Source organism: Perca flavescens, chromosome 4 (genome assembly GCF_004354835.1).
Source record: "Perca flavescens isolate YP-PL-M2 chromosome 4, PFLA_1.0, whole genome shotgun sequence".
NCBI lineage: Eukaryota > Metazoa > Chordata > Actinopteri > Perciformes > Percidae > Perca > Perca flavescens.
The window spans coordinates 34,412,173-34,556,351 of NC_041334.1; the positions used below are offsets into that span (position 1 = coordinate 34,412,173).

The 144,179-nt window shown below is 42.9% G+C and overlaps 4 protein-coding genes across 19 annotated transcripts in view; all 4 read left to right on the forward strand.

Moving 5' to 3' along the window:
- The first annotated feature begins 1,675 nt into the window (after positions 1–1,675).
- sulf2a (sulfatase 2a) lies at positions 1,676–52,794 on the forward strand. Of its 7 annotated transcripts, none has more exons than XM_028576893.1 (23): positions 1,676–1,972; positions 2,597–2,670; positions 23,545–23,609; positions 41,769–42,027; positions 42,776–43,015; positions 43,131–43,282; positions 44,343–44,512; positions 46,130–46,280; positions 46,576–46,751; positions 46,959–47,087; positions 47,345–47,401; positions 47,529–47,658; positions 48,114–48,327; positions 48,718–49,000; positions 49,126–49,222; positions 49,319–49,413; positions 49,500–49,559; positions 49,631–49,797; positions 49,979–50,121; positions 50,294–50,402; positions 50,493–50,526; positions 50,963–51,016; positions 51,407–52,794. In XM_028576893.1, exons 4-23 carry the CDS (start codon positions 41,829–41,831, stop codon positions 51,435–51,437), a joined length of 2,691 nt encoding a protein of 896 aa, XP_028432694.1. In that variant the 5' UTR covers positions 1,676–1,972; positions 2,597–2,670; positions 23,545–23,609; positions 41,769–41,828; the 3' UTR covers positions 51,438–52,794. The 7 variants fall into 7 exon arrangements, with proteins under 7 accessions (XP_028432694.1, XP_028432695.1, XP_028432697.1 ...); XM_028576894.1 differs by having other exon boundaries at positions 1,676–1,860; XM_028576896.1 differs by lacking the exons at positions 1,676–1,972; positions 2,597–2,670 and adding an exon at positions 3,356–3,388.
- A 569-nt stretch (positions 52,795–53,363) lies between these two features.
- On the forward strand, positions 53,364–89,034 carry arhgap46a (Rho GTPase activating protein 46a). Of its 2 annotated transcripts, none has more exons than XM_028575967.1 (10): positions 53,364–53,771; positions 66,401–66,907; positions 77,737–79,174; positions 81,527–82,193; positions 82,439–82,531; positions 84,809–84,882; positions 85,160–85,359; positions 86,007–86,098; positions 86,195–86,364; positions 87,412–89,034. In XM_028575967.1, the coding sequence occupies exons 1-10, from the start codon at positions 53,758–53,760 to the stop codon at positions 87,604–87,606; spliced, it is 3,450 nt and encodes a 1,149-aa protein (XP_028431768.1). In that variant the 5' UTR covers positions 53,364–53,757; the 3' UTR covers positions 87,607–89,034. The 2 variants fall into 2 exon arrangements, with proteins under 2 accessions (XP_028431768.1, XP_028431770.1); XM_028575969.1 differs by having other exon boundaries at positions 81,527–82,169.
- A 1,822-nt stretch (positions 89,035–90,856) lies between these two features.
- On the forward strand, positions 90,857–112,311 carry phf20a (PHD finger protein 20, a). Of its 8 annotated transcripts, none has more exons than XM_028575499.1 (17): positions 90,857–90,970; positions 92,960–93,066; positions 95,425–95,596; positions 100,297–100,381; positions 100,825–100,901; positions 101,031–101,643; positions 101,780–101,830; positions 101,916–102,185; positions 102,419–102,613; positions 102,787–102,882; positions 103,489–103,644; positions 104,073–104,251; positions 104,361–104,460; positions 106,774–106,969; positions 107,143–107,581; positions 110,069–110,249; positions 110,954–112,311. In XM_028575499.1, the coding sequence occupies exons 2-17, from the start codon at positions 92,984–92,986 to the stop codon at positions 111,094–111,096; spliced, it is 3,036 nt and encodes a 1,011-aa protein (XP_028431300.1). In that variant the 5' UTR covers positions 90,857–90,970; positions 92,960–92,983; the 3' UTR covers positions 111,097–112,311. The 8 variants fall into 8 exon arrangements, with proteins under 8 accessions (XP_028431300.1, XP_028431304.1, XP_028431303.1 ...); XM_028575503.1 differs by lacking the exon at positions 90,857–90,970 and adding an exon at positions 90,983–91,128; XM_028575502.1 differs by lacking the exon at positions 90,857–90,970 and adding an exon at positions 90,983–91,124.
- Positions 112,312–115,774: 3,463 nt separating this feature from the next.
- The window catches only part of ndrg3a (ndrg family member 3a), a 39,027-nt gene continuing 10,622 nt past the window's right edge, over positions 115,775–144,179 (forward strand). Inside the window, exons 1-3 of one of the 2 annotated variants that reach the window (XM_028575701.1) lie at positions 115,775–115,992; positions 131,029–131,113; positions 134,427–134,459. In XM_028575701.1, coding sequence (XP_028431502.1) covers positions 131,057–131,113; positions 134,427–134,459 — 90 coding nt within the window. In that variant the 5' untranslated portion in view covers positions 115,775–115,992; positions 131,029–131,056. Of the gene's footprint in view, positions 115,993–131,028; positions 131,114–134,426; positions 134,460–139,727; positions 140,125–144,179 lie in introns of those variants that run through there. The other variant, XM_028575702.1, reaches the window with a different exon arrangement.

Sequence of the window (144,179 nt, forward strand, 5' to 3'; positions counted from 1 at the left end):
GCTGTTGTCATCAGTGACCTCAACGTGCCTGTGACAGTAAACCAAACCATTGTCAGGAGGAGATACTTGTCAAGCTCATGGTAATGCCTGTAATAACAGCTCTATTGGTAATCATAACAACCATTCTCAGAGACATATTTAAAGAGATTATGGGCTCCTCTCCCTGGGTGTAGGCTGTTGTTTCATCTGCAAAGGCTCTACCTACCATCACCTCGAGAAAACACGCAGACACTAAGAGTGAAGCCATCATTTGGTCTTCATTGTTACAGTAATTTTCAGAACTAAAAATAGGATTGTTAAACTTAAGCTTGCTGTTTGGATGAGACGCTGTTCATGCGTATGAGGCCTCTCCTTCAGGAGCTCAGTGCCTCTGGGAAATGATGAAAAATAAACAGTCTTGATGTTGACTCAGAGAGAAGTGATCCACAGGTTATTACTGCACTCCTCTCTCTCCTGCGCTCCCATGGGTCTTGGATGAGTTTATGTAATCCCCCCCACACACACACACACACACGCACACACACACCCTCTCTCTCTGGCCTCCGGGGCAATGGATGTCAGATGCTGCTGTCATGTCTCATTTACACCTATTGCTTTGCAGCTGTAATGGATAGATAGAGGGTGTTTATAATACCAATCATTTTGGGCTGAGATTTCTCACTCAAGGTTAGGGTCAATTCAGTTAATCTGATCAATACATGTCATAAAGGAAAGCAGCAATTCACTCTCCAATGATGCAGCATCCATTAATTGTGGTTATACACTGTCCATTTGAACCATAAATTTGCACAAAATCAACCTCCTCATGGTTTGACCCGAAAGATAGCTAAAGGAGTTTCCTGATTTGTCTAAATGGTGTAGTCCTTTGATTATTTTATTTGTAAAGATATGGTGCAACTATGGATGGACCAGACTACGTTATAGTTATACCTAAAAAAAAAAAACACCAGCCTTAATGTTTACTTTATCTTCTCAATTTGTTCATATAAATTTGGTGTTTAACTACTTGATTTAACCCATATTCATTATATAACCTACATCCATAAATTCACTCACCCAGTCAATAAGCTTTCATATCATTCAGAAATACATTTTAACATGACAGATACATTGACAAATTGTCCTCTGTCCTGAAACCTGAAGTTAAAAACTAAAGCCAGTCCTGCCTACCTGCTTGGATTTGGACTACTTGTGAAAATAATACAAGTTGGTGGCGCCCTCTTGTGTGTCAAATGGCTAAGTCATATATAATAGAAAGAATGTTAGTGTTTTTAAATTCAAGATTTCATTTGGCAGCAAATATGCTAATATTCCTGCTATGGAAACTCAAAATGTCTAATGGAAAAACCCTACACTAACTGACTGTGTGGTAACATCACTAATCAAAGTAATGTTACACCTGTGACCGGATAACAATTCAAATACCAATGCGCTGACCAAACTGTTAGCCTGCGTTTTGCTCGACTACCTCACTTTTGAAAACAAATAGAGTGTAGGCCTACTTTAGTACCCTGGCCTGTATAGGCCTACTTTAGTACTGTGGCCTGTATAGGCCTACTTTAGTACCCTGGCCTGTATAGGCCTACTTTAGTACTGTGGCCTGTATAGGCCTACTTTAGTACTGTGGCCTGTATAGGCCTACTTTTGTACCCTGGCCTGTATAGGCCTACTTTAGTACTCTGGCCTATGTAGAATCCTCATTATAAATCTACTGTCTCTGGTCAGTCACTTTAGTCTTGCATTGCCAGACCTATCCTCCACAGCGCGACATGAGAGTGACGTTAGACGTCGTTAACAGTCTGTAGAGGTCGCTGCGGGACACTAAACGGGACCGGAGAGAGGGTTGAAGATACACACAAGGTAGAATATGGCACAGATATGTTAATGTGTCTTCAATAATGATTTTGCGGAGCAACAGTGTGTCAAGGTGTTTGCAAAACGGTTTCAAAACATCCACAATGCCAAAGAAAAGGTAGGACCAAACGAATATCAACCTAGTTAGCTTACAACACCTGTAAACAAACAAGCAATTCGTGTAACGTTCAAGTGTGGTTAATAGAATGCTGCTAGTTACTCAAGAGATGTATGCAATTTTAAAAAGTAAAGTCAGATGACCGAATTCAAGTGTTTGCAGTTGTGTCACGCACGCAGAGACACTTTTGTCAGACTGCAAGTCTGTGAATTTGATATTAATAGACTGTGAGTGATGTTTGCCGATTCAAAAGACTGAATGAATAATAGATGATATGTGCTGGAAAATCTTACTCTAATCTCTGAACAAAACATTAGAGACCTCAGGAGCTGTACCAGCCTGAGCTTATTCCAGCAGTCTGCCCAAAGACATCCAGCCAAGGAGAAGGAGACAGCCTGCTGCTGTTTGTCATACAATACCCCAGTGTCTATGATCTCTGATATCTGTCTCTCTCTCTCTCACACACACACACACACACACACACAAACACACACACACACACACAGAACAGTGGTATGGCTCGGCCAGTTGTTAGGTCAGGTGTGTTCGGGACATCTTTGTCTCAGTGTGGGTCTCACAGTAAGGTCATTCACTCTCTGAATTATACTCTGTTAATCTTTTTAGAGATGTCCTGTTAGCAGCTCAGTCTGATGCAGGTCTCAGTCTCAACCAGAGAGCAACTGCAGAGATCATCCAAGGTAGGTAAATACTGATTATTGATTACAATTGGAATACTGATTACAAGGAGGAATACAGATCCTTTATATAAACAATAGCAGTATGACAATTTAAAAACAAGTCCTGTATCCACATGTTGTACTAAAGAAGAAGTACTGGTGTATTAGCAGTAAGATGTTAAAGTATTCATCATGAGTAATGACCCATTCAGATCTAAGAAGCGGTTTAATGTTATAGCTGATTCAAGCTACTGTACTGTTAAATCTATAAAGTATTTATTTGCAAACTGACCTGTAACTGAAAATGTCAGGTAACCTGGCTTAAAAAGAGTAGAAGTATAAGGCTGCACAAGCTAAAACCACTCATTGAAGTACCAGTGCCACAAAAGTGTGAGTAACTGAAAGTTAATTACACAACTTAACATTCCCCTTACTGCCTGCATGGAAGGTCCCACTAAGTTTTTCCTTAATATTTAAAACATAACTTTTAATTTGCCAAGATCTTTCTGGAGCTATTGTTCTCTAACAGCTCCTCCATTTTTTTCTGTTTTCTTAAAGTTTGTTGTTGTTTCCCAAAGTGAAGGGATTTTGAGAACGGCAACACACAGAGAGCGAAAGGCGAGGGACATCCGGTGCGTCAGGCTTTATCCTGGAAATGTTGATGTTGATCCAGACTAGTTTATCACAAACATTAAAAATCAACACAGTGGGAGATACATGGTTTTACTGGACAAAACAGGTATGGAAAATTGTAATCCAAAAAGTAAATAAAGTTAACTAAATAATTGTAAAATTTGAGTATAAAGTGCAATATTTGTCTGAGATGCAGTAGAGTGGAAATATAAAGTTGCATAAAATGTAAATACTCAAGTACAAGTACCTCAAATTTGCACCTATCTTCAGCCTCTTCATGACTTCATCTCTGCAGTAGACTTCTCACACTGAGCTTGAACACAAATTTGCCTCTCCTCTGTTTGTGTGCCTTTGTCTCCCCCCCTAGTCCCTCCTATCTATCCATATGTGCTCTTCACTTGCTGACTTTGCCTCTCCTCTGAGTGTGTTTCAGCCATATTGTGGTTTGTAATGTTTCTGCCTCTAATGAGCCAATTGTTCTTGTGTTTTGTTCCCCTCGGGGAGCGTTGTGTAGCTAACAACATTCTGCTCACAACCATTTTATAAGATATTCACTGCACTGGGGAGGGATCGGGGCCAACAAAACAATAATGCCTTGGAGCATGTACAAAATGAAAAATGTGTTAATGACAGCCGCACTGGCAAAGTGACAGAGCATTATTTTCCTGTCAATTACACCTTGGTTATTCAAAAGCAATTTGCAGCTCCCTGCAGAGTAAAATGTGTGCCATCTCCCAGGCCTCAGTCTGTGATTGTGTAAGTGATGTATTCATTCCATTTCTCTGTGTGCGGCCTAGTTTGAGACATAGAAATTATATTAACGTAAGAGACAAGCCACAGTGCTCTATCCACATAGTGTGTGTGTATGTGTGTGTGCGTGTGCATGTGTGTGTGTGTTTCTTTCTGTGTGCACTCATGACCGTGTACAAGGTATTGATACAGCTGGCATTCAAGGCCCTGATTAATTGCCATGGCATTTGGCTGTTCTCTGTAAATGCCATATCCCATGCTGAGAGCTTGGTTAATGGATGTCTGCCCATTGCAAGCCCAGCATCGGCCTTTCCTTTCTTTCCTCTCCCTCTATCCTTCTTTCCTCCTCCCTTTCCTTTCCTCTCTGCCCCTCTGCCCTCTCCTCTTCTTCTGCTTCATAAAAGGTTAGCTGTGCTTTATCAGCAGGAATAGACACATGAGTGGAATGATCCCCTACAGCTCAGATGTCCATGCTCTTGACAGTTTTGTCCAGAGTAGACTTGCAGTACAAAGGCTCAGCCTCTATTTCTGGCAGCACCAGTTCAAATGTATCTTAAGGTAACGTCATCTCCCTTCTTCTCTTTAATCTACAGTAAATGTGTTATGATAAGAGATAGGAAAGAGCTCTACCTTCAAATGTGTATACCCTGAAGACCCAATTTTGGTTTGTCTCTATATCTCAAAGAAGAAGAAAAAAAAAGATATGAAGAATTAGCTTTCATCCTCAAGTGAATTAGTTTGCTCTATCTTAATGAGGTTTGCCATGTCAGAGGGAACAGTTCAGAGCCTGCATGCTAAACAGACTGAAATTGGAATAGAGTATTAGCTCCTTAACTGCAAAAATACCTTCTCTCTCCAGCTCTAATTCCAGCACTGCCATGCAATTACCCTTATACACTATTTAATCTTGTCACTTCCAAATGGGAATAGAAGACCAAGTAAAGAATAAATCATCTTGTTTTTTTTCTTTTTCAGAAAAGTAATTCCAAAATCTAATTAACTGCAGAAAAACATGTCACCAGTTCGACTGGAAACATTGAACGCAGTTATGCAAATGGACCTAAGTATTGTAGAATGTGATTTGACAGAATCTCATTCTGGATGGAGCGAGGCCAGATAGAAAGATTACTCAGCCGTATCTGAGTGGAGGCAAACACGAAGCGATGAGCCTGATAATTTATTGTGTTGGTACTTCTCTTGTTCGACCTAAGACAGCTCGTTAAAGGGCAAGGTGTCACCCAGCTGGACAGAAAGACAGACAGGAGCGTTTTTCTAATGGGCTCTCCTTTACTCTGTCTGCATCAGCTCTTTTCTGCCTTTTGCGTTGCTGGCTTAATCTCTGCCTTTTTTAATACAAGGTGCCAGATTTTACACAATTCATCATTTTGCTCCTCACAGGGGATAGGGAGATGCTATTGTACCCTCCCACTTGTCTTTAGTCTGCTTACAGGGCTGTTTTAGGGCAGCCATGTAGAGATGGCCAGAGGGCTGAGATAAGGAGAGGAGGTCTGTTTTTACATTTTTTAGGACACGATGGAGAGACAACATAATCTGCTGTGTTGAGACAGCAGATTAGTCGTAGTAGTAGTAGTTAGATAGTCATTCTGCTGTAGCTGACTGGTGTTACATATGCTGCCAGAGTGCCGAAACTCAATTACCAATTGTCTCACACACGTACAGTAGTGTCTAACCATACCCATCTCAATTACCTGACCCAAATCTAATCCTAATCTTAAACCACAAACCTTAAAGGAGAACTCCGGGCAATTTTTACGTTAATCTTGATCACTATAAATATGTGAGTACAGTCGATAGCAAAAAAAACCCCGAACAGAATCAGTCCTAGCTAACTGGAGTTGCTGCAACTAATGCCCATAGCTCCCATTTAGCTAAAATGGCAGTTTTGGGGGCATATACTAAAGAGAGCCTTTGTGCCTCTCAAAGGCAGGTACACACCAACCAGATGGCCAACCGTCGGCAGAAAAGCCAGTCGGACTGATCAGTCTACCTGAGCTGGTCCAAAAAGTGCCTCAGAACACACCGAAGAGACGTAATATGTCTCCATAACAGCAGGCGGCGCCAATAAATGAAAACCGGCAGCTGATTGGACGAACGCGTCACATGGGTTTGTTTTCTCCGGAAATTCAAAGCCAGACTGTATTGGCAGAATACGATCTCGTATTGGACTAAAATAGTTCACTGAAACATGTTTCTGAAAACATTTTAAGCGAGAAATAGGCCGTGCAGTTGCTGAATCTGTCTTCATTTCAGATCAACAAAGGTCAGTTTAAAAGATTTTCGGCAGATTTTGAGAGACTCTAGTCACGCTTATTCCGCTCGCCATTTCTGGGTGAGTCCCGACTGCCCTGTCTCCGACTGAAAATGTCAGGTCGGCCAAAATGAAGGCCGACAGCCCCTCAGACGGACGACGGCACGGGACACACTGAACCGACTCGAGCCACCGACCTCGCCAGACTGTCCAACGGACAATTATCGGGTTAGTGTGTCAGCTCCTTAACAGACACAAAATGCAATTAAAATGTCTGTGCAAACATGGCTCTTATGTGACAACAAGATGCGTTTTCAACTCAGACAACCTGCCGATAGCTCTCCCTGCTAGCTGCTAGCTGCTGTCTGTGTTCAGCCAGGCTTCTGCAATAATGATCACGCGGCAGTTCTGTGTGTATTTGTAGCTCATCTATTGTAGCAGGGTGAGCTAGCAGCAGGATGTCTGAGTTGAAAACGCATCTTGTTGTCACGTAAGAGCCATGTTCATGTTGCACAGACATTTTAATTGAATTTTGTGTCTGTTAAGAGGCACAAAGGCACTCTTTAGTATATTTGGTTAGTTTTTTTTCTATCGGCTACTCATATATTTATAGCGATCAAGAATAACGTTTAAATTGCCCGGAGTTCTCCTTTAATTCATACACACAAAATCCTCACAGTTTTTTGTAATCTTTCTTTCTGGTCGTCCGTTACAGGTACAAATATAAATATACTCGCACCACTTGAGAATGCCTCCTGCAGCAGTGACCTTTCATTGTGATGTCAGTCCCTACACCGGGCTCTTCAGGAGCCCTCCTCACACCCTGACAACTCCTGATTGCATGCCAGTGAGTGTTTGTTTTCAGACAGTGCCACACAAAAAAAGACGAGAGGTCCACTCTGGTACAAACAAGTCATTAATTATTGAGGACACCAAACACGGCTGCTTGCTAATCTACATAGCCGTTTAAAGCCCCTTGATTTATAATTCAGACCGTTCTCTCACTCCAGTGAGCTGAGATTGGAAGGCAGCATTCGAGGGCACTTGGAAATTGTGGTGCGTCTTTTCAGTGAGGGTCCTGTGTTACTGTGTGCATGCATAGTTGTGTGCAAACCTGTTTTATACAGTCTATGGTACAAACATTTAATTTCATTTCATTATATTGTAAAATTCACTCCTGTTTCAGAGTTATTCAACTCCTCCTTGTAGCCGCCCTCACAATGTTTGAAAGTGATTACAAATGTATTTTTGCTAAAAACACTGGGGTGCCTTGTTAGACAAACCCACAACTGCTTCTCATTGAATGTGCGGCAAATATTACACGGAGTGCTGTACATTAGGAATTCAAATAACACGTCGTCAAAGGGGTTTTAGTTAATTAGCTGGATGTGTGATGCTGGTGCTTGCCCATAGAGGCTTGTGTTCCTCGGGACCGCAGACCTCTACGGGGGGCCGCTCTTTGATCTGTGGATCCCACGGTCTGTTTACGGTTCCCCATCCTCTGCAATGCTTGATGCACATAGGCAGATGGGAACGAAGAGTGTGTGTGTGCGTGTGTGCGTGTCGGATCCAATCAGTCCTGATCTTTTTTTTTTTTTTTTTTTATACAGTACATACCACAACTTCCTTTACTGTGAATTAATGAACAGGCACATCAAGTGGAATGAACTTTAAAAGTTAAGTCGACCATCTGTAGAAGATACTTTAATTTGTGTTCTCTTTCAAAACATAGAGAAACAATGTAATCCAACAGTTTTTCAATTTGGTTTAATTTCTTTCTTACAACATAGCACTATTTCAAAGGGTTGTTTCCAAGGCAAAACTCTGGCTCCAAAAGACAACAGCTCAGTATGTGCAAGAACATGAGACAATAGAAACAAAAACCAGAAAGGTAGCAGACAGTTTTCAGCATTACTATTTCAATGAAAACAATGATATATTAATCTGATATTACCCAACCCTAATCTAATCAGAGCAGTTGTGTTTGCCACCTCAAAGTGATGCATTTCTTTACACCCGTGATGCACGGTGGAAGATATATTCCTTCAAGGCCTGAGTACACCTCCCCCTGCTGGCTGATCATCTAACAACATGGGCTCCTTTAGTGAGACAGGGTGTCCCAATTCTAACTACTATGTGCGAATACACCATGTACTAATGTTGACAGCACACTGTTTTGGCAGATATAATAGACAAGAAACCAATGTGGTGTACTGTTTTGTACTACTAAGGAATTAAACAAGCCATCTGGTATCTCAACGAAGCTAGAGTTTGGGAACACACTTTAAAAAATGAAAACTTTTCAGCTGAAAAGGTTGTTTTTCCAAAGATATGTTGACTTGTCAAACACAGGAGTAACTAATAACATTACTAATCATTGTGCTGGGTATTGTGTGTCTGTGTTATTGTGTGTGTGTGTGTTTGTGTGTGTGTTTATATTCCATCTGCAGACAGATTTTGTCAACGTAATAGCGCTACAACTGGCAAAATGCAGTCACAAAACTTTACACGTGTGGTTGAGATCAAAATGAAGGCCGAGTTTGAAGATGGGTGTGGTCCATGCAAGGGCGCTGGAAGTAGGGGGTGGGAAGGGGCCATTGGGGCCATTGGGGCCCACTTTAGGCCCCTGGCCCGATTTGGCGTCGCTACTGGTGTGATCCCATGAGAAGATGTTCTCTAGTTCATTCATTGTGCATTGCATTTTGTTAAGTATAATTCAGTTTGACACGACATACTCAAAGCACAGTAAAGTAAGTATATATATAAACGGCATCCCAATAATATGGTGTCCCAGTTATATATATGTATATATATGTATATATATAGGAAGGAAATCTCCATCTGTATTACAATTAATGAGGATAATGGCTTTCTCACAGTTTCTCTTTTGGAGATTTCATATTTCATTGCAAAGCTTTTAGTCAGAGACTTATTTAGACTTTCTTCAGTCTGAAAAATATCTATGAAAAGCTTAGCGATTAAATCTGAAATCTCAGATGCAGGAAACTTTGCTAAAGCCTCTAATCTTTTTAATTGTACCATTCAGAGTTGTGGGACACTCATGAATGAATTATAACATCACTTGAGGATATGGAACCAACTGCTGGAAAATGATGGTCGCTCATATCTGACTTATCAACTATTTATATTTTCAATGGGAGTGTGTGATGTGACGGTGACAGGAGGGATGAAATAAACAAGAGGAGAATACAGTAGACATGACAGGACAACGTGTGGTGTGCATCATTGCCAGGATGTAATGATGTCAGGGTATTCAGCTAATCCATGCCTGGCATTCTGATGACCTTCCGCAACACGGAAACAGCATTTGTAGTCAGCCAAGAAAGCTGTCCTCTGGACGTATGTTTAATGTTCTGTTTTTTGTGTGTGTAGCTTGTGTCTGGTCATTGTATTTTAACACACACTGGAGACATGCTTGTAGTATGTTTGAGTCTATACACAGTGATCAGGATGATGGGGTAGTTATAATGTGACTGTCTGCCTCTGAAGCTACATGCTCAGAGGTTAGATGGCCCTTTTACTACTTCTACCTGCAGAAGCCACTGTGCTACTTTCAGGAGAATAGTTTCATGGTGCCAGGGCTGCTCTCTCATCCTCACTTGTGTCAATCCGGTGTCCTTGAGTCCCCACATTGTCAGCTCCTGGGCTCTCACTTTCTGTTTTTCTCTCTGTCTCTGTTTCTCTTTGTGATGTAGTCATGGTGATGTAGAGCTGTCTCTGCACAGGACCCGCTTGCACACACACACACACACACACACACACACACACACCACACACACACACACACACACACACACACATTCGCACAGAAAATCACAGAATAGATGGAGGGCAGGGTGTAGGGGATGTGTGTGCATGGTGGTGGTTGAGGGATCGTCAGCCTTAAACTATCCAAACCAAGAGAATAATAGGAGGAGTGCTCTCAGACGTAGATAGAGCTGGTGAGGAGGAGAAGATAGTGAGAGGGTCTGCCTCATTTGCACTGGAGTCCTCCCCTCATCATGCAACCAGCTGACAGGGGATATTTTTATCAGCCTGGCACACACAGTGCAGAAAAGGAACAAATTCATTTGTGAAAGCACACTCCCAGCCAAGGACAAGATCTCAGCAGGATAGAGCAAGGCTGTCTTTCTTCTATCAGAATGGAAATCAATCATTCTTATTTATACACCTGCCTCAGCACTATCATACACAAGGCCTTACCCACTTTGTGTCTAATGAAGCAGAAAAGCAAAAAAATGTGTTCCCTAAGGTCTGGACTCTTTCTGTGCTTTTAAAGTGCACATGTTTCTCTCTGTCTTCATGCAGACATTTGTATTCTTTTTGTTCTTTGGCTTTCCATTTCTATTTTTCCTTCCTGACCCTCTGTGGGAATTCCGCAAAAGCCAGCGGGGTTGAAATAAATCAGTCTAGTTTACATACGGAGACTTTACCCTGTTTATATATACTGGTTTGAGGGAGAATACATCTGTTGACGTAAAACTCAATTAGAGATATGGTGTGACACAGCTTAAATGTGCGTGAGAGTGAGCGAGAGAGACAGAGTATGAGCATGAATAAACCATGTCCAAAGTGGTGTCACTGGGCTTCTGTGTTGGCATGTCAGCACTGCACAGGAAAAACATGGCCGTCTCTGGGGCATTGTCTGTAATCCAGCATGTTAGAGCAGCTAGATGGCTTCTTTATGTAAGCAGTCCCAGAGTCTCAGACATCATCTGATATACATACAGTGGAGAAATAAATAATTTTCTAGCAGCATATTTTGTTAAGATGATTATGAATAACATTAGAACAGGCTGATCCATTCTTACAAAGGGCTTATGGTTCCATTTGGCTTCGAATGATAATGTTTTGTTATGTTACCAGGATTAGTGTTGAATGCACCTGACGTTATAGCAGGAAATATCATTTTCTTTTATCCTCAAATGCCATGCAATCCCACGCTCTAAATCGTTTGTTTTGCATCTGCATTGAGACAGTCATGGGCAGAAAAATACTGTTTGATTTTCTCAAAACAGTATGGTTTCATCTCTTTGCAGTGACACAAAATACCGTACTGTGCCACGCCAACAGATAGATGATCCATTGCAGACGTTGTAATTGAAAACACTGAGAGGGGGGTGCACAATTAATCTCTTTCTCTCCCTGCTTCAAATTTCCATGGAGAAATACCACGAAATGCAGATAATAGATAAGAGTGTTATTGATTAGATGGGGTGGGAGGAGAGGTTAGGAGGTGCGGAGGTTCTCCATCACTAATCTCTCTGGCTGTGACTGCATCTAAATAACCTGCAGAGGGTGATAAACAGGCGCATCCATCATGGGACAGCTGACGCGGACAGTGATGGATGCCTCCGCCCTCCGCCACCCTCTGCCGAACCTCTCCCTCCTGGTCAGGGATAGGAAGTGACACCAGCACCCAGGAGAAATACCTGGCTTACACTGGGCAGGAAAATGCAGCTCTGCTGAGATGGAAAGATTTGGGGAAGGCTTTGTGTGTGCGTCTGTGTGAGTTTGCAGAATTGTCCCCTGTCCTCCGCCCCCTTGTCTCTTTGAGTTTGTAGGATTACGCGTCTTGATATATCCTGTTTGTTTTGTCAAAGAGGAAATTGGTTTTGTGGATTTGTGTGTTTGTGTGTGTGTGTGTGTGTGTGTTTGGGTGTGCGATTTCCCTCTATCTGCATGCCTGTGCATCGTGAACCAAATCCCCTGTGCTGCCTGGACCCAGTGAGCAGGCGTGCCCACGCCAGCTCGCCAAAGGGGTGCCATCCTGATAAATATGGTGTGTGTGCCAGGCTGTGCTTTCCCTCCCCACCCTTGGAGTATTAAGATTGATCCCTTGTTCCCTCCCATTCCTTTCTCTCTCTCACTCCTCTGTGTGCCTCTGCCTTTATGAGACTGTGAATAGGTGAAGCTCACAGGCTCCAACAGATGGCCGGAGCTGGCCTGTTTCACTGTCTCTCTCACACACACACACACACACACACACACACACACACACACACACACACACACACACACACACACTACTGCCCCATGAATGAGAGCCTAGAGAAGAAGAGGCAGAGTTAAATGTGACAAGGAGAGAAAAAGAAGAAACAGGAAGCAACACAAGAGAAGGACTAAAACTAATAGAAACAGAGAGAGTCAGTGAGGAATAACAGGCAGGGAAGAGGACGGAAAAAGAGAAGGAGCAATTGAACACCAGCAGAAATATACTGAAAGAAGAGAGAAAAAAAGAGAAGGAGTGAGGGCAAAATTGAATTGTAGATTTAGGGAGCCTCTCTCCTCCCTCTTTCCCTACCTCTTTTATTTATCTCATGTGAAACCACGCCTCCCTCCTTTCACTTGTCAGTGCATCTATAACTGTGAGCTGTCTGCACCGGGCTGTGTGGGGGTGAGACGAGCTCCTTACTCTGCCAGCACAGAAGACCGGATCTGAGCGGACCGGACAGGACTGGATGGTACTGGACTGGCCAGAACAGGTGTGTGAATTTGTGTTTGATCATGTGTGATAGATGACAGAGAGCAGCATGTGTATCGCTCATTGTCGGATCACTTCCTTCGCAGGACTTGCTTCCAGAGTAGCGTATCTAGAGGGTACAGTGCTGAAGCTTTGCCCTAGTTTACACTTGAATGCTCTCATCCGTTCTTTTCGCCTCTGAGATTTATGCATGGAGTCGCTAACGGCGCTGCTCATCGGGGTAACAGAGATAAGACCTCTCGTTCATCAGATGAACTGGACTTTTTACAGAGAATCTGGCTTTGAATCAGAGTAGCGTGGACAGGAGCTGCTGTTTATCTGGTGAAAGAAGTTGGTAGTTTTGTGGGCTGGATGCTGTCGACATGTGCTGTGTCTTCATTAGCTTTTTGTCAAGTATCTGTCTTTTAGGTGATGTTCACATTGCTACACAATAGTATCCTCTAGTAGATTATTTACAATTATTACATTACGGTTGTGTTCAGAATCTGTGAAAATCCACTCAATGAAACAAGTCAAGACAGCTTTCATAGTTCTGTCTGTGGTCTGTCTTGGTGTTGAATCCAATTTGTAATGAGTTCTCTTTGTCTTCCTGTTTCACAGTCTGAGGTGTTTTGAAATATGGAACATTGATTCAGCCTTGCCTTGGGTATTTACTCAGCCAAATATAATCCTGACTGTTGCTGAATGTGTTTGTGGGGGTTTGAAATTAGAGCAAAACAACTACAACAGTTAAAACATTAATTTCTTTTCAAAGGCAGGACCGGTTTTGGATTGTTTACCTTATGGGGGGGACCTTTTTGTAGAAACTGAGGAGGTATCCGGCATGCAGCATACATTTAGGAGTCGCCATTTCAACATTTGCAGCCGCAGCTGCTCCTATAGACGCCTGCACAGCTTTAGTCTACTAGGCTGGTCCCAGTGAATGTACTCACTATCAGTGTTTTGTCAATATCTTTATGGGTCAAAAGGCTGTGTCATCACCAAGTGGTGATGGTAAAGAGTAGCAGAGTGGAGGGGGAGTGCGGGCACTGACCTGGAGGCTGAAATATTTATGATAGAGACAGCTGAACGCCCCGTGCTGTTGGTAGCGATATGGGTGGATGGATGAATGGATGCAAGGATGAAGGGATGAATGGAAACTAAAGAAGAGATTCAGAGATTTCTTTAAGCATTCATTATTTATCACAACGCACTCTGCCATGGAAGCTCTAACCCCCACATCAACTGGCCTCTTTTCCCACTGAGATGCCAGTGGACTGGAGGAGGATGCTTCTGCTTAGTCTACCTGTCAGCTAGTCCCCAGGCATGTTAAGACTACAGCCGCATGCTACACACTCTGCTCACACACACACACACACACACACACACACACACACACACACAAGCTGTACTTTCACCTATGGACCAATGAAAAAGGACAAAATAGGTAATAATATAGGCCTATAATTCTAAATAAAACCAAAGCCATGCTTTTATTTGTGCACTTATCGAGCTGCACCTGATATTCTTATTGCAGCATTTTAGTTATTTTAGGAAGCTAAAAGCAGTTTGTTGAATCCAACGCTGCACAATGCACACACCCAGATGTAGTTAACATTTTGTTCAGTTTTATATTTACACACACTAAGCTGTAATCCCATGGTTACACTCACTAATGTAATGGGAAGTGCAGACAAAATCATAGTGACTTATTTCAACTGCATTAACCCAAACGTACAATAGGTGCAACACACACACACACACACACACACACACACACACACACACATACACACACACATGTTACTCTGGGTGTGATCCCACGACCTTGAGACCTGTTGACGTTGTTTGCAGTGGCCGTGCGGGGAATACATAAGAGGTATGTGGGACCCCCGGCGAAAATGGGGCACTTGACATTCCGTTTGTAAAAAATGACTGGAAAATGTGCAGGAGGGCTGGCGATGCAGTTGAAGGGAGACACCAGCATGAATATGTATTGTATGCTAATGCTGCACGCCGAAGCTGTTGACTCAAGCTGTTGATGAAAGCAGAGGACATGTTCCCCCATCGCCACTCTCAGGAGGAAGTGCTATTGACAAACCCATTTTCAACGTAGCCGCATCCCTGGCCGCAGGGCCAGCGTGGTGACAGGTGGCAGATATCAGTGACAGCAGCCAAGGTGACACGGCTCGATAGGCTCTGCAGGCGGCCGGGGCAGCGCCAGTGTCTGCTCGTTTTACCGCCACCTTGACCTTTTGTGGTTAGACACAGGGAGGTTAGACTAGAGGGTCTTAAAGCTAATGTCTCCCATTAGCTACATTCAGCCCTCTCAGAGCTACAGCTTCTTCCACCTGCTCCACTAAATTTTGAAAAGTTGAAATAGTGATAAAACGTTTTTTTGCTTAGCTTAGGTGGAAAAGTCGGCTTACTCAGAAAGAGAAGATGCAATAAAAGCTGATGAAAACAGATTTTTTTTCAATACAGCTTGACGTTATCATAGCTGCTTCTTTGTCTACTCTTGACAAGGCATTACCGTTTTTTTCCAACTGCTTACACACAAAACTATGTCTCCTTTTTTTATCAAAACTCTACACACAATTCCCAAAACTGCACACACAAAATGCAAAATGCCTCACATCTTCAAAACGAAACACTGCATTCAAAATGCCATAAACACATCTCAAAATGAACACTTTTTTCATAATAGTAAATTTTTTGATATAACATGTACACACTGTTGTTCTAAATCTAAAGCTCTTTTGTCTTTCATAGGCTAATATCTACATTTACAATGTTCTAGAGAGAAAGTCATCTGCTGAGAGTGGTTGAAAAGTGCACTGTAAACAACAATGCAATGTTACAGTAAAACAGAAAATATTTATTGGACAAAACATTACGTTTGTAAGAAGAGCACAGTGTTGTATACAGTAGCATGAAACAAGAAAACAAAAGTACAAACATATGTAAACCAAAGGTATCATTTTTAGAATAACGAATATGTGTGTGTGTGTGTGTGTGTGTGTGTGTGTGTGTGTGTGTGTGTGTGTGTGTGTGTGTGTGTGTGTGTGTGTGTGTGTGTGTGTGTCTGGGCGAGCAACTATCTAATAGCAGAGCCTGTCTATGGAGAGCCTGTTCACTCCCTATCTCACTCCCTATTGTAAAAACGCCACTGTAAAACTACTCAAGATGGGCTTCTCAAGAACTAAATTTGGTGTGTAGTTTTGCACTTTGAGTGCGAGGTTTCAAAAACCGTGTGACATGCAGTTGGAGAAAACTGTAATATTCTGCAACACATCGTTAAGAGGTTTCACTCCACCAGAAAGACCCAAAAAGTAAAGAATTCAGAGAGAGCAGGGTTTCTGGGCATACATAAATGGCATGCTGTGGTTTAAAAACAAAAACACAACACAAACTTGCATCCAAGGTGAGAAGCCGCAATTAAATGTCACGATATATCAGAGTCACCATTGTGTGTAATATTGCTGCCTGAATAAATAGATATACAGTACAGGCCAAAAGTTTGGACACACCTTCTCATTCAATGTGTTTCCTTTTATTTTCATGACTATTTACAGCACATTGTAGATTCTCACTGAAGACATCAAAACTATAAATGATTGGTTGAAGGACTATCCAATGCGCCCAGAGGCATTTGAGTGGCTTCCGTTGGTGATGCCCCTCTGGAAATGAATTGTCAATGAACCTTTCCCAGTCCCACTCTCAGTTACAGCTGAGAAGGGTCTGGTGTCAACCAGGCTAGGCTCTGTCAGGGTTAATTAGTGGAATTTTTTCCCTTATTAATAAAAAAGCAAAGGGTGGCTACTTTGAAGAATCTAAAATATAAGACATGTTTTTAGTTATTTCACACTTTTTTGTTAAGTACATAATTCCATATGTGTTCATTCATAGTTTTGATGCCTTCAGTGAGAATCTACAATGTAAATAGTCATGAAAATAAAAGGAAACGCATTTGAATAAGAAGGTGTGTCCAAACTTTTGGCCTGTACTGTATATATTGAAATATAGTCACATACATTTAGTTAATGGACACACACTAATTTACATTCTATTTTGCATACATTTCAGCTTAAAACCTGGAAACATAACTAGTGTTTAATTACTCACACACACAGAGCTCCTGTAGAACACATTAAACGTAGTCTGAAAGGAAGTAGCACTCTGTATGTATGAGCTGCTGTTAACGGGTCCTGCGATGAGGCGGGATCAGGATATCAGTGTGTAAAATTCGGTGCTCCTCTCAGCTCTAATGATAAAAAGACGGAGGGGCTCTTTGATGACGCCTTTCAAACACTCGTCTTAACTCTGTATAGAGAGCGGAGAGTAGTCTACAGCTGACAGGAGCAAATAAAAAGACGCACATTGCTGACTGTTTATACGTTTATAGGTGATTCTGTGTGTGTTTGTACATCTTGTGACTCTGTGCGCAGTGTGTACGTGTGAGCCCAATGTTCAGAGGTGGACAGCCATTCGACTGTGTTGTGTGAGTACAATCAGATTTCTGTCTCTTCCCTCTATATGGCTGAGCTGCAACAGCGGCGGTGCCCTGCAGGGAAATGTAATTATACCCTGCCGGCCACAGAGTACGGGCTTCACTGCCCAATCCGTCTCAGGAGATCCAGCAGCTGGAGGCCCCTTCTCACTTGCAATACCAAACGGCAGAGGTGTCACTAAAGCCCTGCTATATCTCAGAATTTTGTATTAACTCCGTGCTCCAATCTCCTCCTTTAATCAGCTTTTAGATCCTGGGGTTATCGGTGGCCTTTTGCAACAATTTTGTTACAGTTGTGAATAATTTATTACAGAATTAACTGCAGTTGCTGAGAGCAGTGATTGGGAGATTTTGGAAGACAGACAAAATCTGACTTAAAGCTTTAGTGTGTAACTTTTTGATATTAATGAAAGTCCGTTACATTCAAGCCATTGCCAAATGAGTTGCTACAAAGCTAATTAAGACTATCAGCTCCACACAACTCTGTGAAGATAATTACCTCTTTTGAAGAGTCCATCATGTTTTTTTTTTAATCCTCCGTGTTCTCCTCAGCTACTAGCAACTGCGTGGAGGAGGGGTGGGGGCGCGTGCGCGATCACGGAAGCCTCGTACCATGTGGACGTGCCGAATCTACGCACTATAGCTTTAAGTTCAAAGCAAAGTCTCATCACCATGGATGTATTTATCACAATTATTATTTTCACCAGCATTCCCATCACCTGAGTCCCTCACGTATGGATTTGAAGTGTTTTTATTGATCAATCTCTCATCCTGTCTGTGTGTCTTTCTTTTATGACCATGTCTCCTCCACTGCTTGGCACATTGGCTCTACTCTCACTGAGGTGCGTGTGCTGAGATGGTGTCCATTAGTACGGCAAAACAAACAGACACACCCCACACTCGTGGATTTAGGCAAACAATCAATGAGAGCACTCAGATAACAGCAGTCTAAGCGGCCCATTGATGTTACAATTAAATGAATACAGGATGCAGTGGTGATGGCAGGGCACAATAACCCAAACCAAATTAAACAGATTATTTTCTATTCTGGATTTCTATTCATATATACAAAGCATCACCCAAAACCGTCTGCCCTGTTCAGGCTTTTAATGCAAAGAAGGGATTGTTTGATAAATAAGCAGTGGCAAATTTAAGACGACACTGAATAATGTGACATGGGTTACTGTACATAGTGACTGGCATGTTGAAAATTTGGGTGGGTCAACTGTATAATCATGTTGTACCTAGTCGTGGTAACTTATAAGAAGTGTGTCCATGCTAAAACACTTCTGTCTTCTTCTCTTCTTTCTCTGATGTGCTACACTCTGACTCTACCTTGAGATCCATTTCTGTGTTTGTCACTCTCTCCGCCGCTGCCTTTGGCCTGGTCATAACTTCAGCTACCCACTCCCCTCTGCTCACACTCACCCCTCCCTCATGCCTCTCCCTCAGGGTGTAGCAGCTATTGTTGTGCCTAATAAGGTTTATGGAATTACAGATCTCTGAAATTGGATTTTCTCACTCCACCAAAGCAGTGGGATTATGGGTTTAAGGCCGGGTGCGTTGGGGCATAACTGGCCTGTGTCTGAACTGCTTTTTTCTGACTGCACCCTCAAGGTGCGCAGATCGAGAGAATGATGTGCCAATAGCTCTGGAGAAAGACAGAAACACAGGCAGATTCCTTGTATCTGTATACGTACCTGGCAATTAAATTGATTCTGAAAAAAAAAAAAAAAAAAAAGACAGCTTTTTGGCTCCTACGTCTGGATTTCTGTTTCTCTCACATCGACCACTCTCACACACTCCTCCTCTCTCTGTCCTCACAACTTTTGACTGTGTTTGATCTAATTCTAATCTAATGAATCTTTTGATCTTCCTCGCCTGACACCCAGACACATCCCAGATTTCTATATTCAAAGTAGCTCAATTGGTTCTAATCCCTCAAATCTGGCCGCTGGTGAAGCCGTTGATTCTAAATTTACCTACAGAGATTTGGACTGTCTACCGTGGGCTTATGTTTAATGAACTGTGGGATTCCTTTGCTAATGTTATATGAAAAATCCAGATCAATTCCACCATTATTGTTCAGATGGGACTGAGCATTAACTACGACCGGAGTGGAGATAGTAGTAGTAGTAGTAGACGAAAGTGAGAAATGAAGTGAGAAAGCACCAGAGAGAGTGAATCCAACGTGGAGTTGTTGGCAGGAAGGTGGCATTCATTAGGAGTGGTCTATAGCGCCGGTTTAGTGAACTCTTAATTGCCGAAGAGACAGGGCTAGGGATGAGGGATCAATAGGGGCAGAGCCGGGGTTCCAGCCTACTGAAATCAATCAGCCTCCTGCCCTAAAAGGGAGAATGCAGCCAATCAAAGTAAACACAGCCTCGGGCTCCGTTCATTTACCCTCTCGGTCAAACTTGATCATGATCAACAGACAGACGGCTCATTCCATCTTGTCTCAGTCAGAAGAGGATGGAGTCGCCTGATTGCTGTTACTTGACCTGGGCATTTCATCTCTTGCTGGAATGCTTCAAAATGCCAATTACAGTTTTGGTGTAACTGCCAAGAACAGGAGATAATTGCAACTAATAAAACATGATTTATTAACACAGGAGCACTTTATGGAAAGGAATATTAAATGAACCCCTGGCGTATTTTTACACCACTGCTAAAAATAGTCACTTTCTCCTTTTCTTCCTCTTTATCTTCCTCTTCGCCTGGGTAATAGCCATCTTTCTGCCCTGTCACTTTTTGATGTATCATCCTCTTATTCACATCAAGGACAAGGCCAGGTGTCGCATTTTCTCTCAGTTGCCACGCTTGTCACAGTGCCTTGTCACCCACAGCCTTCTCCAATCATCTCCCTTTCTTCCTCCCCCTCTCTGCTTATTTATATTAAATCTGTCACTCCTTTATTTTAGTGAGAGAAAGGAAAGTAAATCACTTTTGCCATTTGCAGCCTGCGGTGTCTGCTGAATACTGCAAGTTTATTTAGATGTCATCTTTGGCCCAAATAAATCCTGTCAAAATAAATGATGTGTCTCCTGGTTTGTATTGTTGCACACAACTGAAATTCCTCCTCCATGTTGTGTCCTTGCTTTCAGATGTTTTGAGCTATCTACCAATATGCTTCACAGTGAAAAGTGAGCCTTGACCGAGTTCTTAGGCTTTTATATTGCTCCAGACGGACAGATAGACAGGCACAGGTGTCCAGCCCCTACTCTCTTTGATGCCCATGAGTGGCTGGCAGAGCTGGCAGAGAGCAGCTGGGGTCAGAGATGTGCCTTGGCAGTGAGATGCATGTGGGCTTATAAGGTTCTCCAGTGTATTCTTAGCCTTGCTGCACATAACATTTGTGTGTGCATCACCACATTGTTGGGTGCATAGCATTTCTCCAAAGACTACATACGACATATTTGAGGCATCATCAGTAGAGAGAGATTAAAGCTGCTTACACATATAGCTGACGGCCGACCAATGCCAGTCCAAATGATCAGTCTCCCCGTGTTGGTCCAAAAAGTGCCACAGAACACACCAGTAAGGATGGGAAAAGACCTCCAGAGGAGGACGTGGAATACATCTCTATAACAGCAGGAGGCAGAGCTAATCTGTATTGTTGCCAAAGAAATGAAAACAGTGGCAGATGATTGGACTGGGTGTGGAGGGGTTGTCCTGGTTGACACGCCTCTTCAACATTGCGTGGAAGTCTGGGATGCCAAAGGGTGGCAGACTGGGGTGGTGGTGTTTTTTAAAAAGGGGGACCAGAGGGGGTGTGCCAATTATAGGGGTAATTGGTAAAAGCCAGACTGTCATGGCGACCATGTGTTTTGTCAGACCGGGTCCCCGGGAGATACAATCTCATATTGAGGGGTACTAAAATAGTTCACTGAAGCGTGTTTCTGAAAACATTTTAAAGGAACACGGCAATCCTTATTTTGGACAGGATTTCGGCTTATTCAGTTTGGTGGGCTGGGGTAACCCCCAGATGATGTGGTTGATGGCACAAGTCCACCTTCAGCACTCACCCTTCTCATCTCCGGTTGGGATGAGGATGCTCTAAATCGGAGGCTGTCTCAGCAGGAAACGATGGAAGCTCCAGGTAGGGAATGAGTCCTTACCCCAAGTGAAGCATCAGGCCTTGGGGTTTTGCACAGAACATGCAGGTGAATGGTCGGAGAATAATCCTACTGCTCCGAATAAGTGACAAAATAGCTGAGCCAACATGTTCCGATTTACATGTTGTGATTACCCTCACCTATGGTCATGAAGGCTGGGTCATGACCCGAAAGGCGAGATCCAGGGTACAAAAAACAATGTAACATGAGACACAGCCACCTTCTAACTGTAAACAAACCTGGGGAAGACCCAGGACTAGGTGGAATTATATTCCAACCTGGCCTGGGAAGAATATAGTTACTTGGGAAAGGGAGTTTGGGGATATGCTCGCAGCAAGCCGAAGATGGTGGATGGAGAATTTTATAGTTCCTTTTGCGGTTTGTTTTATTTAGATGTCATCTTTGGCCCAAATAAATCCTGTAAATAGAAGATGGCTGTCCTCTCCATGTTGTGTCCTTGCTTTCAGATGTTTTTATCTACCAATATGCTTCACAGTGAAAAGTGAGCCTTGACCGAGTTCTTAGGCTTTTTATATTGCTCCAGACGGACAGATAGACAGGCACAGGTGTCCAAATGCCCATGAGTGGCTGGCAGAGCTCACAACATGTAAATGGCAGGAACATGTGGGCTTATAGGTTTTGTATTCTTAGCCTTGAGCATAGTAGGTGTGCATCACCACATTGTTGGGTGCATAACCAAAGTTACCATATTTGCAGGATCATGTGCTAAAGGCTGACGGCCGACCAATGCCAGTCCAAAATGTCTCCCTGGTTGGTCCAAAAAGCAGAACCAGACAGACGTAATACATCTCTATAACAGCAGGCTAATCTGTATTGGAGAAATGAAAACCGGCAGATGATTGGAATGGGTTTGTCCGAAATCAAAGCCAGACTGTCATGGCGACCGTTGTACAATCTCATATTGTACTAAAAAGTTCACTGGGGGTTTCTGAAAACTTGAATAAGCTTAAAACCCCCAATAAGTCATCTCCGTGCGTGTGTTCCTTTTCAGGCCAGCACAGAAATAGGGCTGTGCAGTTGCTGAATCTGTCTTCATTTCAGCTCAAAAGATTTTCGTCAGATTTTGAGAGACTCTAGTCACCTCATTCCGCTCGCCATTTCCGGGTGAGTCCCGACTGCCCTGCCGGCGACTGAACATGTCAGGTCGGCCAAAATGAACGCCAACAGCCTCCCAGACTGACGACGGCGCGGGACACACCGAACAGATTCGAGTCACTGACCTCGCCAGACTGTCCAACAGCCGATAATCTCCTTGGTGTGTCAGCACCTTAAGGCCAAGATTTCACAGAGTGGTTACGGATATGTCAAAGCTGGCTTGGTTCAGATGTTTACATGCCGGACACGCTGACACCTGTCCAAACAGAACATGGATAAGACAGCTCCACTCCTGTCAACATGTCTTCACAGGCAGACGCAGAACAAGGCCTTGTAGCTTACAAGATCACATGGAGGCTTTTGGAGATAGTGTTTGAAAAGATGTGATGGAAATAGCTGGGTGAAAAAAGCTATTTTTCTGTACCTCAGCTGCTTGGGACAGCTAGTTTAAAGCAGTATAAGGATTTACTTGTCTGAAAGTGAGCAGTGCTTACAGCATTACAAACAGAAACCAATTATTATTACTATCACAACAAAAATTCTGGAGGGTGTAATTATATATATATATAAAAATGTCTGGTCTAGGGTCTAATTAGGTCTAATTAAACCACCTCCTGAACTATTGCCTGCTCCCTCAAGCATCACAGCATCAGTCAAATATGGATTTTACCTTTTGCGGATACCATCTGGACTGACATGAAGCATGTGGTTCTTTATCTCCACATCCTACCACATTGACGCAGTGTTTTTCGTCTAAAACAAATGTGTCACCATCCCCGGGGTATGTGTGAGGAGTGGTGACTGGAAGTTGCATCTGGACTTACGAATGGCTAATGGTGTCTGTTAGGGAGGACAGAGACAATACAGGCCAGCATCAGCCAGGGGTGAACCAGAATGCATACACGATTTATAAAAAAAGAAAAGAAAAAAAGACAGAAGAGCATAGATACAAGATAGTCTGTTTGAGTTGCATATGTTTCAAGTATTCATCCACTCTGGACTTTGTGTTTGCTTACAGTACTTGGCAGTCAGAGGCTGATTTCTGTGGGAGAGGAGAACCAGACAGCTAGTTTAGAAAGGAAGGTAAGGCTGTTCACCTCTTACCTGTGAAAACAATGTGAAAGTTAAATCTCCTTCTGCCCTCTCATTTCACACACATATAGCACATATAGAGTTGACTTGCATGTGTGGATGTAGGTTTTTTGTTATGTTGCCACAGCTACTGTAGGTTTCTGTATTTATTTTCTTTTGCATGTGAACACAGTGCCCAACTGTGCAAGGTTCACCGTCTCCAGTGCAGTCTGCCTATCTACTGTATCTATCTATTTACAGTATCTATCTTTCCACCTATCTGGGTATCACAAACATTATTGTTCCTGTTCCCATGGATCCTACAGACCTCAAAGGAAACAAACACAGCGGGCTACAGTTAACGTCAATGTTTTATTTACTGTGGGGGATAGATTCGTCACCTCCAGAGGCGACTCACACACCTCATTTGAGCCACTTGTCAGTGATTAGCATTTCATTCCGCATGAATAAAACGTGATGTATACTCGCGCGCCGAGCGCCAGTGTGACGTCATGGGAGCGCCGTAACTGTTTATACTCATGCGTGGTGGTCGCAACACTAGTTGCAGTCTCCTCCTGAACAGAGGTGGCACTAATGAGGAAATGCTACCGACTTTGCTATTTCTACGGACTAGAAGAAGAAAAAAAGGTCAACAACGGCAGAACTGGCAACAGCATTGTGGTCGATGCTTCGATTTGATTCGATGACCTACTTTGTTGGATCGAGCCTTTCATTCGCCGTAAAAGAACTCCTCTTAACCCAGCAAGTTTACAAGAGAGACCTGCAGTCACTCTGAGAGTCCTGCCCTCAAGCTCGTTCATGCTTCCTGTTTCCGCTTTGTCGCACGCCGCTGAAAAAAATGTAGTCGCGCACTCAAAATCCTGGCACGCCAGCGAGATCTACGTCATTTTGACGTCACGTTGGCGCGCGCCAGCTCGGCTACACCGACTGTAAAACAGCCTTAAGAGGATGGTTGTTGGCCCCACTGATTTGGATTTGATGATCAAAGAGAGCTGTAGGTGTCGCGGTTGTGTTGTGGCCACAGCAGAAGCCCCCTGCTTGGCCGTCAGTCCAAATGGTGATGATGAAGAGAAGAGAAAAGAGAGTGAAGTGATAGATGCAGAAAGCGGGGGTCAGGTGAGGCTGAGGGAAATTGTCATCAGAATTAATGAGCAAGCTGCAAAGCTCAGAATTATTAAATCAGTAGCTGAAAAATCGCCTTCACCCCGTGTGGCTTTGATCTAGCTTCATGTCTCCACTAAAAAGAAAATGATGAGGCCATGTTTTATGCTTTAAATCAGTAGTTAGAGGCGCTGGGGTTAAACACATTGTGCCAACAGTGTTTTAAAGAGCCAATAAATCTGCATGATCTGGACACATTCCCGCTTACCACTGTCCTGTTGGTTGTTTACCAGTAACATGCTTATGTTGCTGCTGCGATCAGAATCATCCTGTGTGAACAGTTGGATAGCAGCAGATGAAGTAGCTCTCAGCACATGTGGGCAAATTATGTACACAGCTGTGCACAGCTGACTCATTATCACTTGCAAAAACATCGGTATGCATGACTGTAAGCAGCTCTCCCTTTTGATTAACAAACGACTCACTACAAAAAGCTCCTAATATAATCACGATTGTTTCAGTTTTTTGTTGGTGAAAAAAAAAGACATGCCTGGCCACATAACTTTTCTTCACAGAGCAATTGAGGGAGCTGAACTTTGATTTTCCTTCTTGTCTCTGTGAAACTAGCTAGAGCAGACAGGTTGAATGACGTGTCTTTGGTAAGCTGTTCTGTTTGAGGACTGATCTCCACTTCAAAACCTCAGCGTGAGGACTGCGTTCACCTCTTTCTTTCTTCCTCCTCTTCTTGCTGGCAGAGGTAGCCTTCGGCAGTGCAGGATAAAAACCAAAAGTCTTCAAGAGAAACTCTTCAAAGGAGCAGTTCATCTGCCGAGTGAAGACCTCATCAATGTCGCTTTCTTCTCTTAAACCACTGTCCCTTCCACAGAGCTCTGGTTGTTTACGAAGAGCGTTATGTGATATTTCTTCTCCATTCCTTGCAGCTGGTTGCATAAGGGGCTTTTGATATCTTGCAAGTGACAAAGGGATATTTTTCCCAAACACTTTGGAAGATCTGTGTGTTGTTAGTGGCAATTTCTCCTCAGACTGATTTCTCACATCCTCTCTGGGGTATATGATGCACATTGCAGGGCTCCAGGAGCATTTTCCTGACCCTCATTTTCCACACCAGCAAGACGGGAACTGCCAGCTTGCTTTCATGCCCCAGCCTGACTTCTGCCCACTGATTAAAAGTCAAATATTAAAGTGCTCTGTTGTGAGCTCGGCCTAATTGATTCTTTCCGCCGGGTGCACATAGAATGGGCTGACAGCAGGCGATACCAGGCTTTGTCAACATCGGGCATGCTGCCTGACGCTCAGGACGGCACCCCAATAAAGCCCCCTGTGAGGGTGCCAACCTGCGGCGCCACACACAGAGATGCCACTCTGCACTTTGGTCAAGCTTTATAGTAACAACACAGAAGCAGCTCATTCCTTTGCTCCCATCAGCTGGCTGGTAAGTCAGTTTTATATTTGCAAGGAAGTGGCTGGCTGTGAAGAAAGTTTGTGTGTGTGTGTGTGCGCGTGTTAACTACTCAGCTATCTTAAGCTATCAGGGGCGATGGTGCTGACAGGAGGTTTCATCTGAATTCCACAAAAAGCCTTCTTCTTCTCTTCCGATCCCCAGCTCTCCTGCCGTTAAGATAATTGCTCTAATAGCTTTTAATCACAGCTGTGTTGTACAAGGAGCTTACCAAACACAGGATAGCACCAATTGCGTCATTGCCGCCCACCCTGTAAAAATGCATGGCATCTGGTAAAGATATCTTCTTCTGATTGAAGCCCCATATCATTTGCCTGTAGTGGCTTACCCTCCCTTAACTGCAATGTAGGGATAAGTAATTGAATCTCTACAGCAGTAAAAGATTGTCACTCTCTACTCCATAGGCCAAGGCAGTATATCGCTCCCCCTCTCTTGTCTGCTTACCCTATGAATTTACTGGCTATTTTATGTGTCTTGAATTGGCTGTACTCCCCTTTACTACTGCTTTTCTACTTCACATGTAGATGAGTTCAACAGCAATCTTGGTGCTATACAATGCTCATTAAATGCAAACATTCATCCACAACGCTTCTCTCATGAATGTCATTGACCTTTTCATTCAGTGTGATCCACAGTAAAAGGTTATTAATCCCCCAGTTGAAAAGCTGGCTATATCTCTTGTCCTGTCTGATGCCTAATGTTCCATCTGAGCTGATAGAAAGGTTTGAAGGTGTGTGGGGGTGGGGTGATGGAGGTCAGAGAGCTGGCCGATGGTGCAGTAATTACTCTATTAGTGAAATGGGGCCGCGCTCTGACACAGCACTAATTACAACACAAGGGGTGATGAACTTGATCAAGGCGCTGCTAATTCATGTTTAATAAAAGAGAGAGTAAGGAAACTGAGAAAGAAGGCGAAGAAGAGGGCCAGCAGCTTGCCATCGGGTGTGTGTAGAGAACATTTTGAAGAGGACATAATCACAACATGTACCATTTCCACCCGTGCAAATCCAGTGCATTCGGTACTTGAATTTTTTTACATCACATTTCAGTGTGACCGATCGGCAGCACAGTCGTGGAATGGTCTCTCAGTTGCTTTAAGAGTAAAGGCTGCTGAAAAGTAATCACAATGTCCTCTCTCCTGAGTACTAAGCAGGGTTTCATTTCTACCTCCATCCTGTTACTTCCCTGCTGTAGATCCCAGGGGGGTCCAGAGGCTGAGTGGGGGTCATGATCACAACCACAGGGGGCCGACAGCTGGCTGCCCGTCTGACAGAAGCCTAATGGAGGTCTAATAAGAGAAAGTCAAGTCCCAGAGACCACTGCTGTGACCTTGACATGAGCCTGTGGAGGCAGGTAAAGAAGAGGAGGAGGAGGAGGAGGAGGAGGAGGAGGAGGGACAGAAAGGTGAAGTTCCATTATAGAGGATGACTGGCAGGTGGTTTGAATATCTTTTTCTCCTTTCTCAATCTGACTCTCTCTATGTTGTCTAATTAGTGACCCTATACAACTTCAGTATAAAGACAATAGATTTTGCTTTCTCTCTCCTGTGTTCAGTGTGTATGTGCCATGCGTTGGACTAAATGTTAGAATATTGTCTTGATTTTTCTTTAAAGTTTGAAGTGTTGTTTTCTGGGGAAGTGCTGATAAAGTATTCTGTTTGGGTAAAAAAGAATTGAGACTGCAGCAACTTTCTCTTTTTATTACAACATGCAGACTAAAACTGAACAGATTTTTTACTTTAGAAGTCGATTTCAAGTTTCAATTATGTTCTAGTAAAGTTAACTGCCAGTAGTATTTTAAACTTGATGACTTTGGCGACCGATTGAGTCCCATAACAGTTACATTTTGTTTCAGCTGTTGCAAACAGACTCCATCGCCACTGGCACCTGAACCTTTATGATGCTCTAAGGCGGAGTATGTTTGTAACAAAAGCAAGTACTTTTGCCCGTAACTAGGGCTGGGTACCGAATTTGATACTTTTTAGGCACCGAAATGCCTCCTTACTATCGAGTATCAAAAAATGCCTCGTCATTCAAAACCACATTTCAATACCTAAGGAGCAAATGTCATCAGCGTCAGTGAGCCAATAAGCATGCAGCATGCTTCTACCAAGATCTAATCATGCTGGTGATTGGCTGTCTAATGTCGTAGAGACACGCAGGAAAAACTCTACGTTAGCACAGAAATAGGGCTCATGTATTAGGAGCTGAAAAAATAAATAAAAAGATTTGTGCCGTAATGTGTATTGTTGTAATTTCTTTCTTTTTTAAATGGATTTTATAAAATTGGTATCTAAAAAAGTATTGTTCAGGAACCGCTATCGAAAGTCTTTGAACGATATCCAGCCCTCCCCGTGACTATTTCAGTTACAACTAATTGTAACTACTAACTAAACAACATTCCTATCTATCTATTCCTAGCATTTCTACATTTGTACGCAAGTATACACGTGCCAGCATGTGTGTGTGTTTGTGTGTGTGACTATGTAATGTGGGCATGAGTGTGTTTGTCTCCATCCTCAGTCATTGATAGAGATCAGAGGGGTCAGGCCTGCAGGGACAGCCAGTGAGCAGCATCCACAGTAAAGGGAGAGCCACTACCACTTGATCAATCTGAGCTCTCATTAAAAGGCTGCCAAGCCCTTTGCAACCCGATACAATATCAATACTGTAGCACCACAGAGAGACCTCCAGAGCTGTTAGGCAAGCCGTTGGCAGCTTAACTGTCATTACCGGGCAGGCAACATGCCAGAGACCCCCATCGTGGACCACTTAGGCTCCCCCCATGGTCCCAAACACAGGTCAATACAGACAGATGGGCTGTCTGGGCAGCAATCCAGGGGACGAGGCAGAGAGAGATGGATACCGCCCTGTAGAGGAGGAGACAGCCTGCACTCTCTCACAATATGGAGGGATAATGTGGGCAGTGTGTGTTGACCGCGTGCAACTACACATCGCTGCGGTTTCACCTGAGGCGTGTTTGTTTGCCGTGGGTATTTTCTCTGTTGGTCATTTACCGTGGATGATTACAAGGACCATCACACATGTTTGTGTTTAAACTGAACAAATGACAAAGACTTTAGTTCAAAAACACACTCTCTGAACTCTCTAGGTGTTGTTACAGATTCAAAATCTCTGGGCTTTGGCATATATCCCAAGATTCCTGCTGGGAAAACCACAAGCACTGAATAGCGCTTTGTAGTGAGTAGAGCAAACGGGGGGGAATATAAGTGGCCATACATAGAAAGCCTCTGTAATTCAGATTAATGTGTGGAGGTCTCCCCTCTGTACTCCAGTCTTAACCCCCTGTGTGGTTCTGATAGGGGAGGGAGGGATCAGTGTGTGCGTCTCTAAACCCCCAGTAATCCCCCGACAAAAGGGCCAGGAGAAAGCCAGCTAGCGAGGGGTAGGGAGGTTAGGACAGAGAATGGGCGGAGTGAAGAAGTAAAGAAGTGGTTGTCGCCTCTCCAACCCCCAAGGGTATGCTTAACACCAGAGAAGATGGTCCTCACTGCGCCCACAGACCCCCACCACCACAGGGCAAAACATCCCTCTGCTGTGTAGGGGGCCTCTTTGAGTAGTCAAGAGCCAATGTTTATCAGTCGAGTAAAAGAATCCCGAGTCTGTAGAAGTGATCACTTCTTCAGCAGCTGAACTGTAACTTCCAGCCAGCATATTGATTAATCTGGGCTGTTATTTATTCTGCAGGCTGGGGGCAGTTGTTTACTGAAAGTTTGAACCGATATTGTCTGTAATCATCATTAATTCAGGGCCATTAGGAGCAGTCCCCACTGCAGGTGCTAATTTGATGATGGGAGATAAATGGCATGTAATTAAAACACAACAAATGACAACGTAAAATCTAGGAGTCCTGTGGAACATGATCTAATTCTGCCAACATGTGTGCAGCTTACAAACTAGAGGGTTAATTTCATTGTCCTCAGTAGATAAATATCACTGTGTGCAGCCCAATAACATTCCTCTCATCAAGCTCTTTTTTTGTTTTATGCAGTTCTAAGCAGATCATATCTGCTAAAATATATATATATATATATATATATATATATATATATATATATATATATATATATATATATATATATATATATATATGTGTATGTATATGTGTGTTTAATTTCTCATTAGTGCTGCAGTTACGCAATGTCATGCAGAAGTCACTTGGCTGCACTGAGGTCTCAGTGAGGTAGTTAGGTCTGTGGAACAATGGGCCCCAGCTGATTTGTCGTAATCCATTTAGCTAAGATGTGACACTCTGTAGGGGGGCTTTGCCTCTGGTCAATAAGTGCCAATAAGAAACAGCCATCACTCAGCGGGCTGCCCTGTCCACCAGCTTGCTCACTTGTTTCAGCTGTCAACCTCTGTCTCAAAGGAGCTGGCAATTGTGCCGCTCTCTCGGAACGCACCACAAATGGCTTTCCCATACAAACCTCAATAGGACAGGAAAGGCAAGGACACTCGCAGAATGCAAAGCAGGCGCATTTCCCTCTGACATCAGAATAAACCCATCTGAAGTGAAAACAGCTACGTATTTACAAAACACCATTGACAGTTGCTTATTCTCTCCATCTTAAACCCCTGGAGGTGGGGCTGTGGGGGGGAACCCAAGTCAGGGACAATCAGGGCTCTGTTTGTGTTTTCTCTAACACCTCCGTTTTCTCTTTGGGCTCTGTTGGAGCGTACTGCAAGGATGCAGAGGAGGAGGGGTAAATGCCGTGACCCTGCTGTGGACCCTGACTGAAGCCCCCCAAAAAACCTGCAGACCACCACGCTAGCCCTACATGCCGAGCGGTTGCTGCTGGGAAACAGAGAGCAAAAGCAAAGTGGACGTGTGAAGATGAAAGCGAAAAGGGGCACCTTAAAAGATGGAGACCGAAATCAGTCACCTAACCATGCTCACTGCAGCATTGTTATTTGTGGTGTGGCTGCATTCCAAGCTCATTATGAAGAATATCTTCACTGTGTTAGTTTGTCAAACCTGAAGGAGACAAAACGGCAGGCAGTAGCTGTGTGATGTCCCACTAGTGCTGCCGGGGCCAAACAATTTCAGAACAATACAACAATGCTATGTTCTTCATTTCCTCCAGATTCAGAGATAATTAGCCTAACTGCTGTTCTCTCCTTTTATGTTCCCTTGTTGGAGAGAGAAGTTTGAAGTCTGATACGCAGAGTGTGGGTGTGTTTGTGTTTCTGTCTGTCGCTTTGCCTGTGTGTGTGTGTGTGTGTGTGTGTGTGTGTGTGTGTGGGGTACATTTATAGTCAACAGAACAGACCCAGGGAGTCTGTCAGAGCTCTTTGTTCTAATGTGAGAACACATCATGACTGGGCCTTTTGTCTGAACTGACACCATCATACAGTCTATTTCTTTTCCTAACTATCTCTCTCTCTCTCTCCCTCTCTGTCTGCCTATGTCTCTCTCTCTCTCTCTTCCTCACCCTCTTATTTTTTCCACCAAACTATTCACCCGACATCCCATCGCTCGCACCATTCAAGAGATAATGGGCCCTGTGGATTATAGAGTTGCAGAGATAGAGATGATTTTTCTTCCCTGTGCCTGGACCAAGCTAACTATGGCCCCATTTCCACCTGGTATTATAATCACATCTGAGTAATCCAGTCACAAGTAGACAGCTCTAAGTACAGATGTAAATGCACCCAGGACGCATTGAGGATGCATTGAGATCCAATTACTCAGACCACATTAGAGGTGGTCTGGGCCACACGTGGCCACATTTTTATAGCAGTGTGTACGGGAAAGTGTGGGCCACATTATGGACTGCGTACTCAACTGTGAGCAGAACTATGCAAGTATTTCTCATGTCACAGAAACCACTGAGAGTGAATCGTGCATTTTGGATGTTATTATCATACTGTCGGTGATGTGTCACTGTTTTTGTTCCAGTGCTGCCTGCTCTTATATCACAGGCTGTCTGGAGCTCTGTGCAGCGCAGTTGCCTGGAAAAGGTATACAATAACCTTACTGTATTTTAAGTTTCATAAAACCCCCTCAGAAATTACGAATATGAATGATATTACTACAGACAGGACTGTTCTTGCGTCGCAACTTCTCCTTTTGCTATTTAGTAGTCTTGCATTGCCAGACTTATCTCCACAGCACTGTGTCATCGCTGGAGTAAGTTAAAAAAAAAAGTGCATCTAAGATAAGTTGAGTTGTGTGTGTGTGTGTGTGTGTGTGTGTGTGTGTGTGTGTGTGTGTGTGTGTGTGTGTGTGTGTGTGTGTGTGTGTGTGTGTGAGAACATTTGAGAGCTTTCCAGCCAGAACACATCACTGCTCACCCTTTTTCTCAGAGCAACAGACTCACTGCAGGATTAATGATGTGTTAAGTACTAAGATTACACTCATTCATATTTCACTGTATGGGCAGCACATTCCACATGGAAATAAAGGTTAGGGAAGAATAGAACGTACAAGAAAAGAAACACACCAATGTAGAGGCAAACAGTTTAACAGTAATTGCAGAAAGAAATGTTTCACATGAGTCTCCTCATTGCACCACAAATCTCATTTTCTCACTCCTAAGTCTAACCACTGCTCTTTGTGTCAGCGTATTCAAACAGAAAATTGCTGTGCAGGTTCTGACTGTAATCTTAAAATGTCTGCAGAGAACCTAGCTTATCGGAACCTCAGGGAAATCTAAATTAAATCTTCCCGGTGAATGGGATCAGCCCTCTGTATTATCTCTTGTCATTCTCAACTATTAAAGTTAGTTATTAGGAACTACATTTGTCAAAGGAATGTCAAGGCTATATGTTAAACCAAAGAGCAGTTGGAGAGTTATTGAATATGATTTCAGGGTTATCAGCCAGGCACTGAAGATTTTGAAGCGACAGTGATGACCATTAAACAAACATTATAAGATGTTAGTTTAGAGATCATTGGTAGACTCTTGACTCTTTACTACACCTCAGGATTTACATAGACTGTCTATTCATGTATATTGTGTTATTACTGATCTACATAACCAGACCACTATTTGCACTAACAGTATATTGACTCTTCACTACATTTCAGCATTTACATTGACTGTCTATTCATGCATATTGTGTTATTTCTGATCTACATCACTACCTAGACCACAATTTGCACTTACTGTATTTTGACTCTTTACTACATCTCAGCAGGGATATAGACTGTCTATTAGGGGTGCACGATTCAGAAAATTTTACGTTTCGATTCAATATATTGGGCTCAAGATTTGATTCAGAATCAATTTTCGATTCAAAAACGATTCTCGATTCAAAAAACGATTCACAGTATGTAAATGTAGTTACTTTTCCCATGTGATTGAAGTAGACATACAATAAAAAAAAAAATATTTTTCTTTTTTTTATTAAAAAATATGAATCGGTAGAGCTTGAATCGCAATTTCAATGTGAATCCATTTTTTTGCACACCCCTACTGTCTATTCATGTATATTGTGTTATTACCATATTTACTTACACCTCACTTTGCGCCGGCTTTGTAATGCCTACTTAATCTGTACTTTATGTAGCCTATTGTATTCTGTATTCTTGTATTGTATTGAATTTGTAACTGTATATTGTCTTGTACACTTATGCTTTTCTTGGCCAGGTCGCCATTGCAAATGAGAACCTGTTCTCAATGGCCTACCTGGTTAAATAAAGGTTAAATTAAAAAAATAGAACAGATCATGTGGGGCGCAGCTGTACTACCAGGATGCTTAAAGCCCCTGTATTTAGGAGACTGTCCTCTCCAGAGGAAAGACAGCATTTGTTGGTAGTTGGAACATCTCAAAAGTACCCATTTTACATTTCGTACCAAAGTTGGAGGGTTCTTACAGCACAGAGGAAAATAAAGGGGTAGGTGTTGAGATGAATGATAGGCACACAAAGCCTTTGTGTCCTGAAAGCAGGGTTTTGTTTTTGTCATTCATTATGAAACTCTTACCAACAGTTCACATTTACCAATTACCCTTCAGCCATGATGGCCACAGTTTGGTTTAGAAAGGGGTTGCTTGTAGTGATGAACCTACAGAGAATTATCCCCTGTATCTGCAGCTCCCCTTGGCTTTACATAACTTTGTAGCAAATTTCACTCTTATTGCATTGTTTCCAGCTGCAGCAGGCATCTATTTTCAGCAAAAAAAGCTTTAAAAACCCACTGTACACTAGCTGCTTAGCACCACACAACTAACAGACACAGTTAGTGACTAGCTTTTAAACATAGTGGAGCATTTAGCAGTTAAAGAGACAGATATTTTCCTCAGGAGTTGGAAGAGACCAAAAACAGAGCTAAAAAGAAAGTGAAAATTGGACTTAATTCATCTGATGATATGTCAATGTTGTGTTCACACCTTGCTGACCAAAAAAAAAAAATGACATTGCTATTTATTGCTTTATTGTTATTGCTTTTTTGACCATACCTCAACTACATTTTAGGGTCAAATGAACCGGAAATGCCAAAGAACATAAGATTGACGAGCCTGATTGAATATAATGATTTTACGGCTCTGTTTTTCCCAGATTCTGGAGGCGTAGCAAAGATTTGCGAGAAGATAATGATAGATGAAGGATGGCAACAAACCATGGGTTCTTATTATCATGAAAAAAGCATTCCATACTGTTGAGAATTGCAAACCCCTCCTTTCACCGAGACGCACACTCGTAGGCATGCACGCACACACACACACACACACACACACACACACACACACACACACACACACACACACACACACACACACACTTCTTTAAGAGAAAGTTACTCTCACATAGATGCATGCCGTTGCAGAATTTGCATCTGAATGCAAACTTTTGTTGGTAAATTCAAGGGTTCTTGGAGATTTTGCACATTCTGTTCAGAGCTAGGCAGGCCAATGGGAACAAAGTCACACATTAGCAAAGCCCTGCCAGCCTCAATTATGACCAGAGGGATTGGCTTGATAGTGTTGCAGCGGGCCACATTCAGAACTGGATATGTCTATTTAAACTTTCCTGGCCACATCCTTTATGTTTTCCTTCACTAGAATACAGGGGATGGCAAATTCCTGCATCAAGAACAACGTGGAATACATTTGGAGGTTCTCTGCTACCTTATTCTGTTTTATTTCATATGGAAGCCTTGGTCTGTGAATCTAGTTTTCATGTTTGGGAAGAATCCATCTGCAGTGGAAATGCTCCGGCTTTGTTCTCTCCAGACTGTATGCCTAGAGGTTCTTTCCCTTTCTCACATTTTCTCCATCTTTTTCTCTCCAACTCTCTCACAACATTCGTGATAGTGAATCCAGGAGTCTGGCTTCAAGCTTGTGGGCTTTCTCCTCCATATTTTATATGCGTTATGAGACACAGCTGATTAAATTGCAAGTGTTTGCCATGACTCGCCCTCCTTCAATATGTAATAAATGTTTTTTCCTCGGTTTTCTCATATTCTGTCTGTGTTTCGTGTCTTCTCAGGGGGCTGCAGATTGGTTGAATCAGACTTTATGCTTGTTTCAAAGCCCACCGTGTTTTATTTATAGGGAAAAGGACCTTAACGCCTTTGCAAAGTCTTTGGAAGATTTATCAAGCTCTCTCTCAGCTTCCTCACTGCCTCACTTGAACTGTGATACTTAAAGTACAGATGCATGTTGTTGGGCAGTGTAACATATCTGTCTGTCGATGTGGTGTGTGTTTTCATCCTTCCAGTCTTGCAACCGTCTTACCATCATGCCCATGCTGTGACATGACCATCTCTGTTGTCACTGCATTTATAATTCAGCCTTATCAATAAAAGATGGACAGCATTAAGTTTTTATCTGGGGATGCAGTGCTGCTGTCTCTTAGAGCCTCTTTACAAGCGAATAACTGAAGAGCAAAACTTTCCTTCCCTGTTCTGACTTCCAGGCATCACTTGGCATTAGTATAACCTTAGGTGATCCTTGTTCTTCAAACATGCTTTTAGAAGCTTATTCCGTCTGTGATCTCATATTCTGCTAGCTTACTCCCCAGCCCTTTCACTCGAAGCCCCCCAGCCTTTAATGGCTTTTGCTGAGAGTTATATTTCCCCATGTTGCCTTGTGCTTCTTTCTAAATGGCAAGAATTCCTCTTACAGTTAGTGTTGTCAGGCTGTATTAGCAATGCCATTTTGTTGTTAACTAGTGGAAATAAAAGAGCTGATTTGGGCAGATCTCTGTCCGGAAAACAAGCTCTAAATCATCCAAATTTACAGAAGCAACATGGCTTGCCTTTGCATTATGAATGTGTAAAACCATCATGTTGGTCATGTTGTTGGAGATAATGGCTTCTGTCTGTTTAGATGTTATGGTTTCCTCTCTTTTTTTTTTTCTTTGCGGTTTCATGTAGCATCTGCCACCCGGAGAGATAAACAATACGGGTAGATAAAAGAGAGAGGGAGAAAGCAAACGGGAAAGAAAGGACTGTATGTGTCAGTTAGAGCTGATAAAAGCCTGAAAATCCAATTAGTCCTTAGTATCACGGGGAAGGAAGAGGCCTCATGGGACTAATGTCAGAAAATATCCACCACCGTGGAATGTCAATAACACAACATTTACCTACTTAGCTATTGATAGATCAGTGTGTAAAATCGAGCTGAATGTGTTCTTGTAAATCAGGACTATATTTGGTACCCTTTCCTGATGGGTTTTGCCCACATCAGTTTTTTTTTTCTTTTTTTTTTAAGATCAATTTTGTATTATTTTTATATTTTTAAACACTTCAGAACAAACTAACACAATTGAACAAGAACAACAACCCTCTCCCACCCCCACATCAGCTTTTTGAACAACTATCAAAGGGAAGTACTGTACCTTTCACACCACAAACCATTCTAAAAATGGAGCCAATGGCAGAGGACCGTCTTAATTTGAGCATACTAAATCCATTCTTAATTCACTGTAGGTGCCCTGGAATCCATTTTGGTGACAGTGTATTCACTGCTTGTTGCAGACAAAGCTAGTTAAATGTGTCATTCTTTCACCAGGTTTTTTTTCTTCTTCTGGATTTCCTCGTTGCTTGTGTCTTGTTTTCATCCTGTGCCAGAAATGAAAGAGGCCTGTAGGCAGAAAGGAGCAAGGACGATTTCAAACAGCACAGAGCGCTGGGTCAGAGCTCATGTGTTCCTCCGGGGAGGAACCACATGCCCTGGGAGTAGGAAACCAGAGCAAACACAGCTGCTGTTGCAAAGACTTATTTGCGTGTGCGTGCACGCAAGTATTCACATGCACGTCATGTGTATTTGCTTAAAGGTCCTATGACATGCTGCTTTTTACGAGCCAGTCCCACAATGAGCTTTCCTTAGTACGTGCCATTTCTGTGTCTGTAGCTTTAAATGCTATTGAGGAGGAGAGAGAGGGGGGGGGGCAAGGTGGAGGGTGGGGGTGTGGCCTTGACCAAATGCCATGCTTTGCTCGTTTGCAAGCCATGATGTCTCTCTCTTTCTCATGGGCAGACCAAATTCTCTGGGTGGGTAAAGCAGAGAAAGGGGAGGTAACCTTTCCCCTTATGATGTCATAAAGGGAAGATTCCAGATCGGTCCACCTATCACCATTTCTAGCCACTGGGGGACCATAGGCAGGCTGGGGGAACTCATATTAATGTGAAAAAAAAAACTCATAAAGTGAAATTTTTAGTGTAACATAAAGTGTGTGCGTTTTTTGAAAAGCAAGACCATGGAGGAGGATGGAGGACATGTGTGGGTGTTTGAGAAAACCTTAAAGGCAGGGTTGGTAACTATTTCCAACAACACTTTTTATATATTGTTTGAAATGGTCTTTACACCCCAACAGCAATAAATAACTTATGCGCTCTGAAAAAGTAGCGAAAAAGATCTTCTGTAGCTGCTGTAATCCTGTAAAAATGCCCACCAATCACTGCCTAGCAGCCTGCTTGGAAAGAATAAAATGCCTCCTTGCCCCGCTGCGCGTACTCTACCCCTCCTGTGTACGAGCCTGAGCTCAATACGCGTCGTCGCTAAGAGTAGTCATGTTTGTTTTAAACATTCGGTATGATAATTTGGGGTGTTTGCTTACCGATGAATGAGACATGAGACAAAATTGTGTTCCTTTCTCTGCTCTGAATCAGAGCCCCGAGGGCAGGAGGAGGGGTTAGACAGCGCCCCTTTAAATCTCGCTAGCTTTTCAACATTACCAACCCTGCCTTTAATGAGCACAATCTGGACAACAACATAGACCAGAGAGGAACAGGGAGCTTTGTCTTAGACAGAGGAGTGAAGTTTTTTCTGTAATCATCTCTTCTCTTAAATGTTTAGTATAAACTTAGCACAAAAAGTAAGGAAATTTGTGTTTGGTAGATTATTTCTCTGTGGTAACAATGCTTTTGGGCAATAACTCTTATACCCTTGGAAAGCCTGTTTAGTTCCCTTACAAATGGTGCCCCATTTGTAAGGAACATGCATTTGTGGGATGAGCAGCAGCGCTGAGTATGTGGGTTGCGCCCATGAGAAATCTTCTCTGCCAATGCCAAACAGCTTATTCTGCCATTGACTCGTTGGGTGTTTGGTGGATTGGGTGATTGAAGTTTGAAGAAACAAGACATATTGGCAATTGAACAATTTATTCATTTCACAAACAGGAGCCTCAGTAGCGTGTGGAAGAACCATACACAGCCACGACAGCCTGGCACCTCCTCCTCATGCTGGTCACCAGCCTGGCACCTCCTCCTCATGCTGGTCACCAGCCTGGTCACACACTGCTGTGGGATGGCATCTCATTCTTCAACCAGCATTTGTCGCAAGTCAGCCAACGTGGTTGTGTTGGTCACTCAGGCACGAACAGCACGTCCAAGCTGATCCCACAAGTGGTCAATGGGGTTGAGGTCAGGACTGCTGGCAGGCCATTACATCCTCTCCACTCCCATATTCTGGAGTTAGTCTCTGATAAACCTCGCCCCTGAGCATTGTCATCTTGGAGGATAGAGTTCGGTCCCAGACTGTGGAGATATGGGATTGCCACTGGTTGCAGAATCTCATCTCTATATCTCTCTGCATTGAGATTGCCTCCAATGATGACAAGCCTCGTTTTTCCAGTGAGGGAGATGCCGCCCCACACCATCACGCTGCCTCCACCAGAGAAGATTTGGCAAATTTTTCATGGGCGCAACCCACATGCTCAGCGCTGCTGCTTATCCCACAAATGCATGTTCCTTACAAATGGGGCACCATTTGAAAGGAACTAAACAGGCTTTCCAACGGTATAACATTTATTGCCAAAAAGCATTGTTACCACAGAGAAATAATCTACCAAACACAAATTCCCTTTATTTAAGATGTATTATTCTTTTAAGAGCTTCATCCTGTCTTTCTAAGTCCGTCAGTTGTGTATGTGTGCATCCAGGCGCGGTTGCATGTGTGTATCTGTTTATTTGTGCCTGCTTATCCCCACATCTAACTGTATTCCAGTCGGGTTGCTGTTAAGGAGGAGTTGCAGTACCTACAGACATAGGCTGCCGTTGTGTTGTTATTGTCTTCATCTTCTGGCCACATACTCCTTGTGGACTCACAAATGCATACACACACATGCCTAAAGCCCCACCTTTTTTACTGACAGTGGAGCATCTCAGTGGGCGCACGGATGCTCCAGCTGCTTGTAAAACTGTGTTTATGATTTTGGTCACAGAGGTGTATTTCTTGCTGCTTTAATTATGCTTCATTTCCACTGCATGTTTCTGCTTGACTCAATTCCACTCGACTCACTCAGGTGCTTTTCTCCATTTTGTTTCACACTGCGGATAGTACCCCATAAATGTAGGCGGAAGTCTTAGCTGATCGTCATAGCGATGCCAAGTAAAACTGCCGTGACATTGTCTTTGACGCGACACAGCTCACGTTACTCGCTCCGTCTAGCTCTCGCTGGATCAGTTGCCAGCCAAACAGAGGAAAGTCTGCAATTCGTCAATTGATCACAGTGTGGTTTTGCGGGCTGCCATTTGAATAAAGTAAATAAAAAAATTTCTGGTAGTGGTCGGGTTGACTCAGTGGGTAGTGCACATATACTTAGGGGTTTATGCCTTGACGCAGAGATCCAGGGTTCAAATCTGACCTGTGACGATTTCCTGCATGTCTTCTCCCTCTCTCTCTCCCCTTTCTCACCCAGCTGGCCTGTTAAATAAAGGCGGAAAAGCCACACAAAAAAGAGATTGCTGGTATTATATTGACAGTGGCTTGGCTATTTAAAAATAGCTTTGTGCAGGATATCCCATGTCGCGCTAGTGACAATTCTCTCTGACCAGTTAGTGTTATAATGAAAGATATGTGGAATAAAATAATGTCTTTTTATTTAGCCTATTTTCATTTAAAAGTAAATGTGATAAAAACAATTGTACTCCCGAAGGTTTAATAGTCAATGTTTCAAAACAGGTTCTTGCTTTACCTGCTAAGATGTATTATGTAGTGAACATGATTGAACCGTATGAATCTAAAGTAGTAAAGTAACGACCCTCACGCTTTGTTTGCTTTAAAATAGTCAGGTACTGCTGCTACATGTTTGCAAGGGACTATAACTGACAGTTGCCATGATAATCTCAGAGGGATGTACTTTTAATGAAGAAGAGTTATTAGAGAACTAATAGGATTGTAGTGTAGTTTTGGTGAATTGCATGTAGAGATTAATTATGAAAAAGCTCTATTGAACACGTACTTAACTCTAATTATTATGTTAAACTTACAAAGGAGAGCAGAATTTGCAATTTTCTGCACGTCTAGAGGCAGTTTACTCTTATTGACCTTGGTGATATTGCCACATTAATATTAACTGCTTACCTTTTGACAGATACTTTCATATGTTTCTGTTCCACACTGTGTGCTCACTAGGTGAAATTTAAAGTCAGTGTTTTCGGGCGCCTGGGTAGCTCACCTGGTAGACTAACGCCCATATACAGAGGCTCAGTCCTCGTCACAGCGGCCGCAGGTTGGGTTCTGACCTGCGGACCTTTGCGCCATGTCATTCCACATCTCTCTTCCCTTTCATGTCTAAGCTGTCCTGTTGAGTAAAGGCCTAAAATGTCAAACAAATTCTTAAATTAAATCAAAAAGTCTGTGTTTTTTTCCAAATCTTTAGAACTGAAGTCCTGCTCTCTCTTCACATTATCACTCTGCTCATTGACCCCTGTCTTCACTTTCCTCCCCTCATCTCCTCTACCCCCCCATACCTCCTTCCACCCCACCTCCCCCACATCCCTCATATCCACTCTAACCCTCTCAGGGGGAGGTGGGTTCTGAGCTGGCCCTGGGCCCGGGCCCATTAGTCCCAGCCATGTGCTCATCACCAGAGATCATTACCCCCAGCCAATGACACCACTCTAATGCATCATTAATGATTGATTAACGAGCTGAGCTCAGCCCAAACGGGTGCATTTGTACGGAAGAGCACCCTGTAATGGCTGCACAAGGCTTGCATCTGCTATTCTTCCGTGTGTGTGTGTGTGTGTGTGTGTGTGTGTGTGTGTGTGTGTGTGTGTGTGTGTGCGCGTGCGCGTGCGTGTGTGTGTGTGTGTGTGTGTGTGTGTGTGTGTGTGTTTTATTCTTATCAGTCTTGCTCTGTGTCTTGTCTCTCAGGTTGAGTGAGGGTCCTGTGTTTGAAACGAAGGACTGAGGAGGTGACTACAGGGTAGCGTGATGGCAGGGCAGGGGCTCTCTGCCCCTCTCCTTCTTCTTTTCCTCCTTCTTGTCCTGGGGGAAATCCTTCTTGTGGCCCAGGGTTCTGGCTACCTGTCTGGATATCGCGTCAGGACTCGCCTGCAGAGGGACCGCCACTTCCGCAACATCCGACCCAACATCATCCTGATCCTCACTGATGATCAGGACATAGAACTGGGTAAGACATTTCCCCTCATTAATCCTTATATACTGTATGTGAGTGCTTACTGTGTGTTTGTGCATCTGTCTCTCGCTCTGTTTGCTTTATGTCCATGTCCCATGGGTATGGGTATTCTCTCCATGTGTATCCAACAGCATCAGCAAGTGAAAGTCAGCCTAATGCTGCCTTTTGGCACCACAACAACTGGCCCACTCAAAGTCATGTGCTTCCTTTGCCAACTCCTCCAATGCTGGCATGAAATGAGGGCGGCCTATGGCTTCCATTGTCTGGGTTCCAAACCCTGGCCATCTCCCTTCCCGCTTAAGTCCTTTAGCAGCGTATTGGACTGGAGTGGCTGCATAATGGCCTCTGTGACATCTTTTGTCCTCCTGTGATCGCTAGTGAGAAGACTCCCATTGAAAAGCAGGAATTTATGGTCAAGCATCTGTTTTCCCAAACAATCACCATCAGCATGAAAAGCTTTTAGTACACAGGAATCCAAATGGGTTACACTTTACCAAAAAGATCTATTCCCTCATTTACTTTCTCCCCTTCTTTTTCTCTTACCCTGTCCATAATGGTTTTTGCTCTTTCCCCCTTGTGCCCTATATTTATATTTTTCACTCTGTTTTCTTCAACCTCTCTTTTTTCTCTTCTCCAATCGCTTTATATCCTCCTGCGTCCCTTTCATTTCACTCCTCTGCCTTTGAATCTCCTTTCACCCTCCTAACCCTTCCTACAACCCCCCACCCCTGTTTTCTCCCAGGCTCAATGCAGGCCATGAACAAAACTCGGCACATCATGGAGAAGGGCGGCACGCATTTCTCCAACGCTTTCTCCACCACGCCTATGTGCTGCCCGTCCCGATCCTCCATCCTGACGGGGAAATATGTGCACAACCACCACACCTACACCAACAATGAAAACTGCTCCTCACCCTCGTGGCAGGCCCACCACGAGCCACACACCTTTGCCGTATATCTCAACAACTCTGGCTACAGGACAGGTGATTGCCTCAAGTCTGAACCATGACTGACAAAAGTAGATTCAAACAGGTCCATTCACAGATGCATTAAGCTGGTGGACCAAACTTAACATACTGCTCGCCTATTCCCTCTCAGCCTTCTTTGGAAAGTATCTGAATGAGTACAACGGTTCCTATGTGCCCCCTGGCTGGAAGGAATGGGTAGCACTGGTAAAGAACTCACGCTTCTACAACTACACCCTCTGCAGGAACGGAGTACGAGAGAAACACAGCGGTGACTACTCAAAGGTATTTATTCAGTCCACCTGAGAAATATATCACATTTACCTAAAGCTGTCACAATTGTGACATTTTAGTTTATTAATTGTCTTATTCTGTTCATTTTACACCACATAGTGTTGCTGTTGTGTTTGGCTTTGCAACTAGACCAACATCCATTCTGTTAATTCCAATGATGCAATTGTTGGAAAAGGAGTGTGATTAATTTTAAACAGTTTGCTTTAGCAATGTTTTACCCACTGCAAAATGATTTATTTAAACTTGCTCTAAAACTGTTCAAAACTGTAGGCCGACCGAACGTAATGAAAAAATGGTAAGACAGTTAATTAATGTAGAAGGAGGCTTGATTTTATTTTAAAAAGTTAATAGGCAACACAAAGTCAGTTTTAATGCAGCATTTAATCAAAGAGAAACTGAAACCTTAACTGTACATTTGCTACTACTAGACAGATTTACTGTTCATTTCTTCTCTGCTCCAGTCACCAGCAGCTGTCTGCTCTGAGCGCATCCACCATCCTTTAACACCATGTTTTCATCCAAACATTTGTATGGGAATTATCTAATTAGAAACGCTGCATGGAATCGACAACTCCAGCATACCTTTCCCCAGAGCTGTCAAACGCACTGCTGCATCCTTATCGACACCAGGTTGACAACCTAATTACCCAGCTGATGGAACCGCATCTAATTCAATTTCTATTTTTGCCAAATTTGTAACAATGGCTTTAAATTCCCTTAATCGTGGAATCCAACAATTATGCAAAATAACGATTGACGAGGGCGATTATGTCATAATTCTGACACATTCACAGAATGATTGCATGCATGAAAGTAAAATTCAAACAAAGATTTTTTTAGATTGCTTTGAGATAATGCAATTATCCATACATTTTAAGCAGCTAAACACATTAAATAAACATACGTTATGAATCTGTAAATGTATTTTGACACACACCAGGTCTATTAATGGGCACTGGCCCAGCATAGTGCTGAAGGTTTTGACATTTGCTCTTTCACTCCCTCTGTCACTCACTGAGTACCTGATGGACAATGTCTGCTTGCTCCACAGGACTACCTGACAGACATCATTACCAACGACAGCATTAACTACTTCCGTATGTCTAAGAGGATGTACCCTCACCGTCCTGTCATGATGGTCCTGAGCCATGTTGCTCCGCACGGTCCAGAGGACTCCGCTCCGCAGTACAGCACTGCCTTCCCCAACGCATCACAGCACATGTAAGAAAATAAGTGCTCTATGATAGAACCCGCTATATGATCAACTAAGCGGTGAGCTCCAGATTGTTATGGGATACTCATCTAGTTCGAACGGGACTGGCTTTGCTCATTTAATATGTACTGATTTGGTTTATGTTGGACAAAGCAGACAAACACAAGTTTTTTTTTTTTTTTTTTTTTACATTTTCATGCATCCACAGCTATTTGCTTGCATATGAGTCATCCACACGTTCACGCTTCCTTTCATTTGACCCAGAATGACACAAATTCCATAATCCCAGCTCGATCTTATCTTCCTCAGCCTGCAGTATGCTCTTGGCAGCTCTAGCCCTCTCCATACACAGCCAGTGTTTCACTCCAGTTTATTTGGCTCATATTAGTTTTCCATCTGTAATGAGCACTGCTAATTTGTACCGGTTTGTCAGCCATGATCAAAGAGAGGCATGAATGATGTATGTTTAATGCATAGGAAATTATTTCGGCACAAACACACACACACACACACACACACACACACACACACACACACACACACACACACACACACACAAACACACATAGGCGCACCTGAACATTTCAGCCTTTGTCTTCCTGACCCTCCATGCTCCTGACTGGCTGTCTAGTGCTGCTGGCTAATGCCAGGCCTGATATTGGCTTCAAGAGACAGATCCAAGCCCAGTAATGAGACTGCAGTTTCTGCCCCTTCTCTCCAATCCCCTCACACCCTTCTCCTGCTTCATCTAATCCCTCCAGTATCATTAACCTGTGCCATGCAGGCTTTACACACAGACCATTCTGGAAATTCAGCCCTGGTGTCTTTGTACTGACTTTTAATTGCTCTTTCTCCATAAATTTGCTATCCCTCGGGTGATGTTTTCTGAGGGCGCTTCTGTGGCTATTTTTTTCACTCGATCCCCCTCTGCCCTTATCAACCAAATGAAGAGAGAGAGGCAGTAAAAGTCCTGCACCACTCTGGTGATAAACCTTCTTCTCACCTCAGCTCCTTGCAGACACGTCTTTACACTACATTAGATTTGCCACTGTGGACCAGGCTGTGAGACATTAACATTTCTTAAAAGTCCTATCGATCCGCTTTAAACGTTAAATACATTTTCTTCAAGGATCCCATTAGCTATTTAGCAGTGTTTATTCTCAAATAATTAAAGTTCCATATAGCCCGGAGTTAATTATTGATCAAACTCTGCTCACTGTGTTCAGGCCAATCGATTGCTGTGCTTTGCATTTTACATGGTTTATGTAACCTCCAGTTTAGCGTTGCATAAACAGTTTTTTCTTGCTACATTAGAAAGAAAAGTATAGGAGACATAAGCAGACACAGGCAGAGAACATTACTGTGAATGCACAATGTAACTGTACACACACTGGTACATTTTGTATAATCCAATTTACAGCTATATCACGTGGAGAGATGGAAAAAAACAAACTGAATACAAATGTATGGGGAGTTACAGTGACATATACTGGAATGAGTGCTGTGCTTTGTTATTTTCTCTTTTTATGATGTAAAAGAAGCAACAAAAATGAAATGTGAAGTACACCGCATTGGGTTTTGTTTATGTGGTTTAGCTTGTGCTTTCTGTCATCTACCTCTTTCAGAACTCCCAGCTACAACTATGCCCCTAACCTAGACAAACACTGGATTCTACGCTACACAGGAGCTATGAAGCCCGTCCACATGCAGTTCACCAACATGCTGCAGCGCAGGAGGATGCAAACCCTGCTGTCTGTGGATGACAGTATGGAGAAGGTAGGTGGGACATGCAGGCAGATAGACATATGCTTAAACACATAAACACACACACACACACACACACACACACACACACACACACACACACACACACACATTTCATCTGACAGTCTCAACTCCTGAGAGATCTGTGCTTGTTCTGACTGGGACTGTATAATGTATTCACTGACACACTTGGTAAATTGTTCAATGCCTTTTCCTTAAAACTGGCACGGGAGACTTGAGCTCTCAAACATGAAGTATAACTTTTTACACTGTGTGAGTGTGTAATGAATGATATCCTCCTGCCTAGTTGTACAACATGTTGGCGGAGACAGGGGAACTGGACAACACCTACCTCATTTACACCTCAGACCATGGCTACCATATTGGTCAGTTTGGTCTGGTCAAGGGCAAATCTATGCCTTATGAGTTTGATATCCGTGTTCCATTCTACGTACGAGGACCTAATGTGGAGCAAGGTGCCATGTGAGTGACAGACTTATTCATTCAATATTCTGATGTCTAGAATAGATACTGTCCTCCAGTATTATATGTGCGAGATTTATGATATTGTGATTTCCCTTGAGGGATTACATGTAATAAAGTATAAATTATTATTATTATTATTATTTTTTGTTTCTACCAAATTCCAATGAAAAATATAATATATACCTCACCTTTGCTTCCCTACAGTAATCCTCATATAGTGTTAAATGTTGACTTGGCACCGACTCTGCTGGACATGGCCGGTGTTGCTATCCCTGCAGAAATGGATGGCAAGTCTATCCTCAAGCTGCTGGACACAGACAGGCCAGTCAATAGGTGAACACACACAACAATTATTTTGCTCAGCATTTAAAAGACAATACAATAATGGCATTTATCATGTTGCAGGTTAGATGGCTATTTGCCAAAAAAAAAGTTTGCCTGGACTTTGTAAAGTTTAATTTTACAATCCAAATATAAACCACTTTCCTGTCAGTGCTACACAAGGATGGCATTTGAAAATGGAGTGCATGTTGGTTCAGTGTAAATATCACAGCGTGGTCTGACAGGATTTTTCATTTCTTATTTTCCAGGTTCCAGTTGAACAGGAAGAGTAAAACATGGAGAGATTCTTTCCTTGTGGAGAGAGGGTATGTTTTATTGATTGACCTTTTGCAGGACATGTTCTCAGTCCAGGCACTGTCTTCTGTCTTCTGGTGACATCAGACTCCTTGTCTTTGGTTGCTTGAAAATGCATGTGTTTTCCTGTTCTTTTAGGAAGCCTCCACACAAGAGAGCTGATGGGAAGGAAATGGCTCAAGAGGAGAACTTTCTGCCAAAATACCAGCGGGTGAAGGACCTGTGCCAGAAAGCAGAGTACCAGACGTCCTGCCAGCAGCCAGGACAGGTACTGAACCTGCAGGAGCTAAGAGGGAGAGGTTATTAAAGTTTCAGGGGAACAACATGGAGTGTAGCTCATGCAGGGTGATAATTTGCAATCTGTTTGACAATTTACTGAGTATAATATGCAGTCATTGTACTCTCATGGTTCATTGTACTCTCATGGTTTCAATTTTTAATCCTACAAAATTCAGTGCGCTGAGTATAATGTGTGTGAATACGTGTATGTGTAAAGAACACTCTGGTTTGTTAAAAAAAAACTAATACGAATATTATAAGAATATTTTAATACTGTTGATCTGGAGTATTTCTTGCATTTTAGGGTTCTTTGTATGGTAATTTGAGTCTAACCCAATAAAGAACATTTTAAATCAATTGGTTTCTATGCATCAACAATTAGGCTATGCTACAGTGCAAGGCTAAACACCCGGCGTCATGAAATTTCCCTCTGCCTTATTTCAGAAGTGGCAGTGTGTGGAGGACCCGACTGGCAAGCTGAGGCTGTATAAGTGCAAGGGCATGGCCAGTCTCTTTGCTCCACGTATGCAGGCTCTGATGGCCAGCGGTGCCTCCCACGTGCAGCTGTCTCCCACGTCCAACTCAGACAGCTGTAACTGCGACGATGTGGGCTTCAAAACATCCGTCCTGAAGAGGAAGAGGCTGCTCACCAAGAAGAGTAAGTTCCTCTTGTCACTCACATGTACCTTTGTTCTGGTAGTAACTGATAGATCTGATTTTGTTCAGAAAGACATTTGTGCTTTACTTTGAAATGTCCTTGCAGTAGCCTACAAAACTTGCCAAACAGGGCCATTAATCTCAGGCTAAAATAATCAGTTTTTGAAGTATTCATGAGATGAGGAGCATGTGGCTGTGCTGCCATCAAGTGGTGGACTAGAGTAGACATGTGGTAATCATAGGGCTCAAACGATTCATGGAATATGATACCGAGAGCATGGAACGAATCATCAATATTTTCTATTGTCGTGTGCTGGTCTTCACTTGTCTACATCATCATAGATCTTGATCTTCAGCATCAAAAACCATCCCTCTTTTTCATCTTACTCAGGTCCCTCTGTCTCGTCTCATTCAGATGTGAAATCCAGTAAGTCTGTCTCTAGGAAGCGCTGGGCCCGCTCTGTGTCGTTCGAGCTGGATGGTGACCTGTATGCCGTAGACCTAGAGGAGGGCTACCGGCCTCTGGGCTCCAGGAACAGCAGCTGGGCCACAGACAGGAAGAGAGTAGTGGGGAATGAGGAAGACAATGAAGAGTTCAGTGGCATGGAAGTCACACCCAAACCCACCACCAGCAATAAACTCACACCACCTGAAGCTCTTAAAGTCACCTACAGGTGCTACAGTGTACATCAGTCTAAATTAATGTGTAATGTTTTTTGTGATAAAAGAGAGAAATAAAATAATTAATATAATTTGAGGATTTTGAGTGCTATTGTGCTTTTTTTTTTTAATCCTGCAGGTGCTCTATTCTTATGAATGACACAGTTAAATGTGACGGAGGCCTCTACAAGTCTCTTCAAGCATGGAAAGACCACAAACTGCACATTGAGCATGAGGTACAGCGACATTATTAAAGCTCATAAAACCCATTTCACAGGTTCTTAGTAGCTTGTAGCTAATGAGCTTCGTGTGATTGTTCCTCTTGTGTTTAGATTGAAACCTTGCAGACCAAAATCAAGAACCTGCGTGATGTCAAAGGTCACCTGAAAAAGGTGCGGCCAGAGGAATGCCAGTGTAACACTCCCAGGTGAGAATGTGTCCGAACCGCACTGTAATCTGCATAAAAAGCTATTTACATAATGTGACAGTTTTTTTTTTTTTTTGTCTTTACAGTTATCTCCTCAAGAAAAAAGAGACGTCCAGGCTCAATGCGGGGCGCATGCACTCCGTCAGGTAAAGATTTACATTGTTTGGCAATTTCCTCTTGCAGTCTCGCTGTATTGAATTTGTTTTGTTCCCATCAGAATGCCATCAAAGCAACAGAGTCAGTGGCTGCAGAAGGAGCAGAAGCGCAGAAAGAAACTACGTAAATTCCTCAAGAGGCTCCAAAACAACGACACTTGCAGCATGCCTGGCCTCACTTGCTTCACCCATGACAACCATCACTGGCAGACAGCCCCCTTCTGGACAAGTAAGGAATAGCATATGGCTGTATGAATAGATTTGAAGAATATCGTTGTGGAACTTTTAAATATTTTCCAAAGCAGGTATAGTGAAAATAATATTTTTAAACACTGTTGTAATACCCCTTATTTTTCCACTCTCACCCCACCCTTCCTAACCCACTCCCACTCCCTCCCTCCTTCCCTCAGTGGGTCCATTCTGTGCATGCACCAGTGCCAACAATAACACCTATTGGTGCCTAAGGACCATCAATGACACACACAACTTCCTGTTTTGTGAATTTGCTACCGGTTTCCTGGAGTATTTTGACCTCAACAATGACCCATACCAGGTATTTCATTTGTACAGGCACACTGTACTCTATGGCAGATACATAAATAACTTACCAATAATAACTATAAAATGATCCCACGACATGATTCATAGTACATTCCTGTGAGCACAGAGATTTTCCAGAGTTTCCAAAGCACTTGCTGACTATTTTGCCCTTATTATTACTGTAGCTGATAAATGCTGTCAGCACCCTCGACCGCAATGCTCTGAATGCAATGCACCAACAGCTCATGGACTTACGGGGCTGCAAGGGACATAAGCAATGCAACCCAGAGAAGGGTGAGTAAAAAGCTTCTAAGGCAAACATGATTGATTATAGTGCCCCTAGTAATTTCAGACTGAGACTAATGTTACCCTACTTCCTTTTAGGAGGAAAAGAGCGAAACTACTTCAGTGAATACAGGTATTTTCTTCTTTCTCTTACAGCACAGTTGATTACTTTTATAAACACGGCAGATGGAATTCATGTTACAGTTTGAACTCTGGGAGGTTAAATCCTCCCTAGTGTGTCTTTGGTTATGTTTCTTCTTACTGCCAGTCATCTGCGGAGTCAAGAAAATGAAATACAGGTTCCTTACTGTTGTGATCAAAGCTTTTATAGCATGCAGAAGCCAAAGAGGGCCAAATGCAAGCCTGCTTTTCAGCTTCTGCTGTTACCTTTTTGTAATAAAGCCTAATTGCCTGTCTCTGCTGTGTGCGTGTGTGTGTGTGTGTGTGTGTGTGTGTGTGCGCATGCATGTATGTGTGTGTGTGTGTGTGTGTGTGTATATAAACCTGTGTGTTTGTCTCCATGCACGTGCATTTGCCCTGCACATGTATATGTGCTGTGCATGCTTCAGGCCAGTTCATCGCCGAAAGAGGCCAAAAGTGAAGAAGCCTTCCTCCAAATCGCTGTGAGTTTGTCATAACCCATCTGTTCCTTTGAAGTCAGCCAAGCTTTACTCCTATCTCCATCCAGATTTTTTTTCAGCTTGGTTAGATGACCTAGCAGCATGCTCCCCTCTCTCCTCTTTACTGTAATTCTGTACTCCTATACTTACAGTAACTCTCATTTACCTGCATTGCAAAGCTACACCATCTTTTTCATTTACTTACTCAAATAAAATAAAATAAAGCAATGCAGATGTGACACTGTCTTATTATGTTGTGTTCTCAGTCCTGTTATTGTCATGTCTTACTTTTCCTAGCAGTGTTAGTAGGACCAGATCACAACTGGAGCCATGGTTTCCAGTGAATGCCACTGGTGGCACATTTAATTCACAGTCTTTGTTTTCCCTGCACAGAGGGCAGATTTGGGAAGGGTGGGTTGGTTAACCACCTGCATCCCACAACCCACCACATTGGCCTCCTCCAGCGAAGGAAAGAGAAGGGGGAGTGCAGGCATACCTGAGGACCTTGACCACACTTCGATGGACCATAACCTGAGATACTACTTTACTCTTATCTGGGTTTTCATTTTTGAGAGAGCTGCTCTTCATTACTCTCACCCAGGCAGAGGAGATGCTGAGACTGAGGGGAAGCTTAAAGACTCTCCAATTGTCAATTCTACCTTCGCACACATTTCATTCTCATTTACATCATCTGTTATGCCCCAGCTGTCCTGGAACCTTAACATTAACAGGATGCTGTGAATCAAGTGGGATGGTTTGATGTCCACAAGCCATTCTGTCTAACAGTACTGATTGTACATAATATATATCAGCTTTATTCAGCTTTCTTTCATGACATATGGGACTGGGTGGAAATATGATGAGTTACATGTCAACTCTGCTGCTACTCAATATTGTCATGGCCTCATGATGTCTCTGTGCACATGCTGACTAAATCATTAGTCCTTGGAGTAACAAGACATACAGTATGTTCTTTCTCTGCATCGATGTGTCTGCACATGGAAGTGATATGGACTTTTAAACGACCGACAAAACTCTTCGCCATGATCTTTTGTATTATAGTTAATCTTAACGCTGGTGAATGTCTTTTATTAAGCATCATCTTACTCAAAGCTGTGAGATGTGAAGTGACTACAGATTGCCTGCCTTGATTGAACCCCATCCAGTGTCAGCCACACTTTGAACAGGCCTGCAGTAACCACTATCTCACAATGATAGAATCCAAACCTCCAGAATATTTGACCACTGGCAGAATGCGTCATTAGTAAATGCCGTTTTACTCCTTTGTATTGTCATTACCATCACTGTAGAATTATCTATATAGTTTGATCAGCTTGCTATACATGGTGCTACAGGATAACAATACAGAAGTAAAACCTTGCTGTACAGTACAGTATGTATTTGAATGTATGTTGTGCAATTAATATAAATGTTTACAATATTTTTTATAATACTGAAGAGGCAGACCTTGTATGATATGGCTTGACAAAATGAACTTGTAGGGAAAAATGTAGCTTGAGAAATGTCATTGCCCGCAACTATGTATGTTTGTCCTTATTTACATCGGAAAAGCACTTAAAGGGTTCACTGTGAAGAGATACGCCTGTACGTTTAATGAATATATAGTTTACTCTGTGCCAGAGGAACAACACAACCGTGTAATACTTATTGATGTGAATTTTAGCAACTTGCCTTTGTTATTTCTTTGATTTTTCTTAGCAAATATTTCCATAGACCTGAGCGCTGATAGTTATTGTGAATAAAGTGTTGTTTGACCATAATATGAGCCAACTTTTATTCTGAAATTGCATGGTGGTTTGTGTCCCTGTCCAGCAGGTGTCTCTGTCTGCTTGTCCCATTATAGACAGTAAAATTAAGGCTAACACAAGGGTAACATGGGAGGTTACTACAGCTCACTACAGTTACAATAGTGAAGATAGCTAATTGTGTGATCATAAAAGAGATAATGTAGGCTACTAAGCTCTCTGACTGGCTGAATTAATTGAGAATACGTTGTAAAATGAGCATATCAAATGCCTGATATAATATTCAAATATGAATCCAATAATCAAAAAGCGTCTCTCATACTAGTGTGTCACTTAGCAACCGCAGTGTTGTGGACCTTTCAAAATGTGGTTTTATTAGTTTAAAAAATCTTAGTTAGGTTTGCTAATGAATAGCATCTCTTACAAATAACGACTTAATAAAAAAGTATGTAAGCCTTTTTGTAACAATAAACTATGAAAACAAAGAATGCAGTTATTTTAATTCACAGAAATATGTACAACTTTGGTAGCGTAGCCTACAAGTTATCGGTCCAACTGCAAAGATAAGTTGGCAGACAGTCGAGGACCGTTAGTGGTCCCTCAAAGCATGATGTGATAGCTCTGGTCACATAGCTAGCTTTTTACATGTTTTATTACTCTGCTTTGTTCAGCCAACTGAGCCACTAAAGTGTTTTGCTTATGGTTTGGCTTCTACTCTTTCCAGCCAGCTAGTCGAGGGGATAGTGTGGCTAGGGGGAGTGGTGGGGGTGCAGACCATGCAGGCAGACTGGGTGACCCCCATCCCAACCTATGACTCACGTGCAGAGGCGGAGACTGCGTATGAGATTCACCACCGGAGAGGACCGTCCCGTACTCACTCTTCGGACCGCTCTGTGCGCTCAGAAAAATTACCTTCACCCCGATAGCAGCTAAACATCGTTTTCCCTTTGTTGACGCCTTGTTTACAATGTGAAGAAAATGGCGGCGACAAGGTAAGTTAATTATCACTTTAATTTCACAGTGATAGAAACTTAAACTGGAGAAAGTTACAAAGCTAAAGCTTGGTTGCCTCGCTCTCACCCCCGCCGCTTACAGCTTTCTGAGGGCAGCCAGCAGGCAGTGAACAAACCACGCCACTCAATGGATAATTACATTGTTTAAGTACTTTACAGTGTTTGTAGGTGGTTTTAAAGCTTAAATGTTTGCTAAACGTTTGTGAAAATAAAGTACCGCGATTGAGAAAATTTAGTAATGTGAAGAGAGTAGGTTGAAATGATTCATTTTAACTTAAAACTTGAAATTCAAATTTATATTTTCTAACGTTGGGGCAGTTATTATTCTGGCTCACCGGATGTACAGCAGTTATAAACAGTGTAACTGACGTTAATTTGTAGCTTGCTAGCACGTAGCTTGGGAAACTACGACAGAAGTTTGACACTTAAAGCACAGTTAAGGTTTGCCACCATTTGGTATTTGTAGTGGAGTTAAATTAACTGTAGCTGTGGGGGAGGTCGAGCCTACTTCCTTCGTTAAGTCTATCAACAACCAGACCCATCTTTAGATTTTTCCTAATAAGTCTTTGCTGTGGTTAAGAGGCCAATAACCCAAACGGAAGGCAAATGTTCCACAGCCCATTTGTTGCTCCCATTTTTACTGGTGGAAGAAAGGTAACTGGGGCTATAAGCTTTAGCTAATGGTTTGATCTCCACATGTTGAATTTCTTCAGCATCTGCTTTGACTGCATTAACACTTTGTTTAGCTTTCATCGGTTTCTTGAGACAGATGGTTTGCTTTAGTCCTCCCAGACTATATAAAGCTACTGAGATGAAAAGGATAACTTTGGTTCCTTTCACATTTTCCTTTTAACTGTTTTTTTTTAGTGCTATGGCTTTACATACAGTAGACAGACTTTTAATGGCTAAAGCTGATGTTTTGAGAGTATTTGATGTCCTAATATTCCTCCTCCTATGTGTGTACCTCCTGTTGAATACTAACTATGCCTTGGCCACTGTTTTACAACCAAGCTGCCCAGACAGATGTAATTGATATAGCCTGAAGTGATAAGTTTGGCATGCCATGCCAACCTGACTTCCTGGGTGCATCGGTTTCACCATCCCCCTGCCAGCTGGTGCTTATCTGATGACAGTGTGGTGTTGGCTTATGCAGACGTGTTAACTTCTCTATCTGCCCAGCACTACATCTTTATCTGCCCAGCACTACTTTGCAAATAGAGATGGCGGGACAAGACAATGGTCCATTTGGTGTTGCTCCCTCCTAAAACATGTCTTCCATTATTTTGAGCTTGTCACCATGAGGAGCAGAAATTACAATAGGATGTTCTCTCACTGTTTGCCTTACTAGCTCACAACAGTAGACTGACAAAAGGGAACAAACCATGCAACCTCTTACAAGATTAATCAAAATTGGGTCTTGGACAACGACAAGGCAGGATGTCCATCCTACAGAGGATTTGGCATTGGACAAGTTTGTTTGCCAGTTGAGAGGAAGTGATTTTGAAGCTTGTACTCCATTGACAATGGCTTGTTGTGAGTTACGTGTTAATAATATGACTGTGGATGATAATTTTTTTTAGACCTAAAGCTTCAAATCATATTTTCCAGCTTCCATCCCCTTCTTTCCTGTTTTCTGGACTATAATCCTGGTTACATCTCTGTGGATCAGTGTTCTTAACGCTCTACACCCACTTTTCATCTGACTTTGATTCTCTGTGGCCTGCCACAATGACACTGTAATGAGGTTAAAGTGGTTTGCCAAAACACATTTATGTGTACCTGTACATCCACTGCCATCTGCAGAGATTAAAGGCTGGGTTAGATTCCTGGCCCACACTAGCTTGAACCTGACGCTAAGAGTGCTGATCATCACTCACTAGCATTACAGGGGATAATAACGTGTGGGATGGTCATGTGCACAGATGAATTAGTCACCTGCTTCGAAAGAGTTGAACGAGTCTATATAATTCTAGTGAGCTGTCAGTGCAAAATTTAAATGAGCTCTACGCAAAAAGTACAAATGCACATAAAATGCAATCATTCATTACACACAAAAATGTTAAACTGGAACAGACAGGGATGAGACACAAGTTTTATTTGCCCCTTAAATGCGGCGTTGTATTTGTCTCACTCTATTCCAAACCTAAAACTCTGTTATTAAGAAATATTAATCTGTCCCTACACTGTTGATCCCCAGCAATGGCCTCTTAAATCATAATCCACCCCACTCCTCCCCTCGGGCCCGTACAGACCCAGCATTAACATCTTCACCAGGCTGCTCTGCACTTCTAAGCCTGGAGGGCCTGGCGTCTGCACCGTCACTTCATCTCGAGGACAATCGCGACGTTTCTTTCCTGAGTGCCTCCTCGGCCAGCCACTGACCCCCCACTCACCCTGTAACTCAGCTCTGGGATTAGACTCTGGCCTCGTTTGTCATGTCAGCAGGGGAGGATTCGGGGGGATGGTGTGCTCCAACTTAAAATGTAGTTACAAACTGCTGGTGGTGGTAGGCAAGCAGGTCAGAAACTAATGGTAAATGTTTTTTTGGCAGCACGCAGATGGCAGAGATCGAATGCTTGAGTTCATTTTTAAAAGGCTGGGCAGAACATGTCTTCATATTTAAAGTGCTCATATTATGCTCATTTTCAGGTTCATAATTGTATTTAGAGATAACAGAATAGGTTTACATGGTTCAATTTAAAAAAAAAAAAAAAAACCAAATTTTTGTGGTACTGCACACTGCTGCAGCTCCTCTTTTCCCCCTGTGTGTTGAGCTCTCTGTTTTAGCTACAGAGAGTGAGACATCTCACTTTTGTTCCATCTTTGTTGGGAGTCACACATGCGCAGTAGCTAGGTAAGGACTACTAGCCAGTCAGAAGCAGAGTATGAGGGTGTGCCACGCCAGCAGCTAGGCGAGCATTATAACGTTTGTTACAAAGTGATGCACGTTCGTCACCGAAGTAAAGGCTGGACTACAATAGAGCTGTTTGGAGCAGTTTGTGAACAGTGTTTTCTGTTGGAGATGGTAAGTGCATTTGAGGTGGACTTAGGGCTTTTTCACTTTGTAAACCTATAACATGCACACAAAAGATATACAACACAATAAAGGAAAGGGAAAAAGCCAAAAATCATAATGAGCACTTTAACATGTATGACCCTGAATGATCTGACAAGATAAAGTTTGGACAATGAATGTTTAGGGTAATTAAACACAATTACATCCGAATAGGTTTATTCTTTCTTGTTTGGACAAGCGACCCCATTGTTCCTGCTCGGACAGCTGGTGTACTGGACAGAAATGCCTGCCTAAATGTGGTAAACACCCTGATCCCGTCCTCAGCCTGCATATGTTCACTCTCGTCCAGAGTCTCTTCTGACCTGAAAAATCCCCATGTGCTCTTCAGCCAAGGAAAGGGGTGGATTTTAGGAAGGACAGGGACTTCTGTTTGGTCAGGTTTACCCCTATAAAAGGGAATATAGACCCTGTTGCTGGAGTAGTGTCTCAGACGGACAGTAACTGCTCAGCAGAGCAGTATGGGGGCAGAACTTTCCCAGCATTGCTGCTGAAAGGAGAAGGGAGGATGGCAGGACATGACAATACTCTCCATACAGAAATCACAGAGCGCTGCTTCTCTGCAGTTAGTATCCAAAGTAACATTTAAGACTGCCAACACTAAAATGTTCTGCTGGAACCGGTGGCAAGGTAGGCACTTTTATCTCACATCTCATGGAGAATCAGTTTGTTGCAGTGGGGGTGAACATTGTGGCATCTACAGGGAATGAATTCACCATTAGGCCATGAAAAATCGCTAGTTGGAAAGCAGCATGGGAAAGGCTAGCCTTGCTGAACGTGGTTGAACGACCTTGTGAGATCCAGTCTAATCCAGTGCCAATGGAGAGGGGAAACTGTCTCTAGTTCTGGATTAGGGCAGCTGTTGAAGGAGGTCACCACAGACCTCGCATACATGTCCCAAGCTCCTCCCCGCCCCGGCTCTGATTGGCTGGGCTCCCCTGTGTGGCGGCACCACAGAGAGTTCTCGTTGAATGAAGTCTGCCTGTTGATCTGACAATAGTCTGCATTGTTCTGTTTCATCACAGGCTTCAGAATAGGGTGCATTTCATAGGCTTTGTAATGCATATGACCATGAGTCATCCCAGGACATTCTTGTCAACTAGGTAACCATTTTTTTTTTCTGTTCCCAGAGAGCCCACAGATTTGTGTATAACAAGAAACTGTAGGCGACTGCAGCAAAAGGAATAATTTTATGATTTCCCAATCAATTCATTGTGTTCATGCGGTTGTCTTTCACAAGCAAGCAGTCAACATATTCCTTTGTATTCCTTCTTGCTGAAGACAAAGTATAGGCTGGCATTGTGCAGAATCCAAAGTCCACTTTAGATTTTTATTTTTTTTTACCATGCCACGGTTTTAAAATAGAAACCCATGTCCAAAAGTGGCACACATTTGCCTAGCATAGCACACAGACCAAACTGGACCATCTGGTTCTTGCAGTTTGTGCGGTGTGCAGTCACTCCAGTGACTCAGAACTGCCAATTACGCTGGGGGTATATTTACTCGTCTTCGTTGAGTGATGATATTTACTTGTTGTAGAGTTGCTGCAGGAGGATTATTGCGTTTGACTTTACAGAAATTGGCAGAAAGACATTGTTTGCCTCAAAGGTGTTAAATCTGCTGGTAAAACCCTGACGTACCGCTAGACATTACAGCGGCAGCAAACATTACATGTATCTACTCTAATCGTTAACGTGACTGTTGTTTATCTCCCAATCGAAATGACTGTCTGCCCGTAACACCGTGAAGAACACTCTTTACATGAAGCTGTTTTTTAGCTTCGATAAAACGATCTCTCATGTTTTTCCACTCTCCATCAAAATGTTTCTTCTTTTCCCAGCGTGGTGTTTCTCTCTCTAAAGCATATTTAAGGCTGTAAAACTCCCTGTGGTCTGTGCATGAAGAATAACAAAGATGTTTGTACAGAGGAACCTGTTCTTCCCAGCCGACCGTGTTGAACTGAAAGCGCAGCCTGCGCAGTGGGCGTGTAGTTAAAAAAAATTCAGAGGTGCACAACCACACGGGGGTGTTCGCGCTGGAAAAGACAGCCGCGGTGACGTCATTTTAGCTTTACTACTGCAGCTAGAGAAAAACTACGATATGCCAGGGATGCTTTACTTGCGAGGCATGCGGATGCCCGGCTGTTTGGTCTTCAGGCCCGGACACATAGAGCCGATAATCGGCCGTTGGACAGTCTGGCGAGGTCGGTGACTCGAATCTGTTCGGTGTGGTCCGTGCCGTTGTCCGTCCGAGGGGCCGTCGGCCTTCATTTTGGCCGATTTGACATGTTTAATCGGCGGGGCGGGCACTGCCGGCAGTCGGACTCAAATGACCCATCTGATTGGTGGAGAGCTAACCCGGAAACAGGGAGCGACTAGAGTCTCTCAAAATCTGATGCAAATCTTTTAAACTGACCTTTGTCGATCTGAAATGAAGACAGATTCAGCAACTGCTCGGCCTATTTCTCGCTTAAAATGTTTTCAGAAACACGTTTTTGGTGAACTATTTTAGTACAATATGAGATTGTGTTCTGAACGAGCCCCCAATGAGAGTCTGGCTTTGAATTTCCGGAGAAACCAGACCCACGTGATGCGTTCGTCCAATCAGCTGCCGGTTTTAATTTTTAGTGCAACAATACAGATTAGCGCCGCCTGCTGTTATGGAGACGTATTACGTCTCGTCTCTTCTGTGTGTTCTGGGGCCTTTTTTTGACCGACTCGGGGAGACTGATCAGTCCGACGGTCTGGTTGGTGTGTAAGCAGCTTTAAAGTGCTTTACCTCTCTACCCTTCCTTGGCAACCTGCAGCTCTGGTATCTGGGTTGGCTCACATAAGGCCGGCTCTATCATGCCTTACGTGTCTTGCCGTGAAAGACGATTCCTGAACCTGTGTGTCAGCACCCGAGGAGTGAGGAATGGACACTGACAACTGCTGCTGAAGGGTGGGGGTGGGTGGTGGTGTGGGGGGGTTGAACTACATAGAAAAGGTCTGCATCTTTTTTTAGGCCATGTCCCCATTAATGTGGTTCAATTTGAAAACGCTGTTTATGTTTCTGTCCACCCTCTCTGTGATAACTTATTTTATTTCAGCATATCCAATCGCACCATCTGTGTTAACGTTGACAAATCTGTAATAATGTATACGTCCTAAATTGAATTATGCTTTTGGAAGTCACATCGGTTGGACAGAAGTGCGCATTTGTTTAAGGTCTCATTGATCAAGGCAAGTTCTTGCTCATTGATTTTTCACACCTCTTTGATCATCTGAATTCTTCAGGGGATGTACAGAAGATGGATAAACCCTATGAAGATTCTGACGAGAGCCAACAGAGTAAACAAGACGGGCAGTATGCAGCCCTGTGGGTCTGGTTTACAAAGAACATCACTGTTAAAGTCAGAGAACAAGATAACTATACCCCCGGCATTAACTTTATGAGGGTTTCTGTGGTGATGAATGCCAAGTTGCCTCTCAGAAATCCATTGCTCTATAACTGACTCCGCAATCTATATGCAGGTTTGTTTGTTGTTAAATTAAATGCAACACACACACACACGCACACACACAGGGACCAGTTGTGCCATGAGTTCTACTGACCTTTAACTCTGGTGACACGGCAGGAACGGGAGGTGTTAAACAAAAGGTCCAAAGAATGTGTGTATGACAGGTGCAGGGCTTTTTTCTGTCATCTGACACATGTGCACTCTTCCCCCTGATTGTTCTGGATGCCTGGCCTGAGTGTATAAGCCTAACGCATCCTGCACAGTGACGACCCACATAACACCTTGTCCCAGTTCTGTTTCCAACAGAAACTTATGGTTCAGCGGGACACTTCCAGGAAACAAACGTATATGCCTTTGCAAAGGCTGAATCATTTTTCAATCAGGACGAGATTAGCTTCCCTCAAACCTGATTCATGTCTTATCAACAAAGTACTGGCAAAGGAAACATGTTGGAGGAAACGCAACCGTCCAAACTGACCTATAATTTCTAGCCATGTCCCGTAGTTTTTTGTTTTTTTTTTAATGGGGAAATGTAAAGGGGAGATGTCAAGACCCTGACATATACGAGCACCCCTACACACCCTTAAACACATCATATTTAATAACACCAGCAAACAAATATCCTGACCAGGGCACAAAATCATCACCATCGACTAGCCAAATGCTGCTAAAATAAGCAAGTGGCTGGTAGATTTGCTTTACTCACCAGCCAAAAGAAAACGATTATAATCTATTAAATGGCTTGTAAAATGTTAACATTCACTAGCCATTTGGCCAGTGGACAAAAAAAGTTAATTTTGCACCCTGATCCTGACTAAAGTTTTTAAGGAGAAAAGTGAAGTGGAAAGTAAACCCACATAACCCTACATTATTTTAAATGTGTCTCTCAAATTGTTTCAGTGCAGTCATGTCTTGCACTGCTGCTGATGGGGCTACACGCGCTAGAGCTGCTGCCATCTTCACTCCAGCAGCACTCAACATGCCAGGTTTACGATTACTCTCTTCGTTAGTCACAGCTACTGGAACTGCTGCCAAGCACTCAGTAGTCGGTCTGTGTCACTGCTCTTGTTTTACAATATTTAGATAAGCAGGTTGCCTAGTAGCCATCCTGAATAGACTTTGTACTTGAATATACATATCACACAGAAGTCTGCTTATGGCAGATCACTCCTTGTATTTTATTGAGGTACATGCCTCTGCTTGCCCCGAGAGTGCACATTACCAGTGGTTTCTTATTGTTGCTACGTTTTTAATAGTTTTGTACCTGTGCAGCTAGGTGAGTTTAAATTCCTTCCTCTTCTCTGAGCAATCTCTTGTTTTAAGGCCAGTATCTGAGGAGAAAGGAGGTTTTTATGTGTCTAAATAGGAAATGGCAGGGCTGTATATATACTGGCCAGGGTGGACCTTCGCACTTGTTGCTGTGCCTTGTGAACAGAGTGCTAAGGTTTCCTAAATGAATGGCAGGCCCTGTGTGAGAACTCAGCCTGCCTTGGTCCACAAGGGACGGTCACAAGCAACAGCTCAGAATAGTCTGTTGTTTGAAAGGGTTAGAGGTTGCCTTACAAGAGTCCGGATTGGTGAATGGAAGCTTAGCTGGCTTGCTGATTTTGTCTTATTATCTCCCCTTAACAAGTTTATGGACCAATTAATGCAGTAACCCCATTTGGCTCAGTTTCTGAAGGTGTCCAATCTGTCCATCAGAAATGCCACAATGGCACTGAAGCATGAAGCTACATTTCAGCCATCACTAGATTATCTGATGAAACACTGCTACCATAGTTTGGTCAAAATCTATGCTACACAGAAAAAAAACAATCTTTTTTTTTTTTCTCTCTGTATTGTTTATCTTTTTGACAAAATCAACAACCGCATTGGTATTTGAGTTTGTATGAAATCCAAAGCTGGACAATGACACAAGGCAGCTAGTTGCCCTATTTCTAGTGAATGTATTGTCCAGTCCTCTATGTTTACCGCTTCTGGGAAAAGTGCCATTTACACTTTGGCGTTGGCTTAGAACAATGGAGCAGATTCCATGAGCTATATTCTGTTGTTTCCCTCACTATGGGAAACCGCTCTCAGTTCTAGTTATTTTTGGAGCCAACTGTAAATTGTAGATGATAGATGAAGTAATTCTCCTTCAGAAGGAGACCTTTGGCACATTGGGACTAAGAGTAACAAGATGGTTGAGAAGGTGTGCTTGTGTGCACGTATTTGTGTGTGTGTGCTTGTGTCAGTATTGTCCTCTTGGTCTCAGTGGAAGCCTCTGTTTGCAAGATTTTTTTTGGTACAATTTGACAAGCTTTATTTTTAGTCGCTGTGGAATAACCATAGGCTGCTGACGCGTCTCCTTGACCCAAATGGGAGACAAAGATCCTGTGTGCCGCGGGAGAGCAGAGAGTGCTATTACACACAAGAGTAAAAAGGACATTGTATTTCATAGTTAGATTTCCAAATCTTTTTAAAAGCTGTGGACAGTTTTTGAGACCGAATTGTCACCAGGCAAATGATACCCCCACTGTTACAATTAAACCATCTAGGTTAGCTGAAAATATCCTACTCCTCAACTCTCTATGTTCCTGTATTAACTGAAGTGCAATCAAGTACTGGTTTAGGACACACACAAACCCCCAACACGGGTCTCTGGCATGCAAGTCTGCTTCAATTAGATTGAGTTTCCCCAGAGGAAAATCAGGTGCTCTGTCCTTTAGTCAAAGAGCCATGTGTGTAACGAGTTAATTTTAGCTCAATATAAAACATTTCTGTTGAAGTTTTACTTCGCTGAGCTGGTGCAGACTGCATTCCAAACCATTTATGAACATTTGCAGCACGAAGCAGACTGCCTCAGTCGTTTGGAGTCCTGCAATACTTTTATGTCTTCCTCTCAAGTCAGTGAATCTCCTAAAGCTGAGTAGGCTGAAGTTAAATGAATTAGTACTACAGACAGTAACTTTTCACCAAAAATGCATAGCAACTAGGACGGCGTTTGTCCGCTACTTAATTTTGAGACTGAAGGATATGTCGTTACGGTGGAAATAACTCTATTTTCATTTTAAATGTGGAGAAATAAAAATGTGTCGACCTTAGTCCTGGTAAATCCTGCAGAAGACCAGTCCCTTTGTATTAGGCAAACCCATGTAATGGACATCACTCATGTTGTTTGAGTACTCCCAAAATTCATGTTCCAGGAATTTCATAACCTGAACACTGGTCCGTCTTCCTGCTTATCTGGTCGAGTCAACAGAGCCCAGCAGGCTCGCTCTCAGCTCTAACTGCTGTTTATTTACCCAGAGGGAAGAGTCCTTATGCAACCACTACATCCCGTGCTGCTAAACTCGTCAGCCATGGCCTCCACAGTTGACCCCCCAAACCCTGGTTTCCTGTTGGGGTGTTCAGGACATGGTCCGGCATGTTACATTTTGTGCTGGTTTCCCCAATGTCATCACTGCCATGGAGTTTTGGGACTCAAGCCTCAGCTTTCCCTTACTGCCTGTTCATTAAGGATTGGTTTATTTGGATGCCAATACAAACACTGCATCTATAGAGAGTGATGACAAACACAGGACTGAATAATAAGGAATGCAGCATGGAGAGATCAGTTTCTCAGAGTGGGAAGGGCTCTTTTGGAGGCCGGGAGCAGTAAAAGGATGAAGGCGCTGGTATGTGTGGGATGGTATTGACTGTTTGGCCTCTGCTTTGAATGCCCCATTATTTGCTAGGCTTCCTTCCCATGAAGTGTTGCAAATCTAATTAGTCTGTAAGTCATCTTCTGATAGTTGGGCCTCACTGTGGTAGCTCAGACTGTAAACGCTACTCTGCTATATTGAATCCAAACCCTGCATCACAAACAAACTCATAAAACACATTTTTTGACACTTGCATATACTTTTCCCCTAAATGTCCCCTCTCATTTTCTTTCATGTTGAGTCCACTAAGGTCAGGGCTGCTTGCCTGGTGTAAGGGGTTGGACCAGATGGCTTCCCAGCATAAAGCACTGGGACACATGGGAAGACCGTATGTGAAAGGCTCTTATATCCTCTCCATGCTCTTTCTATGTTTACCTGGCTGTTAAATCAACTGATGGAGAGCCTGGTGCTGGAATGAACAGGGACGTCAAAGTTAGTCAAGGCTTTGCAGTTAAAACGGAGAACAGCTGTTCCTCCCAGTAAGTTGTAGTCAACACGGTGACATTGTAACCCTGGCAGACCTGACTGGCACCACACTGCTCCGTTTCTATTTCTGAGGCCGGGGGTGCACACAGGGTTGATTTGGCTGGCACGTGAGAATGAATGTGGGTACATGTGGTGGACATTGTAGGCACTCTTATCCATGCTAAGCTCCGTGCCCCTCCTGATCATCCCAGGTAGCCTGGACAGCAGGCTCCCTGTGACAAACAACCGTGACCGGGAGAAGAAAAGCTTCTCTGTCCCGAGAAAAGCTGGGAAAATATCCAAACCTATGCCGGATTGTTGTGACACTACTTCACTCCCGCTGGCACTTTTCTCTCAAAGATACTAGGCTATGGTTGAGTGGGATATTGAAAAAGAGAAAATAAGTTTTCATTATGTGAGACAAGAAGGGAGCGTTGTGATTTATTGAATATATTGAATAGAGTCCTTTCTCTGGCTCTGATCTAGACCTCTACTGTGTCTGACCCTGGGGAAAGGACTCCTGCTGCCTGTTTGCAGTGTTCCTGTTCCCATATGGATTTGCTGCGTTAGGGAACTACGTAGCCTACATCAAAGGAGACATAATGGAGCCCACTAAAGAGTAGCATGACCTGGATATATAGCACCAGCAACCTGCAGTCCTCACTTATTTGTCAGACATATTTATTGACCTTGATTTTATGTAGGTAGCTGCAGCATATTAGCGGTTGACCATTATGGGTTTTATTTTAATGGCCAATGCCAATATTTAGTGAGCAGGATGGACCATGTAAATGCCGATTTTTGATAAGGTACAACAATTTAAAATAATAATAAATGTGACACAAAATTGATGAACTTAAATGAACATTTATTTAACACTGTGTCTGCATTATCTCTGTTTAGTCTCTGTTTGGTTGTTGGCTATAACTCGCAGCATAGTTTTGAAAACGCAACCCTGTTAGCTAGTTTAGCTGGTTGAAAGCTTGCTGCCGTGGAGCTGACGTCTGCCCACAGAATGGCGAAATAGAAACAGCCTCAGCCACGCTGATAAGGCTGCCTGCAGAAGTGTCTGCACTCAGTTTTTTGTCCTCGTGAGCGCAGGCATCGGCGGATGCCGATTATTTCAAAATGGCATTAATCAGTCCAATTAATCGGTCGATCACTCCTGCATACACCTGTAATGTAGGGTGATATTATTCATTGCAGTATGCCACGCGCTTTGTTTGACGCAGATAGTGTCCTATAATTTCTCCGAAATTCAGTTCATGTTCTAATTGCATGTAATTGGTTGTCCCTCTTATCTGTGCCTTTTGCATGTATACCTTTCTGCAAACTGGGTTGTCGTTTTCTCCATTTCTCTCTCTGCCTCTCTTTTTTTTTTTTTTTTTTTTTTTTGCTCCTCCCCTCTGCACTGTCTCTTTTTTTGTTGTCTGTGTGTATTGTGCTGAGTTGGCTGTTGCCACTCTGTGATTGTAGTTAAGCTTGGTGGTTTTTGCCTTTAGTAGCACTCGGAGCGTATGGTTCTCTTTGGGCCTTGCTGACTCCATGCCTGGTGTCTCACTGAGCGAGTCCACCTGTCCCATTATTAAGGAAACTCACACCATCACTCCTGCTGCTCCATTGCATACCAAAAAGATGACATCATTGCAACACACACACAGATGGATGCAGTAGGGGACGCACACATTGATACACTCCCCATATGGGCAAGTGGGAATTTGTTAGCCCTCTCAATCTGTCAAACAGTGTGAGTTGTTTACTGCTTGTCGAGTTGATTAGTACTCAGGCGTGACCGTGGCCCCCAATGCATCTTTGTATCCCGTTGGTGGATAATCTGTTGTCATTTTTTAGCTGTCCATAATACTTTATCCTTTTTCTTCTCTTTCAGCTCTGATTGGGTGGAGATCCTGGAGCCACGCTCCCGTGAGCGTATGTATGTGAACTTGACCACTGGTGAGTGCGGCTGGGAACCCCCCTCAGGCGTTCCTGTCCGCCAAGCGGACGGTAACCAGTGGTGGGAGCTATTCGATCCCCAGAGCGGCCGCTTCTACTACTACAACTCTACTGGGCGCCGCACAGTCTGGCATCGACCCCTGGGAGCTGATATAGTGCCCCTCTCCCAGCTCCAGGCCATGAGGCGATGCAGTGAGGCCAAGCGGGCTGGAGGGGCCGTGGACAGGCACCACCATGGGACCACGGGGAGTATCGGCAGTGTAGGGAGCCAGGGGCGCTTCACACCTTTGCCCGAGCAGGAGGGGGACATCCCTGTCCCCAGAGCTCCGGAGACCAATGAGGAGGCTGCCAACCCCGAGCTGGACCCGGCAGTGGACAGCAGACTGCAGGGAGACGGAAGCAGCACCGAAAACAGCACAGACGGCAGTAAAGACCCACAGAGGTAAGCCTGGCCAAACCTTCAGTAGCCTCTACAGTAAGTCTGGAAAGTGATTTTGTGCTTAATCATTAGTGGATCAAATTACCAGGAAATGTGATAGTCATCGCAGCATGTGGCAATGTGAGTCCTAATGACTTTCAAATGCTTCTGCTCTAAGAAATTGCAGGAATATTTTGACTTTTGACCACTCAAGCCAAACTCAAACTGCTTTTTTATTTTCATTCTCACTTATCTGAACATTCCATATATCCCATGTTTCCATACTATTGCCTGTGAACCGTGCTAAGCCATTTCAGAAAATCGCTACCAAATGGGGAGAACGGTCTGTTTATATTACAGAGCATGACCCCCCCCGTCCCCGTCCCCGTCCCCGTCCCCCACACTAGGGTCACTAGTGCAGAACAGCCCCCTACAGTAAGTCATTCAGAGACCCCATCATGTGTTAGGCGTTGTGGCCTCGTCCAAACCACCGTCTCTTCCCTCCAAGCCGGATTCCTGACATGCCACTTCTGTTTCCCCTGGCACAGGGCCACCGAGGCCATCTTAGTGTCCTTCTGTGTGCTCACAACCACCCTGCTCCGCTCCACTCCAATGCTCATTTCATTTTCCTAAAACAAATCTAGGCTCCAGGGCATCAAAGACTGTAACGCCCCGTATGGGTGAAAGCCTAAACGTGCACGCATAAGAGGCATGTGAGAGAGCGTTGTCTGTGGTTAATAGCAAGCAGAACCGCTACATTCCAGCTGCCTATAAACAAGGCGGACCCTGCTGGTTTCAGAGGCTCTGCCATGGCAACTCCGGCTCTCCGGTTCCTCCTGGCTCTTCTTGTACCTCACCTTGGCCCTTAGGAGGTCTCTCCTCTGACCCTCCGATCCTTTGGGATTACGTAAAGGTGGAGGGGGAACTAATTGGTCAGCCATGGCTGTTGAATGACACTACTGGAGGCCTTGTTGCATTGCCTCTGGTGTGTATGGGGAGTGTTAAAACTCCCCACAGGGGCTCACTTTGTCCCAGTGAGTAAACCGCTCCCACAGCCTTTTCTGTCTCCCCTAAAACAATGACCAGCTGTGTTCCTCAGAGGAAGGCTGAAGAGTCTTTAGCCCACGGAAGCTTGATACCGTACTTGGCCATATGGCCCTTCACGTGCTCACGAGCCTCCATTTTTTTTTTTTAGCAGGTAATTAGAAACCACCACAAAATGCACAAAGGCGGTGGAATGTGACAGCTCAAAATGGATACAAAACAACTCTGAGACATGCTTGTCTTAAAGTTAGTGGCCCACCATATTGATAATGACAAGGATCAATGGGTAAGAACAAGGGAGAATGTTTAAATGAAGAGTTGTCACGGTGGTTTGAGGTTAGCTAATTGTTCTGTCCCACGAAACACTGGAGTGTTAGGGGCTTTCATGAGAATATCCTCTTCCTTTTTTTTTTTTTTTTTTTTTGTTTATGCTACTTCCGTTTTTTTTTTTTTTTCTTTTAGTTCCATAGAGTAATGGGATATTTCATTGTTTAAAGTTCGTCAGTCTTTGATTTGAACATCTCAGCTATTTTAGACTTCATATGTTCTTTTTTTTTTTCTCTCTCTGGGAAATTTTGGCAGAGATGAAATGTTTTTGACTTATGACCTTTTGAAAAACAATGCTGTTCATTGTGAAGATGGGACAATCCCAGTTCTTCCAGCACCAGTTTACTTTTGTTTTGGGCTATTAATAAATATGTTCATAATAGATAGATAGTTTCCAAAGTTTCCACAAAATACACCCTGTGTGTCATTCTAAGCACTAGTTGGTTGATGTTGCTTACTTTCCCTGTCTTTGTAAAGCTCATACCTTTGTATTTGTCTATGTTCATGCTGAAAGGAGCACACCTACTATGTCCGCTTGAGTGCCAAATCTGTTACTCATTGGCCAAGTCTTATCACATGTTCTGGGAATTTCTGGGTACTTTGAGCCTGTGAAGCTCATCAGGGAAGTACCTTGGTCTCCACAGGGTAAACGTGTCGGTCACATGTGGTTATAGGCACAGGAAACTGACGCAAACTTACCACAATGTAGGACCTAAAGGTGTTACAGATCAACTAGCTTTTAACATCCGTATTGAATTTCACTAACCGTTGAGTGTCGGTGTCTGTGTGTTGTTGTCATCAACCAGATAACATCTGTATGGGATTTCACCATAGATGGTGTGTGATCTGCGCGTATGGCCGTCTTCACCGTGTGTGGGCTCTTCTCCGCAGCACTGAAGTTACAGAAAGACCTGCCGAGGTTGAGTGACTGTTAAAAGTCTGCTGAGGACACATGACAGCATGGTGTAAGACAACCCAGAAGTTGCCCACGGTGGTTTGCGTCAGGGTCACAGAGACAGCACTCTTTTGTCTTATAGGGTGGCCTGGTACGTATAATGGACCACTAAAAGGAACAAAGGCTCCCACTTAAACCCAGTTGTTCCCCAGGGTCAACTGAGAGCTTTCTCTAACCAGGAAGTATGGGTATCCTGAATGGAGAAGAACACCAAATTACCTGTATGTTCCCTCTCATTTAGCCCTGTAATGATATAGCAGTGCACCAGCATTCAGTCTTGAAACTCGCTTTTCCTGATTGTTGACTGGCTTTGGGTTCCTTTTTTAAAAAGATTCAGAAAGTTTACACAGAGTTGGATATATCAGTACCTAAATCCTCAACTCTGTCTAGGTTGTTTCATTGTTTATTTTTATGTGTCTATACCTAAGTTGAATTAGCTTCACATATTAAAGAGTAGATAAGATAGCTGGCTTCATATGAGTTTGCAACCAGTTTAGTTAAAGGAATGTTCAGGGAAACAAATGTAGAAAGTTCTCCCCTAAGGTGCCAGCCCAAAAAACAGAACTGTAAACATTTTATTTTAGTTTCTATTTTGGGGGAAGTTTTTAGTGATACTTTTTTTTCTTTTTTTATAAAACGTGCTCATGAAAGCAAAAGTATAAAAAAAAGCCCAGACCAAACAAGCTTCTCCTCATGTGCTTCAGACCGTCTGGCTATGAGTCACATAGGAGAAATCACCAGTGGGTTTATTTAGGAAATGAGGGGGGCGTCTTATGGGGTAGATAAAGTGTTTAAATGTTTAATGAGTCACACATTGTCCGCATGTTTACTGCGAGTGGCCTCTCACGCTTTTCATCTCAGAGGATATAGCCACAAAATCTTTACGCACGCTAGAAAGCCATGTTTCATCTCTACGCTCCTGGTGTCTTAAGCTGATTTTCAGATCTTTCCATATTGTGTTTTAAGTCTGCCTATTTCTTTTTTTCCTTGGCGAAAAAAAGATGCACTTTGAACGTGTGAGCATGTTATGTGCCTAAGTTCTTTGGTCTGGTTAACAGGTACAATGTCCTTATCTTGTTTCTATACACCAGGGTTTGAGTTATAATCTGAGCTTTGTGGGGGCCTCTAAATTAACGGACATAAATTTAAAAAAAAAAGGGTTTGAAGTACGTTCTCGGCTCACACACTCTCCTCAGTAGACGTAGTTGGTGCAATATAAAATAATAATAACATAAGGGGATATAAACAGACTAAATGTACAGACTACATGTGAAAGAAGCAACACAATGTGTTTACAATGAGAACAGAACAGAGGTGCATTGAATGCAGTTACATTAAGCCCAAGCTGTACACAAAGCTAACACTGCAGACACTCAACTGCTCTTAAATGGACCTAATTAGCATGACCAGCAGTAGCTCAAGTAAAAGAGCACAAGATTTAGCTAAAATCAGAAAAAGATTTAATGCCAAGAAGTAGCACTTAACACGGAATTTGCCCTGGTTGTTGGTGCATTCATAAACATATTAAACATTGATATGAAATAAACAAACAATAGGCTACAGAAACAAATAACACATACATATAACTATTTAACATTAAGAGGAACATTAAAAAAAGAGTTGATTATACACAAAACCATATTGCTGTGGGACTTAATGTGCTTACAGTTCAATGCCCAACAGTTCATACCGCTGGGCGGAACGTACCACTTTAAGAAAACTGGTGGAAGAGTCCAAGTGGTGCTGGCCTTTTTTAATTACTTTAACATAAATAACACTAAATATATTGAAAAATGATTAGTATCTATGTGTGATTAAAATGATGGTTGTTGGCCATGTATTAGTAACGACTACCACATATGTAGGATTTCTTTTTTTTTTTTTTTTTTTTTTTTTAAAGATAATTTTTTGGGGCTTTTGCCTTTATTAGATAATGACAGTGGATAGACAGGAAAGGGGGAGAGAGAGGGGATGACACGCAGCAAAGAGCAGAAGGTCGGATTTGAACCCACACCGCTGCAAAGGACTCAGCCTACACGGGACGCACGCTCTTAGTGGGTGAGCTAGAGGCCGCCCCAACATATGTAGGATTTTACTCTTTCATGGGAGCTCAGACCCTTCCTTATGGGAGCTCAGCTCCCACTGGCTCTGACGTAACTCCAACTCTGCTATACACGATCCATGTTTCACTTTGTGAATGCAAATTTCATGGTATTCTCAAGAACTAGATTACAGAGCTACAGTTGTATGTCTCACTGAAGCAGTGTATTCAAAACCTCTTTTTAGAAATGATTGAAACCCTGCTCTTACAGTTAACTTCTCTATCTGGTGCTGTGGTACGGTAGAATATCTTGAGTGTTTTCATGAAGAACCAATGGCACCGCATGTGAACTGGCCTCAGGCATGCTGCTCTGGCTGCCTCAGCTGATTTGCAGCATGCAGAGATAGTATTTTTTTAAGGTGCTTACAGGGTTTTCACTCGCATCCATTTCTAACGGAACATCACTGTTTACTACCATTTTGTTGTTTTTCCGCACTTTTTTATGTGCCTAATCTTATCTTTGAGACTTGAGACTGACTGGAAACATTTTTGTGTGTGCGTTCAGTTTTTATCATGTAATCCAAACAGTGTGCTTTAATGGGTTCTGCCATCACAAAAAGAGTTGCAAATACACTTTCAAATTTTTTAGAGGCGTGTCTCTCTGGAATCCAGTTGGGTTGGCCTCAGAATGATCCTAGTGGCTGTCCTCTGGCCCAGGCCAGCACTCCAGTGGGGGTCGGGCTGCAGGAGCCACAGACATGCACAACTGGTAGACATCTTGGCTCAGAGGAGGGAGGTGCGTCAGTTCAGCTGTTGCAGGACAGCTGGCTCTCTGGAGGTGCCTGACAGGAACTGAGGGGCTACCAGCTCTGCCTCAAGCCCAAAATGTTATTTTATTCTTCTCATTGATATTTTTATGAAACAAAAGTAGAAAAAAGAAGAAAAATCAGCTTTGAATGCTACAACATTGTGACAAAGAGCGAATCCTCTTTGTCTTTTCGGTTTCCTTCCTCTACGCAGATCACAGTGATCCCATTGGTTTGCACTCTGAGGTGTTTGTGCAGCAGAAGCTTGGCCTGTGCGACCTCATTTCCTTTTCCTGTCAAGCCAATGTTAATAATAAGCCCTGTTTTTCAGACTTCACTATTCCCATGGGGTATATTTTAGAGCTTCCAAATCCATATCCCTATTTGCCAAAGTGATTCAGCTGATGGCTTTTCCAACAACTGTTATTCCATGCAGGAAAGAAGGCAGAGACAGAACATCTGCTGACAGCAAAGTCCCCATAGTATATTTAGTTGGTTATTGAGACGACATGACCACAGCAATATTCAGAACAGTGACAGAGGTGGGTGTGGGCTGTAGATGTTAGACACCATAGCTGCTGAGACTAATTGAAATTTGCTGACCGTTAAGTGGATTTGCTGACCCAGAGGCCAATCAGATTACACTGTTGGTTTCCAAAGGGCCTCTAACTTCATTTTATCTAACATTTCTCTTCCTAAAGGTCTCGCATGCTAGCTCGGGCTCTGAAAGAAGGAGTTTGTAAGTGCAAATGTAGGCGAAGGATTGGTGTGTGCACATGCGCTGTGTCTAATCATGTGTGCTTAAGAAATAGTTGAAATGGAGATCATCTTTTTGCAGACAGCAAGGGATTTGGAAAATCTGGAAAGTTTTTAGACTCCCAGTGATAATTATCATGTATCATTTAACCTCTGATAAATTGCAGTGCTTAATCCCCACCTTCAGCTAACATTCAACACCTGACAGGCGGCTACTAGCAGGCAACACACCCTTTCTAAACAACTTCCATTATTGTTAAAGTCCAGGCCTGTTTAGTGTTACATAAGAGTCGGTTTTGCTGTCTGGTGGTATCTCTTTCAGGTTCAGCCTGTCCCTATTATCTTTCTCACCCCCCTACTTGCACCCCATTGCTGTCATTGACAGAGGCGTCTCCGTGACGATGGCACAGCCAAGCATTGTGTATGTCTCCCCACACTGCCACAGAGGCCCCTGAATGAGCCCTGAGGAATGCCAGCCTTCCCGCTCATTCCCTTACTGCACTCTCCCACGACTAATCCCCACCCCTTCTCATTTACACACGCTCACACCCTCCTCTCTTGTCTCTCAAGCTCTGTTCTCCTTCACCCCACCCCCACCAATCGTCTCTCCACTTTAGGCCTGTTGTATTTTTTTCACCATTGTACTGTCTTTGTCTCTCTTTTTGGTTCTTGGTTTGTAATCATACTTTATTTGGTTGACCTGAGGTTTACTGATATGCAAGTGCTGTTCTAGCTGTGCAATGGGATTAGCGGCTTTGGATATCAAAGACACTGTAAAGCCTTACGGTTGGAGTTGTCTCCCGGCCCCCATGCAATCGCAATGATCGTCCCACCAAACTCCCTGCTGACATTCAACATGTGCCAGTGCTAGAAGGGGTGAACATGCCAGACCTTTGCAGAGCCAGAGAGGGACAATGGTAGGCAGACAACAGAAACAAAGCCTGACAAAATCCCTCTCTCCCAACACTGCGAGCTAGACTTCCTCACAGGCCCATGAGTGTGTCAGGTTTCAGTCCCTGAACAATAGGTTGTTTAGTGTTGCTACTGAATTTATCATAAGATATAATTTAGTGTTTGTATGGACATGAAGGAATAGGCTGTGTCTCATTCTGCATACTTCCGTCAGTACACTGCTAATGTGCACTGACCACTTACTGCCGTAGTGCCCACTTTCGATGGTTAGTGTTGTCCCAAAAGGAACACTTACGTTAAAACACTTACCGGAAATGACGAGTGGTCGGCTTTGCTCGCCGCCTCTCAAAATCTGACAAATCTATTAAACTGACCTTTTTTCGATCAAAAAAACAGACGGATTCAGCATCCGTATGGCCCATTTCTCGCTTAAAATGTTTTCAGAAACACGTTTCGGTGAACTATTCTCGGTTGTGAAATCCGGGAGAAGCCAGACCCACGTGGCACGTTCATCCAATCAGCTGCCGGTCAACGTCCCTGGTCCCTCCCCTTTCCGCTTTGTAGTCAAGATGGCGCCCGTTTAGTTTCATCTGGGTATTTTCAGTGCTCTGACTTTTTGCGTTATCTCCACTATATACTTAAAACTAAGTGTTTGAAGTGTGCAACTAGGCGGTTTGAGACACAGCCATAGTATAGACATTTTTTGGACATGAAAATAGAGCATCTAAGAACAGTGGCCCAGGGATATAGAATTTTATGTTTATGTATGATGTGAAAAATGTAGTAAAGCTGTATAAAAAATTAAAAATAAATCCCTATAATTAAGTTTTAACTCATACTTCCGCCGCGGGGCACAGCATGTGAACATTACATTAGGCATTTCCTGTTTGTGTTACATATGGGGAAGCCCTCTCTCCAACCCTCCAGAGGACCTCCTCAGACAGGAAGTAGTGGTCACTTCTATCTCAGGGTCAGTCCTCATAAAGTACGTCACCCACTCACCAAGACCATGGAAGACAGATTCATGATTTTTACAGCAGGCCGTCACATTAACCCAAGATTGTTTTATGTGTTCACAGCAAGGTTTGAATTTTTTTTTTTTCTTTTTTGTTATTTAACAGGGACCATACAAGCAAACATAGTTACAATACAAAGTCCGTAACTGATGCGCAGCATATAGAGTTTATAGCTAGAGCTAATTCTCAACTGTTGTCCCTGGTTGGGCATTTCTAAGAACATTATAAAACAGATACATACATGAGAAAAGAGAGAAAAAAAAAAAAAATCATTGGCACACACCTTCACTCACTACACAACTAAACAAAATAATACTAATAACAATAGTTAAAAATGGTTACAGCTTTGATTTGCCTTTAGCCACAACTTAATGCTGGAAGTAAATTTTTTGATGTCCGATATTTGACCTTAATGTCAGCTGGTAATGAATTCCATAGTCTACAGCTCTTAACAGAAAAGGCAGTCTGTGCAAAGCTTGTCCTACAGTATGGTATTGTACAGTTATGATTTGTACTGCTTCTAGTAACTCTTTGGCTGCTCTGTATTTGAATAAATCTACTAAGTGGCTCAGGTGCTAAATTTTTAATACACTTGAAAATTAATTTAAGAAAACATAAATTACTAAAGCTTTCAAAGCTTAATATATTATATTTTTCAAGAATGTAACAGTGATGGTAACGGATTGGCTTTTTATCCATGATTTTTATTGCTCGATTGTAAAGTGAACCAAAAAGACCATGTGAAAAGACCATAGCATGCATGTACAGCAGGGCTGCCTGGTTTGGTATATAGTTTCTAATTAATTTAAAACAGTTAAGATTGCTTTGTATTGTTTTAGAGATTTTCTTTATATGTTTAGCAAATTTAAGTTGAGGATCTATGACCAATCCGAGATATTTAAATTCTGTTACAGATTGAATTTTTTCATTTTGTGGATAATGGAAGGGGGAATTTGATTATTGTGGTTTTGTGTGTGATGTCTGCTGTGTTATTTGGCCGTCCTATTATAAGGAAAGCCTTGATGTTTCAAGGGTGAGCTGTTCCTGCCGTAGCAAACTGGTGCTAAACGGTCAGCTGCTGAGGTGGCAAAGATTTTTGTAGCGTTTGTATCACCTCCTCCTGCTTGACAGGACCAGAGTGAGAAAACCTACACTGTTTCAAAGAGTACAAACAGTGGCTTCTCATGTTTACAGCTGTCACCTATCAACCCCCTCTCCACCCCGCGGAACCGTACATACTCACACTTGCTCGTAACAACCAAACCGTAGTGGTTTGGGGTGAATCCCATCCATCAGGGCTTCTTGTCTTCACACGTGTGTGTGTGTGTGTGTTTTTTGTGTGTTTTTTAGGCAATAAACTTTGTTGATTGGTCTCAGTGAAGTGGGGGCATTGGAGCAATCCCAACAACAGTGGTTGTGACATGCTGTCCTGGTGCTGAGCCAGGTGGCTGAGATCCAGCTGTTTTTAGGCCCTGCCTGGATGGCGAATATGTGGGACTGTTTGAAGATGAGAGCCTGTTTACATTCAAACCGCTGAGATGGTGTGACTCACTCTATAGGGACAGAGAGAGAGAGAGAGAGAGAGAGAGAGAGCGAGAGAGAGAGCGAGAGAATGGCGAGCTGTAGCTAGGAGGACTAAAGGAAGTTTGCCGTTGGCTTGAGGACCTCAGGGGAATTGTTTCAGCATTGTTCCAGAGAGATGTGGGGAGGAGAGGGGGATCACTCCGCCTCTTTCCTCCTCCGTCTGCGTCCTCTTGCTGCCGTTACAGCCCAACTCTCAACTAAGTCGTAGTGCTCTTGGAAAAAGGAAGCCTTTGAGCACTTGTTCTGGCTCTACGCTGATCTGTGTTTATGTTTGGACTTACAAGGACACAAGGTGATCCGCTTTCATCTAATTAATTACCCCACTGAATGTTAAGAAGAGGTTGGAGGGAGGGAAGGTAAGTCTCCTTTGCCTGCCTTCACACTTATTTACCTCTTTGACCTTTGATTAAGAGAGGAAGTCTACTGAGCTTGTATATTCTGTACTACGTCACATGTGTCTTACTCAGGCCAGCCGCCAACTGTGTCCATGCGTGTAGTATGTGCAATAACGCTTTGGACACACATTGGTTTGAGAGGGCAAGTTTTTGATCAGTCGAGGAATGAAAAGTCCTGATTATTAGGGGACAGCCGAGTAAAGGGCCCTAGACCAGAGCAGCGTGACCAGATTGATGACAGATTGTTTTAGGTTGCTGGGATTAGCAATGGCCTATTGGTTTTGAAGTTAGCCCAGCTGCTCAACCAAAAGGAGAAGAATTAACCTTTTAGACCCGGGTGAAGATATTCTCAGCTGTGAACTACTGCAATCCTGACTTCTCTCAGATCAACCTCTTTTCATGTGGCTTGCTGATTTACTGTCAAGATGTCGATTCAGATGGCAGACTTTTATGCTATGTGAATATTTAGCTACAACCAACATTAGCTACTCCACAGATATACAACTACCAGCAATTTTCTTATATAACGTTACCCTATGTATATTCTCCCCACCCAGTCCTAAACATATCTTTCAGTGAGATGTGTTTTGTTCAGTCGCTCGGTATTTTTAGGCGATTTTGCTCACACACTGGAGTTATTGTCTCATGGGTTTGAAAAGTTTACTATGACTGCCAGACTAAAAATGGAGTGAAGTCTTTGGAGGTCAGCAAACTGTTTGGAGAGGAATTTGTGGATTGCTGCGGATTTTCTCAGCCGTGTCAGCTTTACATATTTTAAGATTGGAGGATATATAGCGAATGGCTTCATGCCTGTGTATGATTGTGTATGATGATAGTGCTTTTAAGGTTTGGTCTGTTGACTTTTGGGTGTTTCTTTTGACTTTATATATATATATATATATATATATATATATATATATATATATATATATATATATATATATATATATATATATAATGACTTTGTTGCTTTGATCATTGTCAAATCTAATTCTGCTTATGTTTTCTTCTTTTTAGGGATGCTTATCAAAGATGGCAGCCCGAACCTGGTTCTAAGGCAGCCATGTTGGTGAAGGTGAACAGCATGAGCCGTAGCCAGCCTATCCCAGCCTTGCATCAGCAGCACCTCCAGCCCAGTGCACACAGCAAAGTCAACACCGTCAACCTGCACCCCTCTAGCAATAAGACCCAAGGAGTACATTTAAGCTCCACCCAGGGATATAAAACCGCCCCTTCTGGCAAAATGGCCGCTGACACACGTCAGGCCCATCACCTGAGAAAAGCCAGCAATGGCAGCTTCTGTTTGGTGACATCAGACAGTAGCCATCCTAGTCCGCTCCTTCACAGGTCACAGACCAGCACACCATGCCCGGTCTCTCCCCAGTATGGTTGCACTACCCCAATCTATGACGAGCCCGTTTCAGAATGTCCCATATATGATGAACCCCCAACAGACATGGAGGTCGAGGGGGCGCACCTGTTCAACGGACAACCTCTGTCTCGTCTGACACCTACCCATAGCCTCCAAAAACCCAGACACCTCCAGCACCCTGGTTCATCTCATTCAGGGTCCAGACACCGGAGGAATCCCTCTGCCTCTGACTACAGCCCAGCTGGCCTGGAGTGCATCAAGCACATGATAAACGTGGACCCCAAACAGGCACTTCTATCTGGCTCCCCTGTACCCACACGTACCCCTTCCCCTACCTCCAGGCAGGATCCTGTCATGCCCCACCCTCAGCCACATCCCCAGGCCCACTCTTTGCCCCAGGCTCGAGGCCAGATGAGGGACAGAGAGCCAGGGACCCCGGGCCCAAGTACACTGGACAAGAAGCAAAGCTGGCGGGTCCTTGAGGCCACTGTCCAGCGCGCCATGGAGGCACGACACAGCAGACAGAGCAGCCAGGCTTCGCAGGACTTCCCCTCTTCAACCCCCCAGGCCACGGCAAACTATCAGGACTCTGGTTACTCCACGGGCCCCTCCCCAAGTCTGAGAAGAAAGAGCAGGAGGAGGGTGGGAGCCGGTGGTGGTGCGGGAGGCAGGCCGGGGTCGGTAGGCAGCAGCGGGGAGCTGTGTGCCCTCAACGAGAGGCTCATGGCCGAGATGAGGGAGGTGGTGAGTCGCTCCAACACCATGAGGGAGGTGAGAGCGGGGCTGGACCCGGAAATGGGGGAGAGGGTTGTCGTACCTCGGACGCGCTCCCCCGCCGCGGACTCCCTCAGGTGGTACGGAGGAGTGGGAGGGGGGTCAGCAAGCAGGTGCGCATCACGAGAGGAACTGACCGGGGCTCCCCGGTCACTGAGTAGGGCAGGTAACCATGGCAACCCTGCGCTGACCCCTCTGGAGATACCAGGGAGGCAGAAAAGGACCTATGAAAAGGTAGACACCTTGGAGATGAGTGTGAATAGCCAGGCCAGCCTGTCCTCTCCAGAGACCCCTGGACCGCCCTCCCAGGTAACTCTGCCCTGTGTGTGTGTGTGTGTGTGTGTGTGTGTGTGTGTGTGTGTGTGTGTGTGTGTGTGTGTGTGTGTGTGTGTGTGTGTGTGTGTGTGTGTGTGTGTGTGTGTGTGTGTGTGTGTGTGTGTGTGTGTGTGTGTGTGTGTGTGTGTGTGTGTGGCAAACAGCAAGAACATTTCTTACAGATTGTAAGAGAATACATTATAGCTAATCCAATGCTATGATACTTTCTTGTCTAATTAAGAGCTCAACTGTGTGTGTGTGTTATTGTGTAGTCTGTTTACCTCAGCAGATTTGCTTGGATTCAGCTTTGTTTGTTCTGGTGTGCAAACAAAGTGCTCTGATTACTGATGTCTTCAGTCTCACTGTGACAAATGAAGCACAGTAATTCGTTAATAAAGTATATGCGTATTATGGGAATTTCTAGCTGCTGCTTTTCTATTGTTTAGTATGTCTAGTCCTCAGAGAGCTATAAGTGGGAGAGTGGAAATATTGTGTGACTCAGCTAAATACTAAAAGAAATTTAAAAGCCCTAGACAACACAACAGATGTGGTTGGATTTTGTCTTTGCAGAGCACTAAAATATAAGGGTCCTTACAAACATGATTTAAAGATAAAAGAACTATTTTGACTTGTCAAAACAGTTGTATAAGTGGCAGCATGTAGAGCCCATTCCAAGATCTGCTACTTCTAATCTCCAAATCCCCTCTTGCAACAGAATCACTCCCCATACCTCCATACATTATAGTGTTTTCAGAAGCGGCCCCGCTGCACCGCTGCAACTACAATAATGAATGTTTGATTCAACAGGGAGCTGTGGGATGAAAACAGTAAGGCTAATTTGTCTCCTTGAAAAGAACTGAGCATTTGTGAGTAATGCCTTTTGCATTCCAGTCTTCGGTGCCTAAATGTCCCCAAGACCTTAGGCAGTGGGCAGGCAGGGCACTGCTATAATAACCACAGTCCCAGCATTACCTGTCATCCTCTTACCATAGTCCATCTGCCCTGCACTGCAGGTGCTGTGTACTCATATGCCATCTCTGTGCTTGGGCATCTGGGGCCCATGCCAGGCCAAAGAGATTCAGGACATGGCTTCCCTCAGTCAGGAAGGAGGGCCGCTGCGGCCCATATGGCCCAGGCTTGGCAGGGAGAAGAGGAGGAGGAAGAGTGGGCAGGCTGGTACCAAGGCGTTTTGGTACCACTGTGGCTTAAGCATGTTAGACAGCAGCCAAGGAGCACTGAGCAGGCCCCCTAAGTCTGCCCTGGAATGTTCTTCAGACCTGCTGTTATATCACTCACACACACTCTCCGATTATGGCTTGCTATGTAGCAGCAGCTCTATATTTCCATATTTGAACATTCAGTTCTCACTGAGACTATTACGACCTTTGAACTAGCTTGTTCAAAGGACAAACTGAAACTGTCCATTTCCACAAAAAAACATGAATAATTCATGTTTTTAAAGAATTGTCCACTGTCTCATTCCATAGTATGACTAAATGCCCATCATGTGCTGGTGCATCTGTAAGCTATCTGTAAAAGCAGTGTAATTTATGGAAAGTAGAAGTTGTACATTCCTATTCTCTAGTTGAACATGTGCTTTGTTCCATTTGATCTTCTGGAGTTGACCTCTGTCACCAATTTCTTTCTAAAAACATAAACTATGTACGACCATATAAACCCTCTGGCAAAGCCGAAGCTCACATCTGCTCCATTTGATTGAGAAACCAAAATGTAAAGTCCAGCTTGTCTGGCACTTGTGAGCTCCATATTACATCAGGGTCTCATTGAAAAGACATGTCAATGCGTTTTATGTTCCATTAGAAAATTTGAGCTTTGATTCTGGCTCAGGTCTGGTGTTGTTCCTGGCTGTTTGCAGAGAATATTTGGGTTACTGGCTTTTTCTATTAAGGGAGTATGAGGTGCTCCTTATAGTCATAGACTCAACCGCAGGGATCACAGGGAGGTCTATTAGCATAGCTTTGGTTTTGCAGGGTAGATGAGCCTGGAGTGGAAAGGGCCAGGGGTAAGGACTGTTATGCCACTATCTGGTCACCTGCTCCACAGGCCAGGGTTCATAGGGATTTTGGGAGATTTCTTCCCCGGTGCAATTTATTTCTGGCATCAGGAAAGAAGTGTGCCAATCCTGCAGCGATTCCCCCCTCGAGCCCCAGCACTGCAGAGCAGAGCGCAGCAGGTGGAAGGCAGCACACTGCAGCTACACACACAGTTTGGACCTCTGCTGCACTCTTGCCTCACCCCCTCTGTCTCCTCTTCTGATACACTCCCTCCTGCTCTTCGGTAGAACTCTTCTTCTCTATCTCATGTCCACCTCTTGTCTCCCTGCAGGCGGGCACCCTAGAGCTGCAGGCTCAGTTGGAGAGCAGAAAGAAAGGCATGGTGGATGGGCGGACAGCTTCCCTAGGCCCTCATCGCCCTGTCAACCATGACAACAGAGAAGAAGGTGATGGGGAAGGTGGAAGAGCACGGGGGTCCTCCTACCAGCTCTCCTACGCCACCCTGCGGCAGCCCCCGCCTCCCGACATGGGCATGGAGGACTGGGCCAGCAAGCACCTCAACATGCACACGCAAGGCCTGTTCCGTCGCCGTGTCTCCATTGCCAACATGCTGTCGTGGAACCGCGGCTCCATCAAAAAGCCCATGCTGGTCACCAGCAACCGCGCCGTCCGGAAGGAGGCCTGCGAGATGTTCAAGCTGGTACAGGCCTACATGGGAGACAGGCCTTCACGTCTGGACCGCCGTCACTGTGCCCTCCTCATCATCACCAAGTGCTGGGACATGCCAGGGCTGCGGGACGAGCTGTACGTGCAGCTGGTGAGGCAGACCACAGGCAATGCCACCCCGAGAAGCTTGGCGGGAGGCTGGGAGCTGATGGCTGTCAGCTTGGCGTTCTTCGCCCCCTCGCCCAAGTTCCGCTGCTACCTGGAGGGCTACATCCAGAGACACACGGACCCTGCCAGCGACAAGAAATGTGAGTCTCAGACTGAGCAACATGGTGGGTCACCTTTCTTTCTTCTGTACCTCCCTGTGTTTATGTAGGCCAGAGAGATGTTTCTCTTTTTAAAATTGCATTTGCATTTTCTTCCCTTTTCTATTTTGCTTTGGAATTGTGATTTTAATTCAGTACGATCATGATGAAAAGCACAGTATTGTTTTTGATGAGCCCAAAAATCTGTCTGCTTCGTGTTTATCTAACTGGCCATCAGAAATTTGACCTTTTGTTATCTTCTGTTTTGATAGTGACTCAGTTCATATTGGAACAGCAGGACCTAAAGCTGAAGAAGAATTCAAAGTCCAGAAAGAAGAGGAAACAGAATACAGATGAGGAAGAAGGTAAATCTTTTGGGTTACACCAGGGGTTGGCAACCATTTTAACATAAAGTGCCATTTTAAAATGTTCATGTTAATCAGTGTGCCATATCAGCATTAAGTCTGCCATCACCTACTGTGTTATTTTTTTTCCCCCTTTGCGTCACATTCTGTGAAAAAGGCAATGAGTAATAGCCATGGCTGTGAAAGAGGCCATTTGACGTGCGGATTTGAACATTTCCAAAAAACTCTCTTGCGCGCTTATTGCTAGTGTGCCATTGTTTGAGCTACCGCGTGCCAATGGTGGCACCCGTGCCTATGGTTGCTGACTCCTGGGTTACACTTTACTTGAAGGTATCTACATAAGAGTGACATGACACTGTCATGAATGTGTCATAAACATTATAAACAAGTCATAAACGTTTATGACATAACGCTTCTTTTAGTAAGCGTCATTCAGTTTTTGTCATGACGGATTAGGGTTAGGGTTCATGTGTCATGACTGTGTCATGACACTGTCATGTCACTCTTATGTAGATGGATAAAGTGTTACCATCTTTTGTTCATTACCCGCTCTTCAGTCCTAAATATTGCTTTAAGAACATCCTTAGTATTTCCCGTTTGTATAAGCTTATCTGTTTGACAGAGTACAAAGTAGGCAGGGAAGGAGTCCCAAAGATGTTTTTCTACTTTCTTCAGAAGCTGTCTGGAGTCTAAGCCATGCAAGCCAATACAAATCTAACATATCACTCCCTGTAGAGTGACCACTCCGTGTGGGATGGAAAATGCAGCACTGTGCAGTTTGCCAGATGAGTACATGCTGATGTACTCGCAGACACAATGAATGGTTTTCACAGAAAGTTGAGCTGAAAACAATACGTAGGATAAAAATTTCAGAATGTTCTCTATACACACAACGGACCACACTGTGAATCATATTCGCGGTCTCTATGCATGTCAGACGTTTAAGGGGATACCTACTCATCGAACACGTGCCCTCATTAGAGCAGCCCGCACTGCCAGCTCCGATGATGATGTCGCCAAACAGGAACCCAATCATCTCACAGCAGACACCACAGCGGTGGCCTCACACATTGTACTTCAGTGACTCAGACTCCAACTGACTAAGAGGTCAACGAGAGAGCCTGCGGAACGTTTCTGACTAAGTCAAAAGGTCTTTGGAGAGAGGAATCTTGATGAAAGTCTCAGAAAAACAGCATAATGAGATCTGCTGTTTGATAGATGGATGAAGGGGCTGGAGCACGTACATTGTGTCTAATCAGAGTAATGAGCAGCTGTAAACAGCAGCAGTACAAGACACGTGGGAACTGGGGCCCTCCTTTTTTTTTTTTTTTTTAGGCCAGACCTGGTCTGGGATTGGAAATGGACTTTGTTAGGCTCGGGCCCGGGGAAGCGTTGGTTTCAGCCAGCACTTGAATTCGTGTAGACTTGTCTCATAAACAATGCCCGAGATGAGACTGAAGTTGTCTTCTCGACATCCTTTCAACGGCTCTGTGTTTTTGTCGTTAAGTTTGGCTTCAGCGCATGTGTAGACAGGGGTCATGCCGTTCTCAGCCTGGTACAGTACACTCGCACTCCTAGTGAGCTCATATTTCTCCTGGGCTTTGGTTGCCTGGTTGTTGTTGTTTTCATGCCTGATGTAAATATAGACGACCAGTAGTGTTTAAACCCTTCCTCACTGCAGCAAAGTGGCTCTGCACTCTTGCTTTTTCTGTTGGCTTTTTGGTTGTTTGAAAGCTAGTATACATGATCCAACTGTTGATAGCCTGTGTCTCTTGAAGGACATCCAACCTCAGAAAACAACATTGTTTCTATAATGCAGTTCACGTCCAAAATAGATCTAGGCCCTACAGTAGCTACTTAGGGCAGGTTGTAGACAGGGAGCCTCTGTTTCTCATTCGACCCTTCATGTCTGTGGACGCTGATGAATCACCTGAACGTTGGAGGTGCAGGCCGGATCCTGTCTCTAAAGCTTTTGTTCAACAGCAGTAAATCTTCCTTCAGCCTGACAGTTTAGCTAGCCCTGCTCTAATCCCCATATGCCAGAATCGCACCGTCAACATGTCTCTCCAATTACCACTGCCTGCCTCTCATACGCATCTTGACATCTGTCCCGGGGCTTGAAAAACACTGTTTGTGGGAAAGAATTTAAATAATTTATTAGTTTGTGTGTTCAGTAATGCCTGATGCTTAAGGGTTTTACATAGGGTCTTTGAGGGCATAACAACTTTGGTTTCATCGTTTCTCAGTCCTGAATTTTTCTCTTCTGTCAACCTACAGGTCTGCCTATCAGCACATATGCCAAGTTCTGCCATCGGAAACTGCAGAAGGTGGCGATCACCGGAGGCAAAAAGGTACGCTAAAAGAATAAAGAAAGAGGTGGTAAGCTTTAGATGTTGCATGTACATGCTGTTAAAAAAATATGTCACTGTCTTATGATAAAAATAGGACGTATCAGCTTGAAAGTTGTGATTTGGCATCTGAGTCAGGTAGGTACTGTCACAGAGAGACATAATTATAGGCACACTGACACAGTCACAGGTAGAGACATAAACACAGGCCCAGTCATAGTAGCACAGCTGCATACACAGGTTGTAAATCTTCTCCTTTCCTTACCTCTCACCCCTCCAGGGTCTACGTAAGCCCACGTTGGAGGAGATCGACCACAGTAGGCGGGCCATCGTCACGCCCTCCCTGTTTGGCAGTTCTCTGGAGGAGGTGATGGAGAGGCAGAGCGAGCTCTTCCCAGATAGGAAACTGCCCTGGGTGCAGGTTCAGCTTTCCCAGTATGTTCTGGCTCTGGGCGGGGCTCAGACGGAGGGCATCTTCAGGTAAGAAAGACTTAACTCAGCCAATTACATGCCTCGATTTGAGCAGAGTGAGAGAGGTGGAGTCTAGGAAATTAGAAGGGGGATCTTATGTATTGTATCTGCTTCATTGTATGCATAGTGTGTAAAAACAAATGTGTGTGTGGTCTCCTGTATCTCTGTATTTTATAGTAGGCTCTCCCTGTGTACAGTACACACAACAGACAGCAGAACAAACACAGCCCTGCTTTGCTGCTCAGACCAGCACTGTTTAATTTGATACTTCATAATATGTGTTTACATTACTGCTTAAGCTTACAAGCATGTGGGAACTACACGACGGTGTGTTTGTGTAGGATTCTCTCCAGCGACTGTAATTCTGTAACCCTTACCCTCCCTGTGAAACTCGGCTCCTACACGCAACGCGGACCGTCCGGAACATTGTGTTGTTTGACTATGTTATGTTTATTCGGTTTTTCTGTTTGTTCCAAATAAGCACTGCAAACAAAGAGTACTCTCAGCTACCAGGACACATTTGAGGCCTATTGGGAGTGCAGTAGCAATGGCTTTGCCACAGGGCATGGAGAATCTGTAATGATGGAAGTAGGGGTCCCTCTTGTGGCCACTGAGTGTAACTAACATGCTGTTTTTTTTTTTTCTTTCTTTCCCAGAGTGCCTGGGGACATTGATGAAGTGAATGCGTTGAAGCTCCAAGTAGACCAGTGGAGGATCCCAGAGAATCTCTCTGACCCCAATGTCCCTGGTGAGGAAGGATGTATTTGGCTTGTTTGTTGTCGTTTGTGTACATGTATGTGTTGGGTGTGAATGTGAATACTAAGGGTACGTTTGTCTCGTTCAGCCTCTCTAATGAAGCTGTGGTATCGGGAGCTGGAGGAACCTCTCATCCCAATGAACTTCTACAAGCAGTGTGTCAGTAACTGTGACGACCCAGTGGCGGCCATCGCTGTGGTTCAGTCTCTGCCTGAGCTCAACAGGCTGGTGCTCTGCTACTTCATCCACTTTCTGCAGGTAGCCCACATGTTGACAGCGATTTATAAACACAGCCCATACCCATAATTTACCCCAACCAGGGTCCCTGTTCCACTCATACCACTATGGTGATATCTGTACAAGTTCTTGCCCCTGCCTCTTTCTTGATTTTCCATCTTTAGTTTAATTTAATGAAGAAGCATCATTTTACCTTTTTTTTTTTTTTTTTTTTTTTTAGATTATTTCTTTAGATTGTTTTTTGTGGGCTTTTCAGCCTTTTAATGTATAGGCCAGCTAGGTGAGAAAGGGGATAGAGAGAGAGGGGGAAGACATGCAGGAAATCGTCACCGGTCGGATCCGAACCCTGGACCTCAGCATCGAGGCATAAACCTCTTATGTTTATGTGCGCCTGCTCTACCCACTGAGCCAACCCGGCCACATCCTGTTACCTTTTGGTACACGCACATATTTGTAATATTACATTCAACCCTAAAAGCAAGATCATTATTGCCAACTAAACCTTATACAAACAAGCGCAAATTCGCAGCAGCTGTGACCACATCTGTCCAATTTTAAAAATGAATTAACTAAAACTAAATAGATCATAAAAATCTGAAATAAAACTCAAAGTCAAATAAAATGTTTTTGTCTTTTTAATCACACATTTTATGTTGGGGAGTGTTTTAATATTGTTAGATTTTCCCCAATTTGTTTGGGGCTGTTTTCACTGACTGAATGACTGTAAACATTTCTTAAAAAGAACAATACTTTATTTAAGAGTGTTAATTTGTATTATTTTTTTTTTTACACAATACGTTCTGCGTACAATGCTTGTTATGAATTTCTATCCTGATACCTTCAAAAATGTATTACCCCTACAATAAATAGTAGAACTATTCAACTACACTTGGACTGCTGTACACAAACAATTAACCTGATTACAATATTCAATATTAATATATTTCAGTTGAGCTCTTGGATAACTGAATGTGACTCACACATTACTCACTGCAGGACAATGGTGAGCCTGTACACTCTCAGCCTTGCTCATTGCTCTCTCTCTCCTTCCATCCTGATTATCTCTAGGTATTTGCTCAGCCATCCAACGTGGCTATAACCAAGATGGATGTGAACAACCTGGCGATGGTGATGGCACCTAACTGCCTCCGGTGCCAATCCGACGATCCACGGGTCATCTTCGAAAACACGCGCAAGGAGATGTCCTTCCTGAGAATGCTTATTGTTCACCTGGAAACCAGTTTCATCGAAGGGGTGGTGTAGACACTGTAAACAGAGCGCAGAGCCCACCTCAAGTGCTGAATCAGCATCTCCAGTTACACATTTACAATCGTGCATAAACACTTTCTGTTCAGACCACACTGGAAACTCTTCAGGTGAGATATTACACCTCTTACAACACAAGCAGTGTGAGAGCAGCTTGGACTTTGGACCCTTGTTTTCACTTGCTTCCTTACTGAGTGACAAGACACCTTAGGTTAAACTGTGTTTTTTGATACTAACATCAACAGTGACAGATTTAAAGTGGCTCACTTTAATGACCGTATTTTCTAACCGCTGCATGTGAAAACAGATTTACTCTTTTGTTACTAAATGGGTAGTACTACAGTTTCATAGAACAACTGCGTTGTGTAAAGGGAGAGTCTTACAGTATTTACTTTACTTGCACAACAAAACATAAAGACAGCAGCGTTGACATTCTGGTTTCATTCAAGTGTGTGTGTATATGTGTGTGTGTGAATGAAAGACACCCTTCTTTTATCATGTACAGAAAATATAAAAAAAAAGTTAAAGAACTATTGTAATGGTGTCTTACTAATAAGCTTGCCTGTGCTGTTTTGAGTAGTTGTACTGAACGCTGGTCTCCTCGTATTTCATTTTTACGAGACACAAGAAGCCACACCACCACAACTATTCTGACGGAGTACAGAGCCTTCATTTTAAAGCACAAACTGGAAGGATGTGCAGAAAGCTCTTTATAACGGATGGTGGCGATTTTCTAAGAAAATAAACTTAGAAAGTGCTTTGATTTTACAACCTTTAAACACAAGTGAAGCCAGACGAGGGTGTTGTAATTACAGTTTATGTCACAGGGATGTTGGAGGTTGGTAATACTCGTTCTCTTTTATCTATAAAAAGGCTTTCAATCGGAATTGTGTTCTCTTTTGTTTGTGGTCTGTATGTTGTTTTTTTTTTTGGCTCAGGTCTTACGATAAAACGGGTGTTGGATGTGATAACTGTACACGGCCTCCCTCACAGACTGAACATTTGATTAATCTAACACAAACCCCTGTAATGAGAATGGATTATTGTTCAACCGTCAAGCACTATGAGAATGTAGATTAAGCTTTTTGTGTCCCCTCTCAGGCTTTGACCATGTAAATAAATTCTGCGTGTAAATAGTATTAACTCTGCTTAAGTGTATTCTAGTGATCCAGGTTAAGGGTGAAGTTAAATGTTGCTGTAAAGAGCAATAAAAGGTGTAAAAGTTAATTAACTGTTCATTTCTCTGCTGTAACCGCCTGCCTTTTGAACATAGGACTGATTCAAACCACTTTCCGTGTGTGTGTGTGTGTGTGTGTGTGTGTGTGTGTGTGTGTGTGTGTGTGTGTGTGTGTGTATATATGTGTGTTTGCATACCTACTTGTTATGTGGAATGACTGTCCATAAATAAAGATTTGTTCAATTGTAGATTGGATGCCTTGTGTTTATGTTGTCATGTTTGCCTTTAGTTTGATAGTGGAGTACAGAGAGGAGACAGGAAGGAGGGGGGTGGGAGGGAAGAAGCGAGGAGAGACAACATGTCAACAACATAGACCCCTGGCAGGAAGATGCAACCTAATGATTTAAAAACAAATAGTCCTTAGAGAACATTTAATTTGACTCCTAATTCTAAATTACAATTAGTTGGTATGGCAAAATCAATATTCAAACTTGAAAAAGGCACTTAATGCATTAGTTGAATAATAAAATGGTGTAGCAAGATGAGTTCCACAAACTGAGAGGGTGGAGCACAATTTAATTTGTAAGATATACTCTTGACCGCCTAAATCGGTGAGAAGGATTTTATCAGAAATACTTGTATGTGACAATGATATTTTAAAGGATTCTTATTTTACCTCCATGCATTGTTTGGGTTTATTTGATCTGATTAGGATGATTTATTCATTTCAGGTGAAATGTAATGATATTTAAGCAGTATTTGTGTATTCACACTTCAAATCTGGATTTAATGAATGACTAAACTAATGGAATATTATATTTTAAGATTTGTAATTAATTATAAAAACAGTTTAATTGGTCTAAAAAGGTCAAATCCCTGCAGATTCACAACATAACATTACATTTATTCCTTAATTTTGTCCTTGAAAGGACCTTAACTTTTCAATTAAGGTGAAAACTCAAGGGTTTGTAACATATGTTTTAGGAATTATGAAGGGGTTTTAGGGATAGCCTAATTAAAGGGTTAAAACCCCTTAAAGTGAACCAAAAACATTTACAAATTGAATCTTAATTTAAAAATGAAGGTCCTTAATTAATGGGATGTTTTTCAATGTTTTAGTCAATTGTAAGGGTCTTTTCTCCCTAAACCATGCATATAATGCATTTCAAATACCTTAAAATATTACAATCTATTAATTTATCTAATAATTACCCCGTACAGCCATAGAGGGCATCTCTCATGTCAGCTTTGGATACACAACAGGTGACAACAGTCCCTCACCATCCTGTCACACAGCATTACCAACACTCATCCAATCTTCAACTGTTTGTCCTTTTATGCACATACTGCACAAAACTGCCACCTGTGTCTCTTTTTTTATTTAACAGTGTTGTATTTAAGTATACTTTTAATGTACAGTAGTTTAGATAGATAGATAGATAGATAGACAACAAGGCAACAATTGTTTATTGATATGGGTTACAATATGAATTAATTACATAAAGACATTAATGCCAGCCTAAAATGGTGGGCAAAGCCAAAATTGAGTTTAGCTCATAGACTGTACTGTTTATGGTTTAGATTGGTCACCCTCCACTCCTGTAAATAAACAGCAGTTACTTTGGGTGGACAGTGGGTGGAGCTATGCGCCCATCAGATCTGTAGATAGATGAGAACAATAACGTAACTTGCTCAGGGCCTTCCTTGAAGGATCCACATGTAGGCTTTCATAAGAGTAGCAAGGTATAGGCTAATGTTGGCCTCCATTTGATTAACTGGTGAGAATATTGTTATATTAGTCACGCCACGTCTTAAAAGCATGATTTGTTCAATTAGGTCCTTTTAAAATATATTTAAAGTGCTTCGACTAACAAATATTTACACGTTTGTGAAAATACATAAACAGGACATTTTAAAAGCAACATAATTTTGCTGCTTTTTTCAAGTGTAAATGATGTTATCGGATTACTTGAGGGCACTGGGCCGTTGTATGCGCATGCGCAATGTAGCGCCACACTGCCCGCGCATGCGCAATGTAGCGCCACACTGCCCGCGCCGGTGGTGAATGCAACTAGGAGAAATTCAACTGCGTGATCTGGACCAGGCAGGCGGAGGTACCTACACTTTAAAGGGATTACGCTGCACAATTTACACCCAACCGGATAAAGAGTGACTGGAGAACAGGTAGGAAACCCAAATTGTTTCCCTCCCCATCGCTTCAGAGTTTATAATCCCTCATAACATCGCGAATGAGGCTGGTTTGGTGGATGCGTCAACGGCGTAGCTAGATGGTGTGGTGCCGCATGTCGGCTTTCCAGTTCAAAACAAACGTGACGAAGTAGGTAATGAAATGTAACGTTTATACGTTTAGTGCTGTTCGTGTAATTAGTAATTACCGGTGTGTGTCTCTTACACGCTGTATGGGTTTCCACTGGGTGGTTTTAATGCTACGTGGTTCCTCAGTTGGGGAAGTTTAATGCTTTGCATTTCACCGCCGCTCTTTTACAGCACGAAAAGTATGACAAAGTGGGCCTACTAGCGCGAGGCCCCGAAGAGCTTTGTGAGTGACAGCTGCACGGCCAATCAGAAGCCAGTATCCCACCCACACCAGACTCGTTCGACCAGTTATATTTGCCTAAAGACCTGACGTCGCCAATGGTTTTTCTCGCGCTACTCCCACTGGTTATAAAACTCTGAACAAAGTGTATGTCAACAGCAGTAGAAGTACACAGCAGCGTTTACACCGCGGTGAACGCGACGCAACGTGTTCTCGTTGTTTGCTGTTAAGAAACAGTTGAGATCTGTGAAGTGTACGTGGAAAAATGGTGTGGGCTGCTGTTATCTCCGTTTACTACAGTAAAATATCAACCTACGATTTAACGAATCATTGCAAAATGTAACTATTTAAATTGATAATCATCATTCATTTCCTGACTCGTGATTGTGCCATCACCAACTCTCGGTTTGCGCCCTGCATGTGCAGTGCTGCCGTCTGTCTGGCTCTTTGTGCAGGCCATAAAAGCTCCTTTTCATTTTTACATATTACATATTATATTTTACTGAATATGATATTGTTTGCTTTTTGATGCGGTGCTAGGTATCTGCCTGCTGCAGACGAATAATCATAAGGGGCTTTTCCATTGTCTTCTATTGTGTCTATACGTGAAATCGGCTGACCAGAAAACACGTGGGCCGAGTAGTGTGCAGATATCCGGTTTGTACGTTACACTGAAAGCCAGTAGCTCCAGACTGCCTCCGCTATGGTGAACCGAATCGGCTATAACCTGGACAAAAGTAAGACGTTGTAATATATTTATTGAGTAATTTAAATCGTTTAAGCTTTAATTAAAGGGCGCCGCTTAGCTCTCTTGTTTGCCTGACAAAGGAGGCGCTGTTATCCGGAGGGAAGACAAAAAGATTATCCTCCTCCACCAAGCCCTTTATTTCAGTTAAGGGGCTGAACATCAGCAGCAGACTACGGGTCTATATTTGAGACTGCATAGACAAGGACCCAATATACTGTTCATCAGTCGAGTAGTCTCGCTAGCGTGGTGCATAATTACTTGCTTACTGTACTGGTGGGTGCTAACAGGAAGTGAAAGCTATGTACGAGATATCGTTCTTGTACCTTCTCTCTGTACCTTGTGCCTTTTTTTCCATATGGAGTAAAATAATACTTAAATCAGATATCCCCAGGAACCTGTGTGAAGTCGTTTCTTAGCTCTCTATTGATCACTGCACATCTTGTATTAGTTACACATTTCATCACCATTTGAGGTACATGGCTCACCGTAATATTATCAGTTTTCCCTTGCTTTACACTGTGTTACAGCGTGTAATCTTTAGCTCAATAGCTTTTCCCAGCCTGGACTGCATTATTGGTCTGCTGTCATACAATGGGAGTGCCGTACTTGTCTTTTAACACCAACCTTGCTACTCAGGTGCAAAGCTATGATTTGCCACAGTCTTTTGGAGATAATTGTTAGTGACGACCTGAGGGAGACGAGGCTGACTGCAAATTGTTTGTGAAGTCCTTGATAGTCACGTGTATTGTGTTCTTGGCTCCGCACAATGTGGGTTTCTCAGTAGTGTACCCAAGGTCATATGGGTGTAGTTTTGATTTGTATGTTTATTGGCTAATGTGTGTGTGTGTGTGTGCGTGTGCGTGTGCAGGAAGGGAGCCTTGATGTGGGCAGTATGAGTAAGACGCCCCCTAACAGAAGAGGGATATCTTTTGAGGTGGGAGCTCAGCTTGAGGCCAGAGACAACCTCAAAAACTGGTGAGTCATGGCCTCGCTCATTTCTCCCCATCCCTGTAACTGTTCACTTCCTTCACTCTTACACTCATAAATTCTCATTCTCTCCATTTTAGGCCTTGGTTAGCTATTCTGTATCTTATCAAACGTTAAAAGATTGAAGAAAGCCACTCAGACCTATCATTGCTCCTTTGCCAGTAAACAACAGCTGCTGATGAGTATGTGCTCTCAAGCAGCCTTTGATCTGGATTAGGACTGAATGATTTGGGGGGCAGGGGGGATATTTAATTGTGATTTTTCTGCCAGATATTACGATTCGATTTGTGTATTTATTTTATTTATTTTTTTAAGTGTCTTCAAAGTTCAATATTCACTGTGGAACAGATAAAACGTGTCATGGAGCATTATAACATCAGACACCATCACAAATGCTCTATATTCTTATGCAAGGATGAGGGCCCATTAGGGCTGTAACGATATGAAACCGAATTCGCGCCACTCGGACCTGTGTCGCGATGTGAGAAGACAGATTCGCGACACACCCCTTCCAACTCCCAGAGTTATCCTTCCTGTCCAGATCCAATGCTACCACGTCTTTAAATTGGTATTAGTCGTTCTGGTGCCTTATCCCCCTTAAATTTAGCTTACCGTAAAGATGGCTAAACTCAAAAGGTGGTGGGGGGATTCGGCAGGGAGGAGATTTTCGGCACAAACGCTGGTAACGCTAACAGAGGTGTAACGTTACGAATGGCCGCTGTTCTGACTCAGGTGCCTGGGTCTGTTTCCCGACGGTTCAGTGAACTGCCGTTAGCGTCGTTAGCACCGGAGTTAAGTGCTGACCGGGGTTGGATTGCTGTAATGGTAGTGGCTGGTTGCTAGCTGGCTGAGGGCTGACCGTGGATGGCAGGGCTGCCACCTCTTAGCCGATTAGTCGACTAATCAGTCGTTTTGGTCTTAGTCGACTAAGATTTCTTTAGTCGATTAGTCATTTTTTATGCTTATTCATGCTTAATTACTTATTTCCAAGAAACTTCTGAGCACATTTATGGTAAACACGAGATTTAAAGTGGTGCTTTTGCAGGATTAACTGTGGAGAAACTCAGTTTTACAGATGGTTAATTAACTACATTTATATTGTGCTTTTCTAGTCTTAACCACCTCTCAAAGCGCACAGCTCTATCAACTAATCGATTTGTCGACAAAATCGTAGAAGTGTTAGTCGACTACGAATTTCTTTAGTCGAGGACAGCCCTAGTGGATGGGTCCCCAGGGGCCGGGGCTGTTGTCAGCTCTCATCCCGACTGAAGCCTTGCAGCGCCGGGAGAGTGAGGCAGACAGACAGGGGTGTGCTATCTGGCTAAATTACCATTAGATTAGTCGTCCATCTATACAGTTAACGTTACTGATGAATTCGTGGGTTAGCCCAGAGTTGTCAAAACAATCATACTAAAAATAACTGAGCGTGTTGAACAATGTCGTAATCTTTAACCCACCAAGAATTAGCTAAGGTTATAGACCAAGCATTAGCATTAGCTACTTGTCAACCAGCACCTTTATACTGTAGTAGGCTAACCTTAAAGCAACACCAAAGCACTTTTCCTCTTCGGTCCCCCTACAGGTTGGAAGAGGAATTGTCTGTTACCATTACCATTATTCTTATGTCTCATTCGAACTACAGATCCGCTACCTTGTTACGTGTTGATGAACCACTGACACGATATTGGAAACATTATTTTAAGGTACAAAAGAATCTTTGGTGTTGGATCGATCAATATCAATAAATAAGGTCTCTGTTGTATTACTGTGTTGCCAAGTGGCACGTAATCAATGACAAAACGATGCAATCTGGCAGATAAAAAGTTGTATTACGTTTACTGAGTATAACTCTACTCCAACCCCCCCCCCATACAAAAATCGAGGTTTGTATCGAATCGTGGGTCAAAAAATCGTGATACGAACCGAATTGTGGGTTTGGTGTATCGTTACAGCCCTAGGGACCATGGGCCGTCAGCCCAGTCCTTTTGACAGACACATTAAAAACAACATAAAAAAATAAATACAGTTGAAACAGGTCCTCCTGTTCAACTCCTGGCTAAAGGACAAACAAGCTCACCTCCTAAAATGTTGGGAGTGACAGTGTGTTACTGGAGGTTGTAACTAAAAGTAATCACTTTATAGTACCGTGTCAACACCCAACGCTGCCCCCAGCATGCCAAGCAGTGTCTCATGATTCATTGTGTTTCTTTACGTTTTGATATTTTCAAGATTGACACATTTCTACTGACTTGCCCTCCTCAGTTATGATTTAGAATAAAGGATAAGGATGAGCTTTCACATCTCCAATGTCCAATCACACTTTATTGAATTTCTTTTGTCATGTAGGTATGCTGCCAACATAGAGAAGATTGACTACGAAGGTGAAAAAGTACTGATCCATTACCGCCAGTGGAGCCACCGTTACGACGAGTGGTTTGAGTGGACGAGTCCCTACCTGAGACCCGTTGAGAGGGTTCAGCTGAGGCGGCAGGGCCTGCAGGACGACGCTGCTCTACCTGTAAGCTAAGGGAACACTGTTTTGATCGTGCATGCTTTGACCTGTGTTGCATAGGGTTGGGTACCGAAACGGTAGCATTCGGACCGGATTAGAACGCAAATTTCAGTTCCTCATTTCGGTTCCGACTGAAATATTTTCCCTCTGTCGCTCCGGACAGCGGCAGACTCTTTTATTTATTTTTTTTCTTTCTCCCTTTTCCGCCGAGTGGCGCACGTGCCTGCTCGCGGTGTGAAGCGCGTGTCCGCGCTAGTCTCTGATATGCACTCTACAATCACTGCTGACAGACGGCTTTTTGTATACGCTCCGAAACGGAAGTAAAAATATCACACTTTCTCTGTAGTCTACTGTTAGACTATTGTAAATGTAGGCTACTTTTAAAATGCCATATTTTCCCCTCTGGGCTCACCAAAACGGACGTAAAAGCATATTAACCGTTCACTGCACGTGATCGCTGGTAAACATAACCCTTGCTCTGCCGAGCCTGGTGGTGGGGGAAGCGGGACAGCCTCCCCGAATTGTCTGCCCATTCAAACTCCTCATACCTGTGTGTACAGACCTCTTGGACACCATCCGAGAGTTTTCTCCTGTGCAGGACATGCCATAAGTCAGGACAGGTGTCGTATATTGTCAGAGAAGGCAAATATGGTCATTTTTCTGCAAAAGAACGGCTAAAGTTTGAAGCTGGTTGGCATGCCAACTCAACATTTATTTTGTTGTTACTTGTTAGGGCCCGAGCGCCGACAGCGGCAAAGGCCCTATTGAAACTGAAGGAATTATTATTTTCCCCGTCAAATGAATTGGCTTTTTGAGGGGCTTAACATATTCAAAAACTCACCAAATTTGGCGGTCGCATTAAGTCTGGTGAAAATGTACGTATTTTAAGGGTTTCGGGAATAGGCGCACAAAAATGGCTCGCTAGCGCCTCCTAGAAAGTTAAGAAAATTGAGCCCCTGCAGTGCGTTTAACGTAGACTCACGAAACTTGGTACACATATGTAACATGTCGAGATGTACACAAAACTTCATTAGAGCCATACCCTAAACCCAACAGGAAGTCCGCCATTTTGATTTCAAAGTACAAAATTAGTGCGATTTTGGCCATTTCCACATGTCGTACTTTAACGAACTCCTCGTAGAGATTTCATCCGATCAACTTCATACTCGGTCTGTGCCATCTTAAGACGTTAAAGATGAAAAGTTGTTAAAAGAAACTTTTTGTCATAGGGCGTGGCGGCCATTTTGTGCGTTTCGCCGCCGAAAGAGGAAGTGGGTGTAACTCGAGTGTACGTTGTCCGATTACCTCAAAACTTTGAGGACAAATGAAGGCCGATATTTACTTAAAGTCATAGCGCCCCCTAGTGGCAACAGGAAGTAGGCCTAAAAGTCAAGGTGCTATACTTTAACGAACTCCTCCTAGAGATTTCATCCGATGGACTTCAAACTTGGTCTGTACCATCCCAACACCTTAACGATGAAAAGTTATTAAAAGAAAAACTTTTCTTCAGACAGTGTGGGCGTGGCAGCCATTTTGAGTGTTTAGCAATGAACAAAGAAGTTGTTGTAACTTGAGTGTATGTTTTCGTGTCTGGCCGAAATTTCTCACAATTGACAAGGGTCCAGGCCTGAGGACACCTACAGGCCAAAATTGACTTTTGGTCATAGCGCCCCCCGCTGGCATCAGGAAATCTGCCTTATATGACAAACATCATCCGATTTACATGAAACTCAGAATTTGTGGTCTACATGTGATACTGAGCTGCCCCCTATACTTTAACCACGCCCACTTACTCAGGCCACGCCCCCATTCACCGTTCAACCGTTTAAGGTAGAGTCTAATGTGAGGTATCGTTGAACTCAGCACGGACTTGCTTTTTAATTGGTGACGGTTTGACCCGCCCCCTACGCTTTTGCCACGCCCCTTTTCACAGCTAATGAACCGTATGACGTAGAGTCTTGTGTGAACTATTGTTGAACTCGGCAGGGATTTCCCTTTTCATTGTTGACGATTTGCGGCGTCTGAGTGCCGCGCGAAAGCACGGTCACAAAGAGCGGGGTCCGCCAGTAACCCCGACGCGAGCAGAGGCGCGAGGGCCCGTCCATCGCTGCTCGCAGCTTTAATTAATAGTGTAACTGTTATTTGTTAAATTATTGTAGTTATGTGTTAGGTGACTTAGGTTTACTTATTATATATTTAAGTACTTTAAAACGTTAATATATTCAATTTAAATAATTTTCAATAAATAAAAAAAATCCATAAAAGAGCCTTTCTTTTCAGTTTTTCAAGAATCGTTTAGGAATCGTTTTTAAAGTACCGGTTCGACATTAGAATTGTAAAAATCCAAACGGTACCCCACCCTAGTGTTGCATAGAGAAATTGGAAGTTCTTGTTCTTGTTTTCCTCTTGCCTTTGTTCCAAAGTGTATTCCTGCATAGAGGTGTTCGTAGGTTGCTTTCACACCTGAGCAGTTTGGTCTGTTTTAATCAAACTCTGATTTTGTCCGATTTAGTCCGGTTCGTTTGGGGTGTTGTAAAAGCTCATTTGAACTCTGGTGCAGATCAAACAACCAGACTTTTCTCTGCTTAAAAACGGGGGACTCGGTTGGCTTCCAAGTGCACTAGAGTTTGGTTCACTAGGCCTGTAGCGACGCGTCAACGTCATATTTTTGCGTCAACGTTTCGCCACAGCTCGCCAATCACACGTGGGAGACCAAAACATTGCAGAATGGAGGTTGAAACGGCAACCTCCTCACAGAATTCCGAACAAAGCCCTGAAAAAAGCCCCATAAATCATTGAAGGTATGGGAACGTAAAGATGTCGTTATTTGCGCTCTTTGCCAAATGGAGTTGGCATACCACAACAGCAATGTGGGAGCATCTGAAACAGAGGCACCCCATTGTCACTCGTGAAGGAGACAATAACAACTAAGTACTAACGCTGGCTAAATAAATTTCATGTTTGTGTTGTGTAGCTTGAGCTCTGTGCACTTCGCAGGGCTCAAGAGTGCGACCAAAATTTGAAAGGGTGCGACTAAGATTTTTCCCAGGTCGCACCGGTGCACCTAACGTCCTCGCAACCGCTGCCTCTCCACTAACGAAGCGATGTCGTTTATCGATATGGTTTAATGTTGCGGTACATGACCCATTCCTTCTGGAAAGCCGTGCCTGTGTTTGGATCTCTCCTCCGCGCAGCTGTATTTTTTTCAAACTGGTAAAGGAAACCCTGTCTTTGCATTTTATTTTAATCACAATCTGTTTTAATAAAAGAGCTTTTGAAAAGTGGCTTTGACTTAAAACTGAATATTTAGCCCACTTTGTAAAAAAATACAGAGCTATATATCGTGTATCGCCATTCAGCGTTACGGCGATTCAAGGAAATATTTGGGTGCACCTAAATTTTGTGCTGGTGCACCTAAATAGAAAAAAGTAGGCGCACCAGTGCAACCAAGGCAAAAAGTTAGTGTGGAGCCCTGCTTCGGTGGCGCTAGCTAACTATCTTAGCTCTCCGTGCAGTTTGTTTGTGCTAGGTTAGTAGCTAACGTTAACAATAGCTAGCTACTGGCGCCTAGACAGCTGTGTTTAGCTAACGTTCGTTATCATCTAATGTTGGCTTGAATGGTAGCTAGCTTACGGCTGCAGAACACCGCGATCTATAGTAGCTAACGTGAACGTTGGCTCCCCCTAGCACCACCAGCGCACAGCTGCTAAATCTAGCTAACGGTAGCAAGCAGATTGCAGTAGCTTTTAACGTTATCTGTCTAACGTTAGCTAACTCACAAGTTACGACTAAACGTTAGTTAGCGTTAACTCATGCTGTGGTCGTTTACGAGTCAAATACATAACATTAAACTAACGTTAACCAGCTTAAACAGGCTGGCCTTTCATTTTGTATAACAGTAAAATAATTTTATTAATTTTGTGTAAAGCAGAAGATTTTTTGCTGTGCAAAACTGTTTGATAAAGTATATTATTAAGATTTTTCTGGTATTTATTTGAGATACATTATGGTTTTTATTAATCGAGCAACAGAAAAATTATCGTTATATTAATCGTCCAATTAGTCGTTAGATTAGTCGACTAATCGATAAAATAATCACCCGATTAATTGTTAAATAAATAATCGTTTACCCCCAGCCCTATGGTTCACTTAAGGTAAGAGCGTTATCCGATCAAAATACAGGAAGTGAACCAAAATCAATGCATTTACTAGCCTGCTATTTCACCCTTGCACACAATTGGCAGACTTATATATGATTTAGGGGATAACTATAAATTCAAAATGTATTATGAACATACGCTCATCGTCTGTGTAACACATTACGATCTCTCTCATCAGGGCCTGCCCTCTGCTTTACTCGCTGTCTTGTCAGCTGCTCATATTGTTCACCTTCTTCTAAAATATTAGCAACACTAAAGCAAAACCAGACAATGTCACAGTCTACCGAAGTATAGGTGTGAAAGCGACCTTCATCTGTATATATAAATAAATGAATAAATAAAAAAACAAACTGGGGTTTAATTTGCATAAGCCAAATGGGCATCTGCTACTTTAACTTGTGAGTAAAATTAGAGAACCATGTCATTTTACTAAAGCTGTAACAACAATGATGGTTTTGTTAGCATTTAACAGCTCCACTTCCCCATGAGATTTTGACAACATGCCTACAGTATGCCCCAGATCGACTGTCCCTGTCCTTCCTCCAGGGCTTTCACGTGAATGACAAGGTTCTGGCCAGCTGGTCTGACTGCCGTTTCTACCCCGCTAAGGTCATTTCGGTCAATAAAGATGGTGGGTATCAATAATTTCAGGTTTTATCTTTAATTGTTTTAACTGCATGAATCCTTAATATTTCAAGTTATTAATTAAAATAACTGTAAGTTGTTTTTTCTTGGAAGATGTTAAAGATTTTTCTCTGATTATTCAAGTTGTGTGTTGACTGTGCAACATGGAGCTTACAGTAGTCTAAAATGTTAAAGTTTCCCTTTGTTTTCAAAAAGGAAACTGTGGTATTGGATGGCATTCAATAATAGCAAAATGTTTTTCTTTCACTGGCACAGCAAAGAGAAACTATGAAGATTACAAAACTCCAAATTGAAGAATGCTTACACTAACAACAAAAAGAACAGTTGGAAGTGTAGCTTCTTCAAAACTAGTCTGTAATCGGCTACCTGACTAGCAGCTGGCTCTTGTGTAGAACATGTTTGGCATCAGTTCTCCTTTATTCCCCTCAGCATCCTACACTGTGAAGTTTTATGATGGCGTTATCCAGACAGTGAAGGGGATACACGTGAAGCCTTTTATTAAAGAGGTAAATGTCATAATTGAGCATAAACATCCATATTAATTTAATCATGTATTCTTTGTCTACATCAGTCACGTCCTGAGTGCCATTTTCTGCTTGTTTCCTAAACTTCCTCTTTGTCCTGCCTACAAATAGAGAGGTGGTGTTGGTGGAGGGAAGTCTCGGTCCTCTGAAAGGAACATGGTCAGGAGGGCCCCGAGCCGCAGAGACAGGAGGCCTCAGGAGAACGGCGGTCCCAAGAACAAGCGAGCCAGACGCAGCACCTCCGACCAGGAGGAGGATAGCAACAGTGAGGACGATGAGCGGGAAGAGGGGATGGTGAGTGAGAAGAACAAGAAAACAATTAGTGAGGTAGAGGCTGCACCCACTATCAAACAGGAAGAGGAAATGTCCGAGCAAGCAGACCAGGACAAGCCCAGGGATGTAGAAAAGGGGATGGGACTCACAAATGGGGTGAAGGTAGAAGAAGACTATGAGCAAAACGAAGAAAGGTGTCACGTAAATGGAGAGGTGAAGAAGGAAGAGGTGAAGAAGGAAGAGGTGGAAACGGAAGGGAGTGAATCAAAGCCATACACAGAGTCGCCCAAGCCATACACAGAGTTTCCCACTCAGACGTCGGCACAGATGGAGCAGGTGCCTGTCGCTATAACAACAACAGAATCCAATGGAGATGTGGAGCAGAAGCCAAACATCCAATCGGAGAGCTCTCAGCCTGCCGCGGAAGTGCCGCCTCCCCAGCCTGTGAAACGTAAGTGTTAATGATGTTAATTAGCAGAAATGTCATTGGATCTGTAGGATTGAGAAAACAAGCTACTGAGTGCAGTGGATATCACATAGCATCTGGGCGTACTGTTAAGACATACATTTCTTTCTTTTTTCGGTAGCGGTAAGGAAGCAGGGTTTCCACAACCCCAACAGATTCAGCAGAGAACCTTGTGAGTACAACTCAAAACCTATTGGACAAATACAGTCATTATTTGCATTCTTTGATCTGCCACTTATGTTTTTTCCTTGTTTTAGTGTACCGTGTTATCAAAAACCAACCTCCTCCCGTCCTGTCCATCAACCTCGACCACAACCCCTTTAAGTGCAGTGCTCCCGGCTGCACAAAGTCGTTCCGTAAGGCCAAGCTGCTGCACTACCATATGAAATATTATCATGGCGAGGAGCAGCCTCCGGAGGCGGAGCGCAGCCCCACCAGGAATGTCCAGACCAGGGCCTCTGAGAAACAGGCTACTACCACCGGTTTGGACGGCCCAAAGAGAAGGCGCACCATCTCTGCCTCTATGCGTAAGTTCCTCTCTATCTATAGAGTTTTATTAGAAATTGGATCAGCTGCTATTTCAAACCCTAATCTATGTTAAGCAACCACAAAATCTGAAAATACTGAATCATGACCTGCTTTAATCACTAATCTTACGATTCAAAATTAAGTCTGCATTGTATGTATTGCACTTCCAGCCATGCAGAAATATCAGAGCTTTGGGCTTATATTTGGCCTTATTTTTTTTTATTTTTCTCAGACTCTGTTGGGCCTGCCACGGCTCCTCGTGGAGAGGTGAAGACTGCAGGCAGGCGAACATCAGCCCCGCCTGCAGTCAACACCCAGAGCCATCAGCAGAGGGCACTGCTGAGGGAGAAGAGCAAGGAGAACCAGCTGGACAGGAACGGATGCCAGCAGCAGGACAAGGAGTCGGACAAGAGTGGCTTTGACATTGGTCAGTATCATGCAGTATGAATGTGTTTATTAAGTGACAAAATGACTGCATTGTGTTACATAGAGTCATGCATGTGCACTGTTAGTTTCCATCTTGCAGTACAATTTTGCTTATAGAATAGAGAAGTGCTGTGATGGCTATGCATAACCAAGGCTTACCTTTATTGTCCACAGGGTCATTAAAAGACAAACTGAAAGAGAAACCGAAACAGAAGGACTTCCTCCGCATTAAACTAAAGAAGAAGAAGAAGAAAAAGAAGGCCAAGTCTGGTAAGAAGGGGCCCCTGGCATCGGGCCTCCTCACATGTCTGCTGCTCTGCATGTGCACTCATTGTGACATTGTGGAAACGGCTAGCCTGCGAAGCATTATATACTCCAATTCACTCCTCTTGGTGTGGTGGCTGAGCCTTTGTGTGTGGGAGAAGTGTTACATCTGTCGCTGGCCTCTGTCCCTCCATTATGCCAATCGGAAAGCTCAAACTCATTTCTTTTACATCATAGCTTTCATTTGCTCTTGTATACAACAACTCAACAGTGCTGGTGATGAAAAGCCAGCTTTTGTTGGCACTGATATTGACTAATACAAACACACAAATCCAACGCCATGCTCTCTATTCCTAGTTGGCATTCACATGTATGTACATTTTGTTTGGCATGCCCACATATACTGTAGGTTACCTTCCACATTGATTATTTCATACTACTAAAAGGCCCTGAAACACGGCCGGTATGGATTTTTATCAAATTGATTGTCCCTGACTGTTCTTGAGTCTATTATTTGTCCATGTTTGTTGTGCCAGGGTTTGTCACCTCCTGATGGATTTCCAAAGTTGACATTTTGTTTTACATCTGCTTCCCCCCTTCCCTGTATGACAGACTACACAGGTAGTGAGGAGAATATTGACATCTCAGTATTGGGTCTTCCGTCCAAATTGAATTTGCCATACAAATTCCCCCCCTCACACAATCACAAGCCTGAGGCCTACCCCAGCAGGCCTGGATACAGCTACTCACAGCAGATACATGTGGATGGTGGGTATCTCTGTGACTGTGTGTGTGTGTTGGTTTGTCTGTGTGACTGTACATGGCTTCCTCTCCCCTCCATTTTTCTATTGCCTCTGGATTCAATCCATCATGCTGTTGTAATTTGACGTGCATCACACCTGGTATCTGTGTCAAATGTTGCTCATAACACACCATGACCTACAGAATTAAACTGGCTGCTGTCACAGATGAGACCAAATTTGTTAAACGCTTGGTTGATTGAATCCTGAGCTGTTCTTTGCTGCTATGGCTTGCTTCATCATGTAATCCACAAATAATCATGAAGACTCACATAGTGCAACACATTTTGTAGAGGTAAAGAATATTAATTAAACTAAATTGTATCAGGAAAAGTTCATTCCTGTTGTGTCATTCCCATGACAAATCAGTAGTTCTGTTTGTGCCTGTTACTGTAGACGAGGATAGCATTAGTGACTGGTCCACTGACAGCTGTGGGTGGAGCGACGATGACTTTGGGGTGGATTTGGACGTCACCACACCTCCCCTGAGTGTGGACTCTGGTGCTGTGGACACAAGTGAAGAGATAGTGCGATGTATCTGTGAGGTGGAGGAAGATAATGACTTCATGATTCAGGTGAGCTGGTTGTTTTTTGTCACCACTTGTAGCATGTCTACATTGCAAGCACTTTTCTTTTAGTCTTAGGGTTGCCTTATTTTATAAAACATGCGTGTCCTTCCCTCAGTGTGAAGATTGTTTGTGCTGGCAGCATGGTACCTGCATGGGCCTGCTGGAAGACAATGTTCCAGACCGATACACGTGCTACATCTGCAGAGACCCACCAGGTGAGGGGAAAAATACCACCACCTTTTAGCTATAAATTACACACTGTCATCATTTAGATTTGTTGACTTCACAGCATCTGTTTGGCTAATCTGGTAGAGAACACTGCAGGCTTCCTCTTTGATTTGACAAAGTACCTGCCATCTAGTGGACAATAACAAAAATGACGTGTACAATTAACAGTGGACGTTGAAGATTACTATGGATATTGTATGTATTTTAAGATCACTATGGATAGTGCATTATATAATAATGCGGTTTTACATTGTGATTATGAAGTTTATGCTTAACACTGATCTTGCCTCATGAATTTATGTTCTTGCACATCAAACATCCTGTTTTCTGCTAAAAGAAAACAATGTTTACTAAGGGTGTCACAATTTTAATTCGAAATTGAGCGAAATTCAGTCACAATCTCAAACTTCGAATAAAAAAAAATGGAATTGTCGATGCTGCCACGCCCCCATGTCACGTCCGGTCGGCTTGCCAAGTGGCCACGCCCCCACGTCACAAACAACCCCCACAATTTAAATTTCAATAGATCCTTTTCCTCTCAAAATCACAACTCTATCTTCGAGATCCCTAGCAAAACCCACAAACAAAAAAGAACAGTCAGGTTCCCCACGGCACACCAAAAACCAAACTAGTGAAGCCTCTTGCTTTTAGTTGATAATCTTTGATTGCCTCCTTAGCGGAGTTACCTCCGGCTACGGCAAATACTCTGACGTCACTGCGGAGACTGTACGGCTGTGAGCGTGGGGTTAGGGTTTTCCGGTAGAATCGCAGAGGAAGAAAGGAAGACGAGTAATCTGCTTAGAACAAGCCTTAAAAAAAAAAAAAAAAACGGGACCTTTTACTCGTCGCCGAGGGCTGGCAAGCTACGGAGCCACTCATTGGATGGAATCGGCCTCTTCCACGGGTGAGTGTTAGCGCCATTTTAGTTTGCAATTGCCGGCATAAGTATCGAGGCGGACTGGGGGTAGGTCTGTGACGCAGGACATGTAGGACCCATTGACTGTAAAATGAACAGTCTATGGTAGGACCAAAAAGCAGCGATCGCTACAAGTCACAGTCAGTGTCCAATTCCGCCACGCTTCTTTCTGCGCCCCTTCTGATGTAGAAATGGAGAAGGACACAGGGAGTAACATATGTTCAACTGTTCGGAAATAGTTTAAGATACTTAATTGTTCAGAGAATACTGTGGACGTGGCTGTTTTTATTGTTTTTGTTGTGAACTTGATCTCCTGTGAAGAAGACTGCAGTTACAAAAGAGAAACTAGATGGCAGGTTATTTTGCTTACGTTTCCAATTGACTCAAGATATAAGTTATTGTTATATTATGTTGTTAATAAATGTTTCAAACTTGACAATGTAGCGTGGTACATTGAGAACAAAGGTCAGATATTATATTGCATAAAAGTCTAGTCTAAAAGTGGCATAGCAACCTGTGCTTTAAAAAAAAAAACCAAATCAAATTTAGTCGAATCAAGGATTTGGAGAATCGTGACACCCCTAATGTTTACCAGGACACAATAAACTCCCCGGTGTGGCAAGCACAGTCCAGAATATGCCGCCAGTTATAGAAAGTGATGATAAAAATAGGAGAAGAGCCATTCATTTGTGTCCCTCAATATCACAAAACGGTGAAACTACAGAATGTTTGTGCTGCAGGTTGCCTTTTGTAACATTAAGCGGAACATAGTCCTAAATAATATAGGCCTATAGGGGCCTTAGTGTGTCCACAGTAAATGTGAAAATAAAGAGCTGGATATTTATACCCTAGCTGTTTTTTAGCTAGCAGGGTGTTGAGGGGAGGGAGAGAGAATTACTTTGCTTTCTCTTTTTCATCAAATCCGCAATTTCAGTTCATAAAGTTCCTGCAATTTCATCGCATAAAACTGCATAAATATCCTGCATATTTCATCGCGTTTTTTAAGAAAACGTGCCGCATAATCGAGGATATTTGCCCACAACAATCACAAAAAAACTCTGCATTTTTCTGGAAGGACTGAGATACATGGGCTACGATACGGTTCAGGGACACTACATTTTATTATGGAACAATTCAATGAGATACAATTCAATCTGATAGATACTGTTAATGTAAATGCATTCATTTTCCATTTATAAATTTAAAATAAGCCAATTCTATAAAAAGAAGCATTGCCTACCTTCAAATATATATATTTCGTAAAAGGGACCAGGAAATAGCGAAGCTTACGACATGCTAATAGTATAACTTCAACTTCATTAGCTAGCCCACACAAGTAGTTGCATGTCATAACATTTCATTGCAATATGTTCATTATTTCCAGGTCAGAGGCAGAGCCTGCGCTACTGGTACGATCGTGAGTGGTTGAGCAATGGTCACATGTACGGCTTGTCCTTCCTGGGAGAGAACTACTCTCACCAAAATGCCAAGAAGATCACCACCACCCACCAGCTGCTGGGAGATGTGCACCACGTAGTAGAGATCCTTAATGGACTGCAGCTCAAGATGAGCGTCCTACAGTGAGTACAAAGGAATCGCATGAAGAGGGGTGCTGGAGTCAAATTTAAATCTGGATCATGACCTACATTTTTGTTGACCAAATCAACCAGTTTCAATAGAACATTTTATTAGTTAATCAGTTTATATAATGCAATGTTTACACACTGGTCTAATCTTTCTTTTGGCTTATCAGGAGCAACACTCACCCGGACTTGCATCTGTGGCGGCAGCCCTGGAAGCATTTGGAGAGGTCACGGACCACCTCTGACTCGTGTCGTGGCAGTGATGCAGCTCCATCTCCTGTGACCCCTGATGAGGACATGAGTCGAGGTGAAATTTTAATGTCCAATGCTCTGGAGAAGCTGAGCCGGGCTGCTACATCTGCCACCTCCTCTTCGTCCTGCTCCTTCCCCTTCCCATCCTTCCAGGACTCATACATTACCAGTGAACATTGCTACCAGAAACCACGGGCGTACTACCCGGCGGTGGAGCAGAGGCTGGTGGTGGAGACCCGACAGGGCTCCGAGCTGGAGGACAGCCTGAGAAGCACCGAGGAACTGTTGGAGCGGGAGCAGCGCTACGGAAGCCTGCTGGAGATGGACAAGCCAAAATCAACAGGCACCAGTTCCAAGGTTAGGCCTTAATCCACAACCGACAAGGATGATGAAAGTGCAGCCTGAGTTGTCACTATAGAGTAGTAAAATGAGTGTAAACACTCACACAATCCTAGAAATATTTTTTCCTTCTGTAAAATCACATTTGAAGGAGTATTGAAAATATGCTCCTCAAAACAAATGCAGGATTTATAAATGGAGAAAATAGGAGGTTTGTCAGTCAAATGGCACTGAAATACTACAGTATACATATGACTCCAGTTGCGGTTGCTGTGGAGAAGGTGTTCACCAGAGAGAGCGGTGAGAATCTAGTCATTTTCATAATTCCTTGTTGTTGTAATCGGTAACAAAATACAGCACCAGTTGCAGAATGAATGTTGTATTAACCAAGATTCTGGATGTGAAGCTGCTGTTTAACAAGTTAAGTAGTTAACAAGTTTTACAAAGCTCAACTCGGAGATGTTCACAAGTCATTTTTTGCAAGTCCAAGTCTCAAGTCTTTGAGGGGCAAGATCAAGTCTCAAGTCTTTGAGCTCGAGGTCAAGTCTCAAGTCTCTGGCCATCTGATCTGTCCCTAACACTATGTTGTTAAATCTTATGAATTCAAAGCATGTCCTGTAGCTACCGTCCATACAGTACAGTATGGATAACTTTATGGGGTCTACTTAACACATCTAGCCCTCGGACCTGGTGAAATACTAACCTCTCTGTCACATCATATGGGTACAACTATAAAGATACAATTTGCATGTTCCCAGCATTAGCACAACACTTTGCGATGGTTAGTTTGTTACCTGTGATGATATATGCTAAATGTAACATCTCTTTCACAAAAAAAAATGTCTAATGTCGAAGTGGAAATCAAGAGAAAAGTGGCAGCGCCACACCAGTTACAGAACAACATGCATCTCAGTGTCAGTCTAAATTACGCACAATAAGTAGTTTGAACTCACTGATGTAATGCCATTTATTCTCTAAGAGTTAGTACGCTCAGTGAAACTGAGTCCAGCGCGAGGGAGACCCGACTCAGAGGAGGAGAAGTTAGTGAGGCCAGCGTCTCCACGGCAGGGGACGGATCCGCTGCGCCACGCATGGATGAAATAATGAAATAATAATACAGTAATATAAATATGTGCAGAATTAAGACAGTCAAGACAGTGTTTGGTGGACCGGCTACACCTTGTTCACTTAATAGCCTACAAATCATCCACGGGATCAATTACGCATCACACCCGACACAGCGTTTGTTCCTGGGGAGATGGATCCGTGCGTCCCGCCTCCTGTGCGCCATGGATTTCTTAGCCTCAGCGACTGCTAACTATAAAGATACTATTTGCCCGTTCCCAGCATTAGCTCAACACTTTGCAATGGTTAGCTTGTTACCTGTGACAATATATGCTAAATGTAACGTCTCTTTCACATTAGCGTGTGAGTGACTGACCTATTTAGGTGCCCGATGAAGTCCGACGACGTTGATCCGGCATCTTGGTGCCACACACTTTGCATGCAGCTGTTTGCTTACTGCCACTGTTTACAAAGTTATTGAAAGCAAAACTAATGACAAAAGGAACAACTCCGGGAGGACTTGGTGTCGCCATCGGCAATGCATTTTTTGATATGTGAGTGTGCGCACATAGGCGGATGCGTTACGTTGCACATTATGGCAAAGGGCAGGGGACATACAGCTCATCATACGTTTCCCCGTATATGCGCCAATAAAAGAAAATAGAAATACATGAATACATTTAGATTTAAAAAGCAATAATTGCATGAAAACAGGTTGTTGACGAGTCTCGAAGTCCGAGTCAAGTCTGAAGTCAGCTGTTTGTGCAACTTAAGTGCGACTCGAGTCCGAGTCTCAGACTCGAGTCCCTATCTCTGGCTCAACTTCTTAACTCCCTCTTGCAGTTTGTGGCAAAGAAAACACATTTTAAAACAGAACATTTGTAGTTTGTAGTTGTAGGCCTGCACAATATGAGGAAAATATGCCATAACGTTGTTAACTATGGCAATAATGGTATTACTTGCAATAAACGGATATTAAAGTGTACTCAGTTCTGCCTTTCTGCTGCTTTAAGTGTTCTGCTAAAATACAGCAAATTGCTTGTTGAATTTAAAAAACCCAGGCACCAATAAAAAAAAAAAAAAAAAAAAAAGTGAATTACATTTTAAAGTGTAGTTTTCTACTGATACTCTTTGAACTAACTCAAAAAAATTGTCTTTTGTGATATGTTGCAGCCTTTCGCGAATTATTGCGGAAAGTTGATATCACGATAGCGATTTAAAAAAAAAAAAAAAAAAAATCTTGAGTTACTCAAGTGATTCAAGGATTTGGCTGAGCCTTTGTTTGACCACCAATCATGTAGTAGCAACCACCTTTTGGTTGTTTTATTGCTCGTGTGCATGAATCATGTGCATTGATTTGGCAGAAAGCTTTTGTATGAAGAGGTCTAACCCTGGTTGAAGTGAAAGTCTTGTCTGATGATTTCACCTGAATGTCTCTAGGCTTTAATTGGTGGCTCTTGGTCCCAGACTGAGATGAGGGAAGAGGGTGGAAGAGATCCTGGAGGGGCTGCAGATAACAGCAGGCAGCATCAACAGAGGCAGATCAACCTGCTGGATCACATAGATGCAGTCCAGGACGAGGTCTCGCACAGGATGGACTTCATTGAGCGGGAGCTGGACGGTAAGACCTGCAGTGGCCCTGGACCTGGTTACTAACGTTGTCTCTTTAGCAGGTGTTCCGTCCCCTTCGATGGATTCAGGGACGAAAACACGAAAGTCAAGAAATAGTGACAGAGTCGATGTAAAAGTAAAAAAACTGAAGTGTTTATTCTCAACATATGAAAATGGTTCACAAAAGGTGGTGAAGGATAGGACCTGGAGGTCATGCCAAAGAAATTAAATTAATCTAACAAAACTAGGAAATTTTGGGATTAGATTTTTTTTTTTTTTTTTTTTTTTTTTTTGAAAGGTGAAGATGTCAACAATCAGTCCATAACATTAGCAGCCAACTGTTTCATGTTGATAACCTATTATGTTTCAGGTGAGATCACAAACCATTAGCTAGTAGGTGTGGCTAATAATTCCAATGTGCTAAGTCTTCCTTTGGTAAGTTTCCTACCTTAGCTGTGGTTGCCTTAAAACTTGGCTGCAAAGTGACAAGTTGTTGTGAAAAATTTAAATTATTAAAATTATGCAACAGCCCAGACACTGTCATGCTCAAATGGTTGTGAGGATTGCATCTCACACCTAGGTTGGCCTAAACCAGCACACCCTAACACTCCCAGGTGGTGTGTCCTTGAGGACAGGACAGTCTTTGTGGGTTCAAAGAGGCCCATGATGTGTAACCATGTGCTCACCTCTGCTCCTTGTGCTCGTCCTCCTCAGTGCTGGAGAGCTGGCTGGACTACACCGGGGAGTTGGAGCCTCCTGAACCTCTGGCCCGTCTGCCTCAGCTTAAACACCGCATGAAACGGCTGCTGACACAGCTGAGCAAGGTGCAGCAGATTGCCCTGTACAGCTCCACATGAGGGCGCCAGAGAACAGCAGCGGTGTCAGTCCCCACACAGCATCAGAAACGGAGCAGCCGAGGAAGCTCACTGGTCTCTGGCTGCAGAGATAACGATATTAATGCAAGTGCAAGACTCCGATTGTTCAGCACATTCTCCCTGACCTGACTTCTGCAGCCGTTTCTCCTTTTTAAAAGGTTATGTGGTGGAATCCGATGCTTCGGCCTGCCAGTGTCATATATTGATATTTATATGAACATGTATGGAAAGTCAGCATCATAAATCAGGATTGAACACAAAAAGTAACCTCGTAAATGCAGGAGAAAATCCTTAGGACCAGATTACACTTCTGTGGTTCCCATGCAACTCTAAACCTTATGGATGCCTTTTGTCTGAGCTACTGCTTAAGGTTGCCCCGTCTCTCTCAGTACACAGTGCTTTACATGCAGAAGCTTTATATTTGAAATTGCGATCGAGTTCCTGAGCCTACACAGCCTCTTTGCTATAGTTTTTGAACATGTTTTCAAATGGTCACTGTTTTTGCGTCAACAATGTCCCAAAGTTTAGTTTTGGTCACCTGCCATGCCATACTGCATTAAAACTGTTGCTGTAAGTGTGGACAGACAGTAACTTGAAGACATCCAGTATGTAAGGACACTTTACCAGCAGTCTACAAATAATTGTTTCTGTTTTTGACCTACTCTAGGGTTTATTTTATATTACACTGTGAAGTTATTTTTGTCTGGAATCAAAGGCATCTTATTTTCAGTTTTAGAGACGTAACAAGTGTCTTCTGTCTTAAACTGTAATGTAATTCTTTTCTAACAGTCCCCTCATCCTTGTACCAGTTTTATCAGTTAACGTTTGTGTTTGTCAGTTACCGTATCCCTTACTTCAACTTACTATTTGCATTGTTGCTGTTGCACTTGACCCATGATTCACTGAATACTGTAATGTGGACTTGTCTTTTCTTAACCTAGCATATTGTGCTTTTTCAGTGACCTATACTACTTAGAAGACCTGTATATTTCTTTTCTGTTCTTTTTCATCTGTTTATTTACAGTATTTGGCTTGTTTGTAAATATATTCAAAAAATGTGCTCTTTATTGAAAACATTCTCCAACTTATATTGTATGCTAATGTACTGTAAGTGTCTGGCTTAGAAGCAGGGAAATGTCAAAAACAATGCAAACAGATTTGCTGGTCCATAAATAAACTATCATTGTTATTAATCACTATGGGCATATTCTTGGCTATTTTGTCATTTGTGTCTCTGACAATGCTGGGTTTTTGAAAAACGGTGTTCCTTGTCATCCTATTTATCCAGCTGGCAATAACACGATCTGTGAAGTCAAAGGTTGCATCATTCAGTTTGATGTAACATGTTTTCATCTGATTTATGCTCTTATACAATCAGATTGAAATTGGGGGTAGCCATATTCTTGAAGGCCTCTGCTTTTGACAGTTTTTTTTTTTTCAGAACTAGAGGAGACCCTGCTGAGGTGCTATTGTGCAAGGCATTCAACCTCCCAACTCTACAGTAGAGCTGCTCCTGACTGGAAAACAGCAGTGGTTGCACTGGGCAGCTGCAGTTGGGAGAACTGTATGAACAAGAGGGACTTTTTGGGGGGCAGAGATTGCGTTCATACTTTGATGTAATGTGTTTTTATTATAGCCGTTTTCTGCGGTTACATAATCTGATTTGAAAATAGAAACTTGATGAGAATTCAAATCGGTTAATCCCCAAAATTTGACCCAGCATCATGTGGTGATAGATTACAAATTATATGTTGCCCACGAAGAATTTACAGAGTCTAGTCAACGTGTTTTGTTTATTTTAAGGGCGTTGGAGTATTACCAAAAATGGACTAAGTTAAAAAGACAAATACCCTTGATAAAATAAATAAATGCAGTTATCTTACCTCATCAAAAGTGGGTGTTTACTCTCAGGCATGCACTGTATGCCTTTCATTTTTACCCCAAGACTGAGCAGCATAAATTTGGTATCCATCATAAAATGCAATATAAGGTTGTGAGTCCAGTTTTAATACATTTGACTTGTCAGAACCGTCTGCATTTTGTTTCCCCGTGCCTTGGGTGCAGAGTCTCATCTTCACAGGCTGTCACTAGGATGAACACTTACAGGCGTGAAAATGTCAATTATGAGTTTTTTACATTAATATGTGTTCCCCCAGCCTGCCTATGGTCCCCCAGTGGCTAGAAATGGTGATAGGTGTAAACCGAGCCCTGGGTATCCTGCTCTGCCTTTGACAAAATGAAAGCTCAGATGGGCCGATCTGGAATCTTCTCCTTATGAGGTCATCATAAGGAGCAAGGTTACCTCTCCTTTCTCTGCTTTACCTGCCCATGAGAGAGACATCATGGCTTTCAAACGAGCAAAGTGGCAGTTGGTCATGGCCACACCCCCACCCTCCACCTTGCCCCCCCCTCTCTCTCCTCCTCAGTAGCTACAGACACAGAAATGGCACATACTAAGGAAAGCTCATTGTGGGACTGGCTCTAGTGGCTGTAATTCTGCACCAAGGCGGAATTTCGGGAAAGATACTTCAGATACAGTATTAGGGGACCACTAAGGTCTATATAAAAGAGACTTCAGATACAGTATTAGGGGACCACTAAGGTCTATATAAAAGAGACTTCAGATACAGTATTAGGGGACCACTAAGGTCTATATAAAAGAGACTTCAGATACAGTATTAGGGGACCACTAAGGTCTATATAAAAGAGACTTCAGATACAGTATTAGGGGACCACTAAGGTCTATATAAAAGAGACTTCAGATACAGTATTAGGGGACCACTAAGGTCTATATAAAAGAGACTTCAGATACAGTATTAGGGGACCACTAAGGTCTATATAAAAGAGACTTCAGATACAGTATTAGGGGACCACTAAGGTCTATATAAAAGAGACTTCAGATACAGTATTAGGGGACCACTAAGGTCTATATAAAAGAGACTTCAGATACAGTATTAGGGGACCACTAAGGTCTATATAAAAGAGACTTCAGATACAGTATTAGGAGACCACTAAGGTCTATATAAAAGAGACTTCAGATACAGTATTAGGGGACCACTAAGGTCTATATAAAAGAGACTTCAGATACAGTATTAGGGGACCACTAAGGTCTATATAAAAGAGACTTCAGATACAGTATTAGGGGACCACTAAGGTCTATATAAAAGAGACTTCAGATACAGTATTAGGGGACCACTAAGGTCTATATAAAAGAGACTTCAGATACAGTATTAGGGGACCACTAAGGTCTATATAAAAGAGACTTCAGATACAGTATTAGGGGACCACTAAGGTCTATATAAAAGAGACTTCAGATACAGTATTAGGAGACCACTAAGGTCTATATAAAAGAGACTTCAGATACAGTATTAGGGGACCACTAAGGTCTATATAAAAGAGACTTCAGATACAGTATTAGGGGACCACTAAGGTCTATATAAAAGAGACTTCAGATACAGTATTAGGGGACCACTAAGGTCTATATAAAAGAGACTTCAGATACAGTATTAGGGGACCACTAAGGTCTATATAAAAGAGACTTCAGATACAGTATTAGGGGACCACTAAGGTCTATATAAAAGAGACTTCAGATACAGTATTAGGGGACCACTAAGGTCTATATAAAAGAGACTTCAGATACAGTATTAGGGGACCACTAAGGTCTATATAAAAGAGACTTCAGATACAGTATTAGGGGACCACTAAAGTCTATATAAAAGCATCCAAAGCACCGAACGATCCTTGTGCAATAACCCGGAAACACCAAGCATCCACCTTTCAAGTAAACTATATATCATAGTGTTAAATACACACTGTAAACATATAAATATCGGTCATACATATACTGTATATGCTGTCATATCCACCTACCTCACGTATATAAGCAACATATATTTATCATTCTGTTTATTGAATTCCAGCACCAAGTTTATATCCGTAAATAGTAGTCAAATGTTTATGTTGACCTTTGTTCAGCTTGCTGTCCTTGTCTAAGCTCTATACAGGTCTAACGGTGTAAGTGCATCAAGATCAACAACAAACCAGAGTTAAATCCCTTGTATCTGTACCATAGACCAGTGGTCTTCAACGTTTTTTAAGCCAAGGACCCCTTAATTGAGGGTAAGACAGAGCAGAGACCCCCGACTACATATGGTATAAAATGATGTTGCATATTAAACTAGGGCTACAATACTGTAAAGGCTATATATAATATATATATATATATATATATATATATATATATATATATATATATATATATATATATATATATATATATATATATATATGTAAATCATCTTTTAATGTTAAACATACACAGTGAATCTTTAGGATTAACTGTAGCTGTGGATGGCTCCCTTAATGACTACTTTACCTAAAGGCCAGTAAACCTATCCTCAGTGGGGATTTATTATGTATCATTGTTTGATTCATGTCAAGACATTTTTGAAAACACTTTCAAAAATTAATAATTTTAATTATTGCAAGGGGTCCTGCAATGACTCTGAGGACCACCTAGGGGTCCCGGACCCCCTGTTGAAGATCTCATCCCATAGTCTGTAAAATATATGTACCTATACTTGCCATTTATGCTAATTCTGATTATTTTGGAGCAAAGTGAGACCTCCTGTTTCCTCCCTCTATCTGTGGTGTGCACCGCCTCCTCCCATTGGCTCATCCGCGGTGTCTGCGACGCAGCGGGTAGTTCCGCCCAGACTCGCAGCGAAATACTAGTTGAGGCAGAGGAAGCGCGGCAGCCCGGAGTATCGTGTACTGTATACCTAAATATACACGTTCACGTTGATATTCAACAATATACCCGAAGACCAATTAACTGGAACCCCCACTCCCCCTCCGGACACTTCTTTTACCGACGAGGTAAGTCGTGTTTTCGCGGTAGCATTTCCACGTTCACCATTTACAGATGTGCCCGATGCCACAGGAGATTATCTCAGCTCGGTGGATTGCCTAACCTGTTCGCGTTGCTGTCTAGCTAGCTATATATCGCTGCGTTTGTTAGAGGAATGGTGGCAGCCGTCGGAACAACAGCGAACCGTTATTGTAGCTATACTTAATAAAAAGACACGTTTAAATCTCCGGTGGAAGTAACGCTAGTACTTGAATGAGCGCGAGCGAAGCGGTTCAGTTCGAAAAATTGCACTTCAATTGAACTGAGTTCATCGCTGCTCCTCTCAACAGTAATGCGACATAACTGCTGTTTTCACACCGTATCTTCATTTTGTTAGCGCAGTAGCTACGTATTGGTATTAGTTTTCTTTCTGTTACATTGTCTACCTGCTAGCTAAATAGTAACTTTGGTTGTAGCTATATAAAATAAGGCCTGTCACGACATTGTAAATTACCGAGCTCTAACAATTGAAAAAATGTTAGCCTAATAGCTTATAGATTGATGAATTTAACAGTGATAAAAATCCCTGTAGAAAAAAACTAGGTATTAACCCTATGTACTAGTGGTACCAGTTTTAGGTTACCAACTCACTGTTGAGTATAATAAAATACAAGTTGTGGGCTACTTGTAGGTGTATTAGAGGAATATTCATAGTATTTACAGTTAGGATTTAATTTTGTCTGGAGTTTGAAGAGGAAACCTATAACGTCAGCTGTCTTTATTAAGCCCAACGCTGTGTTGAATAATGTGTGGCTTGTCGTCTCTCGTGGTGTCACTCCACTGTAGATGATACGACTTTTTATTCTGAACATTTTTTTCCTAACACTGTCCGAGTCTGGACTTGGCAGATCCATCATTATCTATGCGATCAGTCACAATGACGTAGCTGCAAGTGTTTCACCATTCCTATGCCACATGATGTATGAATGTCACTGGTGGCCATGCGAAGGTCACACAGGTGAGAAGTGTGAGAGAGTGGGCATCAGGTGTTTCCCCTCTTACCTAAAACAACTAGGGTCATCTTGGGATATATTTTAAAAGGACATTGTGTTCTACAGTTTCCCAGTCAATCTTATCAGGAAGTATGTTAAAGTAATCCTAGTTATAGGATATTAAAAAAAAAAGCCATGCAGTAGAAGGTCATTATAACCGTTTGTATTAAGTACCACATATACACAATCTGTAAATGAAAGTTTCATGGTGGTGGAATTAAATGTGGGTCTCCCACAGTGCCCTCAGCTGTGGCATGTAATCAGATACTTTTAGGCTTGAATAGAGCTTACACAACAAGCACCCACCAGGCGTTTGTTGTCACCCTCAACATTGTCGTGAAAGACCGCTGTTAAGACTGGACAAGCTAATAGATAACAGGCTATTAAGAGAGCGCTTTTTTTTTCCTGCAAGTTGATCCGTAAACAAGTCTTTTGTTTTCACAACAGGAGAAGGAGCAGATGGTGGGTAGTTTGGGGTTTAGGGCCACATCGTTGAAAGCGGACCACTCCTGGTTGATTATTACAGTGAAAACCTACTGCCTAACTAATGGGAGTGTCAAAAGTTGTTAATTAAGCCACACGTTGCCTGTGAGACCTTGAAATCTCCAGGAAATGCGTTCACCTGTTCTCTCTAGGCCCTGATCATAACTCCCCACTGAAATTTTTAATAATTGAAATGCATTTGAATGCGCTTTACTACAGCACTTTGTTTTAACGCTGTCCGATTTTATTCATATTCTTTTCAAATGTGGAAGGTAGAATCCCTACACAAGTGCTCAGAGAAATTAAAACTTCAAAATGAAAACAAAGTCGGCATTCGGCAACCGTACTGTACTTTATATGACATTAATTCTCTTAAGTGAATGATTTAAAGTGGTTTTGATATGTAAACATCAAGAAATGACACTATTAAGGTGCCTTTCAGCATGGATTACTACTTACGCATAATTTGTTACAGGGATTACAGAGGACATAAAAAGTGAGAAGTGCTCTTGTGTAGGAGAGGATTTCTTGCAGGGATGAATGTCAGGGAGTAACGCTCACTGGGGAGATGGAGACCGTAATTAAGACGCTGTGCTGACAGTCAGTCTGCCTCGTGTTCACTCTCACCTCAGCATTACTGAGTCTACTGGTTTGCCAGCCCTGCAGGACAAAACATAACCTGCGCCAGACATGGACATTTACTGGGACTTCTAAGGAGCTCTGGTGCTGCTGTTGTGTTTTTTGTAACTGAACTGCATCTGTAATTTAAGCTGTACCAGGCCTAGAGTTACAGCGCAACCTTTTGCAGAGCAGCTTCAAGCTTTCAAAACAGAAACCGCTGATGCATACACACCTCTATGCCAGGGTTAACTTCTTAATTTCCCCTTGACCCCAGGTGAACAGCATATGCAGACCGCTATCCCATACTTCTAAGCGAAAAAAAAAAAAAAAGACAAAACACCAGAGACCGTCGTTAGCAGGCTTGTGTGCAGCAGCGGCAGGGTCCATACATTTTTCAGACACTCTGCTGGATCACACCCCTGATGGGAGGGATGGCTCCGTCTATTTTCTTTATCAGCATCAGCAATGAAATCAGCAGGTGGTGATGAGGAGAGGCAGGGCACAGGTGGTAAGCTTGTTGGTCCAAAGTGATGGATACAGGCCAAGCTGGACTGTCCTTCAGTGCCGCTGTTTATTTAGGATTGTATATTTTATGAACCTCTCCTCATACACCTGCACCTGCAGTTTATTTTCGCATTACCCTCCGTGTCCTGTTTTTATTTAGTTTTAGAGGGTTGTCATTGATTGTGTTTATCTAAACTAGTTCAGCCCTTCTTTATTCCTTAAGTAAGAGATACTATTTCCACTCTGAAAAGGTTTGTGTGTGTGTTCCCAGTTTGTCATAGATACAAATAGAGAGGCGAAGTCCCTCCCCTTCCGGTGGACCACCGGACCCCCGACAAGAGACAGTTATTTGATCCCGTTTTGAATTGACCCATTAATTACAAATATGACGTTTGTCAATTCAAAAGATAATTTTACAAGACAAGAAAGTCTCCGTTTGTCGTAAAGCTGTTGACGTACTGTATAAGACTGTGAAAAAAAACAAAATTAGAAAGACGACTCACCCCAAAGTGACGTCTCGCAGAAGCTACTACTGGTCTTGCTCGTTCTTTAGCTTCACCGGCTTATAAAAAGACCCTGGATAAAACATATCAGGTAAGATAACGTTACACGTGTTGTGGAACGGAGCTGGTTAGCAAGCAAGCCGAGCAGCAAGCAAGGTGACGTACTGTATATACTGCGAGACGAGGTATGTAGTTCACTGAGCGGTTTCACACAAAAGTAAGTGGTACTATGACAAACATCATATGCGTAATTCATCGCTCAATTCAAACCGGATCAAATAATGATTTGTCTCTCCCTCTTCACTGACATACATGTTTTTTTTCCCCAAATAAGGTCCCATAGGCTTCACCGTAAGGGGAGGGACTTTGCCTCTCTATAAGCTGGCACACACACTGCACAATAGGCTTTTTAAAACTCAAACATGTAAGCAGCATGTAGCTTTATTTAAAGTGGTTGGCTGCTGCACGAATCATTTCATACTCTGCTTAATTTTAATCATCCAGGGAACATCCAGGAAAGTAAAAATCATTTAGTAGTTGTTATTGTGACAGAGCAAACGGCAGATACATGCCCTGGTGGTTTGAAGATCCTTCCCCTTCAGGCGGTGTTCCTACTAGATGCAGTCAAATTTAGACAGGAATGATACTGTACGCTCAAATTTCACTTGAAAAGATTGCATCCCTGGTGAGTGTGTGAAGCACAGTGTGAGTCGTGACTTGTGATTGTTGCATGTGTACACTGCTGATACATATGACGGATGCATAATTGCTGCATTGAATCTTAATGACAACCGCTTGGGCATCCTGGGAGCCAAGTGGCAGCTACGCTGGTTTTGATAGAGCATTCCACGTTGCATTGGTTGCCGTAACTTTATGTAAATGATGTTGTAAAAGGGTCGTTCGATTTCAGCGGCACCACCAGCAGAGCTGAGGATAGCTCAGGGGAGGGGGGACCCGTGGTTGCCAAGGACACCACCGACCTCCACGGCGAGCATTTGCAAGGGAGGGTGCCGCAAGATCCACCTCTCGTGTGTTTCTGTGGGAGATTGAGTTGTCAGCAATCAGTCATTGTGACGGCCAAGTTGACCACATGGATAACTCTATCATCGGAGGCTGTGTTCCTGTGAGGCAACAGACGTCTTAGCACTGTTTCAAACACTGAACCACACTGAGATCTGTTCTGATTCAAAGGTCTCAGTGGATTCAAGAGGTCTTTACTATCTCTGGGCACAAGGGCTCTCGTATCTCTGTGCTGTGTTAATGTTTTATTTAAGGGTTTCTAAAGTTTCCAGTTTTCTACTCTAGCTTGTTGAACTGTGTGTGTGTGCGCGCGTGCATGTGCTTGAGAGAGAGAGAGCTAGTGGCCGGGCTGCACAGATGGTCTCGCTGCTGGCTGATTTCACTGCTGCCCTCTGGCCACTCTGACCGCAGTCCTACAGATCCTGCTGAGCCTCCAGCAGGACTGCGCTGTTCTGGAAACTCTGCCTACTCGCATCAGCCAGCTGGGACCCAGGACACACACACACACACACACACATCCCTCATCCCTCTCGCACTTTGTCTTTCTCTGTGCTGTCTGCATAAGTGAGCATGTCAGACGAAATCCCCAAAGGCTGAGCCGCAGCTAGCGTTGCGCGGGTACTCTATTAGGAGCACTGAGTGCAGGTTCGACAGGCCTGGCCATTCAGTCTTATTTATATCCAGATACCAGGAGGAGCCAGGAGAAACGCATTCAGCCGGGCTCACACTTCTCTCTGCGTGATTAGTTACAGTTACGGGTCCGACACACCCACAGGTTAGACCACTCTTTAGGTTGAAGTTGGGTGGAGCTTTGTGGTGTCACCATATACTATAAAAATCATTAAGGTGTAAGTTATTCCACCCTAGCAGTGGAATTTTACATTCATTTGGCACTTTTTACACTGTAAAGTGACTCACAAGTGCAATCAACCCTCATAAAACAAGAGCTAGATGTCATCAACCGATAGTATGGTCAGGTAGGTCCTGGGAAGGGGTCTAATCAGCCAAAATATGTGAAAATACCTGTGTGGGGGACCATGGGTGGGAACAACACGGTTAACTGATTGGTTGGTAAAACCTCTCTTGGTTAGATATTACTGAGTGTTGTAGCCATTCTCAGTTTAATTATATGGTATTCAGACACATTTGCAGTTAAAAATAACATGAGTATATTTTGGGCACATTTTGGTTAATTGTCCAGTCTTAGTTTATAGTCCAATACAGAAGATGACATTGGGGTGCATACGGACACAACGCATTAACCCATAAGACTCTTAGGACTTAAAATTGAAATGCAGCTTAGTGCGGGGACCACTTCTACTTATTCATGAAGACCAAAATAGATGACTCTGTACAATTTACTGAGCTGGGAGGAACATGGGAGGGATGCTTCACATCCCAGCTTCCCCTTAAACACACGAGTCCTTACGTATACACGTACAAAATTCATAACTTCTACACACACGCCCTTGTCTGACACAGACCTAATGGATACATTGAGGTTCCAGTTTGCTGGTCAGAAACATAACTTCCCCACTGGAAAATATTGCTGTTGGTCTCGGTGTCCGTGTTAGTGCAGTAAATTTAGCGTGGAGCGTTTAGTTTGAAGTTATGACAAACAGTTTTACAAACCATAGCACTGTATTTAGGGAGCCACTCTGTCCTCAGAGACTCTCTGGCTGTGTGTGTTTTCATGTGAGAGGTAAATCATGCTGATGATGCCAATAGATATGTGGTTATAAATCAATACAGCAATATGATGCTCTTTAATCTCATAAGACCATTAGCAGATAAAGTGGCCCCTCAAGGAATAATGTAATTCTTTAAAAGCCCTCAGAGAGTAATGAGAGGGGTCCTGCTCTCACTGGCTTTGCAGGATTAGAGATGTGTATTTGTGTATATAGTATGTGTTACTGTAGGTGTACGTATACTGTGCTTTCAGTAGTCTTAGACTGTTTGTCCATTTATGGAGTGTATGTGTCTGTTTACATGGGTGTCTATTTCAATTAGGAGAGACTTCATCGAATTATTTGACACATGCACAAGAAAGATGAAGAATTAGAAAAGTCTTTGGCTATAGACCCCATTGTGACCCCGATTGTCGCTAATTTTAAAAGGGGTAGAGAAGCTGTGAGTAATGTAGGATACCCCCCGATGGATTCTAGACACTGGTGGTGACAGTGATGAATGAAGAGGATGCTGAGATGTGGATGGATGAAAAGAGGAGTGGGCTTCCAGGTGGGCTCAGACCTAAGTCCTGGAAATGATGAACTCGAGGTGAATGGGGTGGAAAAGGGTCGCGAAGATTTGCACTGAAATGACAGCTGACAGCAACCGAGAACCAGATTTAAATATTTGCAGCAAAGATGTGATTGGCTGATAGAGATTGTGGCTAAATCTGGTTGGTTTAACTCATAGACTGTATATTAATGGACAGCGCACGTGTGACGTAACCCATTGGTTTGTGGAGATCTGCTCTCCGTCGTTGAGTTTGCCGTTACGGACGCAGCCATCCTGGTTGCGGATGTCACGATTTTAGACGAGAGGGAGGAGTGAGGGAGGAGCTGCTTACACTCTACGTTATGTTACACACTTTCACTGGCAATTACCTCATAGCCACGCCCTAAAACACCCCCTGCTTTATCGCCGATTTTAAAATCACCGAGACCGTAATTAAAAAAATTAACATCATTCTGTGTTGCAGAAGACTTAAAACTAGCGATTGAGACCATAAACTCCTTTTATTAAAATGTTTACTGAGGTAATAAATCAAGTGAGAAGTGGGTCACTTTCTCATAGACTTCTACAGAAACCGACCTCCTTTTGCAACCACACGTGTCGCCCCCTGCAGGAATTCAGATAGAATACAGGTTTAAGGCACTTCCGCATTTGCAGCACTTTGCCGAACCGGATGCTTTGCCCATTAATATTAACAGTCTATGGTTTAACTAAATGAGTAAACACCCCTAATCAGCCGATAAGAACACAGAGAGAGAGAGAAAGAAGGGAATGAGGGAGTAACAAGATAGTGTTCCTGATTGAATTTACACTTAAGCTTAATTTGTGAGTGCAACAGAGGCTGTCCCCAATCCTGCCTGAGTATAGAGGTCAGGGTTTGGGTGTGTGTTTTTTGGCAGGCAGATCAGTGCTGTGGCTGCAGTGTGCCAATGAGTATCATTGCTGATGAACCAGACTTTTCCTCAAAGACACACACACGGAAAAATGTGAGTGATGGACCATCAAAATGCAGTTGGACAGTTCATTAGACCCATGTTTTGAGGACGCAAAGACGTGCACACTATGAGTGAATATCACAAGCCCAGAAAACAAGGTCATGAGTCTCCTCCCACGCACAAATGCCATTTAGGTGTGCGTGTGTGTGTGTGTGTGTGTGTGTGTGTGTGTGTGTGTGTGTGTGTGTGTTTTTTCAGAGCGGCACCTGCAATATTGTCCCTGTGTGTGCGTCTGTGTGCGTAATATTCCATGTCCCATCCAAGAACAACCTCTACAACATTTTTATCACTTGCATTTTGAGTAATAGCTGGCCAGAGGCTCGGGATATTAAATGTGGTAGTGACTGAGTAAGTCTGCCTTCAGATTTGGTTTCCAAAGAGGGGATGAGTCAATTATAGTAATGCAGTATTTAGCATTTATTAGACTTTTTTTTAATCCTGAAAGGATCAAAGAAGGAGGTCAGTGTTTGAGGAGGAAGATTTGTTTCTCTTAATAACTGTTTTAAAATAGCTTCTCTGGCAGGTTGAGTTGCTAATCTTACATTTCCTTTTGTCTTTGCAACCAGTAAGACATTGTTTTTGCTTTGTCTACTTTTCAGTGATCCCCTATCTGCATGTATCTGTGTGTATACATCAATTATGTGAACGTAGACCAGAGCAGGATCGTGTTTTAAAGCTACCTTACCCAGTGTTTTCAGTTGGGCATTGTTCCACATTTTGAGGTGGGATACTGGATGAGAATAGACTATTTTGATAGAATCATGACAAAAAGAGACTTCAGAGAAATGTCTCATCATAGCTTTGGTTATGTTGTGATAAGAAGAAAAAAAGTCTTGACAGCTTGCGTCAAGAGAATCATATAAGCTGTAAGGAGGATGATGGAGCCTCAGGAGAGCAAGCTGTCATTTAATTAAGTAGGTGTGTGCGTGTGCGTGCTCTCTGCCTCTGTGCTCATTCAGCTGTGTGTGTGTGTTTGCTGACAGTATCAGCAGGAGCTGTTCTGTGCTATAGATCAGCTTTTCCATAATGGAGAACAATAGAGCAAACTCTAGATCAGATTCCCTCCTTCATGATACCCCTTACCTCTAGAATAGAACAGAATTCTATAATAAACTATAAACTATTTTGGTTGTTATCACCCAGGTTATTTACCTGACAAGAGGTGTGGGGGTGGGGGCTATATTGCCAAACAAATGGATTTTCCTCCTTTAATTCTCTTACCAAATGGCCCAGGTTAGAGCAATGATCTGGAACTGAGCCTTGTCACAGTCCATTAGCTTTACTCTGGTGGGATTTTTGCCTCTGCAGACTGTAAACTGTAAACACAGGTTTAGCCTTGTTATAAAAAGTTGGAGGGAAAGAAATGTGTAGTGACATTCCCCTGGATGGAAAAGTCTCCCAGTCTAAGAGCAAGGCATCACAACACTGGGGACTGTGCAGGGATAAGTTGTTTTCACTTGTTTCTAGCCCTCACAGCAAAACACACTTGCACATAAAGAGGGGGAGGACATAAAAGTTAGCCTGTCTGAATGGTTGACAGGCGGGTAGTATCCCTGGAATTTGTGCTGGCCTATTTTCTGTTGTGATGTGAAGCCTGGTGAAGGGCTGACTGAAGACTGAGGCTCCAGTTGGGGACCGACATGCTTGTGTTCCTCTGTGATAGGAACTGTCATTAGAATAATTTGGCTCCCAGAGACAGCAGACAGGCAGATGACACTACTTCCTCTTGCTGGTATTGAATTGGTGTGTCCCAAATCAAGGGCTGGATCTTTTGAATGATGTAGCCCATGAAGGTAGGTCCTTCGGGGGCTTTGAAGGTCTGACTGAACCTGCTCTAAGGGAGACGGCCTAGAATCAAGTGCAAATGTTATCGTTCATTTGGATTGTCATCAGGAAATTACCAATCAAAAGAGTTTAGAAACCAGTTAGTAGTGGCCGGGTTGGCTCAGTGGGTAGAGCAGGCGTACATATACTGAGAGGTTTATGCCTCGACGCAGAGGTCCAGGGTTCGAATCCGACCTGTGACGATTTCCTGCATGTCTTCCCCCTTTCTCACCTAGCTGTCCTGTCAAAAATTAAAGGCGGAAAAGCCCCAAAAAATAATCTTTAAAAGAAACCAGTAGTAAACTGGGCCATATTTCACGATAACTGAGTTTAAAGTACATTTATAGTACGTTTATAGTATTTGTAAACATCTCAGTGTTTCCTCTATGCTGACCCTGCAGTGGCGGCCCGCCACGGTAAAACCTCCGCCACCACGGCACCAGAAACAACGCAGACGCACAACGCAGACGCACAACGCAGACGCACAACGCAGACGCACAACGCAGACGCGGCTGCGGTTGTAAGTGCACTAGGGTCAGGTACCGAACTCTGTACTTTTTTGGGTACCGACCGAATTACGTCGGTACTACCGAGGACCGATTCATGCTAAATTAAACGATACCAAGTTTTGGTAGGTTTTTCAAAACTTCACACCGACACGAGCCGAAAGCAGTCACAGTGCTGTTGACGTTACACTTCCTCTGCAGACTGATCTCATGAAGTGGCGTATGTATGACACGCCAATTCGCATGCCATTTTTGGCGTGTTATCAAGATGCGTGTGTGTGATTTTTACGCCGTAGTTAGTAGTATGAAAGGGTGAAAATCCGCATAGGGGGGTTGGTCGGGGTGGTGGATGGGTTGTTGTTCGGACCGACCTGACCCCACTGCTAAAAGAAATCCTAAAGGAAACACTGCATCTGTATTACTTATTTTCCAGATTGCTAACAGGATCGTACAGTGGAGTTGTGTTCTTCAAATTTGGGCAACAAAATGATATTTGGGAAAGGCCTTGTTGGCCTGTTATGTCTTCAGTCTAGAAATGCAGACTTTGGAGGGCCCAGCCCCTGAATATGGGCACAGTAATGCTCTGTCTGAATCATCACCACCACCACACGGCTGGGCAGCTACAGTCATAATGTGGTGTTGACGTCAAGGAGGAATAGGGAATATATATATTTTATATATATATATATATATATATATATATATATATATATATATATATATATATATATATATATATATATATCGCCTTAGATTTTGCATATGGTAATACGGCATAAGTGTTGTCTTTTCCTGGTTTTAAAGGCTGCATTACAGCAAAGTGATGTCATTTTCTGAATATACCAGACTGTTCTAGCTGCTCTATTATTCACCTTTACCCACTTAGTCGTTATAGCCACATTACTGATTATTATTTATCAAAAATCTCATTGTGTAAATATTTTGTGAAAGCACCAATAGTCAACACTACAATATTGTTGCAGTATCAATATCGAGGTATTTGATCAAACAAAATCTTGATATTTGATTTTCTCCATATCGCCCAGCCCTACTTCAAGTAAAGCTTCACCGTCTGAAGTAGGAAGTAAATATAATAAATAAACCATAATGTTTTTGAACACACAAAGACACATTTTTACAATGATTGTAGATGTCCTCCTTACACTCTAACTGGAACATTTGAATTTAATTATAATGGGTTATTTAGGCTGCAGCTTTCCGTTTATTAAGTTTATTACGTCATATGTCAGAGCCAACGTGTTAGAAGTGAAACGTTTGTATTTTTCCACGTTGAAATCAAAGCCCATAAGCCCATTTTTATCGCACTTTGTATAAGTTTGTTTTATGTGGCAGAGGGAGTTAAATAGATGAATAACTTTGCTTTAAACCTTTCCCCACTTTTAAGAGTGGCACATGTGTGGACCGTTAAGGATTTCTGCTTTATCACCATGGCAATACTCCTGTTGGCTGAGTCAGTGACTCCATAGAAACCCAGAGGTAGGTTAATATGAGGTCATCATGCTGGTGACATTCACCTCAGTAAACCTGAAACCAAAGAGGTCAGCGTGAAAGCACGGCCATGACGTGAATATTGATGACGATGAGTAAATCGGAAGACACAGTTGCCATGGCAATAAAGAGGAAAGAGGACTAATTGAAGGGGCTAAAGGGAGGGTCAGCATCACAGCTGGGCTCTCTGTCATCGATCATGCACCCTGCCTAGATATCCTGACAGCCCAAGGTGAGATGGAGATGGATAGACAAAGAAGGGGAGAGTGCACAGAGTGGAGGAGGAGGAAAATGCGTGAGGGAGGGAGGGAGGAAAAGTGGGAGGAGGAGTAAGGGATGTGTCCATCGATCAATTGGTGTCGTCTGCTGACATGGCAGCTACAGGACTCCTTTTGTGTTGGCAGAGACACCATATATCTACAGTAAGTGTTTTGGCACATGCCTCTGTGTCAACATGCATGCATTCTAGGGGTGGGAATCACAGGGTACCTCACGATACGATACGATACAAGATACATGGCCCATGATACCGATAATATCACGTTAACACCTGCATTAAGGTAAAGGCATGTCTTCTCTTCTTACAGCCATAGAGATTGGATAATGTGCGTGAGTTAGTAAGCAAGTGCTTGTCGAGAGAGGGAGATATGTTAAATATGTTATCTAGTTATTAAACTGGCATTTCCACGTCTTTGCTATAAGTAATTGTGTGAGAATAGAAAACTTCCTTGTCTCCCAGAGGCAGCACTGACCCTAAGCTATGGTGAAGGCTGACCTTTGATGCTTAGAAAGGGCCTCATGTGGTTTTCCCCTGACACATTTTGTTTCTTCTGCCGTTTGTTCACCCACCATAGCCTCCTTGTCCCACGCTGCATGGCATGATATTTAGCGCTGAGACGAGCCCCTTGCTGGCGGCCATGCTGTGCGGGGAAATGGACCTGAAGAACAGATGAGCGTAATCGTATGAGAGCCAGCATACAATTTGTGTGTTACTTATCTGCAAGTAGAAGAGCTGAGTAAAACAGATTCTGATGTCAGGGAAACCATTTGTGAGAGCGATCTGACACAACAGACAGACCTGCTGTCGAGGCTAGAGGGACTTGTTCTACATCATCAGCTCTCTCGACCCCCCCCTCCCTCTCCCCAATCCTCATCCGCATTAATGGTATGGTGTGAATATGGGACAAATCTCGCTGCACAGATTGCAAATGGAATTTCCCTCCGGTCATCTGGGACTACTTTCCTGATTTTTCTATTACAATTACGCAAATCTTTGCTTGCATATTTAGACAGTCTTCATGGCTCATTCGAGTCCCCGATTGTCAGGGCTAAACGCTGCTGAAAGCACATGTTTTGAGCTTCTCTTAATCAATTCTTCTCATTTCTACCTCTATCTATTCCCCTTGTCTTCGTGCCTCACATCTGTCCCTTGGGGCTAGCTCAGCTTAGAATAAACATCGGCAACCAGCTTTGTCTCTATGGCAACAGCTGTACATGCTGAACGGTAGAGCAGGCATGGAGCAGGCATTAAAGGGTGGTGATGGTGGTGCATGTTGCGTCTTTTTTCAGGTGGAAACCAAAGGAAGAAGCACAGAGTGATGGTGTGGGAGAGATGGTAGTTATTTGCCAGGGTAACCCAGTCAAAGGGGTCAGTGGGGTTGGCCTGTGAAAGCCCCCCAGTCAGTCTGTCAGTTAGTTTAAGCTCACCCTGACCCCCTCTCCCTTAACACCTTGATTACCCGGCAAGCCTGTTTACAATGAAAGCAGCTTTTGCCTCCATCCCACTTTCTGTGACAGCCTGAGGAAGTGTTGGATTGATCCGGCCAATATGCTCAATCCGCTCAAGCATGCAGAGTATTTGTTTTTCTTTTTTCCTTGTTCACTTGTCTAAATATTATTTAGTTCCACCATTGAGCCGGATTTGTCAGCAGGGATTTTGCTGGGTATGTTTTTACTCCCCATGCTGATGGCTGAGAACTTCCAACACTGGATGTTTCTAAAAAAAAAAAAAAAAAATGTCCCTGACTGTTTTATGCAATTTGAGGATTGTGCTCCGTTGTACCCATCTGCTTCCCCGGTTGTTTCCAGGCAAGGTGCAATCTGTAGCTAGAGCAGGATGTCCTCTGACCCCATTCATGCATCAACAGGCAGACCTTTGTCAGGCAAGCAGAGGATGAAACTGCTGGTAACACAGATATGGTGTGTGACGTCATCATTGCTGGTACCTCTCGCTGATGGTTTGCTGCTAGAATCTAAACTAACCAACCCTGAAGGTTATCTGATACCAGCATCTCAAGGTGGTTCCAGGGGGGGGTTGGCTCTGACTCAGGAAGTAATTATAACCGCTCCTCCACTTGGCTAGTCCTCTGCCCAATTGCATTTGTCCTTACTTCTTGTTTGTTTTATGTGCATTATGTGCATCTGTTCTGATAAATGCAATCTTTCAGTATCAAGTTTGTGGTGCGCTGCAGGCCAATTTGGCTTTGTCTTCCAGCTGTAAGCATTGAACTAGAAGAAGCAGACGCTCCATCTGCTGTTATGTGCAACATAAGCCACACTGAGCCAGGTAATTCAATACCACTTCCTGTCCTCACCTTGTGCAAACAGGCAAGGCCGAAGAGGTACAATTTCAGGGAAAGTGGGGGAGGGGGACACTTCTAGTGTCAGTGTTCTTGTTCAATAATTATGTGCAGGGACAAACGGCTGGCTTCAAGGGGAAACAAATGAGGTGGGCTTTAGAGATTCTTGTTAAGTTCTTGTTAAAGCCATCTTTGTGTGTGAGCATGTTTGCACGTCACGTGTGTGCACTGAAAGTGTGACCTTTCCTGAAGAACTAATACAGAAAACATCCTCCATCCCCTTCCCAGCTGGCTCTTGTATCATAATATACAAATCACAGTATGCTGTGGTACCATAGATAGAGAAAGATACTGTCAGGGCTGGACTTGTGACTTAGCTACCTGCTGCCACCTCCTTCCATCCCATAATCGATCAGTATCGAATGAGTAGGTTGTGTTGCCATGAACTGCATCTAGGACTGAAAAGATACATTGATTAATCATATAAGTCATTTATCATGGACAATTACCGAACATTCCCTAGTTCCTGTTTCTTAAACTTGATAATTTCCTTTGTTTTATACCATTGACTTTGAATATGTCTACTTGGCATTTTTTTTTCTACTTTCTAACGTTTTATATATATAGTCTAAATATATTTTTCTGTCATGCTGAAAAAAGAAAATCATGCCCCTCGCTCACCCCAGCAAGATCAGATTTCATTTTCATCAATCATTAACAATACAATAGAACAATACAAAATTAAGAAAATATTCAGGTTAGCAAGATAGCCTTGCTAGCAACAGAGCACTTTTGTTTGATTATGTCACCACATGAATTGTACTTTAGGTCTGCTCAACACGCCCCCACAGCGGTGACTCTACGCCAACCAGTTTTAGAACCTCTGGCTAAACAGTATATTTGGAAAAAAATCAACATATTAATTGTTAATAAGAACAGGTTATTAGATACAGCAGCAACAAAAAAAACACCAGAAAAAATAATAATTATAAATCTGATATGAATCCAGGCATTCTCTTTCAGTTCTGAAGAATTTGATTCATTCATTTTGAAAAGTACATAGAAAGATAGATTTAATACATAGTGACCTTCCTCGCCTTGAATGGGCATTTTCATTTGTGCTACAACAGTGGTGTTTGTGCAATGCTCTCACAGTTTACAAGTTTTCTTTCCTAACTGCTGATGCTTATTATTAGCGAGCATAATGTTTTCTCTTTTTCTTCCTGGACAGAGTGGTTGACAGTGACAAGACAAGGAAGATGGATGAGCTGCAGGATGTACAGCTGACTGAGATCAAGCCACTGCTGACCAATAAGGTAAGTTGTGGGGAGGTCAGGACAGTGACAGGCCGCTGAGGCAACACGCACACAACTGTGCACCTAAACTAATATGTAAAACCACACCTATAAACTAAACAGACATGTGGTGCACATTTAAAGGGAATGAGCACCCCATATGGTCCTCCCAGGCAGATGCATACGCAAATACAGTACTCTATAGGCATGCAGACTCTGCAGTCCTGTTCATCAAAGTGAATTATTCATATCTGCTTGACTGTGTAGAGTGGGAAAAGAAAGGAGAGAGCAAGTCAAAAGGGAAAAAAAGGTTGTAGACGAAATGAGGCAAGAAAGAAGAGAAGCGGGGAGTATAATGTTAGACACGCAGACAGTCAGAAAAGACAAACAAGCAAGAATGAAGAGAGATCAAAGGAGATACTCATCTCGTTATTTCTAAGAGCTTGAAAGATTGTAGCAAGTTAGAGACAGCAAAAACAGAAGTATGGAGGAGAAAAAAAAACAATGGCAGATGAAAGCTCTTGCCATCCCCTTGTGGCCTCCTCCTCTTCCCTGATCCATCTCAACAGCTGATTAGCTGATTAGAAAGACTGTTTTGTTCTCCCCCCAGGCAATTGTCACAGACAGTCAGGAGGAAATAGTGCCTCACAGGAGAAGTGAGTAGTGAAGTATCAGGTCTGAAGGGATTGCGTCACTTGGTGGTGCGTTTGGTGATCAGCAGGAGCACATTGCTCATTGTCGGGCTGCATGCTGCATAAGGTAGATGTCTTGTGTGAGGTGACAGGGTGGGGAATGTACATCATTAAAACCATCTGAGTGAAGGATACTGGTACTGACCTCTCACTCCCCCTAGTGGCCAGCTCATTAAACAGATAAACCAGGAGTCTTGAAAGCATGGCATTATAACCGTGACAAAAGAGGATTTTCATTTTCTCTTTGATCCTATGTAGGAAACGTGTTCTGATTTCCATACAGATAATACATTTATGAATGATTTACATTGGTGATGCAGCCAGATACGAGGAAGAACTGAGTACTGTCTGCAGCAGCAAAGTAGCTTTAACAACCGTAAAGAACAACATAAGTGTAATGGCCTTTTGCAAAGGTTACAAATGTATGTGATTAAATTGCATCAAAGTAGAACATGCATAAAACAAATGTATATTTAACTACTTGTGTAGTGCAACAGTTGGCGTAACAACAAATAAAATGTATAAGCACAGTTGCATCACATCTTTGGCCAATCAGATTACTAATAACTTAAGCTTATTTTAGTAATAATCGTAGGGTATTTACTTCATGGAAATAATGCTAATGTGTTGAGGTTCACTTCACTGTAGTCAAAGGAAGCACTTTTCCTTCCTGTACTTTGATTTTGTATCTACAATAGAAAAAGCTAATACTGATCCAATACTTCAGCACCCAAGATCTGCATTATAGCAATGGAATAGTGTAGACTTTGGATAGAAACATGTTTTTACTATGATTTCTGCTGCACAGCTATTTCAGTAGGAAGAAGAAAGGGAGAGCTTTATAGCCACCATCTGTCTCTACACCAATATGTACCCTACTGGTCTGGCCTGTACCTAAATCCCACAAGAATTTTCTTTGTTGTTGCCCACTTTCCCTTTTCTACCCATCTATTCTGTAGCTTCCTGCTGTCTGAATAAATACCAAAAACCAACTGAGACAAGACTCTCTGTAAAAATGCTTCACCATTACTTATGTAATGTGTGTTAAGAATAAAAGTTGTATTGATATTGAAAACTTAAGTAATTTCACATATGGTGATAAGATGCAAATAACTGGCTGTGATCAGAAGATTGCCACAATTATGTATCCAGATGACACAATCCGTTGAACCAACCGATCCATAAACAACTAGATGAAGTGCTGCTCACCACAGTATGTCACACCCTATCATATTATTCAGTTATTGCTGTAATGTACTTAGGTTTATGTAATCTGGGCACAGTTCTCTACCTGGATCCCACTGCCAAAATGTGCTGAAATCAAACCGATAAGGCATGGTTATTGTTTGTTACATAATGGACAAATGTTTAGATCTATTATACTATTAAATATGACAAAATATATTACCAACCAAAAGTCATTAAGAGCTTGTAAAAAGTGACACAGCCAGATTTATTCTATTCGTTCACACATGAATGCTTGGAGCATTATGTAAATTATGTTGAAGAAACCCAACACATCATGTGCCATCCATCTACAATATATAAACCTGCATCAGAGTCTTACATAAGTCAATAGGTATTAGTATTGGCCATGGGCGTAAATCTGATCCAACAGTAGGGGGGGACAATAAACATAACATTTCTGAAGAGCAATTTTTGAAGGGGACACAAATAATGCAGCCACAATTATACTGGTAGAGGATATGTGTACACAGAGGAAAGCTTTAATACTATCATTAGTGTAGCATGGAGACTGTACCATTATCCTTCTTTTCAGTGTTTCTCTTGATTCAATGAAAAAGCTGACTAAATTGACCAAAATATTCTTCTTTAAAACCATTTATTTTTAAAGAAATACAATGATTTGTACACTTGTTAAATTAGCTGATCATAATGTAAATTAGTGAGCCACTGGTAAAGCTCATCTGCTCACCCTGACAGCCACATGAGCCACCCTGTCTGCAGCAAACCTACTGATCTTCCACTTAACATCATATTGAACAAAACACAACTGTAGATCTTCAATATACAGTCTAGCTATGATAATAACCCTAATATCAGTTCACACACATAATGTTAGGCTTATCGCCGTAGTAACGTTAGTTGTAGTGGGTGCATTTCTATCCAACAAGCTATTAAACACGCTAGGTAACGTTACATTATATTACTAACATAGTGACCTTTTTGTCATGACTGACTAATTCATTAATTACTCAGCATCATTTCTATTTGAGAAAAGAACGTCATCCGATGTTTAATGTGAATAAAATAGCTTTGAACCGCCTACTTACTAGCTACATTCCTGTCACTACCAATGTGACTGTACGATTCCTAACGTACAGCAGGCAGTGGACCAAACCACTGTGAGGCAAGGGAGGGGGAACTCAAAATGTTCCTAAACTTAAAAAGCATTTTTTGGGGTTTGTATTGTTTTACTACTTACACAGATATTTTAAGTATACATCTTTTTATGTTAATAACAATACATAGCATGGTTTTCTAGGGGGGGCAACCCTTAGATGGGGGGGTCCTGACCCCCCTGGGATTTACGCCCTTGGTATTGGCTTTATATGTATATATAAGTATGGCATTTATGAGCCTAGTTATATTTTAACTCTCCTCTTTTACTTGTCTTGCAGAATGCACGCAACTTTCAAGATTTCGACTGCCAGGTGAGTGTTGCTCTCTGCTCCTACACAAAGCGCTGCGGTGCCATGGTACGAGGAGATGCTGTTGTGTTAGTGGAAGGGGGTTGGGGCAATGGGACATGGCCCTGTTCTCACCCCCCTACTGCTAAACTCATTTGTTTTCTTGCCCTACATTTTGAATGTTGTTCATCCAATTTTACCGCACACCACATACTGGTGTAATATAGAGATGTACCGATACCAGTATCGGTATCGGCTCCGATACTGCCTAAAACGCTGGTATCGGTATCGGGAAGTACTGGAGTTTATGCACCGATCCGATACCACGTAATAAAGCCCTAAAGAAAATCTACGTTAAAGTAGTTTATTTATGTTCTTTTTCCGTTATAACTGACTGTCAAACTGGAGAATAAAAGAAAGTTCTGGGGCATTCATTGTTTGTGTTTGTTCATGTTTCACAAAGAGTTTAACCTGAGCCAGACCGACAACAAAGATAGAAATCATATCACATCCATACAGGGATAGTAGTATACAGCTGTTAAAACATAATGAAATATATGACACTCTGGTATCGGATCGGTACTCAGTATCGGCCGATACGCAAGTTCAGGTATCGGAATCGGTATCGGGAAGCAAAAAAGTGGTATCGGGCCATCTCTAGTGAAATATAGGATTTTTTGGGGGATAGTCAGCGGTGGTGTATATAATGTAAATATAGATATTAGATGTTAATCTGTAGAGGTCCCAGTAATATTTTTTTTTTGTGTAGCATATCACATGACATGGTAAAGACACGTTTGAGATAAAATGACTGCTTTTCAATGTAATCAAGCTATTTTCAACAAGTTATTGTTCTGGATTACTCATAAAGAAAAATAAAAATTATTTGTTACATATAATTGTACAGAACAATGTAGTGAAATTCAATCTCTGCATTGAACTCATCCTTAGCATTAGGAGCTGTGGACACCCACATAGCGTCAGGGGAGCAACTTGTAGTTCAGTTCAGTGTCTTGCTTAAGGACACTTTGACATGTGGCCAGAGGAGGCCGTGATCGAACCACCAATCTTGTGGTTGAGGACCAACCCTCTCTACCTCTGATCCACAGACTGAAAAACATAATAATAATAATTATTATTATTATTATTATAATTATTATTATTATTATTATTCATGCTTTAGGAAAATTACAATGTTGCGGTTCAAAACACTGGCTCTAGAGATCTCTACATAGTATACTTTCTTATTAAACATTAGGAAGAGATTCACAAGTGCATTGATTTCATTCATCTTTTAGTAGTTTTCCTCCGCTTATGTCTTGCACAGTAAGATTGTGTGATTGTTTCTGTGTTACAGAAACTGTGCTTGCATTTTCACAGTAAGCATTTCAACCAAAGTCGAGTATTTTTATGTGATAATGTAAGAATAATTATCATTGAAGTAAAAAGGGGTATTGGCCTTGAGCAGGCACTGTTCCAGATCCCTTGCTTTGATGTTTTCTTCGCATGGGGAATGGGATTACCAGCCCGCCGCCTCTGTGCTACAGTATGTAATTAGATTTTTCTTGCAAAGTGTCTCTTGCTTGAGGAGTGCTGTGTTTCATCAGCACCATGGCTGCAAAGGGTTAAATCTTTTATCCCTCTCACTTTCTGCAGTCATGGCTGCTTCCAGCATCCCACCAGAGCTAAATATAGCTGCTGCAGGCATGGGAGGAGAGTAAAACATGTTAGCTGGAGCAGACATGCTACATGCTCCATTCCTGTCTGCTTTGTCACTAATACATTACCATTCATAAAATGCTGCACTCCCTCAGCTGCTCATATTTTCAATGTCATATTTCTTTCAACTTATCCTCTTGTGTAAAGTTGAGGTCCTGCAGTTGTACTTTAGAGAAAGACGAGACCAGATTTTGTCCCAGTGGTATTGAGGCAGACTTGAGTTGATTTGACCTTATTTCCATGGCAGCCATTTTGACCTCACCGAGTCCCATCAGGAGTCCAAAGGAATTATTAACAAAAGCTTTAAACTGATGATTCTTTGAACACTATTTGGAAGTGTATACAGTATATAAATAATGTTACTTTAACACTTAAGTGAAAACTTGATGGATATTATAGTTTTAATGGAAGACATTTTGACATGTCACAGCAGGAAAAGCACATGTGTAAATAACATTAATAATGACTGAATAAGGGTCCTCTTATTATGACAACTCGATATGCGAAAAAGGCCTGTTGTCAAATTAGCTTGAAGTATTGGGAAAAACTCGACCATGTAAATGAGTTTAAGGACAACAGGCAGATATAATTGTTTTTAAACCAATACTATTTTGTGTTCACACAAATGAAAATGTATATTTCTGTTTTACAAGCCATACTAGCGGAAACTCTGAGCATAGGAGAGTTAGCTAGCTTACTGCTAGTAAATATTGAGCAAATAGCCACAATATCTAGGATAAATCGTGGTAGCGAGCTATATTATACCAAAAATATTTGCCACATTCAAATATATTTTTCAACTGTGGCTGTAATTCTTCTCAGTGGGAAATATATGACGGTAGATATGTATTGCTAATTTAATCTTGTGCAATTTTGTTTGCAAGTGTAGGAAAATACTTGGCTTGTTGGTTAGAGATGAACTGATATGAGCTCAAATGTAATGTTAAAAAAAAAATCAAAAGGTCTGTTGTTGAAATAAGGTATGTATTTTTATTGGACCTCACTACCACGGTCACACAGTTGAGTAATACAAGAACAACCAGAGCCCACACGGCATTAGCGGCAGACTTGTCTGTCTGTGTGTGGGGGAGGAGTCCTCACCTCTACACCATCACTCTGAACAATGATGTGACATTCCAGCTGCTAGAGGACAAAGCCAGCTACTCTCCCTGTTGACTACTGCTAAGGCTCCTACCACAGGCAGTCCATCGGTACTGCAACAGTCAAAGAGTCAAACCCCACTGCACCTGCATGAGGAGGGTGGCGTTGATGGTGGTGAGGTGGGGTCAGAGAGGAGAACCTAGAGGGTGTGGTGCTGCAGTCTTGTGCCCCTTAAGATGTCCTGCTTACACCACTGAGAAGCAAGGAGGGGAGGAAGGTGTGAGTCAGCCTCCTCCACCCATGGGACCTGCTGTGTTTTAAAGTGCATACTTGAGAACACAGAGTTACCTCATGGAAATGGAAATGGCTGACTGTACAATTTAAAAATAGAACATCTTAGGGTTGATGGTGTTTGCCGTGGAGAGCAAAAAGTTCCAGGTGGTGTCCATGGAATTTGAATGCATGTGACGTTTTAGGTGATCGTCTCCAAAATGTTTTGCGAGCTTATAATTGTCATGATTAGATTATTATTTTTTACATAAAGTGCATTGATAATATCCTATTAGTTTTCACATTTCGTGGTTGTGTTAAGTTTTGATACCGTTTCTCGTCTTGACTTGTACCATTCCAAGCACGATGAGAAGAAGCTGTCTACTTTGTTCTTCAGACGAAGGGCTGCGGAGTCATGTCTTTGGCTTTTTAAAATCCTCACTGTCTCATTAAGCTCAATAGAGGGCGCCATAAGCCTGTCCATTGTGTGTCTGGAGGGCTATGTTTTGTGTGATGTGTTTTTAGTCCGCTGGGCTTTTCTTGTTGTTTATTTTTTTATTTTTATTTTTTTTTATATATAAATCTCCTAAAGGTAGGCTTAGGCATCACAGATATGTATGTGTATTGCACAGATGTTGCTCAGTCATCTTAGAAGAGGGTAAAATTGACCATCATGCGATATACCAGGTCATGTCATGTGGTGGACAGTTTAATACTAAATGTGCTTGGACATTTGGAAATCAAACCCTAGATTCTGGCAGGGTTAATGCAAAGCTCTACATTGAACTGAGCTACTCAGACCAGAGCGTCACGGTGTGCCTGTATGACTCCTCAGACTGCAGAGTCCTGCTGAGACGCACAATGACTCAGTTGATGACATAAAGAGGCACCTGCCCTGTCAAGGAAAGGGTAAACATGTTCAGTCACACACATCATCTCCAATCACATGTACACCATAATCTGGCATCACTTTATATGTACAATTAGTCATGTTCTCACCAAAATCTGGCTTGAATGACTGGAGATGGAACTAAACAGACTCATTACATTTTTTGCAAACCTTACAATGCAGGGGGGAAAAAATCTATGGAAATGTAGTGTTAGAGAGGCTACTCTCTTGTGGCATCATATTGTATAGATCATATTAGGTGTATTTTTGATACTTACTTTAGTGGTCTAGTCTGTATGTAAAGTGACTATTTCTCGAAATGTACATACACTACATGCGTGTCAGTGGCACCCTCTGTGGGTTAGGACAGGAACGATTTAGAGGATAAACAGCCGGTTGCAACCCAACGTGCTGCTACAATGACTAACCAGTGAAATGCCCCTGGACTTTGTAGTCCCACCCACTCTGTGCTGTTCACACGAGTGCCATTGGCTGCACAGAGCAGCCTATCTCAAACAAAGGCATGACAACCTGCACTGCCAGCAGTTGTGCAGATGACATAGGAGAGTAGAAAAGGAGGGATCAATCAACTATGTGGATCAAATGATTCAGAGGCAGGTTTAGAGAAAACAGATCCTCTCATGTAGGGTTGTGAACGTTGAATAAAAATAGTAACTCATTGTGGGTTTATTTTCTGGTAAGCTTGGAACATAATGAGGTTTCTCTTTTGAATGTCAACACTGAAATAAACACTGGAGCTTTGCAAGAAGATTTACATGATAAAGTAGTGTTGCAGTATGTCAAACATTTTCAGCAAAGCTATCGTTGGTGTATGTCAGACTGATGCATTTTACGCTAGCCCTGCTGAGTGACTCTTGAAAACAGAAGTTATTAACAGGGTCTGGTCTATGGATATTCATGTTGATGTATTTCTTATTTGGATGCTAAGGTCACTTACAGTCTTTACCCTCAGCAAGGTGAAGCTAAAGTAAATCTGGAGACTATTGTTGCTAATTCTCTGCGATGAGCAGCCATTTTGCTGATGCAGAAAACCGCTCAGGGCGAGCTGTCAAAGTCAACCTCCTCTCTGCTCTCTTCACTTTATCAGTTTTACGGTGTGACGTCAGCAGCCTGCCCGTTTTCCAGGACTGCCTCTGCATCCTTTGCACCCCATCACCCCTCTGCCTCCCGCTCTCCCCCCCTTTTCTCTTCTCTCCTTTAAGCCCCACCCTCTCCCCCTACCCACCTGACCCTCTGCAATCCAATTAGACGCACCGATGGCTGAATGTACGGACGCGCTGTGACTACCAAGCACAAACTGCAGTCTCACTCTCCTCCCCCTCTGTCTCTTTTCCTGCTCTCTTTCCTACCTCTTGTCTCTGTCTCTCTCTCTCGTTCTCTCTGCATCTTATCTACTCCCCTTCTGCTTCCATTCAGATTATTTACCCATCTCCTCCTTACTCCCTCTGCTGTGTCTTTCTCCTCCCTCTCTTCTTCATCTTTCCTGTCGCTGCTGCTCTAGCCACTTCTCCCTACATCCCTCCCTTCCTACCAACGCTCCCGCCCTCCTCCTCCTCCTCCTCCTCTGGGAGATTTTCAAAGCTGCCCAGCACACACTTGCACATAGCATAACACACTCCTCTCCTGCGTGGGAAAAACATGTCAGCTATTCTGGACCTGGACCAGATTGCATGCTCTGGGAATGGAGTGGTGAGTGACAAATGTATCTTGCCTGCCTTGACACACCTGGCTGGGTTCTTGCAGCAGGAGGTTCTGGTTAAGATTAGGGGGGAGGTTGTTGTGCAGTTTCCTCAAAGAAGGTGACAGCAACTGGCTCTAAGAAGGAAAAGCTGGTGGGAGTCTTTCTTGGCTTGCTTGTCACCACCTTCAGCAGACTGCTAAGACTTTGGGCTTTTTCTTTCTAGGCAGCTGCTAGTGTGGGGTGAACATTTGTTCATTGTGTGTATATGTTTTTGCTCCTGCAGGTCACACGGTACCCTTGTGTGCAGTCTGCACAGCCTAAACATGCTGAGGGGGCAGTGGTGCATTTTAATATGATATGAAAGATGCATGTGTGTCGTGCTCAAGTGTCTCTGAATCTGCAGATGCCCAGAAAATGTGTACGTGCCTGTCAGTATGTGGTAGTCCATCAGTAGGGTTGTTGGTATTTGTGTGTTTTAGGGGCCATTTTTGTGTTTATCTATAACTGCAGGAATGCGTGTTTTGCCCGTGAACGGTTGAAGATGGTGTTCCTTATTCTTTTATCAATGAAAACAAGCAGGGAGGTCACTCACCCCACCACTCACTGTAGAAACAACACATGAAAACCACTGTAGCGGCTCCTTCTCTCCCCTGCAGAGACTTTGATTTTGTAGTTTCAACCCACTGCTTCGATGACACACGTGTGTGCTGCAGGTGGGGAGGGCTGTTTGTGTCAAAGGAGAGCAGGGTGGCATGTACCTGGTATGATCCCACTGGAAAACATGCATAGGAGACATGGATGTGTGTGTCTGTATGCATATGTACTTGTGTGTACATTAAATTCATTTGCGGGCTGCTTGGTGTTTCTTGCCATGTAATGCTGTTCTCAGGGGTGATTGGTGACGTTCCTGGCAGGGCGTGGAAAACAGGAAGGAGGGGGAGGAGGGATTGACAAGAGAGGGATTGCGGGAAGAGGAATAACATGACATACTGCTCTCCTTTTTTCATCTCCCTCACCCTCCTTGTTCTGGTACCAAAGCCCAAGAGCCCAAGTGTTTGCCCCGGGCAACCTCCAGAAGCCCCTCTCCTCAAAGCACAAACCCCTACTCAGTATTCCTATCTCACCTACTACCCCCCAAACACCCACACACACTTATTGTCCAACTACTAGCCACTATGAATGTTGCAGCTCTCTCCCATCTTTTTTTCTCCCTCTAGCTGTCCAGGCTAGCAGCCCCACCCCATGTCTGTTTTCTTGGTGTGTGTGTGTGTGTGTGTGTGTGTGTGTGTGTGTGTGTGTGTGTGTGTGTGTGTGTGTGTGTAAATGGTGAGAGACAGTACTCCCAGATCAATACAGCTTTTAAACTATGCCAAGAGCTAAATAGATGGATAAAAGACCCTTTCCTTCACTCCCTTTCCACAGCCCTTTTGTCCATGATTCTCAACCCTTGTTTGTGCCAGGACATGGCCTGAAAGGCACAACAATTAAAGCAATGCGCCTCTTCTGTTTTAAGGCACACCCTTCTGTTAGTCATACAGGACTCACCCTCTCTCTTTCCTCCTGTCTCTGTACCTCTGTCCCTACTTGCTTTCACGCTCTATTTCCTCCCATCCACTTCCAGACTCTCTATCTCTCTCATCTTCCTCTCTATTTCCCCCCCTATGTTCCCATCCCCTTTATCATTTCCTATCACTGGTACGGCATAAATGCCCGCTTTCTCTGGTCCATGTACAGTACATGCACATGACCGAAGGCAGGCATTAGCACAAGTGTTTGCCTTGTTTCTTAGGGCAAAGTCTCTCTTTCTGCACTGAGTGTCCTTGACTCTGTCCTTGTGTTAAAAACAAAATTCTGCAGCAAAGACTTTTCTCTTCATCTATAACAGGTTGTTCTGTTGTATCTGTGGAAAGGCCTCCAATAAGCGCAAGGTCTACTGTCAGCAGGAGAGTTTCTTCATGGTTTATTCCATCTCAGCTTGAGAGGTTATATTCAGTAACAGTAGACTGCACACCATTAAAAAAAAAAAAAAAAAAAAAAAAAAAGAAGCAACCCTTGCTGACTGTGTGCTACATAGTTTTCATGTTTTGTGTGACAGGCTAATCTCTGTACCAACACCCACACAAATGAAGCTATCTAATTCCGTTGCGAGTATTTTTCCTTTTGGGTTACTGTGTCCAGTACAGATTGCAGATGTAAATTACTGCAGCCTTGTCCTTGAGAATGTACCTCCATCTCTTCTGAAGAGATTGTGACACATATCCATCAGACAGCCTGCAGTGGGAACCAAGGAGGGGAAACAGTTAGAGTCACAACCCCTCTGTGTCAGTCATCCATAACCCGTGTCTGTCGTCCGCACAGGCCCGCTCTCTTTATTGATGACCAGTGGGCCTTGAGCCCAGGCGAGTGCTGAGCGCCCCACCCAGCACACATGCACGTAGTTACGTCATGCACAGCCTTGTATACAGCATCAACGCATACTGACCTTGGGAGGTGTGTGTGTTTGTGATGCTTTGATTCTGAGGGAATTCTGGAAACTGGCATTGTCACTTCCTGTATTTTATCACACTTCCCGTTATGTCACTTCCTACACTCTTTCTGAGTCTCATAAACATTCATTAGAGCCTCTGATTGTTTTTGCCGTGTCATCTTTTAACTAATTCCCCCGATTTATGTTAATCACTTTTTTTTTGTAGCAGCACTGTGAAGTACTGACGTGTAGCTTCCTCACGCTCCATAGAGAAAAATATTCAAAAGAACACGATGGAGAGAATGAAGCTGGTGTGAGCTCTTTGAATTTTGATGAGTTTTTCTCCAAAGAGTATCATACTTGTGAAATCGGTGTGAGTTTCAGACACTCGGATAAAAAGACTATTATACCGGATGAAAAGACAGTTTCCCAGGCAGCTCATTCTGTGCTTTGTTTGTCCAAGGGTACAAGGAATGTTTGGTGGAAAAGAGGTGCATGCTTTGGATCCTCAATCTGAGATAGAAACCCTAAATGTTGTGTTGTGGTTATCGGGTGTTTTTCTAGGAAATATGTGTCTCCTGTGTCGGAGTTTTGTGAATAAAGTCCTCACTTCTGTGTTCCAGCTTTGTTCAAGCATTGTTGTAGATTTAACCGTTGTCCCTTTTTCACATGTGCCTACTTTATCAGTCATTATGGCAAAAAATTGCTAAATTTTGCTGAAATAGTTCCAAGTCTGTCTTTTCTGGGAATCCATTACCTCCTGCTTTGTGATTAGCTCAGATAACGTTCATGCAAAGAAAACGAGCCCAAACAATATAATTAATATTCCACTGCTTAAAATCATAAAACTGATTTATTATCAAACAATCTTATGAATGAAACCATGCTTAACTGATTTTATGCCTCTAATAATATTGTCTGTGTAGCCACAGCCTGATGTACTGCATCTTATCTCCATACCATAGAACTCCATTAATGTCCAAAATGTATTAAAAACACTTGAAGCGCTGTATCATTGCATTGGAGTTCATTCTGCCATTAAAATGAACATGGACAGTGTTTATTTTGGGGCCACTCTGTGACTGCAGTAGGGCTGGGTGATAATTTCAGTATTTTTCCATTTTATTAAGAACTTTAGTGCAAAATTAACCTCTTGAGCAACTAGGGGTTAAGTGTCTTGCTCAGGGACACATTGGTTGATGTATCGCAGTGGGAATTGAACCCCAATCTCCCACACCAAAGGCATGTGTCATATCCACTGCGCCATCACCACCCTTAATTCAATATCTCGTCAAATACATTTTTCTATTAAAGCCATGTAGGGGAGTTAATTCATAGCTTTTCAAGCTTCAAAAACAAAACATTCTGCAGTGCTCTAATACTAAATAAATTGGATACATAAAACTACAGCACTGAGCACATGGCACTTCCTTAATGTGCAAAACATACCAGAATATGTAAATGTTGTTAGGCCTCCATTAAATTGTAAACAGAAATAATCGATTTTGAGCCAATTATCGATGCAGCATCATCCATGTCCACGATTCGATGCATTGATTATTTGATTCATTTCAAGACCTCTACTTATTAGCTAGG

Bases quoted from the DNA above. Each gene is read 5' to 3' on its own strand.
- sulf2a (XM_028576893.1), top strand. From the start codon at position 41,829: ATGGCAGGGCAGGGGCTCTCTGCCCCTCTCCTTCTTCTTTTCCTCCTT. The intron at 47,659-48,113 runs GTACTGAACCTG...GCCTTATTTCAG, and splicing joins CCTGCCAGCAGCCAGGACAG to AAGTGGCAGTGTGTGGAGGA. The intron at 50,122-50,293 runs GTATTTCATTTG...TTATTACTGTAG, and splicing joins TCAACAATGACCCATACCAG to CTGATAAATGCTGTCAGCAC.
- arhgap46a (XM_028575967.1), top strand. The intron at 82,532-84,808 runs GTAAATCTTTTG...GTCAACCTACAG, and splicing joins GAATACAGATGAGGAAGAAG to GTCTGCCTATCAGCACATAT. The intron at 86,099-86,194 runs GTGAGGAAGGAT...TGTCTCGTTCAG, and splicing joins CTCTGACCCCAATGTCCCTG to CCTCTCTAATGAAGCTGTGG.
- phf20a (XM_028575498.1), top strand. The intron at 93,067-95,424 runs GTGAGTCATGGC...TTTGTCATGTAG, and splicing joins AGAGACAACCTCAAAAACTG to GTATGCTGCCAACATAGAGA. The intron at 100,902-101,030 runs GTAAATGTCATA...GCCTACAAATAG, and splicing joins TGAAGCCTTTTATTAAAGAG to AGAGGTGGTGTTGGTGGAGG.